The 105,384-nt window shown below is 42.7% G+C and overlaps 1 protein-coding gene across 3 annotated transcripts; it reads left to right on the forward strand.

Annotated features, from left to right (window-relative positions):
* The first annotated feature begins 450 nt into the window (after positions 1-450).
* ODAD4 (outer dynein arm docking complex subunit 4) lies at positions 451-84,554 on the forward strand. Of its 3 annotated transcripts, XM_089668784.1 has the most exons (13): positions 451-694; positions 1,001-1,132; positions 2,777-2,930; positions 21,355-21,416; positions 37,136-37,295; positions 40,154-40,375; positions 52,036-52,240; positions 64,496-64,582; positions 65,242-65,438; positions 71,958-72,058; positions 73,062-73,137; positions 84,307-84,315; positions 84,346-84,554. In XM_089668784.1, the coding sequence occupies exons 1-13, from the start codon at positions 572-574 to the stop codon at positions 84,426-84,428; spliced, it is 1,611 nt and encodes a 536-aa protein (XP_089524910.1). In that variant the 5' UTR covers positions 451-571; the 3' UTR covers positions 84,429-84,554. The 3 variants fall into 3 exon arrangements, with proteins under 3 accessions (XP_089524910.1, XP_089524911.1, XP_089524909.1); XM_089668783.1 differs by having other exon boundaries at positions 452-694; positions 84,307-84,554; XM_089668785.1 differs by lacking the exon at positions 40,154-40,375 and having other exon boundaries at positions 84,307-84,554.
* Positions 84,555-105,384: the final 20,830 nt, after the last annotated feature.

Here is a 105,384-nt window from a genome sequence, read left to right on the forward strand (position 1 = left end):
CGTGCCAAGTAGGCAAGTGGTTAAACGCAAAACATGTTTTGTTTCAATAGTCTTCAATGGAGATGTTGCAGAAATGCATTTAGTGCTTTTCTGCTGAATTTTCGTTTTAATTTGCCCAGCAACAAAGTGGCAAATAACCCTGCAAAACGCATGTGTAAAAAGCACTGCAGAAACGGATCCAAAGCAAACTGCATAGGTGTGAACCTCGCCGTATAGAGGAGGGTGCAAACTGGCAGTGCTGAAGTGAGAGGACACCAGGACTGAGCTGTGACACAGCCTGGAACTCTGGGAGGCTTGTGGAGGCGATCCCAGCAACACGCAGATTCAGTCAGACCAGTACCGCCCTTCATCACACAGCATGAGCAATTACTTTATACTGGCCGCACATGACTAAACTCCGCCCACATGAGCACTTTTCATTGGACCGCCACTACCCCGCACATCATTGGCTGTTTGCAGGATGTAGGCGACGCCATGATTGTTTGCATGTTGCTAGGCGACGGCCTTCGCTGCTAGGCGCACTCTGCGAGATACAGGTGGTGTTTGCAGGTGGCTGTGTGAGGTGAGCTCCATGATGACTGAGGAGGCGGATGGAGAGCAGGGACCCCGCAGTACCTTCACGACATACATGGCTGAGGGGGAGCAGCTTTACCACAAGGGGGACTACAGCAAAGCCAAGGAGAGCTTCAGCAATGTAAGATGGGATTGGGGGGGGGGGGCCTGCACAGGGAATGCTGGGACTTGTAGTTCTTCAAAAGCAGTAGACACTTGTACTGGGTAGCAGTAGTAGGAGGGTCAATATAGGTTCTAATCGGGCAGCTGGTGTTAAAATGGTTCAAAGTGTGTGGGGAAGTCTTTTGTGTTTGTATAAAGCTGTAAAGGGTTATTAGGATTTTGTGTCGGGAGATTTCTCTTCACTTCCTGTCTTGTAGGTTCAACAGGAAGTGAGATTAAATCATCTCAAAGTGAGGGGACTTAATATTATTGCTCTCTTTTATAGGCTCTGGAGTTACAACCCACCGACAAGCACTGCCTGGTAGCACGATCCAAATGTTTCCTAAAACTTGGAGATTCAGAAGCAGCTTTCCGGGATGCAGAAGCCTCTCTGCAAGAAGACAGTGACTTTTTTAGGGTAACATGTCATACACTATTTTCTGCCAATAAGATCTAGGACCCAACTTTTTTATTTTTATATTGCTCTTTTTCCTCTATTGGGGAGATTTACCCACACATCTTGTCCAGGGAGGGGGAAAGTGGGGCAAACTGCACCACCCTGGCAAGCTGCACCACCCTGACACACTGAGTGCCATTAGGACAATAAGTAAGGGAAACTCTCCCAAATGCAGATACATGAAGTAGCAGAAGGCTAAGAAAGATTCAAACCGATTTCCAGTCTTTCAGGGCTCTTTTGCATAGGCAGGCTGGGGCAGTAAAAACAGGTGACTGAGCTGTGGTTTTGCTGCCTACTCAAAGACTAACATTACAGCCTGGTGCCAGACAGATGTCACCGCTTACCGACCTCTGCTGTATCGCCCTCTGAAAAGTGAGCAACTACGGAATACTTTTCAGAGTGCAGTAAGCACAGCCCCTGATATGAAAGAAGCCTTCTAGAGTTGTTTTTATTTCTCTTTGTGTCTGCTTTGAGAAATTTCACCTTCCTCCTCTCTCAGAAATAGGGGAACAGGATGTAAGGAAATATCTCCCCAACAGGGACACAGCAAACAGTGGCAGTTGGAGTTAAGTGTGCAGTAAGGAATGTAGGCAGGAATCTGTTTTTGCTTTTTGGGACTTAATATTTTCCATTTTTATCCAGCAATACACAGACACACCAAAAAAATGAAAGGAACACTTTGAAAACACATCAGATTTCAATGGGGGAAAATATCATGCTGGATATCTATACTGCTATGGACTGGGTAATGTGGTAGGAACTGCCTGTCTCCTGGAATCTCCCTCATGCTCTTGAGACTGTGCTGGGAGACACAGCAAACCTTCTGACAATGGCACATATTGATGTGCCATCCTGGAGGAGTTGGACTGTCTGTGCAACCGCTGTAGGGTTCAGGTATCTCCTCATGCTACCAGTAGTGACACTCACCCTACCTTAATGCAAAACTAGTGAAAACCAGTCAGAAAAGATGAGTAGGGGGAAAAAAAATGTCAGTGGTCTCCACCTGTAAATCTATTCCTGTTTTGGGGGTCATCTTATTGTCGCCAATCTAGTGCGCCTGTTGTTAATTTTATTAACACCAAAGCAGCTGAAACTGATTAACAACCCCCTCTGCTACTTAATATCAAATCAATATCTCAGGAGTTTATTGACTTGATGCTATACTCTGAGTAAAAAGTGTTCCTTTAATTGTTTTGAGCAGTGTATATTATTAAAACTATGAATGATGAAGTACCAGATCTGTGTAAGTTAGTAAATAAATTATAACTGCTTATTAGTAAAATATAAGAGAACCCATCAGGTGGAGAGTGATATTGTGCTAGATCACAGACTTTCAATGAAAATGAAGGGGAAAAAAAATGTAATTTAGCCAGACAGCATAATTGGTTTCATTAACTAAAACAATGTGTCTGGGTGTATTTTTGTGTGATATAGGTTTGTTGGACACATACATTGATCAGCGTGCTTCCGAAGACTGCAAACCTACTCTGAAGCTAGATCCCAATGATTGTATTTTGAATACTGTAGATTGTGAGATTCCTGTGTACAGATGTGTACAGGCTCTGACTAGCTTTCTATAACTGATCTCTTCTCTCTGACTTGCAGGGCCTGTATCAGAAGGCAGAAGCTCTGTATGCCATTGGAGACTTTGAGTTTGCCCTTGTGTTTTATCATAGAGGGTTCAAACTACGTCCTGAGCTTCAAGAATTTCGCCTAGGAATTCAGAAAGCCCAGGAAGCCATTGAGAATTCAGTTGGAAGTGAGTATGGATGAATAGAATAAACTTTGTGCTTTCAAGAAAGATGTCAACAGAAGTACCCTTTTATATTAATGTTGTTTCCATTTATTTGCAACTAAAGTTAGTTTTCTTCAAACTGTGCATTTAAAATGTGTCATTCTGCTTTACTAATGTAGTCATTCTAATAGACTTCACCAGCAGGTGGTACCACTACGCTCTAGATCCTAGGGAATTCATTGTCCATGGCAGTGTTTTTCAACCTGTTTTCAGATAAGGCACCCTTTAAAATACTACACAATCTTGAGGCACCCATTACAAAATTGTAAAAAAACTAAACAAAGAGTTTTACAGAACGCAGCAACATCTGCACATGTAAGACATCCAACGTTGAGGTGATTTACTTTTCCAAAGCAAATAAACTTTTGCACACTGGTTCTGACTAGTATTCCATTGTTTCTCTTCTCCCTCATTTTTTTTTCTCTCTCAGCTGGTGTGACCCCAGTGCTTACGGAGAGGGGCAGATAAGGGGAAAGTAAGGATGCTGTGCAGGTGCCCAATGTCCTTATCCGCTGATGACATAATTGGCTGTTATGTCGCCAGCAGCTAGAAAGTTGTAATGGTGCACAATGAAAACCTGTGGCTTTGTGTAACTAAAAGGCAGGCTTGATCCACCTGCTGGCTTGTATACAATTTTTGGGCAATTTTTAGATCTTTTGTCAAGGCACCCCTGAATGCACCCCAGGGTGGTATTTACCGACACATTTTGAAATTTTCGTTAAATACCTCAGAATCGTTTTTATTTTTTTGTGAATTGGGCATTTTGTTACCGCATGCAATAATTTAATTTATGCAAATGAGTCATGAGACTGTGTTATCGCATGCGGTAGCCTTTAGTGAATTGATCCGAATATGTAGAAGCAGTGACTCCACTAGAAATCCTGTTTCCTTTATAATCAATTCTCTATTACCACCCCATCCTTCTTCCTTTTTGTTTTTTTGGTATTGCACTAATAACCATAAATCTGAGCTGGGATATGGTATGACCCTTTTCAATGAAATTTCTAGCTCATGGCAACTTAACAAGTTTATCTTTGATTGAATTTTTATGTCGGGCAATCCGGTCCTTCACTTTTTGAGTAGTCTCACCTACTTATAATAATTCTCAAGGACATTTTATTATGTATACCACAAAGGATGACTGGCAAGTGGATGTGGATGGGAAAAGAACATTCCCTTAATCATGCTGCTACATGGAATGCATTTAAGGCAGGGATAAGAACCAAAATTTATGTGGACCTAAAAAAGTTATAGGTGTTTTTGGTGCACCATATTGGTCTGATTTAACCAACCTATTATATATAGTTCTCCCCCGACAATAAGATGGTAAAGGAGGGAGATTAAACTCTGGTACAGATGGATAATTACTACTCGGGATAGGCCAATGCTTTTGAATTCTATTCAAAACACGGTTTGATTAAGGATGAAATTGGGAGGTGAAGGACAGTCTCTGAACATTCCACTGTTTATTTTTAATTTGCAATTAGATTATCCCTTTATTTTCTTACAAAATTCCTAGCATATGCATGTTGTCAAAGTCTGCCCTCCATCTCATCCAATCTTATGTCATGAACCTCTGGATCACTGACAATTCTTGAAACCCAGGGCAATTGACTAGAGGGAATTTAAATACCCCTGGTGGATGGAAACTGGGAAAAAGTAATAGTTGGTTGCGATCTGTAGGTTTAGTATATAAATCACTAACAATATGCTCATCTCGTATTTTTAAGAGTATCTAATGGAATTTCTGTTGTACTTATCGACATATTAAACTTAAGACCAGGTATCAAGAAATTTAAATACATGTTGAAAAGAAACAAGTTATCCATGTTGCCCGTCCATAAATCTGATGGTGACAAATCTGTAGCAACATCTGCAATATTGAGTAAAAAAATCACAATGATATATAAATGCGTTTTTTACCATATCCATAAATGCATTTAAATATGGGAGGGGGGTGACATTAGAACCCATCGCTGCTTCAATGAGCTGCAGATAATAATTCTCTTTAAATAAGAAAACATTTTCTTTCAAAACAATAGTTGTAACAAGAAGGAAATTTGCATAGAATCAAAATTCTTAGAATGAATCAACAAACGCTGACCAGCTTTAATCCCCAATTCATGTGGAATTGCTGTATACAGATTTGCTACATCCCAGGTGACAAGTATGGAATCGGGTGGTAAGGTAATATTCTGGATCTTATTTAGAAAATATTGGGTATCTGTTCTATAAGAGTGAGTGTTTAAAATCAATGGTGTCAAATATTTGTCTAGATATCCAGTAACTCCTATTATGTATATGTTACCAAATATGCATAAAGATCCTTTAAATCCCCCCCCCCCCCCCAGCCTAAAGTATCTGTTCATTTTGATCTAAATATAGTATTTTTGTTTTGTGCTACATTAAATCATTATTGTTCTGTTTCTAGATGTCAGTTTTGTTGTAAGATGGTCTGAATAGTATACAGGTGTGTTTTTTATAACCGGTATCTACTTTGGCATTCCTTGTTTGTGATATGGAAATCGTTTGCACCTGACAGTTTGCTATAGTTATTTTCATATTATTGAGAGGAATCTAACTTGCTATTCATTAATCGATTCCAGTTTTTTTTAATTGTTATAGATTTATGTTTGCTTATACACTTACTGGCCACTTCTTTAGGTACACCTGTTCAATTGCTTGGTAGCAAAAAATGCTATTGCATGTAGACATAGGGAAGTCGACTTGCTGAAGTTTACACTGAGCATCAAAATGGGGAAGAAAGGAGATTTAAGTGACTTTGAACGTGGCATGGTTGTTGGTGCCAGACGGGCTGGTCTGAGTATTTAAAACAACTGCTGAACTACTGGGATTTTCACACACAAACCGCTCTAGGGCTTACAGAGAATGGTCCGAAAAAGAGAAATATCCAGTGAGCGGCAGTTGTATTGAATAAAATGCCTTGTAGAAGTCAGAAGAGAATAGGCAGACTGGTTAGAGATGATAAAAAGGCAACAGTAACTCATACCAATATGGACCATAGTCTCTGACGACTGTGTCACAGCTGCCCCCCCTCTCAGCCCCTTGCTCTGTCCCTGGTCTCTCTGCTGTCTCTCATCCGTGCCCCTCTCCCCTTCTGCTGAGATGAAAGGTATTCCTAAGACAAGCTAGAGCCAAGCTACCACCAGGCTCCCCCCGGTTGCCTAGGTGACTAGGGGGGTCCGACCAGTTTTAAGAAGCTGATACCAGACTCCCAAGGTATTCACCGCTGTGTAGCTGATGGAAGGAGCCTGGGCTATGGCCAGGACCTTTTCCATGGCCAGGCTCGGCAGAGACCCAAGGCTTCCTAGGATCCCCCCCCTTTCTCCCAGAGCTGGGGAAGACTATCTGATAGACTCCAGGGATCCATGAGTACAAGCCCTCTGCCTGCTTCACTTGAACTGTTCTTGTGCTGACCTCACACCAACCCCCCCCCCCCCCCCCCCGTTGGATTACTTGCTACAGAGACTCTCCCTTGGCTCTCGGTGTTGAACTTTAAGTGTGTTGGTCCTTCCATGTCGCCCTGGACTGGCGTATTCACCCTCTCTGTGAACTCCCCTATTCGGTGACTGTCATCTGTTTGCCTCAATAGAGCTTTGTGCGTTTGCCATCTACTCTGTGTGTTCTGTCCTGCCTACGCTCTGTCACACTGGTTGGCAGTGGTGGGATCACTGAGGACACTGAGGAGATGGCAGACAGCGAAAGCCAGCGGATGTGGGAACAGGCCCGGCCCAGCGAATACAAGAAGTGGACTGTGGCATATCTGAAAGAGAGAGCCAAGGGAGCCACCGTGAGCTAAGCTGTCCTTCCAGCCCCAGGGCCGTAGGTTACCCCCCTCCCTGGGTCGCCGGGATGTGGAGGGGTGTCAGGGCAGGGCTGTGGAACGGACAGGTAGGCCTAGTGGCAGGGTAACGCACTGGCTGACGACAACCACCACCAACAGACCGAAGTCCCTCAGGGCGCGGAGTCTAAGTCCCAGGCTGCCCTTCACCAGGGCCCCTGATGGTGGGGATGGACTTGACGCAGCCAGGAACCAGGTCGCGGCCCCCGAGACACCCCGGCTGCGGTAATGGCCGCCGCCAATGGCGTGTAGCTGGTGAGGATGACAATAGCGTAGTCAGGCAAGCCGGGTCAACAACAACGGGACAAAACAGTACAGAACAGTAGACAGAGAATCACAGGTCACGGGCCGGGTTCAGCAACGGAAGGTCAGATCGAAGGGAAACACAGAGAATGGTCTTAGTCACAAGCCGAGTCAGAATACCAGAAGAGTCACGAGCGTATACACAGAGCTGTAGCAAGACAAAGACACAAGTGCAAAGAGCCTGTGCAGATCCCAGGCTTATGTACTCAGCCACACCCCTCTGGGGGATGGACCTCAGAGACCTGAAGGCATAAAAGATTCCCATCATGCTCAGCAGAAATCCAAGATGGATGCCAGCACATGGAGTAACATAACCTCTGGGAAAAGGTAGGACCTTGACAAGGGGTTCTTTCAGGACTTTGAGCAGCAGTGTCAGCTCATGGAGGTGCCAAGCATGGATTGGATACGGCACCTCGTGGGTCTGCTAGAAGGGGGTGCAGCTGCGGCCTACCATACTCTGAATTATGTGGATGGCCGGGATTACACCCGGGTCAAACAGACTGTGTTGGAGTATTACGCGGTGACCCCAGAAGTGCACCGAGTGCGCTTCTGTGCCCTGCCATGTGGATCCGTCCTATCGGATGTATGCGCACAAGATGTCGCAGTCCTGTCGGAGGTGGCTAGAGGGGGAACAGGCCTGCACCACAGAAGAAGTCATCCAAGCAATTCTACAACCAATGCCCGGCGGAGGTGCGCAGATGGGTAAGAGCGCCCCTATCACCCTTGCAAAGGCCGCTGCCCTGGCCAACGAGATCTTGGCCATCAAACCACATTGGAAACGGCGGGCCCCTGAGGTGCCAAGGGCCCCGCCCACCACCACCTCTGCCAAAACGGGCCCCCCACCTACCACTGCCAACTCTGCAGGACCGCCACTCAGAGCCCGGTTCACGGGGTCCCCCACGGACCGCTGCTGCTACGGGTACAACCAGCCGGGGCACCTCCAAGCCAACTGCCCCACCTCCCGAAGCCGCCGCCGCTTCTACCGCCCAGTCCACTACCTGGAGCTCCATCCCGCAGAAGAACCACTGCCCCCGCCTCCCAGCGAATGGATGGGCTTCCCAGAAGACAACCACTCCCGGGGGGTTTACAGTGTCCACCCCCGGGGGTTCTACATACTCCGCCCAGAAACGGCGCCACCTGCAGGTCGTGCGGGTGGATGGGCAACCCGCCACCAGTTTCGGGATACGGGGGCCTTCTTGACCATCGCCGACCCCCGAGTGATCCGGCTAAAAGCCATCCAACCCGGCCCTGGATTCGCCATCGAGCTGGCGGGAGGAGCCAGTCATCATATCCCCAGAGCATCCGTACACCTTGACTATGGGTTTGGGGAGCAACAGTGCCAGATCGGAGTCATGGGCAGCCTCCCGGCGGATGTTCTGCTCGGCAATGACCTAGGGGAGCTGCGATGCCAGTATGTCGGGGCGGTGACCCGGAGCCAAGCAGGTCAAGGTCCTCCTACAGACGAAGCCCCCACGCGACCTTTCCCCAGCATGGACTCGGTGAGTGAACCCCCACCTGACCCTGACCTTCCCCTGACCTGGGACCGGGAGACCTTCACGCGAGAGGTAGCCAAAGACCCCACCTTGGCTAAGTTTAAGATCCAGGCTGCCGCAGGGCAGCAGGAGGGGGATGCAGACCAGCTGTGGTGGGAGCAGGGGCTGTTGTACCGTGAGGCAGGCCCAAGCCGCCTGGGTCAACCCTCTGCTAGCTCCAAGCAACTGATCGTGCCTAGACGGTTCAGGTTCCCGCTACTCCAGATAGCCCATGACATTCCAGTAGCCGGCCACCTGGGTAAGAGGAGAACGGGGCTGCAGCTGACCCAAGCCTTCTACTGGCCGGGTATCACCCAGGATGTAGCCCACTTCTTTCAGACCTGTGACATCTGTCAGAGGAAGGGACGCCCAGGGGATCACCCCAAGGCCCCGCTCCGCCCCTTACCCATCATTGACGAGCCCTTTCAGCGGGTAGTTGTAGATATCCTGGGACCCCTGGCCCGACTCAGTAAGTCCAGAAAGCGGTACATTCTCACAGTGGTGGATTACGCTACCCCGAGGCTGTTCCCCTGTTCAGCATCTCCGCCCCTAAAGTGGCCGAGGCCTTAGTCACCGTTTTCTCCCGGGTGGGTTTCCCCAGCAAGATCTTGACCGACCAGGGTACCCAGTTCATGTCCGAGGTGGTCCAATCCCTCTGTTGCACATGCGGGGTACGGGCGATCCGGACCACTCCTTATCACCCCCAAACCAATGACCTCTGCGAGCGCTTCAATGGCACACTGAAGAGCATGCTGAAGTCCTTTGTTGACGGGGAGGCGGACTGGGAGAAGCTCCTCCCTCTCCTGCTGTTTGCATATCGGGAGGTACAGCAAGAGTCAACGGGGTTCTCCCCTTCGAACTCCTGTACGGGCGGAAGGTCCGCGGTCCCCTATCCCTGCTTCGGGAGCATTGGGAAGGGCAGATAGAGGACATGGGTACCCCCGTCGTTCTCGAGCTGTGGGAGAGGCTGACCCGCCTGGCCACCATGGCCTGCGACCACCTCCGGGCAGCCCAGACACACCAGAAGGTATGGTACGACCTCAAGGCACGTGGTCGAGAGTTCACTGAAGGGCAGCAGGTGCTCAAGATCGTCCCCAACCCCCAGAACAAGCTCCAGCACACCTGGGAAGGGCCCTACAAGGTCCTTCCCAAGTTAGACGAGACTAGCTACGTCATTAGCCTCGACGCCCGTGACCACAAGCAGCGCACGGTCCACATCAACATGTTAAGAGTACCACGACCGGACTCTACCTGTGCTAGCCGTCTGCCCCGCCTCCACAGGCGGAGAAGATGAGGGAGCCCTGCCCGATCTCCTGCAAGCCTCCAAGGTTACCACTCCCCTTGATCAGATTCCCACAGAGGCGCAGCTGAACCCCCGCCAGACGGCCCAGATGCGGACCGTGCTAGCGGACCCGGCCGTCGCCTTCTCGGCCACCCCGGGCCGCACCGGATTAGCCCTCCACCACGTGGAGACCCACAGTCAGAAACCCATCCAGCAGGCCCCATACCAGGTCCCCGAATCCGAGAAGTCGGCCACCCGTGCCAAACTCTCCGAGATGCTCCAGCTGGGTATCATCTGACCCTCCTGCAGTCCTTGGGCCTCCCCGGTGGTGCTGGTTCCAAAGAAGGATGGGACCACCCACTCTTGCATGGACTACCGGAGGTTGAATGACTACACTGTCAGTGACGCCTACCCCATGCCCCGCATAGATGACCTGCTGGACCGTCTAGCCGGGGCCCGCTATGTTAGCACCCTAGACCTCAGCAAGGGTTACTGGCAAATCACCCTCACAAAAGAGGGCGTTGAGCGCTTCATCTTTATTACCCTGTTCGGCCTGTACGAATTCCTTGTCATGCCCTTCGGCATGAAAAACGCCCCCGCCACCTTTCAACGGGTCGTGGACCAGCTACTAGAGGGATGTCAAGAGTTCACGTGCGCCTACCTAAATGATATAGCCATCTTTAGCGACACGTGGGAGGAATACCTGGCCCACGTGGGGGCCATCCTAGACCGCATCTTCAGGGCCGGGCTGACAGTGAGACCAGACAAGTGCCAGTTGGGAATGGCTGAGGTACAGTACCTCGGCACAGAGTAGGGGGGGGGGGGGGACACTGAAACCTGAACCAGCCAAGGTTCAGGCCATTTATGATTGGCCCACCCCCCAGACCAAGAAGCAAGTGATGGCCTTCCTCGGCACTGCTGGCTTCCTCGGCACTGCCGGCTATTACCATAAATTTGTGCCTAATTTCAGCTCCATGGCCCAGCCCCTGTCTGACCTGACCCGAAAGAACAGTCCCCGGATGGTTACCTGGACCTCGGCCTGTGAATCCGCCTTCCGTGACCTCAAAGCTGCCCTGGTGAGCAACCCCGTCCTGGCCGCCCCTGACCTCAACAGACGCTTCCTTGTGCAGGCAGACGCCTCCACCTATGGCCTAGAGGCTGTCCTCCGCCAAGTCAATGAGGCTGGGGAGGAACATCCCATCGCTTTCCTCAGCCACAAACTACTGGACCGGGAAGTTGCCTATCCTACAGTGGAGAAGGAATGTCTGGGCCCTAAAGAAACTACAGCCCTACCTGTACGGCCAGGAGTTCACCATCGTCACCGATCACAACCCCCTCACATGGCTGAACCGGGTGTCCGGGGACAACAGGTGCCTCCTTGGGTGGAGCCTCACCCTCCAGCCTTATAATTTCACCATTCGATATAGACGGGGAAGCCAACACCAAAATGCAGACGGCCTTTCCCGCCAACAAGATCCACAGTAGCCCACAAGTGCCTTCAAGGGAACCCGGTTGGGTCCCCCTTGTCGGCACTTGTGAAATGGAAGGGGGAGGAGTGTCACAGCTGCCCCCCCTCTCAGCCCCTTGCTCTGTCCCTGGTGTCTCTGCTGTCTCTCATCCGTGCCCCTCCCCCCTTCTGCTGAGATGAGTCATTCCTAAGACAAGCTAGAGCCAAGCTACTAGACAAACACAAACTGGCACATAATTGTGAATTGTAACGAAAATGATAAATGGTTTTCAAAAGTTTTTACATATAAATATGTGAAAAGTGTGGTATGCATTTGTATTCAGCTCCCCTGAGTCAATACTTTGTAGAACCATCTTTCACTGCAATTACAGCTGCAAGTCTTTTTGAGGATGTCTCTACCAGCTTTGGACATAGAGAGTGACAAATGCACACCACACTTGTCAGATATGTATTTGTAAAAAATGTTGAAAACCATTTATCATTTTCCTTCCACTGCACAATTATGTGCCACTTTGTGTTGGTCTATCACATAAAATTACATTAAAATTCATTTACGTTTTTGGTTGTAACATGACAAAATGTGGAAATTTTCAAAGGGTGTGAACACTTTTTCAAGGCGCTGTAGTGGCCGGTGAGTGTATAGTTGAATGTGTTCTGATTTCTGATCTTTTTTTTTTTTTTTTTTTTCCCTATATATGGCCTTTGGGATTGCTTTGCACTGGGAGTAATTACCGATGTACACTTCATCCTTCTGTGATGTTGTTTGTATATGTGTGTATGCGTGTGTGCGTGTATATGTGTGTGTGTGTGTGTGTGTGTGTGTATATATGCGTGTGTGTGTGTGTGTGTGTGTGTGTGTGTGTGTGTGTATATATATATATATATATATATATATATATATATATATATATATATATATATATATGAGAGAGATAGAGATATATATTAGTGAAGAAAATAAGCATTTGATCCCCTTCTGATTTTGAATGTTTGCCCACTCACAAAGAAATGATCAGTCTAAAAATCGAATGGTAGGTGTATTTTAACACTGAGCGGACGAATAGCAACAAATAATTCAAAATAAATGCATTTGTAACAAATTATGCACTGATTTGCATGTTCATGAGGGAAATAAGTATTTGATCCTCTGCAGATTTTGTATGTTTGCCCACTTACAAACAAGTGCAGGGTCTAAAATTTTTTATCATAGGTGTATTTTAAATGATGGAGACAAAATATCAACCAAAAATCCAAAAAAAAGCATGAGACAAATTTCCAAATGGAGTTGCAGTTCATTGAGTAAAATAGGTATTTGATCCTCTATCAAACAACATTAATTCTGGCTTCCACAGACTAGATATGTGCTCATGTGGTACACACATTAGTCCTGTCAATTTAAGAAGGTGCTCCTAATGACAACTCATTATGTGTACAAAAGACACCTGCCCACAGAATCTCATTCTTCCTCGCCATCATGGGCAAGACCAAAGAGCTATCAAAGGATGTCAGGGACAAGATTGTAGACCTGTACAAGGCTGGAATGGGCTACAAGACCATCAGCAAAAAGCTTGGTGAGAAGGGGACAACTGTTGGAGCAATTATTCGCAAATGGAAGAAATACAAAATAACTATCAATCGCCCTCGGTCTGGAGCTCCATGCAAGATTTTTGCCTTATGATGATCATGAGAAAAGTGAGGGATCAGCCCATAACTACACAGAAGGAGCTTGTGAATGATCTCAAGGCAGTTGGGAACACCATCACCAAACAAACCATTGGTAACACAGTACGCCGCCATGGATTGAAATCCTGCAGTGCCCACAAGGTCCCCCTCTTTAAGAAGGCACATGTACTAGCCCATCTGAAGTTTGTCAGTGAACATCTAAATGATTCAGATGAGACTAAAATTGATATCTTTTTGGCGTTACCTTGACTTGCTGTGTTTGGAGGAAGAAAAATGTTGACTATGACCTTAAGAACACCATCCCTACAGTCAAGAACTGGGGTGGAAACATTTTGCTTTGGGGCTGTTTCTCTGCCAAAGGTACAGGCTGACTTTGCCGCATTGAGGGGCCAATGGACGGGGCCATGTATTGTAAAATCTTGGATGAGAACCTTCTTCCCTCAGCCAGAACACTGAAGATGGGTCATGGATGGGTCTTCCAGCATGACGATGATCGAAAACATACCACCAAGACAACAAAAGAAGCACATTAAGGTCATGGAGTGGCCTAGCCAGTCTCCAGACTTTAATCCTATAGAAAAGTTGTGGCGTGATCTGAAACTTTGAGTTGCCAAGGAATATAACTCAAAGCCCCTTAACTCATGAAAAACACCCAATAAGTATGAATAAATAAAGTAAATAAATACAGTAAATTATATAATGAAATATAAAAAGAAGTATGCACAAGTCCAAAACTAAAGTGTCCAAAACAAAAAAAAATAAATACACTATATATATAGTGAAATAAATCAATCAATTCATAAATCAGTGAAGTGACCACCTCTAAATAGTGGGATTAAATACAGTTACCCTCATGGAGTAACAACAAGCATCACAGAATGTATACAGTAGTCATTTTTAAGCTTCCATCTACCGTACATATAGTAACCTTCAGCTTTCCAAACTCCTCCATAAAGGTAAAGAAGAGACCCATGGTGTGTGTTTGTGTGTGTGTGTGTGTGTGTGTGTGTATATATACCGTATAAAAGAAATTTTAATATATAGCTTACATTAGGGAGTAATATAAACAGCATAGCTTTCCAGCCCAATCTCAACAGTCTTCATGGTTAAAACCACGTTTTCCACTTTTCAAAATGGCCACGCCTCTACTTCCGGTTTGGCGTATTATGTCAGACGTCACGTCTGCTGACGCGTTTTGTCACTTCCGGACTTCTAGAGGGATTCACTGTATTTATTTACTTGATTTATTTATTCATACTTATTGGGTGTTTTTCATGAGTTAAGGGGCTTTGAGTTCTATTTAGAGAAAAGGTTTGAGTATTTTACTTTCCAGGGTGAAAGTGTGACTTTTCTTGAGGGTGGTTTAAGTGAGAGTTTTATTTATTGATTGAACAGCCAAGGAACCTTAAGGATTTAGACAAGATCTCTTTAAAGAAGAGTGGACCAAAATCCCTCCTGAGATGTGTGCAAACCTGTTAACCAACTGCAAGAAATGTCTTACTTCTGTGCTTGCCAGCAAGGGTTTCTCCACCAAGTATTGTCATGTTTTGCTTGGGGCTCAAATATTGATATATTTACAATTTCACTCACTGAACTCCAACTCAATTTACAACAATTGTATCGTGGTGTATGTTTGTTTTTTTTTGTTTTTTTGTTTTTTGGAGATGGATAGATATAAAATGTGTACTCCTACATTTATTGTGTGTGTGTGTGTGTGTACACCCACCCCAGCAGATTTGTCAGAAAACCTTAACTTTCTTACAGAATCAACATTTTCTATGGGAAACTATACTACAAAATATTCCCACAAATGCAGGCCACTGATTGCAAACAAGACTTGTTAACCACTTGCCATCCATAGGATTTACCCTCCTTAATGACCAGGCCTCTTTTTGCTATTCGGCACTGCACTATTTCAGCTGATAATTGTGCGGTCATGCAATGCTGTATCCAAACGCTATAAACAAGTCCAAATTTTGAAGAAAACAATATTTTTTACTTTCAACTAATAAAAATATATAGTAAACTCAAAGTTAGTCATAAATTTAGGCCAAAATGTATTCTGCTACATTTTAATCCAAATAATCCAAATAAGTGTATATTAATTGCTTTGTGTGAAAGTTATAGCATCTACAAACTATGTTATAGATACTGCCATTTATGCCATGGTTTTTTTTTTTTTTTTTTTTTATTTGCTATACAGCGCTGCACTAGTTTAACTGAAAATTGCGTGGTCATGCAATACGGTACATAAATGAAATTTATGTCCTTTTTCACAGAAATAGAGCTTTCTTTCGGTGGCATATGATCACCTGTGCGCTTTTTATTTTTGGCGCTATAAACAAAAAAATTTTGAAAAAAACGATATTTTCTCATTTCTGTATTCTACATGTTTTTGGTTAAAAAAAAAAAAATCCAAATAAGTGTATATTGATTGCTTTGTGTGAACGTTATACCATCTACAAACTATGGTACAGATAATGGAATTTACACAGCTTTTACTTTCTGACTGCCCATCACATTTCAAGTGGACACCCTAAGCTATCTGCTGAGGCATATGGAGTCCATGGAAGATTTATTTTTTATATTTTCCACAAGTTGTGTAGAAAAAAAAAAAAAAAAACAAGTTGTCATTTTAAATGTTATATTTCTCCCACAAGTCATAGGTATATGTGGAATTAGACCCCAAAATACATTCTGCTACTTCTACCGAGTATGGGGATGCCACACGTGTAAAACTTTTTGGGAGCCTAGCCACATACAGAAGCCTGAAATCCAATGACCACTTTGAAAGCCTGAAGGTGCGTAACTTCCTCATTTCACTTCCTCACTACCTCTCACAGTTTCGGAGGCCCTGAAATGCCAAGATAGCGCCAAACCAACAACCCCCCCCCCCCCCCCCACACACACACACACAAATGACCCCTTTTTGGAAAGTAGACACTCCAAGGAATTTAAAAAGAGACATGGTGAGTAATTTGCAAATCTCCTTTTCTCTCACAAGATTCTGAAATAAAAAAAACTTTTTTTTTCTCTTCTCTTTTTCTATTTTCTTTCTTCATTTTCCAAAAACTTGTGGCAACAAACGAGATCTGCAAAATACTCACCATACTTATCAAATTCTTTGGGGTGTCTACTCTCCAAAAAGGGGGGGGGGGGGTTGGTGCTGTCCTGGCTTTTCAGGGCCTCCAAAACTGTGATAGGTAGCGAGGAAGTGTAATGAGGAAATAAAGCCCTTTAAAAGCCTGAACTTGGGAGAAGTAGCAGAATGTGTTTTGGGGATATTCCACATATACCCATGGCATGTGTGAGCAATAAATAATTTAAGGGACAATTTTGTCATTTTCCAAAACCTTGTGGTTAAAAAAAAAAAAAATTCTTCTATTAACTCAACATGCCTCTCGGCAAATAGTTTGGGGTGTCTAGTTTCCAAAAAGGGGACATTTTGGGGGGTGGGGGCTTTTTATGCCCAGCATTATAAGTTTATGCCACACATCGTTCACTCTTCTAATCACCTGAAGACCAAGCCTTTTCTGACACTTTTTGTTTACCTGCAAAAAAAAAATCAGTATTTTTTTGCTAGGAAATTACTTTAAAAAATATATAATGTTTGGGGGTTCAAAGCAGACACCTGAGTGAATAAAACGGTGGATGCTGCAATTTTTTATGTCACATAGTACTTGAGCAGTGTTTTTTTTTTTTTTTTTTCTTGGTTTTCCCCCCAAATGCAAATTTTTTTTTTTTTTTTTTTTTTTTTTTTTTTTTTTTAAATAATACGCTATTTTTTACTTTTAATGCACAAAAACACATCTGAGGAAGTGTTATTCACACGAAACGCGTTAGTAAGGTGCCCCTGACCTGTGTATCCGTACCACAAGGCTATCCTGACTGACACCCTGGTGGCCAGACTCTGTTTTGGATGTAAGTTTATCCTCTTATTGTACGTGCCGCAAGTTTTGCCTATTAAAAACATATTACACTATCAGAGGCTTCTCTGGGTCTCATCTATTGCATGGGAGCCCGCTTTTGAAGGTTACGTTTATTTGGGAATGATGTGTGATCACCCCCTCCCCCGCTGATGATCTTTCTGGTGGATGACTTACCATTATACCTGGATTGATGACATCTGGTGGCCAACCTGCAGATGACATCCTCCTAATATCACAAGTCCAGAGCACCAGGAGCGGGTCTTAATTGCTCCATGCGCATTTTTTGCGCTATCTGGTTAGTGCATTATTTGTACAATCACGCGATCACAAGAGTCACGAATATCTTTGAACATGGATTATTGGGACAATTGCACCTATCACTTTATCTCACCATGCAATATGGACTGAGTTTTTTCATATAAGTTATTATGCCATTCATGTTCTGATTTTCCGCCTGTTCTTACTAACTTTAATAGCGCTGCATATCTTATTTTACAGTATATTAGCCAATTATTTGGTAAAATATAAAAGATGGTATGCCGAGTAAATGGATACAAAACATGACATGTTTTAAAACTGTGCATGCCCCGTGCAATGGCGACAAACTGCATGAATTTTTAATATCCATAAGCAACGCTTTCAAAGCCTTTACAAACAGAAGAAATCTCTGCCAGAAAAAGCGTGTGGTATGCCCACCATTAGTATATACCACCCTGCATCCACCCACTTCTAATGGTGGGCACACATTAGGTCGCACGGTGCCACATGCACTAATTCCAAGATTGTACAAATGTCTAAATAGTGGCACACTTGAATAAAAATTGTCCACGTATAAGTGATACCCCATATGGAAAAAGGATGACACCAAGTCCAAAACTCCAAAACTATCTTGCCACTGCTCCCCATGTAGTCTGGGCATCCAGGGGCTCCACGTGACTTTTCCCTTGTAAATCCAAAACTTGCATGTATAGCCTGTTGCCCTCTTACAGGTCTTCTACATCTTGACCCCATATCTGGCTCACTTGCTGGGGAGAAATTGTTTTGAATGCAAGGCAGCCAGAAAAATTAATGAGGGACTCCTCAACGCAGATGTTTTGCTGGGGACTATAGACTTCTACAAATTTTTGGTTAAGGTGATTTCCGAGGGGCCAAATTTTGTGGAACTGGTCAAATTCAGGGTTACCTCAAGAACAACAGAGTGTGTTGTTGTTTGAAATGCATAAAACACATTATACTCTCATATCTATGCCTGGCCATGGCAGTAGAGAACACAGGCATATGATGAATCGGATCTGTGGACCAATACAACCGCAATTTTTTTAGTAATGTCCATGTTGAGGGCTAGGTCCCAAAAAAAGTTTAATTTGGAAACCGTAATGGGTTTCCATGTTAATCATCTGGCAAGGTTTGAATTTGGGTTGGCGGCAATAAATTGTTGTACATATAAATTGCTTTGATCCACAATCCATGCATACAGATCTTCTGTGAAAAACCGCTCCAAACAATCAGGGAGAGTAGTTAAATTTGCTGTTTCCACCTCAATTCCGAGTTGGGCAGTGAATGGGGGAAGTACGGGTGCTGTAGAATCTGTGGGCTGCCAATCGGGATTTGCAAGCACATCCAGAAGGATACTAGGGGCTCTAGTGTGCGAATTCTAGGTAGTTGCGAGACAATACTTGTGCTTGCCACTGCACCAGCTTGTACTGCACTTATGGGACTCTCCACGTCACCAAGTGATACTGCAGTGCTGGTATGTGAAAGACCAGGATGTACTAGGCCGCTGGTGCTCGCCAGTTCACCAAAAGGTAGTGTGGCCCTAGTACTGGCACTCTGCTGCATATGAGAGTCATCAAAATTTACCGGCAAGTGCTAACCGAGATCAGGCCTGATTTCTGTGAACACTGCGGTTTTGTGTGCAATGTATCAAGTGACAGTGACCTACTGACACTACACTTGCTAAGGTAGAAGGGGGGGGGTGTAAGCGCAGAGTCTAAACGCAGGTGCCGGGGCTGATCCTGCTAACACTATGTTTTTGGGGTCACTATACTAATGTGAGCACTGGTATAGTGCTGATCTGATCAAAGATATTGATCCGTTCAGGCACTATACTAGGAATGGAGGTTTATTGTGTACGAGCGTGTTCCTGGCAATCAAGGGGTTAAATGTGATTACTGGTGTACTGACGGGCAATCTGACACTATCTGGGAGGGGCGTGAAAACCACAGGAGCGTGAATCACATATATATGATGATTTTGCACACCCCTGCCGCCCTGTAGCAGTATTTCTGCTATAGGGCGGTCAGGAAGCAGTTAAAGAAGTGATTTGCGTTATGGCGCTGCGTTACTTTATCTGACAGTTTCACGGTCATGCAACGCTGTACCCAAATTAAATTTACGTCCTTTTTTTCGCACTAATTGAGCTTTCTTTTGGTGGTATTTAATCGCCTGTGCGGTTTTTATTTTTTGTGCTATAAAAAAAAAAGACAATTTTGAGAAAAAAACAATATTTTGGACATTTTGCTATTAAACATGTCCAGTAAAAAAATTTAAAAATCAAATTTCATCATAACTTTAGGCCAAAATGTATTCTGGAACACATCTTTGCTAAAAAAAAAAAAAAAAAAATCTTAATACGTGTAAATTGGTTTACATGAAAATTTTTATTGCGTTTTACAAATGGTGGTATAGATACTGGACTTTTTTTTTTTTTTATATGTATAGAATGCAGCGGGCATTCTGACACTGGGGGGAACTGACTTGGTGTCACTGATATTCCCAGTGACTCCAATACAGTGATCAGTGCTACAAAAAAAAAAAAAGTACTGACACTGTACTAATGGCACTGAGCAGGAAGGAGTTAACAATGAGGGGCGATCAATGGGTTAACTGTGTGATGGGAGTGTTTTAGTAGGGGGCGGGGGGGTGTGCTTCACTGTAAGTACACTGCTCTGGATGGCTGACAGGGAGAAGGACTGTTGGTAAACAAAGCAGCCCTCCTCCCTGTCGGTGATCACCAGGTTCCTGTGGGTAATCACCGGCCAGGACCCGGTGATTGACACCTGCAGCCACGAATGGCGGCATGGGTAGGGCTCGCGCGCTCCCCCTATCCGGAAATGCAAAATGCCGTTTTTATATACGTCATTTTGCGCACAGGGGCCGCCCTGTAGCAGTATATCTGCTATAGGGCGGTCCTTAAGTGGTTAAATTGCACATACAAAAAAGTATATTTCCTAGCAAATTCATTCAAAACCATGTTGCAAAAATGAATACACCCCATTAAAATATATTTTATAAGATTTTAAGATTTTCAGGCAACAAAATCCTAATTAAGAAGAATTCAACTGCAGGGGGGTCTTAATTCATTAAACAGGTGCCCAGCAGACAGTTGAGTATAAAAGGGCATTACTTAACAAAGAGAACTCCTTCCCATTTCATGCTGTCAGCATTGGCACCACATGGAAGAAAATGTCCTGAGAAAGAAAATAATTTCTTTACACAAGAGTGAAGGCTACAAGAAGATCATCAAAGCTTTACTTGTCAGTCAGAATACTGTAACAAAAGTGATACAAAAATGGAACTGCAACCATCTCACAGAGACATCCAGGCTGTCCACAGAAGTTAACACCTCGACAGGAGTGTCTTCTGGTGAAAAGGGTTGAAGAAAATCACCTTGCAAGTTCACTGCAGTTAGCTAAAGAAGTAGAAAGCCAAACTGGGGTGATTGTTTCCTGTGGCACAATACGGCGTACACTGCAGAGGAATGGCATGCATGGGTGTCGTCCATGAAGGAAGCCTGTCCCATGCACAAAAAAGCCCACCTAGAATTTTTTATGCTGAGCAGTGTGTGTGTGTGTGTGTATGTGTATGTGTATGTGTGTATATATATATATATATATATATATATATATATATATATATATATATATATATATATATATATATATGTGTGTATATATGTATGTATGTATGTGTGTGTATATGTATGTGTGTATGTATATATATATATATATATATATATATATATATATATATATTAGTGTGTGTTTTACTATTTTAAGGTATTACCGTATTGGGTAGCTTGATAAAATATAATACCTGCACTATATTACTGGTTCTGTATTCTGGCCAAAAGTGGAAGTAAATGCAGCCTTCACTGAGAGTAACACTCATATATGGCACAATAGAACAAACCTTGCAGTATTTTGTAAAAAAAAAAAGAATGCATCAGATTTACACATTGCCTTAATTTTTCGGTTAACGTTTCAATCAGGTTCTGTAGTTGTGAACAGTGCTCTAACCTGTTAATATTTGCTTTTGTTCTTAATGTAGCTCCAGCATCTGTGAAGTTGGAAAACAAAGAGGGAATTGCATTCCTTAGCAAACAAGAAGAGGTGAGTTATAAAGAAGAGCAAAATAATCACCAAAACTCTACTACAGTAGAACTATTATGCTTGCAAAGCAAATGGCATTTTAGCTTGCTGTTCAAGAAATATGGAATTAAAGGTACATCCCATTCAAAATCCATAACAAAAGATGATCTCCAGTTTTTAGTGACATTTTAAACGGTTCATTCCAAGATGGAACAAGCAAACTATTCACTATCAGATGCAGCGGCTGGGAGCGCTGTATATGCAGAACTGTACAGCTCTGTGTTCCATTAGTTGGAGTATGGTGAGTATTTTGCGGATCTCATTTGTTGCCACAAGTTTTTGGAAAATGAAGAAAGAAAATGGAAAAATTTATTTTTTATTTTTATTTTTTCAAAACCCTGTGACAAAAATTATATCTGCAAAATACTCACAATGTCTCTTATCAAATTCCTTGGCGTGTCTACTTTCCAAAAAGGGGTCATTTTGGGGGGTGTTTGTACTGTCTTGGCCTTTCAGGGCCTCCAAATCTGAGGAAATAGGTGGTCATTGGATTTTGGGGACCTGTATGTGGCTAGGCTGTCAGTCTCACACATGTGGTATCCCCATACTCTGGAGAAGCTACAGAATGTGTTTTGGGGTGCCATTCCACTTATTCTCATGGCATGTGTGAGCAATATATTATTTGACAACGTTTTAAAACCTTTTTTTCTTTTTTGTAATTCTCCAAAAATTTATAGTAAAAAAATAAAATCTCCCATGGACTCAACATGCCTCTCAGCAAATTCTTTCGGGTATCTGCTTTCCAAAAAGTGGTCATTTTGTGTGTGTGTGTGTGTGTGTGTGTGTGTGTGTGTGTGTGTGTGTGTGTGTATGTATGTATGTATGTATGTATGTATGTATGTGTGTGTGTGTGTATGTATATGTGTGTGTATATATATATATATATATATATAATAGTTTGTAGACGCTATAACTTTCACACAAACCAATTAATATACACGTATTGGGATTTTCGTTACCAAAGGCATGTAGCAGAATATATTTTGGCCTAAATTTATTACAAATTTGGGTTTATTGGATTTTTTTTATAACGGAGTGGAAAATATTGGGGTTTTTTTTTTTTTTGTCTTAAAATTTTCAGTCGTTATATTTTTGTTATATCTCAAAAAATTAAAAACCCAGTGGTGATTAAATACCACCAAAAGAGAGCTCCATTTGTGTGAAAAAAGGATATAAATTTTGTTTGGGTACAGTGTTTCATGACCACGCAATTACCAGTTGAAATAGTGCAGTACTGAATAGTAAAATAATGGCCTGGAGCATCTATATGGTCTTATACATGGCTTTGTACTGATGCAATTTCTGTCTATCTGTAGCCTGACCTGTCCTTCTCTTTTTTTTTTTTTTTTTCTCTCACCACCGAATCTGGAGAAATGAAGCTATTGACACAGAAGTGTTTAAGCCGTATTTCTAAAAGTTTAATACAAAGCAAGGGATGATTTACAGAAACTCAACAGGCGTTTCTTAATCCGGATAGCCAATAAAACATTACACTCTTATCAGTATAGTTACGTGAAGAGCAGAACTTGCAATAGCAGAGGTGTACACAGAAATGAAAGTAATTGATGAGAAACAAAGCTTGAGCTGTGAATTAATTAAAATGGAGGCATTATCTAAAATGGATGCCAGTTTTTAAAGATATATTTCCTTACAGTTTCTCCCTTTTGTCACAACGTGACAATACACCACATTTCACAGTTGTTTCCAACATGCATACAGATTCTTTAAAAGTTTGTTAAAAACACATATGCAAAGTTTAGCAACAACATAGAAAATAAATAAAAACGAGTAAAAGACATAACAAAATCTGCATACCTACCTTCTTAAACTATCCCAAAAAATCTCCAAAACTTCCCAACCCTTTAAAAGGGTTCCAGCCATCCTCCGCTATGGATCGAGCTCGAGCTTGGAAAGCATTTACCTGGGCTCTATGATTCTCAGTGACTTCATAGTAATCTGGGATCTCAGCAGATGTGGTATGTATCCATGTACAACACTCATAGTCCCTCGTAAACTCGCACAGCCCGGTCAATGCTACACCCATTTGTTCTATTTTCATTTCATTTATGAGCACCTGTTTCCTCAATGCCCGTAGTTGAACATTCAAAAGACCCACCTCTTGTGTTTCATTTATGAGCTGATCCATAATTAGTGAATAGTTATTTAACCTTTTCATCAATTCTATCACCCACCCAGTCCATGAAGAAAACCATGACCAGGCTTGGCCCCCTGTTTTTAAATTGTTCCCACTTGTACCTACGTTTCAAAGGATATCTGGGATGACTACTAGCCTGTAAGGCACCACTGTGTGTCCCATCCATAACTGGTACCAGGATGGCTAAATAACACCATCCTTCCTGTTCCTGGGGGATCCATGGATAACAAGCCTTCCCGCAACATACAGGGACTCCTTCAGTAAGGGCTACTTATTGATTCTTCCATGCAATCTGTTCTTAGTAGTATTTACGATCTTCAGGTACCAGTGACAATAAGTTTAGACTTGCTACAAAACTCCTCCCCTTCATTTGATTTGTTACCTAAATGAAAACGCCACTCAGGTTCTATCATAACTTCCAACACTTCAAATTTAGGCCTTGTAGTAACATGTGTAAGGATAATACTCAGATTACCAATAAAAATTGATGTCACATTTTTAGGAGCAGCATAGAAAGGAATGTTCATGTTTTCAGGGTGAAGCATGCTGCAAACCCAACAGCTCTCGAATCCCGAGAGCTTGGCATACCTGTACTTACATTTCAACAGTGACATATTTTTAGTCAATGATCTCTTCTGCTCCTTTTTTTATTAGTTCAGTGTCATTCAGATTCACCCTGTTGTGACCACAAATTGGTGACCATTCTTCTGGGTGATAGTAGCAGTGGCTAGCCCAGTAAGTCACTGAAATGGTTATCACGGAGAGAAAACCAATCAAAAGAAAGTTCTTCCAAGCCATCTCTGGATGAAGCAGCCTGAGGTTGGAGGGTGTTGATAGGTCTGTCTCCTTTCCTTGTTCCGTCTGTTGCTCCTGGTTTTTGGTGGTTCCGGGACCCTTTTTACTCTAGAAGCATGTATCCAGACATTGGAATTAGCAGTCAGAACAGCGGTTCTTGTCAGTCGTCACTATGGTGGGTTCCCTATACGGTGGATCTATGGTCTTGTGTCTGTGAAGTTCCTTAACCACCACCCAATCTCCTGGATTGTACGGGTGGGTTGGATCATCTGTGGGAAGAGGAAACGAGAGAGACATCACCGTATACACCATTCAACACCCTAATCAATTCCTGGACATATCTCTCCTGGATTAATTCTAAATCTCCTGGCATAACAACCAAAGGGCCTCTAGTCCAGGGGGTGTAGAAGGGGCTACCCATAATTTCAAAAGGGGAAAGTTTTTAGTGACTTTATTAGGTGTCATCCTCCTCTCAGCCATAACAGCTGGCAGGTACACCTCCAATCCCTTAAATGTCCCACCTGTTTCCTTCCTTAATTTTTCCACCAGGGTCCTATTTGCCCATTCTACCTGAGCAGAACTCTGTGGGTGATAGGGTATGTGAAATTTCCAGTAAGTTTGGATACCTGTTGTGTAACCTTTTTGAGGTAAATTCTGGTATTTTGTCCGAATCTATACTCCCCGGACATCCCCAACGAGGGATGATTTCTTTGCAAAGGATTTTAGCGATGGTGTTTGGATCCTCCTTGTTTGTTATAAACGCTTCGGGCCAGGGACTGAAGCAATCCACTATCACTAGTAGAAATGTACCTTGCACATTATTAGGCATGTGTGTAAAATCAATCTGGAGTTCCTCAAATGGTCCACTAGGTGTCTTGCCTGATTGAGATTACCAGAGTTGTTTCTAACACATGTAACACAACGCTCTATTTGATCTTGTGTCTGTTTTAGAAAGATTTGGTATACAGAATCTTTTCTTTATTTTATCTCTTACTATCTGCCAACCCCGATGTCCTATGCCATGGAACTATGCTAAAATAAGAGGAGCACTGTGACATGGGAGTCCTATTATACCTCCCTTTGACATTAGACCATTTGCATCTAATGTCAACCCTTTTGTTGACAGTATTTTACATCCTCAGTTGCTGTATATTGCAGTTCTTTAAGGAGAGAATGTTTTGGCAGCGTAGGTGGTTCTAAAATGGCCATAGACATTTGTGAGTTTTGTAAAAGTTGCTGCTGTAAGGTGGCATTCTTAGCAGTGCAGTCAGCAAGTGCATTGCCTTTAGCTACAAAATCAGAGGAAGATGTGTGTGCCTTGCATTTTATTACTGTGTACATCCTGATTCTCAAAAAGTTCACAAGCTCTGGTTAAAGCTATCAGCTCTGCCACTTGTGCTGACTTGCAAGGGAGGGGTAGTGCTTCATGAACAATATCAGGTAACTGAACCACTGCATACCCTGTTAAAGAGGTATAATCTGAAGGTCTGGAAAAAGAACCATCTACAAATATATCCAGAGGCTCCGAAATGGGGGTTTGTTGCATGTCTATTCTGAGAGTAGTGTCCTCATGTATTACCTGGACACAGTCATGTTCCTTGGGGGGGTAATCCGTTTCACCCTTTATCCCTAACAAACAATTTAGCATAGCTAAGGGACTCGAGTTAGAACCTACATATTTCACTTCCAAATTAGCAGTTGATGTCAAAATTACCTCCATAACCACTTGCCCTTTGTGCTGTCATGTGTTGCATTGTAAGATTCTTTAAGGACATGCAACACATGATGGGATGTGTAAAGAATGGTTTTTTTGCAGAGTCACACTCATTGTGTCCTGCAGCACCATGGCACAGATGGCCAGGGCTCTCAGGCATGCCCTGTACAGGACTTGGTACTACTTTTGAAAAATAGGCCACTGGCCTCATGTGTCCTCCATGATCCTGAGCAACCACAGCCACCATAGTTTTACAATTGTCACGAGCATACACATGAAAATCAACATTGTAATTTGCTAAACCCAGAGCAGGAGAGGTAACTAGTGAAGATCTCAAGGTTTGATAGGCATTGGTGGATTCTTGGTCCCACTTATTGAGTTATGAAGCTTCAGTTTTAGTGTGCTGCCTGAGTATGTTGTCATAATGGGAGCAGTCAGGTATCCATTGGCGACAATAATTAACCATAGCAAGGAAGGCGAGCATTTCCTTTTTAGTTTTCAGGTGGGGTGGGGAAGACCCGTAATGGCTAGGATCCTTGATTGGCTCACCATTCTGGTGACTTATGACAGAGTGTAATCCACCGTAGTTTGACAATATTGTACCTTGTGCCTTGCCACCTTGTGTCACTCAGTACCCAGAAAATTTTACAGATATACTGTCCTGCCTACAAGCCTCCCTGTTGGGTGAACAAAGTAATAAGTCATCCATGTACTGATGCAATATGGAACCATGGTAAGGTGCCCAACCCTTTAACCACTTCCCGACCGGCCGTTGTATATAAACGGCCGGACGGTGGCACTGCAGGGTCGGGTGGCCGTCTATAAACGCCCTCCCCGCACCCTGCTTGTGCGCGCTCCCTGGGAGCGCGCAGCACCGCGATCTGGTGCCCGTTGTGTCCTCCGGACACAGTGAAACACCGATCGTCGGACGGGACCTCTGTACGAGGTCCCGATCATGTGATCACTGATTGGCCAATCGGTGATCACATGCAAAGTAGTAAGCAAGATGTCACTTCTGACATCATTGCTTACCATGTGTGAAATCTGTGAATGATCACAGAGGTCACATGGTACAAGGCTATTCACAAAAGCCTTGTACCATGTGACAAGCTGTGACCAATCACAGCTCACTCAGTTCTTCTCAATGAGTGCAAGAATGCACACAGCGAGAAAGAGAAATGATTGCTTTTACATCCTATATGGGTGTAAAAGCAATCGGTGTAAAAAAAAAAAAAAAAATCTTCATCACCCCTCACAAAGTAGTACAGTGTCACCATGGTGACACTGTAGTGCTAGGGTGACAGTATGTAAAAATAAAAAAAAATAAATAAAAAAATAATATAAAAAAAAATAAAAATGTAAAAAAAAATGTTTAAAAATTATAATTTTTGCTTATAAACTAATTTGGATTTTTTTTTTTTTTTTTACTAAAAAGATAACGGAATAAATTTTGGCTAAGATTTATGATGAAATATTATTTATTTGCAAAATTTTATAAAAAAAACACTTTTTTTCAAAATTTTTGGACATTTCAGTTACATAGCAAAAAAAATACAAATCCCAGTGGTGAATAAATACCACCAAAATAAAGCTTTATCTAAAAAAAAAATGGTAAAAAATTCATTTGCGTACAGTGTTGCATGACCGCGCAATTGTCATTCAAAGTGTGATAGCGCTAAAAGCTGAAAATTGTCCTGGTCAGGAAGGGGGTAAAAGTGTCCGGTCTGGAAGTGGTTAAGGATTCTTGGAGGGCCATGGAATATACAGCCGGAGAATCCATGTAGCCTTGGGGCAGTCTGGCCTAGGTTAACCGAGTGAAACTGAGCAGTAGTTGTGTCTCTTCGTCAACAGGGATGGAATAAAAGCATTACTTAACCACTTGCCCTCCAGAGGATTTACCCCCCTTCCTGACCAGGCCATTTTTTGCGATACAGCGCTGCGTTACTTTGACAATTGCACGGTCATGCAACGCTGCACCCAATTTAAATTTATGTCCTTTTTTCCCATAAATAGAGCTTTCTTTGGTGTTTGATCTCCTTTTTATGTGTTTTTTTTTTTTTTTCATAACGCACAAAATAAACAAAAGACGACAATTTTGAGAAAAAAAAACAATATTTTTGATTTTTTGCTATTAAACGTCCAGTAAAAAAATAAAAAAAAATAAAATTTTGTCATAAATTTAGGTCAAAATGTGTTCTGCTACATGTCTTTGCTATAAAAATAAATAAAAAATACGTGTAAATCAATTGGTTACGTGAAAGTTATAGCATTTACAAATGGCAGTACAGATACCAGAATTTTTTTCTTTCTTTATTTTTATACTAGTAATGGCGGCGATCAGGGACTTATAGTGGGACTGCGGCGGGCATTCTGACACTGGGGGGGGAACTGACTATCACTGACCTCCCCAGTGATACCAGTGATCAGTGCTAATAAAAAGCACTGACTGACACTGGGCAGGAAGGGGTTAACATCTGGGGCGATCAAAGGGTTTACTGTGTCCTGTGCTGTGTTTTTACTATGTGCTGTGTGTGTGTTTTACTGTGTAAGCACAATGCTTTTTATTGCTCTTCTATGTAGAGAAATACAAAGCAATGTGCAGGAGCTGACAGGGAAGAGATCTGTATTGTTTACATACAGGTCTCTCCCCTATCAATCATGCACGGCGTTTGACGGGTACCGGCTGGGACACAGTGATCGACAGTTGAGGCCGTCAACAGCGGCGCGGGTAGGGCGCACGCATGGCTCGTGCTTGCCCCCTACTCGGAAATGCAAAATAACGCGGTTTTGCGGTGGGAAAGCAGTTAAATCGATCACAGCATAACACTGTGTATCGTGTGGAATGTAGGTAATCAATGAGGGCACATCTGGGACAATGGGTGTCATCTTTCTCTTCTCCTATTTCTGTTGTAATCTCTTTCTCTAGGATTGTAACTATGTTGTACCCCTTGAAAGCGTGCTTTGTTCGTAGATTTGGGGACCTGAAAACATCCAGCGACGTCCTCCATCACTCATTTTTCAAATGTACCCGCTTTAATCTCTGTCCATTCTGAAATAAGCTGTCTTAACAGCTAGATTTCAGGTCTGCATCCTGCCATCAAGGATTGAATATACAGTATATAGTGCTCATTTCTGCACTATTCATATCCATCCTAGCCTCTTCCTTCTAGACTTTTCTAAATCTTTTTACATACACTGTGACTGTATCCTTTTGGCCCTTATATACAAGCTACAGCAGTTGCTAAAGATTTTCTACCCTTCCATATTCGCTCCATCTCTGTTGTCACCTCCTCCCATACCTTTTTCTGAGTGTCTTCCTTCAGCCATACATGAGTGGATGCTGGGGTTCCAGGATCAACTAGAGTATTTTATGGTAGGCACCTTTGTCCAGTCTAACCCTGAGTCCATGTATATCCTGAAATTCCATCAATTATTAATTTCATGTCCTGTTGTGAGCACTGTCTGCCTCGTGTGGCTCTCTTTTTAAATAATTTATGCAGACAGTTGGATTCTTTCTGGGGTCTGGATTATTCTTTATGATGTCATTCTGTCGTGTTGAATGGGCTATACCACATCATTTCCCATTACAACATACAGAAGAGTTAAATTTCCTCCCTTATCACTCTTTCCTTTGACATTACAGTAATACCTCGGTTTACAAACTCCTTGGTTAACGTAATTTTCGGTTTACGAATGAAAATAATGCTTCGGTTTACGAATTCTTTACAATTATTTTTTTTTTCTTTTTGCAATACGAAGTGTATGTTGGTGCCAATTTTTAAATGCAATTGCCAGCTTTTTTTTCTTTTTCACTATAGCTCACAGAATTGGCTGTCACTTTCCCCGGAGTTAACGCAAACTTTGTTTCTTTTAAGGAACTAAAAGGAAACATTGTTTCTCCTAACTCAGGGAAATGAACTAAACAAAAACTTTCTTTTAGCTGGGAGGAAAGTGACAGCTGAATTTCTGAGCTATAGTGGAAAAAAAAAGCGGTAATTACATTTAAAAACCGGCACCATAATAAATTAAAAAACTGTGTGGGGTCCCCCCTCCCGTACATACCAAGCCCTGTGGGCCTGGTATGGATTTTGAGGGGAACTCCCATGCCAAAATTTAAATAAAAATGTTTATGGGGACAAGGGCCTCTTCCCCACAACCCTGGCCAGTAGTTGTGGGGGGTCTGCGGGCGGGGGGCTTATCGAAATATGGATCCCAGCCCCCTTGTTATGTTTCCCCCCCCCTCCCCCCTTCCTTTCCTGACCTTCTGGGCTGCATTTTGGCATGGGAGCTCCCCTCAAAATCCATACCAGACCCAAAGGGCTTGGTATGGATGGGAGGGGGGACCCCATGCCATTTTTAAATTTTAATTGCTGGCAATTCTTTTACATTCAGCTATCAGTGGGCAACCCCGCTGACAGCTAAAACATTAACACATGGTTGTCACTACTAGAGATGAGCGAATTATTCAAGAATTCAATTCGGCTGATTCGCCGAATTTGCGGAAGAAATTTGATTCGATGCGAATTTATTCGCTGCGAATTTAACTTATTTAATGGGTTTCTAGGCTTCAGAGAGCCTTTATATTAGTGCAGAACACTGTACCTTTAATTTAAATGCCCTTGGAGTCTGCTGGGGAAGAGAAATAATACTGTCAGTCAGTATGACATGCAGATGAGTGCCGTCGATCTTAGAATCACCGCACACTTCCCTCATTTGGGCAGTCACGGGGCACGACGAAGAAGAATGAGAAGAAGAATGAGAAGAAGAGGAAGAATGAGAAGAATGAAAAGAAGAAGAATGAAAAGAAGAAGAAGAAGAATGAAAAGAAGAAGAATGAAAAGAAGAAGAAGAAGAATGAAAAGAAGAAGAAGAAGAATGAAAAGAAGAAGAAGAAGAATGAAAAGAAGAAGAATGAAAAGAAGAAGAATGAAAAGAAGAAGAAGAATGAAAAGAAGAAGAATTCCAGTACAGCAAAAAGTGTATCTGCAGAGAGCTCCGCTATTTCTGACAGTTCTCTGACAGTTCCTTCAGATTTACAGCGGTTGAAACATTGTATCTATTTGTTTCCGAATAAAAACATCTGTATCCTAAATGGAAACAAATAGATACAATGTTTCAACCGCTGTAAATGTGAAGGAACTGTCAGAGAACTGTCAGAAATAGCGGAGCTCTCTGCAGGGACACTTTTTGCCGGCTGTAGAAGGGATGAAAATCGGCCGATCGGGAAAAATTCGATTCGCGCATCCGAAGTTTGCTAATATTCGGATTCGGTGCGAATCGAATTTTTCCTAATATTCGAAACTAATTCCACTTCGCCAAGTTCGATTCGCTCATCTCTAGTCACTACTAAAATACTGCATGACTTAATAAAATAACTCATGCGGTATTTTAGTAGCTTTTACTTTTTTCTGACCTTTGGAACAGACTAATTGGTTTCAATGCATTCCTATGGGAAACAGTGTTTCGGTTTACTAATTTTTCCCTATACGAAAAGTCCTGCTGAACGAATTAAATTCGTAAACCGAAGTATTACTGTACTTCTCAAATTCCAGTCATTGGGAACTACAGTCTTTTTAGATGACAGTATAATGGTTATTTGAGCATTCTGTAGCTTTGGTCACTGCTTACTCGAGACTACTACCATGTCCCTCTTCCTCTCCCTCTCCTCTTCCCCTGTTCTACACTGTCTGGACTCCGTATATTTTCTGCCTGTAATGGAACTACAGGAGGTTCAGGTAGCGGTCTGTCCGCCGTCTGAAGAAATCATCATCCTCTATTTTAGGTAAAGCTGGATATACTTTTGTGTAACTTGGTGGGGCAGATGGTGGGTCGAAAAGTGGGGGTTTAGGTTACTGGGTTCTGGGGTGTAACCATGCACATATTGTAGCCAGTGAAGACCTGCCACTTGCATAAACTTCATATCCCATTCAGGGTCCCCTGAAAACCACAGGAAAGCTTCCTTATCTCCCAAACACAGTCCACTTATCCTGTCCATATGAAACTTATCATTAGACCCATCTCTAGGAAAGGGACTACTGCTTTTCATGCCCAAGAACCACTTGGCAATATTATCTATGAAATAAACTACATAATAATCATCCCATGGCGATACCCTTCTCACATATTCCTTACAAGTTAACCTAGACAATTTAGGATTTTCTTGTCTGTCCCTTTCTTTTTCTTTCTTTCTCTTCTCTTTCCTTCCTTCCTATGAACTATACCCACCTTAAAGCAAAACAGTTGTTGGGCAAAGCACTAAATATTAAAGTGTCAGTTTTTATTCTCTTCACTGGAGAGGCTGTACTGTACTTACGTAGAGCGCCAACAAAACCTCAACAGTTCAGGCGTTTAACACTTAAAAGCACAGACAATGCAATAACCTTATTCTCTTACTTTCAAGCACCCCTTGCTTTCACCAGGTCCCAGTGACAGGGTCACTGTAAAAGTGCCAGCCGCACCGCCACCCTGCGAGGGTTAACCTCGCAGGGTGGTGGTGCGGCTGGCACTTTTACGATAACACAAATATTCTACTTAACAGTTTCTTAACATTTAAGAGCAATTAAGCACTTATACTTCTAAAATGGCAAAGAGAAATGAGGACTCCTGTGAACTCACAATATTATTATTCCTGCCTAGGCAATTTTTCCCTGAGGTTCCAAACCTCCAAAAATTTCCTTTTGAGGTTCCAAACCTCAAACAATCCCTGTGAGACCCAGCAGTCTCAAACTGTTAATTTTTCTACTATATATCCGGGTTTCAAAGGGAGACTATCAAGGTAAAATCTAGGCTTATTGCTCAGCTTACCCGATCGGCTGTGCTTTTGTCCCAACTTCTGACACCAAATTGATAGGATCAATTTCTGTCTATCTGTAGCCTGACCTCTCCTCAGTTTCTCTCACCACCAGATCCTGGTAAATAAAGCTATTGACAAAAAAGTGTTTAAGCCGTATTTCTAAAAACTTAATACAAAGCAAGGGATGATATACAGAAACTCAACAGGCGTTTCTTAGTCAGGATAACCACTGAAACATTACACTCTTATCAGTATAGTTACATGCAGAGCAGAACTTGCAATAGCAGAGGTGTACCATATAAAGAAAATCCGTTTACACAAAAATGAAAGCAGTTCCTGGGAAACGAAACTTGAGCTGTGAAATATTTAAAATGGAGGCATTATCTAAAATCGATGCCAGTATAAAGATATATTTCCTTTACAGCTGCCATCTAGTATTTTAGTAGGCATGTGACTGGTTGCTGTTTTCCCAGATTTTTATTATACTTTTTCCCATCCCCTTTTTCTGCTAAATCTGATTGACTAACTGCAATTCTCTGAGTCACTTCAGGATCCCTCTGCAAATCCATTATTAGAACTCTATGCCTCTTTTGTGAAAGAAGAACTTTTCAGGGCCCGTTCACACCAGGTGTGGTAGGACTGATTGCGTGAGCCATTCCAACACAGTCCCACTGCAGTCTCCTTCCTGGCCAGTTCACACCATCACTTTGTGACGTTTCAGTAAAGTTTGTTTAAAGAAAACTGCTGTGATTTTTAATTTCAACTGTGCCAGTTTGCTGAAGACTTTCAGGTTTTGTTATTCCTAACAGAAGAAGCCTAAGGAATAGAATGCCCTCTCTGACTGTTAAGAAACAGTCCTTTTTGTTTCTCTACGTCCTCCTCCTCCTGGAGACCCTTCATGCCAGGATTCCAGCCCACCTGTCGATTCTTCTGGATCAAGATGTCATTGCTCCATTTCCTGTGGCATTACAATTTTTAGGGATTTTTTTTTTCTTCAACTTCTTGGTTCCGATATGTGAAGGGAGTATTCACACCATCTTGTTTCTGAAGTTCTGAATGTCTTTATTTCACAACATCCACCATATTTGTCATCGCCTCCCAGTTCATGGAACTGACTTCAGCCTCTGGTCTGCACCTCAGGTGTTCAACAAAATGCACTCTCCTGGAACTCCTATTGTGGGATAATTAGACAACATGCTGTTGAGGGAACAGTCATTGTGGGCTTCTGTTGACCAACATTGCCTTGACTGTGCAGAAATGACGGCAGTTCAGGTGGATCCTGAAACTTCAGAAATTGTTGCTGGAACCAAATCATTTTTTTAATTATCTGAGTCTAGTCTAGGACAAAGTTCAAGTGTCAGAGGAGACTTAAAACTTTCTGTTCTCTTATTCGAGCTTTTCAGTCCATGCGTCACCTGAGTCTCCACTTTTGCATGAGAATCCTGGTTCTGTTGATCGCCTCTTTTGAGACAGTTAGCTAAACTAAGGTCCAGAGAGAAGTTAGGCAAGGTTCTATTGTTCTGGGAGAAGTCAATCAAGTCCCTGGACAGATCAATTCATTTGGCACTAAGAACCAGGTTATCCTTGGTCTGGTGGCTCAGGAAGATCATATATTCTGGCAGATTCTCCTGCTGGATGTCCGCCTGCTGGGCTGCGGAGGAGTCCATGCAGAACACTTGGTCACTGGAGGAGTCGCATCTTCCAAAAAACATCTTGAATCTTCAGGTAATTTTGGATTGTCATCTCATTAAGATTCATTCAGCCATGTTTATGGCATACATCATCCATAGGGGTGGAGAAAAATGTCTTGCTGCAGCAAGACAGTTGTTCTGATCCTGTTTTTGGCAGAACTTTATGCCTGGTAAAAAAAAAAAGCAGGAACACACACAGTTGGCAGTCAAAAATGCCTCAGCAGCCAACACCTGGACCTGGAGAAGTGCTCACCTGAATGTGATCCAGGACTTGTGTTGCAGGGCGGAGATGCCATTTGTGGACTTTATGGTCTGCAGGTTTAATAACCACTGGATAGATTTGTCTCCAGGTACCATAATTTTTAGTTGAAGAAGTTGATGGTCGGGTGACTCCATGGAATCGGTGAGCTTGATCTATACTTTTTCCTCCCTGAAAAACGTATTACTTGTCTGCTTTGCAGAAAAGAGAGCACATTCCAGTGATTCTCATTTCTCCAGCCTGGCCCAGGTGGATTTGGTATGCTTATCTGGTAAAACTCCTGGCAGGTGCTCCTTGGGCTCTGTTAGATCATTTAGGATCATCTGTAGCAAGGACCGGTTTGCCACCTTACTTAATGGTCATCGCCTGAAATGGCATGGCTGTTAAACAACATTTGCATTTTTGTATGATGATTACAGCTAGAAATGCTACTTCCTTTGAGGTTTATCAGACATAGAAGGCAAACTTCACTTCAGCATTTTCAAAGGCCAGGTTTCTGACCAGTTTTGTTTTATTTCAGAAACCATTGGTCTTTCACTCCTTCACCTTTTCGTACAGGGAGTCTCATATATACTGTACTTTGCCTTTGCTTTTGCTGAGATTTGAATCTGGTTCTCTCTGCATTTCAAAGATCATTGTGCAAACCCATCAGAGACATTATTGTCTCTACTCTCAACAACAAGATGGTGTTTCTTGTAGTCCTCTCTATGAGGAAAGTGTCTGAGCTGGTGCCGTAGGGTTCAGGCACACAGGCGCTTGGATCCATACTGACAGCTTGCATCCAGGGTCGCACGTGTACTTGTTCACAAATACCATCTTATACCCACATACAGGCATTGATTTTTATGTGCAGTTGTACACATCACCTGTGAATCCCAGGCATGGAAATAACACTGAATTTTACACTGTACAGTATCCACGTGCATGAGGCCTTATCCTGCAAGGAACCCCTTCTTGTTTTTGTAAAGGAACAAGGTGGTTTTGAGGTCCATGAATTTCTTCTTACCTAAAGTAGTTTTTGCAATTTACCTCAAACAATACATTGTTCTCCCATCCCTCTGACCTGCTCCAGGTCACTAAAAGGAAGTTTCCCTTTGTTTGGATGTGGTTTGGGCTGTGAGTCTGTTATTCTGTCACTGGTTATTCAAGAAGACTGATTCCTTTTGCATTCTTGATCACGTAAAGTATAACTAAAGGTAAAATGTTTGTGTTTTTTTTTTTTTGTTTGTTTTTTTTTTAGTTTTGTGAAGAGGGATTAGAATACCTATTAGGTTTTTATTGCTGTCTGTGCCCCCATTAGGGAGATTCCCCATCTGTGTCCAGTGTACCATTATCCTTCAAAGTGAAAGTAAAAGAAACCCAAAATTTTGGGTTTTCCCTGAAAAGTAATAGAGGGGAAATTTTCCAATGGGGACACTAGTTCTGATGAACTGGGGGTTGAAGGGATTCCCTTAATTTGCAGGTATTTTTCTCTTACTCCCTGTTTTGGCTTTGGGACAGGAAGTGAAGGGAACTCTCCCCAATGGGATACAGTTGACAAGTGGAAACATTTCTTGACCATTCTACAAAAAGTTATTTTATGTTTGAATCTCATGTGCAAAGCATTTCTGGGAAACTTGGAGAAAAGAATTTGATTACATATGCTCTAAAGATATCCCCCAAATACCATCAAGGGGGTATAATGGAGACCTGTGGGGTGTGGTGTGTTTTCTGTTTTGAAATTATATGTTTTTAAGATGGTTTTTGTTTAGAATAAAGGAGTCATTTATGTGCTCTTTGACTATCAGCCTTTCTATTATTATTATTATTATTATTATTATTTAAATATATGAGTTAATACCAAAACACACCAGATCCTGGTTGAGTCAATAACTAATTCATTTTTTTTCTTTGGTTTTCAACAGTTTATAGGTTACATTAAGGTGGCGAAAGTTCTGAAATGATTTATCTTTTGTCTCATTTTTTTTACATCACAGAAACCTGACATTTTAACAGGGGTGTGTAGACTTTTTATATCCACTGTAAATGTAAACCCAGGCACTCAAGCTTAGCTACAGTATTTCACCACGATCTTTCTGAGAGATGTAATAAAGATTAGTTGGTTTAACTCTTGCATTTAACAGAAATGGAAATTAAAATGTTGGTTGAACTAAGCTATTAACATGAGAGTTTTCTACAGAAAGATTCATACTGAGCTTCATATACATAAAAGTACATTGTCTAAAATTGGTTAATAGACATTATCACAACAAATTGTTTTTTGTGTGTTACAGAGCAAAAAGGCTAAACAAAAAGCACCAGCAAAGGTCCCCAAAAAAGACCCCAAGCAGCAGAAGAAAGTGGACCCTTCAAAAAGTCAAAAGACTACACGTCACCTACTGGGAGAAATATACAATGATATGGAATATCTGGAGACCTTACTAAAGGATGAAGGTTGTCATCAACTTTTAATGTGATCAAAATGTCATGGAGGAGAAGTGGCATAAAATGCTTCTTAGGATTTTTTATATGCAGTGCCTTGAAAAAGTATTCATACCCCTTGAAATTTTCCACACTTTGTCATGTTACAACCAAAAACCTAAATGTATTTCATTGGGATTTTATGTGATCGACCAACACAAAGTGGCACATAATTGTAAAGTGGAAGGAAAATGATAAATGGTTTTCAACATTTTGAAAATAAATATCTGAAAAGTGTGATGAGCATTTTTATTCAGCCCCCAATACTTTGTAGAACCACCTTTCGCTGCAATTACAGCTGCAAGTCTTTTTGGGGATGTCCCTACCAGCTTTGCACATCTAGAGAGTGACATTTTTGCCCATTCTTCTTTGCAAAATAGCTCAAGCTCTGTCAGATTGGATGGAAAGCATCTGTGAACAGCAATTTTCAAGTTTTGCCACAGATTCTCAATTGGATTTAGGTCTGGGATTTGACTGGGCCATTCTAACACATGAATATGCTTTGATCTAAACCATTCCATTGTAGCTCTAGCTGTTTGTTTTGGGTCTTTGTCCTGGTGGAAGGTGAACCTCCACCCCAGTATCAAGTATTTTGCAGACTCTAACAGGTTTTCTTTTAAGATTAACCTCTATTTGGCTCCATCCATCTTCCCATCAACTCTGACCAGCTTCCCTGTCCCTGCTGAAGAAAAGCACCCCCACAACATGATGCTGCCACTGCCATTTTTCACGGTGGGGATGGTGTGTTCAGGGTGATGTGCAGTGTTAGTTTTCCGCCACACATAGCGTTTTGCTTTTAGGCCAAAAAGTTCAATTTTGGTCTCATCTGACCAGAGCACCTTACACATGTTTGCTGTGTCCCCCACATGGCTTCTCGCAAACTGCAAACGACTAATAGTTGTCCCGTGGACAGATTCTCCCACCTGAGGTGTGGATCTCTGCAGCTCCTCCAGAGTTACCAAGGGGTATCTTGGCTGCTTCTCCGATTTAATGCTGTCCTTGCCCAGCCTGTCAGTTTAGGTGGATGGCCATGTCTTGGTAGGTTTGCAGTTGTGCCATACTCTTTTCATTTTCAGATGATGGATTGAACAGTGCTCCATGAGATGTTCAAAGCTTGGGATTTTTTTTTTTTTTATAACCTAACCCTGCTTTAAACTTCTCCATAACGTTATCCCTGACCTGTCTGGTGTGTTTCTTGGCATTCATGAGGCTGTTTGTTTACTAATGTTCTCTAACAAACCTCTGAGGACTTCACAGAACAGCTGTATTTGTACTGAGATTAAATTACACACAGGTGGACTATATTTACTAATTAGGTGACTTTGGAAGGCAACTGGTTCCACTAGATTTTAATTAGGGGTATCAGAGTAAAGGGGGCTAAATACAAATGCACGCCACTTTTCAGATATTTATTTGTAAAAAAACATAGAAAATCATTTTCCTTCTACTTCACAATTATGTTACACTTTGTGTTGGTCTATCACATAAAATCCCAATAAAATACAGTTATGTTTTTGGTTATAACATGACAAAATGTGGAAAATTTCAAGGGGTATGAATACATTTCAAGGCACTGTTTGTCTTGTATTAACCTTGCTCTGGAACTTTGTAAGCATGCATCTCTTGGTCTCTGTGGTGGATAAAAGTGTTTTGCAGGACTGTACATCCAAAAGTGATTTTAGTTATAGCTGGAACCTACTGGGCGAGTTAGGCTCTTTCTTTTTATATCCAGTACTGTGCAAATGTTTTCTTGCATAGTTGAGTCGCTTAACCTTTCCATGTCCTGTGCACAAAAACATAGGAACTGGGGTGCAGAAAAATGGCAGCAGGTGCTCTGGCAGAGTTCATCCCGTTTGGAAGGGGCCAAAGGGTGGTCACCCCAAACAATGATTTGATCTGGATTCTGTTCTGTTCATTTATTTGTATCAATTAACAAAATAGAAAGTAAACTATTAACACTTCTGTTTCTGAAAGCATTCTTAATTTGCAACCTTTGCGCAGAACTGTATAATGTACTCTCCAACAGTGAAATCACGGCCTATCTGCCTGCGAGATTAAAAATCCAGCAGGGAGAAGACCCCATCATACTTTCCACAGTAGGCAAACAGACCGAGGAAATAAAGCATAGAAGCCACCAGTAGATGATGGGTGATTTTAGCTGTCTAGCACAGTGGTTGTCAACCTATGAGCTAAAGGGGGCCTCAAATGTGGCCCCTCACATCACCAAAGGGACACGTAATAATGTTCAAAATTTGTCATGCTGTGCTTGAGAGGACTGTCAGAAACTGCAGACCTAATAGAAGAAATGAGGGTCAGAGACTGTGAGGATGCTACATATTTGGCTGGGGATATGCTGTAGAAGACCACGCAAAACTGGGACTATGATACATGAGGCTAGAAGACAAAAATGCCCTAATCCATTACCATAATCCATGTCCCCACTACAGACTGCTAAGGTCTGAGGACCACACATCATATACCAAAGGGCTGAAGGTTTGGCACCAGGGTTCTAGCATCTACCAAAGACTGAAATATCTGTTTTGGGTGGACTGAACACACTTGGCTGAAATGGAAAGTTACCATGCATTGTGCACAGTCTGTTTTTGTCATATATGCATGGTCAGCAAAGCTTCAATAGGTAGTGATATACCTGTATACATCTATTATAGAGATATATTATAGAGAACAACTAGTATGCATGCATAATGAGTCCAGAGAAACACCAGATATAGGAAGACTTCACAAGTCCTGGATATGGTGCTAGAACTTTAAAAGCTGATAAATGTATGCTAATAATCAATAATAGTTAAATTATATTTTAATTGACATAGGCCTGGTGAAAGGAAATACTCGTAGTGGGTTGAAGCTGCAAGACCTCATAATGAATGCCATCACCTACCTGGATACACGCACAGAATTCTGGAGGCAGCAAAAACCTATCTATGCACGTGAGAGGGACCGCAGAATAATGCAGCAGAAGTGGAAACAACAACGGGCCAAACCATCTGATCCCCACCAATATGTCCTCAACAGCATGGAAGAGATTGACTTGTGTATGTACATATGTAATATGGTGTGTGTGTGAGAGTGTGAGTAAAAAAACTGAGACAAAGATAAATCAATTCAGAACTTTTTCCAGCTTTATAATGTGACCTTTGAACTGTACAACAAACTGCAATCTTTTAGGTGGAGGAAAGTAAAAATAAAAAAACTAAAATAATATGGTTGCATAAGTGTGCACACCCTTAATCTAATACTTTGTTGAAGCACCTTTTGATTTTATTCCAACGCTCAGTCTTTTTGGGGATGAGTCTATCAGCATGGTACATCTTGACTTGGCAATATTTGCCTACTCTTCCCTGCAAAAGCACTCCAAATCTGTCAGATTTCGAGGGCATCTCCTGAGCACAGCCCTCTTCATTTCACCCCACAGATTTTAGATCGGATTCAGATCTGGGCTGTGGCTGGGCCATTCCAAAACTTTAATCTTCTGGTGAAGCCATTCCTTTGCTGATTTGGATGTATGCTTTGGGTCATTGTCATGCTGAAAGATGAAGTTCCTCTTCATGTTCATCTTTCTAGCAGAAGCCTGAAGGTTTTGTGCCAATATTGACTGGTATTTGGAACTGTTCATAATTCCCTCTATCTTGACTAAGGCCCCAGTTCCAGCTGAAAAAAACAGCCCCAAAGCATGTTGCTGCCACCACATGCTTTATTGTGGGTTGTGCAGTGTTGGTTTTGCACCAAACATATCTTTTGGAATTATGGCCAAAAAGTTCAACCTTGGTTTCATCAGACCATAACACATTTTCCCACATGCTTTTCGGAGACTTCAGATGTGTTTTTGCAAAATTTAGCCAGGCTTGGATGTTTTTTCTTCATAAGAAAATGCTTCCGTCTTGCCACTCTACCCCATAGCCCAGACATATGAAGAATACTGGAGATTGTTGTCACATGTATCACACAGCCAGTACTTGCCAGATATTCCTGCAGCTCCTTTAATGTTGCTGTAGGGCTCTTGGCAGCCTCCCAGACCAGTTTTCTTCTAGTCTTTTCATCAATTTTGGAGGGAAGTCCGGTTCTTGGTAATGTCACTGTTACGTCAAATTTTCTCCACTTGATGATGACCGTCTTCGCCGGTGTGTTCCATGGTATATCTAATGCCTTCTAATTCTTTTGTACCCTTCTCCTGACTGATTATTATTATTATACAGGATTTATATAGCGCCAAAAGTTTGCTCAGCGCTTTACTGATACCTTTTAACAATGAGATCTCTCTGATGCTTTGGAAGCTCTCTGCGGACCATGGCTTTTGCTGTAGGATGCGACTAAGAAAATGTCAGGAAAGATCTACTAGAACAGCTGAACTTTTATTTGGGGTTAATCAGAGGCACTTTAAATTATGGCAGGTGTGTACTGACTCCTATTTCACATGATTTTGAATGTGATTGCTTAATTCTGAACACAGCTACATCCCCAGTTATAAGAGGGCGTTCACACTTATTCAACCTCATTATTTTAGTTTTTTATGTTTACTTTCCCTCCCTAAAAGATTTCAGTTTGTTTTTCAGTTGAGTTGTACAGTTTGTAGGTCACATTTAAAGGTGGAAAAAGTTCTGAAATTATTTCTTTGTCTCATTTTTTACAACACAGAAATCTGACATTTTAACGGGTGTGTAGACTTTATATATCCAATGTGTATATGTATGTGTATGTATGTGTGTGTGTGTGTGTGTGTATATGTATATGTATATATATATATATATATTCTCCCAGAAGTGAGTACACCCCTCACATTTTTGTGACAGTGACAGCACTGAAGAAATGACACTTTGCTGCAATCTAAAATAGTGAGTTTACAGCTTGTATAACAGTGTAAATTTGCTGTCCCCTCAAAATAACTCAACACACATCCCTAAGTGAAAATGTCCAAATTGGCCCAAAGTGTCAATATTTTGTGTGGCCATCATTATTTTCCAGCACTGCCTTAACCCTCTTGGGCATGGAGTTCACCAGAACTTCACAGGTTGCCTCTGGAGTCCTCTTCCACTCCTCCATGATGACATCACGGAGCTGGTGGATGTTAGCGACCTTGCGCTCCTCCACCTTCCGTTGGAGGATGACCCACAGATGCTCAGTAGGGTTTAGGTATGGAGACATGCTTAGCCAGTCAATCACCTTTTACCCTCAGCTTCTTCAGCAAGGTATTGGTCATCTTGGAGGTGTGTTTGGGGTCATTATGTTGGAATACTGCCCTGCAGCCCAGTCTCCGAAGGGAGGGGATCACGCTCTGCTTCAGTATGTCACAGTACATGTTGGCATTCATGGTTCCCTCAATGAACTGTAGCTCCCCAGTGCCAGCAGCGCTCATGCAGCCCCAGTCCATGACCCTCCCACCACCATGCTTGACTGTAGGCAAAACACACTTGTCTTTGTACTCCTCACCTGGTTGGCGCCACACACGCTTGACACCATCTGAACCAAATAAGTTTATTTTGGTCTCATCAGACCACAGGACATGGTTCCAGTAATCCATGTCCTTAGTCTGCTTGTCTTCAGCAAACTGTTTGCGAGCTTTCTTGTGCATCATCTTTAGAAGAGGCTTCCTTCTGGGACAACAGCCATGCAGACCAATTTGATGCACTGTGTGGCGTATGGTCTGAGCACTGACAGGCTTTAACCTCTGCAGCAATGCTGGCAGCACTCATACTTTTATTTCCCAAAGACAACTGTGCTGTTCCCCTCATATTTGTTATTTAACTGTGCATTGTATCACCAATTCTTATTTCACCATGTTTGTTTCTATGTCATGATCTGTTGCTGCCATCTGCTGGCCAGAATTTGCATGCTGCATGCCTCTGTTATAGCTAGTGTTTTCTCTGCTGGGTGTGGTTTTAGGCAAGCCTTGGTTCTGGTCACTTCCTGCAGCCATTTTATCTGCTATATAGCTGTGTGACAGGACATTCAATACCCTGGGCTTGTGAAGGCATCAGTTTTTGACCAGCAGTTAGCCTCAGGAAAGATATCACAGGACAGCATCAATACCTCTACTACCTTACAGTATTGTATCACTGTTTGTCGCTGTATTTTGGACCAAATAAACCCACGCTGATTTCATTCCCGTGTATACGTTTGGATCCATCTAACCTGAACATCTGCCGGTCCGGTCTGCTCCACTGCTTGGATACGAAGGTAGGAAGTTACACAGCCATTATCAGATATACCTTCATTCGCCTTCATGTGGGGACAGAACAGTCAAAAACTGCCTTAAAGTTCATACCCTGCTACAGATTCCCTCAGAGTTCAGTACCACACTCAGGAATCTCCCTAGCAACAGGCCCACTTGCAGCAAATCTGCCCAGCTACAGTGCATGTTCCACAAGCCTATGTGGAAGCATTGCACATACGCAGTATCTATACTCTTGCCTGGAAGTCCTCCACAACTCGCCAAGCCACTCTTTACATCCTATATTAACCTTTGCTCGCATAATAGAAGTACTGTTTATGCACGCTCCTTACATTGTTGTGGTCGCGCCAAAACCACGCAATTCACTCTAAACATCTTAGAAATATTATCAAAGTGCCCTATCGGAGCCGTACTGCGATTTTCAGCGTCCAATTCAAAAGTTCATTTTCTTAAAGAGACAGCGCACCTTAAGTCAAAATGGCCGAAAAGAACTTTGCACAGTTCCCCAGTGATGAGCTAAAGCAAATGCAACCTGATACTGATCATTATGAAGGGCAGGGAACAGAATCCACACTTCCAGCAGAACAAGTCGTGCGACCAAGACGCTCTCTCAAACCGACAGTAAAGGTCATTGAAAATTATCACACCACGAAAGATGAGCTATGTGATAACCTGGAGGAACAATGGGAACGGGTTTCCTCCCTCATGTCCGGACTTAAATCCTCCTCAGGTGATGCCACAAGCTTACAAGTTGCCATCGGGCGGCTGGACACAGCTCAAGAAAGATACAATAGACTGTCCACAAGGTATATAACCTTTCTAAAAGACTCTAATATCGATGAAGCCCTATCAGAACTGAGCAAGGCAGAATCAATAGCCAGACAAAGAGACGTCATGGTGCTGGATGTTAAAGGTAAAGCGGAACTCCGTATCTCGCATTTGCAAGAAACTAAATCACACAGATCAAATTCATCTAAACATTCCTCTCGGTCATACAGATCATCGTGCTCAAGAAGCTCAGCCTTGAGCGACAGATTACTAGAGGCCCGCATAAACGCAGAGCAATCCAAAGCGAGACGCTCCTTCACAGAAAAAGAAGCTCTTGCAAGAGCAGAGGCCAAGAGGGCAGAGGCCAAGAGGGCAGAGGCAGAAGCAGAGGCCAAGAGGGCAGAAGCAGAGGCTCGAATAAAGATTTTTGAATCAGAGATGCAGGAGGAAATTGCATTAACTAAAGTAAGACTACTCGAGCAAGCATTGAGCCAAGGTCTTGATCCAGTCTGCTCGCTACCACAGGAGATAGATGATCCAGTTGACCGCACCAGTGACTATGTACTGAATCAGGTATCTGCGCCACCCCCAGTTTGCAGTACCGTCCAAGCCGAGAACACTGAAACCTCCAAGTCAGCTCTACCTGCGGTACCAGTGCCACCCACAGCACCCGAGCAACCTAATAACCGTTACCCGGAAGTGCCCTCTCAAGGACGGTTGTTACAGCAAGATCACTATCAGGCATTTTCTGGCCTACCTCCACAGCTCAAGCAGCAGTCATCACAATATACAGAGGCTAAACGACAGCTCAACCCTGCAGCTACATCATTCTACCCGGAAGCATCTCACCCCTTTACGCCAGGCAGCCCATACGCCCCAGGGGCATCACAAGTCGTCATGGCCACAAGCAGTGAGAAATCAGATATGTCTGAGTTTGCCAGGTTTATGGTGAGCAGAGAGCTAATCAACACCAGTCTCTCAAAATTTGATGACCGTGCAGAGAGCTACAGAGCTTGGAAGGCAGCCTTCAAGGCCGCTATCGCTAACCTCAACCTAACCGCAGAGCAGGAGTTTGACCTCTTGATCAAATGGCTGGGCCCAGGCTCCACAAATCGCGTCAAGAGCCTCAGAACTGTCTACATGGGACAAGCAGAAGCAGGTCTCGCTGCCGCCTGGCAGAGACTCGAACGTACCTTCGGCAGTGCAGAAGCAATAGAGAAGGCCCTATTCAAGAGACTGCAGAACGTTCCAAGGATCAATCTCAAGGATGTCCAGAAGCTTTAAGATTTAAGTGATCTGCTCGTGGAACTGGAGCTTGCCTGGATACAGCTCATGGAGTGAACCCAATTGTCGTGAAGCTACCATACAGTCTGCAAGAAAAGTGGGCGGCATCAGTCTCAAGGTACAAAGGAGAGCATGACGTCACCTTTCCCCCATTTATTCACTTCTGTAGGTTTATCGATGAACAGTCCCAGATGAGGAATGACCCCAGCCTCGACTTCCTGGAGTTCAACACTACAGCTTCAGCGACATCATCACCAAGGTATGAAAGCGTCATGCATAAACACAGAGACTTCAAGAGCAGCGTGAGTGTTAGAAAGACTAACCTACCATCTCCCGTAGTACCCACGGGTAAACAGTACACTACCTCATCAGGAGATAAGACCTTCAATCGTGAATGTCCCATTCATAAAAAACCACACTCTCTGAACAAATGTAGAGGGTTTAGATCCAAAACCATACAGGAGCGCAAGAAAATCCTCACCGAGCTTGGGGTATGTTTCAGATGCTGCGCTTCATTGGAGCACATGGCTAAGGACTGTAAATCTGTCATCAAGTGTGAGGAGTGTCATAGCGAAAGACATCCCTCAGCTATGCACCCAATCCCACTCTCCAGAGATTCACCCACTGCCGTCACCACCAGTCCAGATCCAAGTCATGGCGGAGAGCCCCAAAATTACGCTAATGCAGCGACTGCTGTTTCCTGCTCATGCTTGGATGTATGTGGGGAGGGCCAGTGCGAGAAATGTTGTGCCCGAATATGCTTAATCAAGGTCTACCCAGAGGGACTACCAGAAAAGGCAGTAAAAATGTATGCCATCATTGATGACCAAAGCAACCGGTCCCTAGCAGGTCCTAAATTCTTTGAAGCCTTTGGAATAAAGGGACCATCCGAACCCTATACCTTAAACACCTGCTCGGGCAGCATAGAGACTAGTGGCAGAAGGGCACAAGGATTCATCGCTTCTCCTGTCAGTGGGGATACGGAAATACCCTTACCGACGCTGATTGAATGTGATCAAATACCCAACCATAGGGATGAGATTCCTACCCCAGAAGCTGCATTTCACCAACCTCACCTAAGGCACCTAGCCAACGTTATCCCACCTATGGACATCAACGCCGAGATTCTACTCCTGCTCGGCAGAGACAATCTAAGGGTACACAAGGTGCGTCAACAGTGTAATGGTCCTGACTATGCACCATACGCCCAGAGACTGGACTTGGGATGGGTAATCATAGGAAATGTATGCTTAGATCAACCAGGAATTGACTCCTTCAAAACGTACGTGCGTGCAGATGGACGCACAACTTGCATTAAGCCGTGTCCTCATCACTATGAGGTGAAAGAGAAGTCTCTAGGCCTCGTACAACTACCTGACGTCATTACTCCCCTCTTTGCCGACAACTTGGGGAGATCAGTCTTTCATACAACCAAGGACAACGATAAAGTAGCCTTGTCAGTAGAGGACAGAGAATTTGTCAAGATAATGGACAGTGAGTTCTTTAAAGACGAAACCAATCACTGGGTTTCTCCATTACCCTTTCGAGCTACCAGGGTAAGACTCCCGAACAACCGGGAACAAGCTCTGTCTAGATTTAACTCAAGCCTGAAATGAGAGAACACATCGTTGCCTTTATGGATAAAATATTCCGTAACAACCATGCAGAACCAGCTCCGTCCTTAAGGAAGAACGACGAGTGCTGGTACTTGCCTTCATTCGGAGTATATCATCCACGAAAACCTAATCAAATTAGGGTTGTCTTTGATTCAAGCGCCAAACATCAAGGTGTATCTCTTAACGATATTCTTCTCACAGGTCCTAATCTGACTAATAACCTAGTCGGAGTGCTGATGAGATTTAGGAAAGAGCTTGTCGCCATCACTGCTGACATTGAACATATGTTCCATTGTTTTGTAGTCCGAGAGGACCACCGGAATTTCCTCAGGTTTCTGTGGTACAAGGACAATGACACCAACGCAGAGATGATGGAGTATCGTATGAGGGTACATGTGTTTGGAAACAGCCCTTCACCAGACGTAGCGACTTACGGGCTTCGGAGAACTGCAATAGAGGGGGAATTTGAGTATGGTACAGATGCCAAAGACTTTGTGGAAAAAGACTTCTACGTGGATGATGGGCTCAAATCGCTACCAACTGAAGAAGCGGCTATCGATCTGCTCAAAAGGACTCAAAATATGTTGTACCAAGCTAAACTTAGACTACACAAAATTGCTTCAAACAGCCTAACCGTAATGAGAGCCTTCGAGCGAGGTGATCATGCACCTGGATTCAAAGACATTACCCTGGGACTGGACAGTCCACCTGTGCAGAGGAGCTTGGACCTCAGATGGGATCTCTCGGCTGACTCCTTTGGTTTTCAAATAAGTTGTGCAGACAAGCCATTCACAAAACGTGGTGTCCTATCAGTGGTAAACAGCCTATTTGATCCGCTGGGATTTGTAGCGCCCATCGTCATACAAGGTAAATCCCTACTGAGACAACTTTCTGAAACCATCAAGGATTGGGATACCCCACTTCCCTCCGATAAAGAGCAAAAATGGGAAGCCTGGAAGCAATCTTTGTGTGCTTTGGATGAGATCCACATCCCAAGATGCTATATTAAAACCTCACTTACTTCTAGCGTAAAGAAGGAACTCCACGTGTTCTCGGACGCCTCCACAGAGGCCATAGCAGCGGTCGCCTATCTGAAGGTCACAGAACCCAACAAGCAAAATCACGTTGGATTCGTCTTTGGTAAGGCTAAGTTAGCCCCCAAGCCTGATCATACTATTCCCAGACTTGAACTCTGTGGGACTGTGTTAGCAGTGGAGATTGCAGACTTCATACAAGAAGAACTAGGTGTCAACATAGATGAAGTTCAGTATTACACGGACAGTAAGGTCGTATTAGGTTACATCTACAATCAGACGAGACGATTTTATGTTTACGTCAGTAACCGCATAGAGAGAATCAGGAGGTCCTCCAAACCTGAACAATGGTACTATGTACCATCCGAACTTAATCCAGCAGATCATGCCACTAGACCTATGTCTGTAGGTTCCTTTACTAACTCTACTTGGCTTACAGGTCCGGAGTTTCTGCTGAAACAGGCGGACGAATGTGTACAGGAAGTTTTCAGCATCCAGGATCCGGATAATGATCCAGAAATCCGCGCTGAAGTCAGTGTATTGGTCACTGGAACAAAGCAAATCTTCAGCCTCGGTAGCCAGCGCTTTGAACGTTTCTCCAGTTGGATGAGACTCATCAGGACTATCGCAAGGTTAGTGCACATTGCGTAATGTTATCACAATACTCACAAAGATAAGGATTGTCACGGTTGGCACGTCTGCCATAAACCCTTCTCCGCGGAGAACATCTCTCATAGTGAGTCCCTCATAATACATCACGTCCAACAAGAGGAATTCAATGTAGAATGGAAGTGCTTATACAACAAACAGCAGATTCCAATAAAAAGCCCTCTTGCCAACTTAAATCCAGTTATTGACAGTTTTGGCTTGCTCAGAGTTGGTGGTCGTTTGAATCAAGCCCACCTAAGAGTTGCAGAACAAAATCCTCTCATCATTCCCAGCAAACACCATATCACCGTCTTGCTGATCTGACACTACCACAAAAAGACTGAACACCAGGGCAGGCAAATCACTGAGGGCAAGTTACGGTCTGCTGGCCTTTGGATTATAGGTATGAAAAGACGTGTGGCCCAAGTACTGCATGACTGTGTTCACTGTCGCAAAGCTAGAGGAAAACAACTACACCAACAAATGGCTGATTTGCCTGCGGACAGACTATGTACAGAGCCGCCTTTCACCTACGTTGGCCTAGACGTCTTCGGGCCATGGATGGTGTCCGCGCGCAGGACCCGTGGCGGTCACGCAAACAGTAAGCGTTGGGCTGTACTATTTACTTGCATGAGTGTGCGAGCCGTTCACTTAGAGGTCATAGAATCCATGGACACATCCAGCCTTATTAATGCCTTAAGATGGTTCTTCGCAATCAGAGGACCAGTGAAACAGTTGAGGTCTGACCGTGGAAGCAACTTCATTGGAGCCTGTAGAGAACTGAACATAGACACCAAATCCATTCAAGATCACTTGGCGGAAAAGGGTTGCACCTGGATTTTCAATCCTCCTCATAGTTCCCACATGGGGGGCTCCTGGGAGAGAATGATCGGGATCTCACGCAACATCTTGAATTCTATGTTGATGGATGTAAACTCCTCAAGACTCACACATGAGACTCTAGTCACCCTTCTTGCTGAAGTTTCAGCTATCATCAATTCTAGACCCCTCGTGCCAGTATCTATGGATCCTGAAACACCAGCTGTACTGACTCCAGCTATCCTACTTACCCAAAAAGCTGAGATTACACTAATGCCTAGTGGAGAATTTACTCATGCGAATATCTACCAAAAACACTGGAAACGTGTACAATACCTAGCTGATTACTTCTGGAACAGGTGGCGAAAGGAGTATCTCAATATTCTTCAAGGAAGAAGAAAGTGGCAACACCACAAACCAAACCTAAAAGAAGGCGACCTCGTGTTAATGAAGGAGCAACATACCGTACGGATTGACTGGCCTATGGGACTAATTACAAAGGTTCTTCCTAGCAAGGATGGCAAGGTCCGTAAAGTGGAGTTGAAGATCTTCAGAAAGGGTGAGCTTAAAATGTTCGCAAGGCCAATTAACGAACTCATTTTGATACTACCCATCGAGAACATTCCTGCTGGGTGAACTCTCCTGAACTTGAACTTTGTGGTTCTTCTCTATTCCAACTCGGAATCTACTATATTGTTATGTTTATTGCATTCTAACATGTTCTTTGTTACAGGTTGTTTTATATTTTATGGACATTCGTCATAGTGAAATCCCTTATGGAATTTCAGACTGGGAGTGTGCTGTTCCCCTCATATTTGTTATTTAACTGTGCATTGTATCACCAATTCTTATTTCACCATGTTTGTTTCTATGTCTTGATCTGTTGCTGCCATCTGCTGGCCAGAATTTGCATGCTGCATGCCTCTGTTATAGCTAGTGTTTTCTCTGCTGGGTGTGGTTTTAGGCAAGCCTTGGTTCTGGTCACTTCCTGCAGCCATTTTATCTGCTATATAGCTGTGTGACAGGACATTCAATACCCTGGGCTTGTGAAGGCATCAGTTTTTGACCAGCAGTTAGCCTCAGGAAAGATATCACAGGACAGCATCAATACCTCTACTACCTTACAGTATTGTATCACTGTTTGTCGCTGTATTTTGGACCAAATAAACCCACGCTGATTTCATTCCCGTGTATACGTTTGGATCCATCTAACCTGAACATCTGCCGGTCCGGTCTGCTCCACTGCTTGGATACGAAGGTAGGAAGTTACACAGCCATTATCAGATATACCTTCATTCGCCTTCATGTGGGGACAGAACAACAACCTCTTGATATGACGCTGAGCACGTGCACTCAACACCTTTGGTCGACCATGGCGAGACCTGTTCTGAGTTTAACCTGTCCTGTTAAACTGCTGTATGGTCTTGGCCACTGTGCTGCAGCTCAGTTTCAGGGTCTTGGCAATCTTCTTATAGCCTAGGTCATCTTTATATAGAGCAACAATTCTTTTTTTTTTTTTTCAGATCCTCAAAGAGTTCTTTGCCATGAGGTGCCATGTTGAACTTCCAGTGACCAGTAAGAGAGTGAGAGCGATAACATCAAATTTTAACATACCTGCTCCCCATTCACACCTGAGACCTTGTAACGCTAATGAGTCACATGACACCGGGGAGGGAAAATGGCTAATTGGGCCCAATTTTGATATCTTCACTTAGGGGTGTACTCACTTTTGTTGCCAGCGGTTTAGACATTAATGGCTGTGTTGAGTTATTTTGATGGGGCAGCAAATTTTCACTGTTATACAAGCTGTACACTCACTACTTTACATTGTAGCAAAGTGTCATTTCTTTAGTGTTGTCAGTTGTCACATGAAAAGATATAATAAAATATTTTCAAAAATGTGAGGGGTGTACTCCCTTCTGGGAGTGTGTGTATATATATTTCTGAGGTAGCCACGGAGCCCTTTCTACTATTTCAGTAGTTCTGTTGACAAATGTTCAACCTTCTACTGTCATATAAGTGCCTTTTGCTGTTGTAAGACATATTTTGTTTGTTTTGTTTTTTTTCCCCTAACTCTGTGTAATGTCAGATATTACTACCACTGGTGTATTTCAAGGTTGTTGTTCAAAACTGAAGGTTAACTGTGATATTTTATTATATTTTTAATGTGAAAATGCATTGTGTGTCCGCAACATTTGGCTAAAAAAAAGGATAATAACAATATGCATTTTGTTAGTATGGCTTGGTGATGAGCTAGCAGCGCTGGGTCCAGGGGTGAATCGTAAGAAGCATTTGGATGGATGGCAACTATGTTATTTTGACAGTATATAATCATGTTTTGGATCTTTTTTTCCTAGTACTCTCCAAAGGAGATGCAGAGGGAAGCTACAAAAAGGCACAGCAAGTCCTAAAGAACATCCAAAGCTGGAGAGACGACATGCCTAATAAGCAGGAGCTAATTGGGAATCTACATAATTGCATAGGGACTGCTCAGATGGACATGGGGCAAATGGATGAGGCTCTAAAAAGTCACAAAAAGGATCTGGAGATAGCAAAACAGTGGTATGTTGTATATTAGTAATTGCTGAACGTTATATTTTCATGCAAAATATTAATGGCTTGGGTGAAATTTATTTTCTTTTATCATATATCACGAGACACAGAGCAGGCTGTACTAATGACAATGTGGGTTATATGCCACCTATAGGTGAATGGTCACTGGCTTACCAATTCCACAGGAAGTCCTTCCCTATATAACCCCCACAGGAAGTACTTCAGTTTTTTCGCCAGTGTCTGTAAGGTGGGAGGTATATTTGGGCCCTGTGCTGGTACTGGGCCTTTCATCCTGGGGTCTAGCTCCGTTGTCGTTTGCCGATTGACCATTTGGGTGCAATGGCACTGGTACATTGGTGCTGCTCGTGGTTGCCTGCTCTTCAGAGCATCTTACTCTTTTAGGAGGGACTGCTTCCTCTTCTGATTCTGTCACCGATCCACTGCTTTCTACTGGCTCGTATTCTGAATCAGAATCAGACGTTGAGAGCTCCCTTCTGCTCTTGTCTGTCATGCTGAGGATTTGGAAAGCCTCCTCACTAGTGAAATATTTGTTTAACATTTTGGCTGTATGACAGTCAATTGTGATGGGTACACTGCTGATGGGCCAATGATGGTGACTCTGTTATGGGTACTCTGATTAGGCTGCGCTGATGACAGGTACACTGATAGTCTTCCCTTATGGATGTGCTGACAGGTACGCTGATGGGCTGTGCTGACAGGCTGCACGACAGGTACACTGATGGGCTGTGCTAGCAGGTATGTGATAGGCTGTACTGACAGGTATGCTGACTGGCTGTACTGACAGGTACACTGACAGGCTGCACGACAGGTACGTGATGGGCTGTGCTGACAGGTACGTGATGGGCTGTACAACAGGTACACTGATGGGCTGTGCTGACAGGTACACTGACAGACTAGACTGGCGATAGGTACGCTGATGGGCTGGCAACAGGTACGCTGATGGGCTGGCGACAGATACACTAATGGGCAGCTGTGACAGGCAATCGGGGCAGTGTGGTGTACAGTTCTGAATGCGGTAACTCACTGTTCCCCTTCTCCTTCTCTCACAGGATCTGTGTGTGAGGAGAAGAAGCGGTAACAGCAAGTTACCGCTGTTTATGTACACTTGTGATCGGCTCTCATAGGACACAGCCGATCACATAGTAAACAGCCAATTTCATTGGCTGTTTACCTACATCAGGGAAGCGCTGTGTCCATGGGACACAGCCGACGAAAGATCTGCACGCCGCCGGGGGCACGCTCTAGGGGCGTGACCAGGAGGACGTCATATGATGCCCTCCCGGAGGGAGGAGCTGTTCGCCCAGCAGTCATTGTACCATAGGCTGGGCAGGAACAGGTTAAGGTCTGCATTACAGGGCCCAGTGCGATTGGTGAAGGTTGGACTCTTGTTATAATTCAGAGTCCTGGGGTATGTAAGTAAGTTTATGGTTAAGTTAATGGTAAGTTTATATTTGCAGTGGCCACTGGCGGCAGTGTGCTGTTTTGGTTTGGTTTGGCCAGGCCATGCTCTGTGGCTTTCAGAAGGACTACAGTTTTCTCCTCCAGCCACTAGAGGGCGTAGGTCCACTCTTTATAGCCTACTCTTGTGCAGTAGAGGCAGGAAGTAGATTTTTTTTTATGACTGAAGTCACACATGGGCTGAAGGATGAGGCTCCTGTGAGAAGGCTGGAACTCACAGCGATTTATGGCTGGATAATGAGGTGTGAGTACTACCTATTGGAAGCTGCATGACCAGACAGAACATGAATACATGCTGCATTGATCCATTAGTCTGCATATTTTGGTGGGCTGCTGGGGTATCAGTGCACTTATAGGAGTTGCGTCTCCACGATAGCTTGTATCTCATCTACAGGAGCTTGCATTTAGACTGCACTGAAGCATCATAAAGGCTGCATTCAGACTGCGTTTGATGCATATGTACTTGACTGGTCCTGCAGATCTAGTATGGGTTAAAGTGCAGTTGATTTTGAAACTTTACGCTTCTAGAAAGTGGAGCGGGGCAGATGCAGCATAGTATTACATATTTGCATGCATACCTGCATAATAATTGGTTTTATACTTTCATAAACTGCATACGTACATGCATCAGCTGCATATGTATACATGCATGAACTGCATGCATGTACTTGCGTTAACTGCATTATTATACTTGCATGAACTGCATGCTTGTGCTTGCATGAACTGCATATTTGAATGCTCTGAATACTTGCATGTATACTTGCACAAACTGCATACTTATTCTGGCATATGTGGCATACTTATACTTGCATGAACTACATTTTTATACTTGCATGACCTGAATATTTCATATTTACATGCATACCTACATAAATTGCATACTTCTACTTGCATAAACTGTATACTTGTACATGCATGACAGGCATATTTGCATGATCCGCATACTTACATGCATACTTACACAAACTGCACGCTTGTACTTGTATGGACTGCACGCTTGTACTTGCATTAACTACCTGCTTGTACAGGCATAAACTGCAGGGATGTTGGATTCCTATCGCCCGACACCTGGGACATGTAGTTCTGAGCGCCTGGCAGGTAGTTTTTTTTTTTCTACCTTTTTATCCCTGCTGCGGGCAAGCAGCGGACTCACCTGTCAGGTGGAAGCATTTGGGCGGCAGTGCTGCTGCCCGATTGCTTCTACATACTCCCCTATGTCATTGGGGAAAAAAAAAAAATTTTTTATAGTAAAAAATGAAAGTTACACCCAAGCACATACCATCCCCCTAAAAAAATTTTTTGAGGTCCCCCCCCCACATATACACACATACCAATGTCAAAGCATACGCTGGGGCGCCTGCGCATGAAACCGTCAATTGCAATACACATGTCACATTTCGCCACGCACGCTAGAATGAGAGCAATACTTCTAGCAGCAGACCTCCACTGTAACAATAAACTGATGACCTATAAGGGGCTTTAAAAGTGTTGACCTATAGAAAATATAGGGTACTGAAGTTTGATATCTATTGACTCGATGCAAACTCATCTTTTATATTTTACAATAAAATAGGGTAATTTATTGCTTTTTTGTGCCCTAAAGTTAACTTGTATTTTTACTAAAATTTTGCAGTAAAATCATGCAACATAAAAAATTGGAACTGCCACTATTTTATTCTCTAGGGTGTCTGCTCTCAGAAATTATATCATTTTGGGGGTTTTATATAATCTTCAGGCCTAAAATTATTTTTTAAACTTGTGCAAAAAACGGTTCTGGCAGCGATAGGGATAAAGAATAAGCCCTGACCCATCCTTGCTTGAGGAGCAGCCAATTGGTGTTCATTACACTGCAAGGTCTCTCTCTTCCCTGCTGGCCCCCTGGTGCATTGCTGGAGATGGGGGGGGGGGAGATATATAGCGCAATGTTAAAAATATTACACATTTACTCTAAGTCGCCTTAAAGCCCATTTTGTTTTTAAAAGCCCCAGACATATTTTTAATATCACCTCCGATTTTAAATACGGTTTTGGTTAAATTTTTTTTTTTTTATCTGGACAAGTAGATTGTCATGAGGGACAAGTAGATTGGGGCTCCAATTTAGTCCTTGGACAAGTATTTTGTTTTCAAAAATATACACACCCCTGAACTGCATACTTCAGCAGATCTGCAGGCTTGCATACCTGCATGATTGAGTAGCTGTGCATCATCATGGCTATGGACCTGCATCCCTGCGGGACTGCATAATTAGGCTTTTGCAAATATAGGTGCTACATTATTTACCTGTTACTTGATTAAAAGGTCCCAGAAGGGGGAGGCAGGTGCACCTGGGGGGGTAATTTGATGATCACATTTCCTGGTAGACCAGTGAAGTCGGGTGTATCTGGGCGACTACGTTGGTCTGACATTGCAGCTATTTCTTTTAAGGGGAGCTGCAATGGACTGCGGCCGCATTGCCCGAAAAGCACCTGATCTCGTCTGAACTCGGAAACTAATATTTTCCCTTCTAGAATCTGTGGCTGCTGTATGTTGAGAAGTATCTCGGACAGAGGATGCTAGGGCAGTCTCTGAGGTGATTCGAGACACTTGACACGTTCGCAGGCTCAAAACCAAACAGGGACATGAGATCTATCTTAGATCTCATGGCACTAGACATAAGTCTAGACACCTTTCTGTTTCATATAGGGTTGGTCCAATTAGTGGTTGCCTCCCTGCTAGAGAGAGGTTTTGGGGGTCCGTTGTCCTTAATATGCATATCCTTGTATACTGATATTTTCAGGCCCATCAAGGGTTCTGCGTTTTGCAGTAAAGTATCGTAATTGTTTGTTTTGAAGTACACAGCACCCCAAGTGTTCGCAAAGCTCATAGCAGGTGCTGGGTTTGCTAGGGTCAAAGAGAAATGTCAATCTTAGAATACCTTGATGTTCCTGTGCTCAGGGAGCAGTCAGTTCCAAGCTTTAAAGCAAGATATAAGGAGCAAAAGGTATCCTTCAATTGGTCTCATGAGGAGATGGTACCTACGTTGAAGCAGGTTTCCTACGTGTGGTTCCACACTAGGTCTTTTTGTAGAGGAACATTCTATCTGTCCGGATCATGAAGGTCCAAGCGATGGATTGCCGGAGACCTTTGTCCCAGGGGTATTGCAGAGTCCGAATTGGTGGTTCTTTGTTCGTTTGGAATCTGAAGAAGGGGTAATTTTCCTTCCAGTGATATGAAAGATTGTAGACACTGATGCCAGTCTCTCCGTGGGGGGGGGGGGCAACCACCAGGGGTTATGCAATTTAGAAAAAGGTCCACCACATTCTGTCTGGGGCAGAACGGCATGTGCCATCTTTGTTAGCAGTACATATTCCAGGCATAGGAAACTGGCAGAAGGTTTTCCCTAGCCATCAGCGGCTGATACCGGCAGTATGGTCCCTGCATCCCAAGACATTCTCAACAATCTGCTGGCATTGGGGAACTCTGGATATGGATCTGCTGACTTCCAGGTTTTACAACAAGTTAGGTTGTGTCCAGGTCAGGAGCCCACTGACTGCCTACCTCAGGAGAGCTTAGTACACTCTTCTTGGACACGTCCATAAGTCCAGATTTATTGTCTTGGGTCCAATAACGTATCCTGCTTTACGGCAGCTAGGAATTGAAGCCCAGGTTTGCAAGGATCGGGGAGGTCCTGGTTCCTGTTTTTCCGCATTGAGTGCCAGGAACCAAGCTTCAGGGAGCTTCCATTACAGGACCTGTAAATCTTATTTGCCTGGTGTGAAGCCAGGTAATGGCATCCACAGAAATGTGTGATTAAAAGATTGGTTGTTTTCCTTTTTCCTATCTGGAGGGGAAATGGAATTGACCTTAAGGGCCATTTAGGGTCAGATTTCGGCTCTATCCATTTTTTCCCAGAGACCGTTGTTTCGCACTCCTTGATTCGTACTTTGTGCAGGATGTAACATGGATGGTCCCATATGTCAGGCCACCCTTGTGTCCTTCAGTCTTGAACTTGATCTTGGCTGTTCTTGCAGAGACCACCTATTAGAATAAATTAAAGAAATTTAATCTTTTGACTCGGAAGGTGGCTTCCTTGATACTGTCACTTCAATGTTGCATCCTCATCCATCTTTTTGCCTAGAATGATTTTTAGTTTTCACTTAAATCAGGACAGTATCTTCAATGTGACAAACTCCTGCGCTCCTACCTAAAAACTAATACCTACCAACAAAGGTAAAGCTGCTACATTCAGTCATATACCCATAGACAAAAAATATAAATGAAACGCAAATGATGCAGCACTACTACCATAAAAATTCTTCACACATAAATGAATAAGTGAAACAGTGCAAAATTAGTGACACAAATAACATAAACACACAATATTAAATAGTGCCAAAAAACTCATAAATAATCACGTGTGACAAGTGTCAATACGAGGTCCTAAAAGGACCAAATAACATAAATGGTGCCCCATTTTTCCATTTCCCATGCACATCACTAGATTGAGATCAAGCTCAGTGGGGTATCCAGTGGTGGTCAGGAACCAAGGCACCCAGTGTATTATTCCCATCTGATGCAAGTCTTGGAGGAGCTTGTCTGCCAGCATGTGTGGTTAAGATCCCACTTGTGATCTTGCAGGTGCGAAGGCCCTTTGGGTCGCTGTATTAAGGTGAGGGGGCAATTCAGCCAGAGGAGGATTGACACTCACCATCACCAGAGTTTGATTTATGTACATTGCATGAAGTTTTACTGCGTTGCAGGCATCACCACTTGCTGTTTGTGAACTGTATTCACATTTGACTTATTTACCCACCTCACATACTATTATATAGAGTGGTAGTGAGGGGGGCACGTTTATTGTTACCAGTACCTCTTATAGTCACTGTTATTTATCTCTGTGTGGTTATTCAAGTGTGTATATTGTACTATATGTCATTCGTGTAGCGCTGCACTACCTCTTTATAGATCTGGAATAAATACATAAAGCACATCAAGATTCAAGGAAGAATATACATGACTGTTGTATTTTGCTTATCCCGGAGTTCAGCTTTAATGATAAATACAATGCAGATATAAACACATGTAATGCATTTCTGTATCTCTCCAAAGTGAGGTAAATCCTCCACTTAGTTGTCAATAGAATAGGTGTGACCACTGGAAAATTTTCCTCACCTCCTTGTCCTGTAACAACTCTAAATTTTAAGACTTTCCTTCACTTTTTATACAAACCACGATGGTTGCCAGGACCAATAGTGATGGTGAAATCTTCCTAGCACAAACACAGAGAGGGGTTCTAACCCTTATCCATCAAAAATGAGACTAAAAGATACACTTTAAATAAACATTTAATATGTGAAAATATATACATTTTTTTTTTTTGTTGTTTTTTTTTTCCCCACTTGCCCTCCAGAGGATTTACCCCCCTTCCTGACCTGGCCATTTTTTGCTGTTCAGCACTGAGCTATTTCAACTGGTAATTGCACGGTCATGCAATGCTGTACCCAAACAATATTTATGTCCTTTTTTTCACACAAATAGAGCTTTCTTTTGGTGGCATTTGATCACCTCTGCATTTTTTTTTTTTTTTTTTATGTGCTATAAACAAAAAAAAAAAACAAATTTTGGAAAAAAACAATATTTTTCACTTTTGGTCATAACAAAATGTCCAATAAACTCAGTCATAAATTTAGGCTAAAATGTATTCTGCTACATGTCTTTGGTAAAAAAAAAATCCCAATATATGTTTATTAATTGGTTTGTGTGAAAGTTATAGCGTCTACGGACTATGGTATATATATTGGAATTTACGTAGCTTTTTACTTTTCCTGGCATTTTTTGAGGTACTAAAATGCCAGGGCAGTACAACCCCCCTCCCCCTTTTTTTGGAAAGTAGACACCCCAAGTATTTTGCAGAGAGGCATGTTGATTCCATGGAACATTTTATTTTTTGCCTCAAATTTTTTGAATATGACAATTTTGTTTTTTTTACACAAAGTTGTCACTTTAATCATATATTGCTCATGTATGCCATGGGTATACGTGGAATAACACCCCAAAACACATTCTCCTACTTCTTCTGAGTATGGGGATACCACATATGAGAGACTTTTTGGCAGCCTAACTACATACAAACTCCCAAAATCCAATGACCACCTCCAGGCTTTCAAAAGGCATATTTCCTCATATCACTTCCCCCACTACTTATCACAGTTTCAGAGTCTCTAAAATGCCACGAAAGTACAAACACCCCCCCCCCCCAAATGACCCCTTTTTTGAAAAGTAGACACCCCAAGGAATTTGATAAGAGGCATGGTGAGTATTTTATTACAGATATAATTTTTTGTCACAGGGTTTTGAAAAAGAAAAAATTAATTTTTTGTTTTCTTTCTTCATTTTCCAAAAACGTGGCAACAAATGAGATCTGCAAAATACTCACCATGCCTCTTAGCAATACCTTTGAAACCTACTTTCCAAACATGGGTCATTTGAAGGGGCTGCTTCTACTATTTGGCATTTCAGGGCCAACATTAGTAGCTTATGCCACACATCACCCACTCTTGAAGACCAAGCCTTTTCTGACACTTTTTTTTTCTTCACATGAAAAAACTTTTTTTTGATAGAAAATGACTGTTTTCCAATAGTGTTTATTCGTTTTTCAGAAGAAATTACAAATCAGTACAGAGAAGATGTATATCTATTCCCCCCCATCCCATACAAACTGCAGCCCTTTCTTTCAGGCTAGAAAATTGCTTTGAACCCCCCAAACATTGTATATTAAAGCAGAGGCCCTAGAGAATAAAACAGTGGGTGTTTACATTTTTTACGTCACACAGTATTTGCGCAGCAATTTTTCAAACGGAAATCTTTTGGGAAAAATACACTTTTTAGAATTTTAATGCACAAAAACACAATATATTGCCCAATTGTTTGATAAAATATAAAAGATGTTGTGCTGAGTAAATAGATACCAAACATGACATTCTTTAAAATTTGTGCATGCCTGTGCAATGGCAACAAAGTACATACAGATATTATCGATAGATGACGCTTTAAAAGCCTTTACAGGTCACCAATTTTGTATTTACACAGGAGGTCTAATGCTAGAATTACTGCCCTCGATCTGACCTTTGGGGCGATACCTCACATGCATGGTGCAACCACTGTTTACATACCGTCACAGGGTCCACACTTGCGCACGCAGGGGGGCAAGGGTGCTTTTTTTTATTTATTTTTTTCATCACTTTTGATGCTCTTACAGGGAATGCAAATATTCCCTATAACTTCAATGGGCATTGTCATAGATTCTTTTCTGAGAAATCTGGGGTCTATCAGACTCTAGATATCTCCTCTGCCTTTACATTATCTAATCAAACCAAGATCGGTGTGATCAGATGCTTTCCCAATTTACAAATGGCGCTGTTTATATCCTGCGAAACTGAAGTGATGTTCATAGCTTCTGATTTCGTAGACTGTAGAGATGATTGGAGCCATTCTAGTCTCTGATCAGCTCTATGGTCAGTCAGCGGAACTGCCATCTGCATTCTCCGATTTCCCTGTGGGACAGGAGAGCCCAAAAAATTGTGGAAGGCAGCAGAAGGGGGAGGGGGGGGGGGTGTCCCTTCTCGCTGCTCGTAAATACAATTCAGCAGATAATTGGCTACTAGGATTGCTTTTACCTGAAAATCAACTGCCAGCTAAAAAAAATTATACCAAGATGATGCCTGTAGCTGCAGGCATCATCCCGGTATAACCATTCAAAGTCAAACGACGTACCAGTACATTGCTGGTCCATGTTGGGCATATATGTAACAGCAGAGAACATGGGCATACAATGAATCGGGTCTGTGGACCAATATGACCGCAATTCATTCTTTTTTATAATGCCCATGTTGAGGGTTAGGCCCAAAAGAGTTTTAAATTCAGAAATCGTGATAGGTTTCCATGTGATTTGACTGGCAAGAGCTGAATTTGGGTGGGCGGCAATGTATTGTGCGTATAAATTGCCTTGGCCCACAATTAGTTGATACAAATCTTCAGTGAAAAACAATGGAGGGGCGAAATGCTGGCAGCGAACGGGGACGATCCTACTAACTTTTACGTTTTTGGGGACACTATACAAAGGAGGCACTAGTATAGTTCTATATGTGATCAATATTTTGATCCGTACAAACAGTATACTGGTAATGGCAGTGATCAGCGACCTATAGCGTGAGTGCGATAGTGTGCGGGCAATCTAACGCTAACTGACCCTGGGTGGATGGGGTGCTTACTGACCCTGACGCTATCTGTTGTCGCTAGTGGCAGTAATACAGTGATCAGTGAAACATTCTATATACTGACACTGTATTAATGGCACTGGTTCAGTGACAGGGTGATCAAAGGGTTAATAGGGGCGATCAAAGAGTTAAATGTGCTAATCTAACGTGTGTGCATGTAAAATGTAGTGCTGTTACTCCGTGCTGTGTTCTCTCTTCTCTCCCTGGACTGATGGGTGGGGGGCGCAGGTGTGTTTACACCCCAAAATAGGAAGTGACACAAGATTACGTCGCTTTGCCAAGAGCTGCTGCTCACCCGCAAGATGTGGGTAAGTAGTTGGCAAGTAGTTTTAAAAAAAAAAATTCTCAATATGGTATTTTTTTTTTTTTTTTTTATTATTATTATTATTATTATTTTTTTAAATACTTTTTTTTTTATCAGAATAGTACCATAGTAACATTCTACTACTGTTGGGGGATCATGGATTTTTTTTTTTTTTTGCACACTTTGGTTTGCAGGAGAAATAAAGATCATTTTTCCTGCAATGCAAAGCTTGCTGTCATGAACCTAACTCCTTCATGAACTGTCATAAATGAGTTCAGTTTTGACTGCTCAGGATAGTGATCTGTGATTTGCTGGAGCTGGTCACATGGTACAGGGTGCTGTGATTGGCCCCATGTATCATGTGACAGCTGTGGTCAATTACAGCTCACTAGGAAGAGGAGCAGAGCGGTTATGAATGAGATTGATTCATAACAGCTTTGCTTACATTGTGATCATGTGATCGCATAGTGATCGCATGATCACTGGGTCCCGTTCACCGGGATCTTCATTCCGCTGTGTCTGCTAGACACAACAGTCGTGAGGGGGGAGCGCTGCGTGCCCACTCGGGAGCACAGTACCCCCCCCCCCATATTGGTACAGCCCAAAGCTACATACGGGTACGTCGCTTTGCCTGTAGCTGCCGCAGTACATTGCAGGCAGGAAGCAGTTAAACAAAGCACAGCAGAATTTTGTTCCCCTTCAGACACTTTCTTCAAAACTTTGAAATGATTGTAAATCTCAGACATGAAATATGAACAAAGCAGATCTATCTATAGTGTGTACTTGTCTCAATTAGGAGCTCAATCTAGTGTCATTTCTGTCTGCTGTTTCATTCCTTTTGTTATCAACATAAATCACTTCTGACAAGTTTTCCTGACACAAATAGAAAAATGGTGACAAGAGAGAGACCTCCAGTAGATTGCCAGCCTCAGCTCTGTTCCTGTAATCTGTGTGGAGGGGTGTGTCCCTTCCCTCCAATCAGCTCTCAGAGCTTTCAATGAGCTCTACAGTGTTCAATTTCAGCTCTATGCTCCTTTTTTCTGAACTCTCAGACAAGCTGTATAAATTCAGCACTTTGAATGGATATAGAGAAGACTGCAGATGGATGTAAATACCCTCAAATTAAAGCGGACAGTCTGCAGTTAAAGCACATCTTGTTTGTTTCATTTCAAATCCATTGTGGTGGTGTATAGAGCCAAAAATGTTAGAATTGTGTCGATGTCCCAATATTTATGGACCTGACGGTATGTAGAAAGATTTGTTTCATGTCTGTGAATCACCTGAGGCCAGTCATTCACTGGGTAAATATAAGGGTTTACAACATTTTAAACGGAGTGATCTAGAGGTAAAGGGGGGGAGGGAGAGAGAGCAATCTGCAATCCTGATTCATTTATTAAATTGCATGTGTAATTTTCAGATTGAGCTTCTGTTGTTTTTTCACTTTAAAGGACTGTTATAAATGGTTTTAAGGCTACATTCACACTAGCGTTGTGTGCAGGCGGCAGAAAGGCGTTTGGGAAGCGTTTTTACCGCTTCCCAAACGCCTCGGACAATTCTGCACATTGCAGCACTTGGTGCTGTTCTAACGGGAGCGTTAGCGTCGCGTTGCGGCAAAACGGACGCCTGTGGTCCAGTCAGAAGGAGTTGAAGCCTCCTATTCTAGTCTATGGTGCCGCTCGGTTGCGACGCGGTTGCAGGGCATTTGTGGAGCGGTAACACCATTCAAACGTCATTATAGGCGTTTGTAGGGAGTTTTTAACGCTCGGCAAACACCTAGCAACCGCCGCCGAACCGCGCATGCGGCGTTAAAAAACGCTCCACAAATGCCGGACCAACGCTTGCCAAACACTATAGGGGCGTTTGGCAAGAGTTGGTAAAACAGTCAAGTGTGAACGAGCCCTAAAGCACTCAAAAACCTTTTCCTCCCCATCTGCACATTGCCAAGTGAATTCTTACAAATAACTGCTATGTCTTATCATTGATGTCAGGTGCAGATCAAACCACATTTTTCCTTTTATATCTTCAGTTGGTTATTTGACATAGCGTTACATTTATCCCAAGGTCTTTCAGAATTTAAATTTTTCCTCACAACCAATTCATTAATTGCCCAACATATTACTCAGAAATTCTTCTTTGTGGTTTCTTGTGGATTTGTTTTATCAGAAAAATCTCTCTACGAAAAGAGGAGTTCAAACAATATTTTATTAAAATCAATTTTCTTTTCAGTGACTTACCTGAAGCAAAATCACGGGCGCTGGATAATATCGGAAGAGTATATGCTCGGATTGGGAAATTTAAGGAAGCTGTTATAGTGTAAGTATTTGAAAAATAGTGCAGTGGAAACAATTTGAGCAGTAGAGGAAACCGGATTGGAATTAGGTGTGCCTATTGTATTTTCAATTAGGACATAAATACAGGGCTGGTTTATACAATTTTTATTTCATCAAAGAACCCTTAAACATGCATGTGTGTTTGTCAGCTGCCATGTGAAGCTTCGCTCCGAAACGTCTTCTGTCTTTTTATATAGTGTGTGTTTGATTTGTATTGAAATAAAACCAGTAACCATTCACCTTAGACCTTCACAGTTAACCCTAAAATTGGAGACTGGGTATTGCTGCTGGTTGGTACAAATGACTCCCCTTTCTGTTATTTCAGGGCATCCCAGGAGCCTCTGAAATCTAGGTGTCTGCAGTATGCACATTTTGTTGTAGAATTTCTATAGGTACTGCACCCAGTGCCTCCCGCAATGCAGAGTCGCAACAGCCTACTGCAAGGCACCGTACATCGCATTGTGGGAAAAGAAGGGGGTTTTGCTGCAGTAATGGACTGAGAAGTTATTTACTTCAGCCAGCACCTGCTGGTATCTAGTTTGCATTTAAGGTTTGTTCTGGAGGATGACCAGTTTGCTTTAAGGTACTGGTCAGCCATGGCCCTTTTCATCAAACTTGTGTTCGCAATATATTTTAATATAGGTGGGAAGAGAGGATTCCCCTGACAACATCAAGCCTAGAGAAGACTTGGCTGTTTCATGAAATTGGAAGATGTTATTTAGAACTGGGATTGTTAGAGGATTCAAGAAACTATGGAATGAAATCTCAAGAGGAAGCAGAAGAAGCTGGAGATGTAGAATGGCAGCTCAATGCCAGTGTCCTTGTGGCACAGGCACAAGGTAACCTCTGAAATAATTCTATCCCAGCAACACTATACAACCATGACAGTAGTTTGTACCGCTGTTCTTGAAATCTATTTGGGGATAGCTCAGTCAATTTGTGTTTTAGTAAAATAAATTTGTACAAACTTGCTCTCATTATACAAGCACTCAAAGGGGGTCATTTTTGTAGTGTAGAGGCCTGGATCCAGGATCAATTGCAAAAAATAGCACAGTTACAGTACTCTGCGCATAATGAGCTATATGTGAATCACTTTGTTTCACACCATACTTGACTGTAACTATTGCCATTGGAAGTCATATTGGACCACACTGAGTTATTGGTAAAACCTCTGTTATGCATTTGTTAATTCTGTCCACATTTATAGTTCTCTAGCTTATCGGTATGGGTACTGTGATCTGTTGATTCTTATGTTTGGGAATCAGGAATCTTGTATCAAAGTGACCAATCGGAATATATGCCTGGTTTTTATGTAAGTCCCTCATATTCAAAGATATGAAATCATAGGGGAAATGGATGTTGAATGTGGTGTCTAGTTTATTACTTCTCTGGAATGTCTTTGAACTCAGTGAAGGGCTTGGTTTACGCTTTTACAATATCCCAGATTGCACAGCTAACAAACCACTAGGCCCCAACTCCCTTTGGGGTTCTGTAGCTTGGAGCTCTCCTGCTGTGCTTTGGCTGCCTGTGACCTCTGTCATCACTCAGCCCACATGTCACTCCACAGTGAGGGGGGGGGGATGATTGGAGGAGGCAGCCTGCTTTGGGAGTGAGAAATGGTACAACATGGAACATTCTTAACAAAATGGAGGTTCGTATCCACCTCTGGGTGCACGATTGCTACAAGCTCCAACAACACGAAGTTGCTCAGGCAATGTGGGACAGACTGAGCATGTCTTAAATAGACAGGCCAGCTAGGAGGCAGCCCAGGAAGTGATGAAAGGGAAGGGCATAAAACCCAGGAAATAGTAGATGACGCCCACAGGTGAGCACAGACAAATACACATGTGAAGGAAACAAGAGCAGCAAGAAGGTAAGAATAAACACACAAGAGGCTGCAAGCTAACTTGTGACAGTTACACTTTGTATTGATGGGGGATTTCCTCATTATTACGTGTCCTCTGCATTGATTGTAATGTCTATTGTTGTGTGATCTTCCATGTGTATATGCTTCAATAAAGATCATGGTTTCAAGTTAAAAAAAAAAAAAGGCACAATTAATACACTGGCCAGGTGCTCAGCTAGGTGAGCCTCTGATATACTTTGGAGGGGGCAGAGGGAGGGCCACCATTGGGGAGTAAAACCCATACTCATGTAGGGGTCCCAGGCATCCTCAGGGAGCCCCTCCCTGCTGGCTGGGGAAAGCTGTGCTGCCTCTGATGTACCTGAGAGGAGGTGGAGGATGGGCCGCAATCAGAGGGGGGGGTACAACACATACTCGTGTAAGGGGTGATGAGCATCCTGAGGGAGCCACCCATGTAGAGTTCACTTGCTGCATGTTCGGACCCTTGCTTTATGTTAATATTGTTAACGTTGTTAATATTTATTTTAGTAACTTTATTCTGCATAAAACATTTAACAGTGTCATTTCATGAGATAATTTACAAGTGCGTGTTTAGGGGCAGGGCAAGGTAGGGGGTTGGGTGGCACAACTGGTGGCAAGTAACTCTTAAGACCTGGCTAGTAGCTCAGATCTTGAGCCATGATGATTGAGATATAAAGGAGAGGCAGCAGTGCTGCATGAGAGGGTGACCTGACTTAAAGCTGCATCATGGGAGGAGTGAAGGAGTGGTGGAAACCCCTGATTATTGAGCGCAAGCTGACCCAGGATTGGTGGATCAGTATATCCATTAGTTTTAGTTACAATGAGCAACTAACGTGAAAGTGAGGGATAGAGTGGTTGATAGTAGTGTATAAACTGGATGGATTCAGTCTGCCCTCCCCCCATACAGTATATGGCTCCCATAGAGAATGCTAGACCACAGAGCCACTATGAGCAGCACATGACACCAAACCTGAACTTGAAATAACGTGTGTGTTCTAAAATGATATATTGCAGACAGTATTGGTAAACTTGCCCATGTCATTTCTCCCCTCCCCTTGCATCATCATGCTCCTCACTCCATGCAAGCACACATTATGGAGCAGCGGGGGGGCATGGCCAGGGGCATGTCAGCAGCGCCCTCAATGAACACAGGGAAGGGAACAAGGGTCTGAACATACAGCAAGTGAACTCACCCAAAACCTCCTTGTCGCCACCCCCCTGATGGCGGCCCTTCTTCCGCCCCCTCCCGGGTACATCAGAGGCAGCGCTGCATTCCCCATCCAGCAGGTAGGGGCAGGGCCGGGAGCTCCACTTGTGCTCTAACCCCGCCCCCTTCCTGCTGGTTGGGAATACGGTGCTGCCTTTGATTTACCGGGAGGGAGCGGGGTTGGGAGTTCCACTGACGCTCTGACCCAGCCACCCCTGCTCTCTGGGACACACTCGCCCCCACTTTATTTCCACTCGTCAAATGTGAGCAGGCGAGTGAAAATGTTGAGGGCTGTCAATCGTGCAGGTTGGAGTAAAGACAATAAAAACCGCCATAGTGTAAAACCTCTGGCTATCTCCTGTACCATGTCCGCAGTCTCTGGTCATCTCCTGTAGTACATCCGCAGTCTCTGGCCATCTTCTGTAGTACATCTGCAGTCTCTGGTCAGATGGGACTAGAGAAGGAGGATATGGGACTGGAGAAGGTGGAGAACATGGGATGGAGGAGATGGTACATTGATTTATGTTAATATTGTTAATGTTGTATTTTGTTAATATTTATTTTTGTAATTTTATTCTACATAAAACATTTAACGGTGTCATTTCATGAGATAATTTATGAGGGTGTGTTTCGGAGCAGAATAGGGTTTAGGTGAGACAACTGGTGGCAAATAACTCTTAAGGCCTAGCTGGTAGCTCAGGATTCTAAATTTTGAGCCCTGCTTTATGGTATTGCACCAAGTCAGAAAGACCTATGCTTCCATTTCTTTTGAGAAGAGGGAAGAGAGCGAGTCTAGTCAGAGCCACCTTGTCACTCCAAATGAACCTGGTCAACATGCTATGCAAAGAGGCAAAAAATAATTGGGGTATCTTAATGGGCAACACTTGAATCCGGTATAGATCTGGACCAAATGAGGGTTAACATATGCAATTTGCGAAGATCCAATTCGATCCTGGCTCATTGAGAACTGAAGTATGCTTTGTACAGTGTAGACTGGTTTGGAGTAATTTTGGTGCTTAGGTACTTTTTAGCAGATGGAATTGGTAAGTGTGTTTTTTAATTTGGCGACTCTATCAAGTGAGAGCGTAATGTCCAGAGCCTTGGATTTTGAGTAGTTGATGGAAAAATTCAGGCACTCCCATACTGAGTAAACAGATTTAGGAGTGCAAGCAGGGAGGACTTCGTGAGGATAAAAGATCATCAGGGTATGCAGCTATCTTATGGTCCATATTTGTGAGATAGTCTTCAGATGGCAGGGTCAGAGCACATCTTACACAAGAAGGGTTTGAGGGGCAAGATAAAAATGAATGGGGAAAAGGGACCTTGACGACTCCCATTAAATAGGGAGAAATAGATCAGGTTTTGTGTAGTCTCGCTGTGCCCGTGGGGTGAGAATAAAGGCAGAGATCCACACCATTATATAATGGATTATGCCACTATATGACAGGGTAGACTGCAAAAGTTGTCAGTACATCTCATCAAAGGCCTTCTGTGCTTCAGTTGACAACAGCATGAGGAGTTGGGCATTTGATCAGGCGGAGTATATCCAGTCAATGACTTTGTAGGATTGTGCTCAGCTTTTCTTTGGAGCAAAGAATACTTGGTCAGCATGAATAATCCAGGCAATGTGGGGGAGAAGCCTATTCACTAAAATTTTCAAGAAACATTTTAGATCCACATTCAGGTGGGTGATGGGTCTATAGCAGGAATAAGCAACCTTAAAAAGGTGGAGATCTACCTGAACAAAATGGGAGACGTCAAAGAGCACCGAGCACAGTGTCTCCTCCTCACACCTGATTTAAATCTCTAATTGCTGTGTCTACTGTATCGCAGTCGCGTGCATTGCACAGCAATCATGGTTTTAAATCAGGTGGTGAGGAGGCACCATATCACCTTCTGACCATCTGTCAAACACACTCAGATCACTTTTCAGAGGAGCAGCAGTGCCTGCTTCCTAATGAGCCCTTTGTTGTATTTGGGAGTGGCACCTGTAGGGCTCGTTAACACGTAATTTGGGGGTGGTAAAACCCTGTTTGAGTTGCGTTTTTACCACCCCCAATCCCTACCCCCTTTTAGGTGTGCGTATGCCGCAGCATGAGTTAAGTCCCCTGTTGCTTTTCATGGGTGCTAACACCTGCCAATTGTGATCTATTCAAGTAAATGGGGCAGCTCTGCAAGCTCCCCACAACTGCATGCTTCTGTGGGGTCTAAGGGGTTAAAGCAGGTGGTGAGAAAGCAGAACGTTGCCTTCTTTAACCCCTTGTTTGCTATGCTGCACAAAGTTGCAGAGCAGCCTCATTCACTTGAATAGGTCATGCTTGGCAGGTGCTGCACCCACCAACCATGACAGGGTGTATAACTCTTGCTACAACATGTGTACACCCCTAACCACTGCTGCAAAAGGGTGTGCAGTTGGGGCAAGGGTGGTAAAAACACAACTTGCCTTAACACATCTTAACCACACACACCCCCCACCCCCCCCAGACGGCAAATGAAAAATTAACTTTTACTGTTCAGAGCCCCCTATAAGGCTGCTTTAACACTGACAGGCTGAGGTTTACCTGCACTGTGGGTGCAGCACAGTTTATCTGCAACTTTCCAGGGTTAGCTGTGCTTTGCTTTTGTGCTTCTACTATATCCCGTAGGTGTGGTGCACTTTCTGAAAGCGCACCAAAACGCCTGCATGCAGGATTTTTAATGTGCTTTCAGAAAGTGCACCAAACCCGCAGGATATAATAGAAGGCTTTGTTTAAGCGCAGCTAACCCACAGGAAAGTGGCAGGTACACTGCACTGCACCCGCGGTGTGGGTAAACGGCAGCACATCAGTGTGAAAGCAGCCCTATACTATTCTGCCCAGTGTATTGCTTCACACTGACCTGAAGATCTCTTCTTTCCTGCTGCTGGCACCACTCTGGAGACCACCAGCCGGGATGAGAGGTGGAGTGTACTTGGTAACGCTCTGCATGGGACAGGAGCCAGCACTACATAGGAGGCATCAGCTTATGTGGCTCCTGCTCCCTACTACAGCTTCAACTTTACAAGTAGTCCATCTGCTTTGCATTCTTTTGATGCTTTCGGATGGCGAGTCAGCAAGCCCAGACCATGGTCTACCAGTCACCTGGCTGAGATCTACTGGTTGCTGATCCCTGGTCTATAGTTACTGCACAAAGTGTGGTCCTTGTCCAGTATTCAGATATCTGTTATACAGTATGAGCCCTCAGCATATCTGGCAGGGGGAGGTGGCCCGCAGTGATATATGTATACACACGAATGAAATAAGGGTCGAGTATGTCTCGAAAGGTATGGTAGCCGCTAAAAGGTAACCCATCGGGTGTCTGGAGCCTTACTTGTTTTAGTGGAGGCAGGGGCAAAGCATGACTCTTCTACTGAGATCGGGCTCTCCATTTCCCCTTGGACCTGTGCTGGAAGAGAAGGCGTACCTGACAATGCCAGAAAGGAAGCGATCAGATCATTTCTCTGGTAAGTGGACTTCGGCTCAGGGCTGTTGAGGTTGTATAATCTGTGATAAAAATTTTTAGAGTCTTTAGCTATTGAGGCCAAGTCCCTTACCTTTGAGCCATCATGGGCAATTACTTGCATCATGAGTGGCTTTGATTGCATCCCTTGCAAGGCCTGTTCTAAAAGGGTTTCCAGTTTTTTCCCAAATTCATATAAGGACCATTTATACCTGCAAAGCTTATTGTAGACTTCCTTGTATAGTAACAAAGCTTTTCTCTCAGAGCCAGCAGCTCCTTCTGTGTAGAAAGAATAAAAGACTGTTTATGTACGGCCTCTAGATGCCTGATTCGGATATACAGTCAGGTCCATAAATATTGGGACATCGACACAATTCTAAAATTTTTGGCTCTATACACCACCACAATGGATTTGAAATGAAACTAACAAGATGTGCTTTAACTGCAGACTGCCAGCTTTAATTTGAGGGTATTTACATCCAAATCAGGTGAACGGTGTAGGAATTACAACAGTTTGCATATGTGCCTCCCACTTGTTAAGGGACCAAAAGTAATGGGACAGAATAATCATAAATCAAACTTTAACTTTTTAATACTCGGTTGCAAATCCTTTGCAGTCAATTATAGCCTGAAGTCTGGAATGCATAGACATCACCAGATGCTGGGTTTCATCCCTGGTGATGCTCTGCCAGGCCTCTACTGCAACTGTCTTCAGTTCCTGCTTGTTCTTGGGGCATTTTCCCTTCAGTTTTGTGAGTTGTTAATTCTTTTACTCTTCTTAATTTTTAGTGAAATTAAAAGATTACCAGTCTGCTGTTGACAACTTCGAAAAAGCATTCGAAAATGCAAAGATTGTAAAGAATACGGAGGCAGAGCAAGCCATCCTTGCTGTGAGTAACCACTTCCTGACTTGTACCTAGTACAGATCTAAACCACTAAAACCATTTGTGAAAGAATTGTATAGGTATTCAGCTTCCCATGATCAGTCTTTACCCCTTTCATATAAAAAATTGAGCATGTGAAAATTTCTGTTGCCCACAACATCTAGTCAGATGCTTATATCCTTTTTTTTTTTTTAAAGTGAAATTGTGTAACAAACCATGAGCAGGCAGCCTTTTATTGCAGAGGAAACATGCAATGTCTCTTTTGCAATATAATGCCCCTTCCTGCCTGCTCGCTGTCTTCTCTGGTGTTGTAAATGGAGCTGTGCATGCACAGTTCAGCTTACAGCCCTAGGCCGGTCTCCATGTACCGGAATGACGGCCTCCTGCAAGTACACAGGATTGACGTCATCCTGCGCTAGCCAATGAAGAGGCCAGAAGACTGGCACTCAGAAGATGATGCTGGTTCTAGCGAGGATCCATTGGACAGGTGAATATTTACCCTTCAGTTCTGCTTTAAGCCACCCTAAAATTTGATACCTGTGAAATAACTGCTATAGCCAGTTCTTTAATTCCATTTATGTATTGCCTTTATGTTTACATAAGTAAGACAAGCCCTAAGGAAAGATATATTAAAGCCTGCATGCACAAATATTCAGTTGACAAGGATCCTGGTATGAAAAATCATCTGTGCATTGTATATGAGTGGTATTGTAGATATAAGATAAAATTGATTTGATTCCAAATTTATTTTGGTTCAAATATATATTATTTTTATTCATTTAAATTGCTAGTGACCTATATGAACATGTAGTATATAAACAAAATGTAAAAAACATGGACAGGTAGTTTTCCAGCAGCCCAAAATGCCTACTAAGCTAGGACAATAGGTAGTATTTCAAATGTATTTGTAAATGGCATTGGTAGCTCACACACACAACTTTTGTTTTAGGTTTACTGTATCTTAAATGTCCTGAAAAATGTAAACGACTTTTATTTATGTATTTTGTAGGCCCTTGAAAATGCAAAAAGGGAAAGTGAAGAGCCATTGAATTCAGAACATAGTGACAAAGAAGATTCTCCTAGAGGTATGCCTTAAAATGGGGTCCACACTCTTTGCCAAATCCCTGTCTGTTGGTACGTCAGAGGATCTCCCAGGAGGAGGCTGGTGTACAGTGGGTATAGAAAAGATTAATCCCCTTTTAAAAAAAATCAAATTTTGTTGCTTTGCAGCCTGAAATGAAGACACAGGTTTTTGTTTTATCCAGCTGTATTTACTTACTGCAACTTATAACATCCAAGTGAAAGATATAACAACAACATGTCAGGAAAAATATTTAAAAAATTCAAAAATAGAATCACTGAGTTGGAAAAAGGATCACTCCCTTGTTAGCCACCTTTTGCTTTAATTACAGCCTGTAGTTTGTTGGGATATGTCTCTACTAACTTTGCACATCTAGACTTTGCAATATTTGCCCACTCTTCTTTGCAGAACTGCTCAAGCTCAGTTCAGTTTATTGATGACCGTTTGTGGACTGCAATCATTCCACAGATTTTCTATGGGCTTTAAGTCTAGGCTCTGACTAGGCCATGCAAGGGCATTCGCCTTTTTCTCCTTCAACCACAGTGTGGTTATTTTTGCTGTGTGCTTTGGGTCATTGTCACGTTGGAAGGTAAACCTTCTTCCCATTGACTACAAAGCAACAAAATGCAATTATTTTAAAGGGGTGATTCTTTTCTTTTCCCACTGTGTAGTAGTTCTCTGGCCTTTCATATCCTGGTTTTCCCTCTGCAGCATATGTAGAGGAGTCGGGGATACTTTACCTTTCTATCCATAGTGTGCTTTGTCCTTTTTATGGGTGTATGGTTGCTCTTCCATTCTAAGGTTAGGCATATCGATTTCACTAGTGTCCAACTCCACATTGACAGGCTGCTTCTTCTGAAGTTCAAAATGTGTCTGGCACCTTTTGGACTCTGCAGAACATCATACATTCCAGCTCAGAGTAGATGTGCAGTGCCAGTGAGCGGTGCAACCAGTGGAGCAGTTATTTGAATCTATTTTGTGTGCAATGCTAATGCTCGAGGCTGTCGTTAGAGTAGACTCTAAATGGCCTGCTCCTTTCACCTGGCAGCTAGTGCTGTGAAGGAGGTTGTAGGAAGCTTGGAGGCCACTGACAGGGAAGCAGCTGTGCATGGCACAGGCCAAGGGGTGGTAAGAAGAAGACTTTAGTGACAAGTTCCTCTTAGTTATCCTAGCTAGAACAACTGCAGTCTGGTATATGGAAGCTTGCATTTAGACACAGTATGAAACGTATTGCTGGTGCGACTGAACCCCGAATCCCCTGGTCTAAGCCTCTTTTGTTGGACCTGTGTTAAAGGTGTTGTCAGTCATCAATCTGCTTATGTATTCGGGGACCTAGTGCCTACTTTGTGGGAAAAAATGGCCTTTATACACCTTCTGTATCATGATTTTGAATGTTTACAATGCGCCACCCTATCTATCATATAGGGTTTTAAATTCTACAGTACCTTTGGGCAAATAGATTAAAAAAAGTATTTAAAGACAATTCAACTGCTCTTCAGATGTGCAAAGATGTAAAGTTGGTGTCCGTAACTAACCACTTGTATTGGGAGTTGCAGGAGAATAAGAGCCAATGGTTTATTGTTGAACAAGCAATTAAATGTTCTTTCCAAGGAGTGGAAATGTTAACAATGGAGAAAATGTACCTTTTGCATGAAGAAGAGCCTTCACTATTTAGAGGCCACATCCGCTATCTGGTGACAGAGCTATCCGCATGTCCACAGTCCAAAACAGCCTTACATGCAGCTATCTGGAATAAAAGTTCTAAACTGGATGCTATCCTACTCTGATGATATTGCCTGTTATAGAGGTTCTATGAATGAGGAAACTGATTTTCTGTTCAAACAGGTTTGGGCAATTGCTGTGGATTTAAAACTAACAGTGGCTTCAGCTTGCATGGCAAAAAAATGCTGGAGCAGCTTTACCATCATATCTCGGCTGATCATCCAACAATTCAGATTTTGGTATGTGTTTGTTTTAGTCAGGGCAGTTAGTTATTTGGCTGAGACTTTACCCGAGGCAAGTCGAACAGTGCCCTAGTCTACAGCTGTCATCTGTTGAAGACATATCTGGAATGGGGCGCATGCACAGAGCCGCCTGAGCCGGACATGCTAGCCTAGAGCTCTACTCCACCACTGCTCACGCAGCCGATCGGAGCAGCAGCTGGACCAATCTGGATGGTACGATCCTCCCACATGCCTGGTAAGCACCCGAGGACACATCAGATGGTCGCTGGGTGTTTAGGGACTAAAACCAATCTGAGGTGCTCAAGCGGGCCTCCTCCAAAATGGCGGCGCCACCATCTCCTCATACGGGCTCGCCCTGCTCACCTAGCTCACCCCGCTCCCCTATGCAGACTTCCCACACCAGCGGAGCAGGGGCTGATGCTGACCAGGTCACAGATCCGACAGCCTTGTCTCCTATGGTACAAATCGCTTCTTCCCATGTTTGTTGAAACAGTTTGAGAAAATGCTGCAAAAAGTGCTCCAACACACTTCAGATCCAATCACAGATCTCCTCTCTAAGGAGAGCCACGAACTAGGCTAGCGTACTTCAGACCTAGAACTAAAAAACGATGACTTAGAAGCTGAATAACCATGCAGAGGAAATCGAGATCCTGAAAGAAGAAAATTATATTCTACAATCTCAGCTAGAAGATTATGAAAACAGGGCCCAACGCTCTATTAGGATACGAGGCATCCCTGAAACAGTCATTGATCTACAATCACTTCCTTATTCCAGGAACTGGTTCCCTCTATTCCTGTGGAGAGGCTTGAAATGGATTGGATTCACAGGGCCTTGGCCCAATGCAAACCAGAGGGCCCTCCGAGAGGCATCGTAACTAAGCTGCATTTTTATTGCACCAAAGAGCAACTCTTATCCATAGCATGCTGGCGGGAATCTCTCTCCTTTCAAGGACACGATTATCAGTTATTTACTGATCTCTCACAACTGACTATCTCTAAGCATAAGGCCCTTAAACTTCAGTTACTGACTCTGCAACACCACCGCATCGCCTACATCTGGGGCTTCCCATTTAGCCTACGTTTTGTATTTCAGGGAACCAAGCACACCTGCAAGTCCTCGGAAGAACTCTGGGCTCTCCTACAAGAATTTCACCTAGAGCCTCCTTCATCTCCACTCGCTGAGAATTGACCCAGACGTAGATCAGCTTCTAGCTCTCCACTAAAACCCTCCGCCTCTGCCAACGGGTCACACCTTGCACGGCCCTAACAAGCAAGGTCATTTCGCCTCACCAGCTCAAGAACCCTCCGACTCCATGGACTGACCATGCCAAACAGAACTTTTGGCCTACCTCTTCTATGACTCACTGCTGGATCTTTTGTAGTTTTACCATTTTGCCCACGTTGGGCACCAGTTTCCAGTTAATGACTCTGCATTACTGAACCCGCAAGAATCTTAGCGGATCCACTTCTACTTCCGTTACTTTGCTGTATCCTTCATTTGTATATGTCTACTACTAACCCACTCGGTCGCGGCTTAGGGGTAGCTGGGCACGGCCCTCACACCTGCACAGTTACCCTTTACCTGCCACCATTAGTATCTACCTGTATGTACTCTTTAACTTTTTTTGTTTTGTACAGGCGGTTAACGATCTGACTCCCTGAAGGAAGTTACATATAACCACTACATACCAGGTTTTCGATAACCTACACACTAACAACCCTGTTCCTGGGGACCATTTTAAACTCCAGCTGCAGCTATTGCTTATCTGTTCACTTATCATGACACCTTATGGCAGATGTGACACGGGGTGGTAGTCACTGCTGCCCCCAGCCTTGCCCACGGGTAACCCCAGATGGGTTCCCCCTGGACAAAGTTTACCATCCCACGTTGGGGTTTATACCACATATCTCTCCCTTCCCCCCTTTTTCCGCTTCTTTTTCTTCCCCCGTCTTCTCTCCTGACCCCCTTCACCCTCCTTATCACTCTCCTTTCCCTTCTCTCTATCTTCTTAGCCCTGAGGGTTGGTTACCACCTGGCCTATCCTAATTCTGTTGCATAGGCCCCCACGTTAATATGGCCCTGCTGAATTTCTTTACCCTTAATGTCCAAGGCCTAAATTCACCACACAAATGAACCAAGGCTTTCATATCTTTCTCCTCCACCAAAGCTCATGTAGTCTGCTTGCAGGAGACACACTTCACTAAATCTTGTTGTCCAAAATTCAGTGCCGCTTCCCCACAAGTATATACGGCCTCAGCAGATAAAAAACGTAGAGGAGTGCTAATAGCATTTCATCGCTCTACTCCATTTACCCTTTGAGCAGAAATCAAAGACCCTGAAGGGCACTACATTAACAATGTCTGGCCACCTTCTTGATACAGAAGTTACCATAGTATCTTACTATGCTCCAAACCGCAACCCGACCCGTTTTCTCTCCTATCTCTTGACCATACTTGAATCTCATAATTGGGGCACTCTGCTTATTTGTGGCGACTCCAGTTAGGCTATATACCCATTCTTGGAAAAATCCCCTGCTCCTGATGTATCCAGTCCTATTAAGCGCAGCTTCCAATCCCTTCTCCAACAACACTCTCTCCTCGACTCTTGGCGAGAAGTCAGCTCAGCTAGAAGACAAATACACTCATTTTTCTCACCCACACAACACCTTCTCACGTATCGATCATATATTTCTAACTATCGACTCGTCGCCCACTATACTGTCCTCCATGATCGAACCCTATACCTGGATGGACCATAATGCTGTCATTGCTACTCTAGACTCTGTAATCCCCAGGTCTATAGATTCTTCCTGGTGCCTCAGCGATACCTTGTTGGCTCACCCGGAACATCAGGCCCAGATAGAGGTTGCGATTAAACAATCCCTAATCTATAATACACCAGATATCTCACCGGTTACGCTGTGGGAGGCCCATAAGCTGGTATTATGAGGGGTGTTAATTAGCCTGGCATCCCACTTCAAGAAGGAAAGATGGCTACTCCATAAACGTTTAGATGCCACTTTCCACGACTCATACACAGCTTTTCAAGCAGATCCCTCTCCCATACATAAACAAACATACAAGAAGGCCCGCTTGGAGCTGGATTTTTTCCTAACTGAATCTGATGAAAATGTACTACGTAGGTCCAAACACAGATATTGTATGAAAGCAAATAAACCTGATACCTTCTTAGCACTGACTCTCCACAACCTAGATCGTTGACGCAAACCTATATGCTAGAAAACTCATACACAAGTAACCAAGGACTCATACACAAGTAACCCTACGAATATCCTTTGAGTATTCCAGAAACACCTTGCAGATCTTTACTCTGCAAAAACCTAATTTGCCGAACCTAAAGCCAAAGCTTTTTTTTTTTCCAACCTCCGCCCACACACTATCGTCACAATGCACTTCTCTAGAACAACCAATTTCAGAGCCAGAAATCATTCATACAATTAAATATCTTAAATCCAATAAACGTCCGGGACCAAATGGCTTTACAGCTCCCTATTTCAAACACTTCGCTGGATTACTAGCTCTGTTACTGGTCAGGGCCTTTAATTCTCTACTGAATGGCCACACCCTTGGACCAGACTCCCTCTCAGCCATTATCACCATTCTACCTAAGCCCAACTCTGACGATACCTCCTTGTCCAATTACAGGCCCATCTCCCTCCTGAACATCGATATCAAGATTCTAGCAAAAATCCTGTCCACGTGCCTGAATAGGATTATAGGTTCTCTTATACATTGGTACATCCTCTTGTGTAAGGATAATGTTTGTTACTGCGTTGGTTAAGGTTGGATACAGGACATTCCTGTTCACCTCCCAGATGTAAGATATATGTTGTATCTTTTCTGCTGTATGGTCTTCACCTGCTGACCCCCACACTATGACCTATTAATCTGTAACCCTTAATGTTGTTATGCTGTAACACTGGCTTGTTGCCTTACAATAAAATATTTGAACAAGAAGACATATCTGGAACACTATTCTTCCTGGTGACTGGTCCTGGTTGCATGCCATTCCTTTCCAAGAAAGGATTCTATTTGGATTCAACAGAAATGCAGTTCTTAAGCATGCTGTGGATAAGAAGAAAGCGTTTTCCTTCCAAACTATGCAGGTTCAGAAATAAAATTAAATGTCGTTCCTTCTATATTCCAAATTAGAAACTTGCCAAAAATCAACCAGAAGCAAGGAATAGACCTTCAAAAAACAAGGATCAGGAAAAGGTGGTTTACCTTATCACATCTCTAAAGCAAACCACCAAGTGTAAGGTACAGCTCTGTTCCAGTCATATAAAACTGGGCATTTCCCTTCCCTTGTAAGAATAGGTTACAGTCCACTATTAATTAACAAGGTAACCAGGAGGAGTTCTTTTTAAGTTTAAACAACAATATTCAATGGCAGTTGCCATTTGTTTGTATTGTTCTTTTTAAGTTTCTGACCCCTTACCTTACAGAGGCGCCCGTTAACCACTTCAGCCTTGCTGAAACTCCACTAACAGATGTTGTCTTAATATGTATTTCTCGTGGTAATGGACCACAATTAAAGGTTTTCATTATCATGTTTTTGTAGTATTAAAGCCATCCAGCAAGTTTCATTTGATCCTCAACCTCTTTGCTGCAAAATATTTAAAATGCTAATTATTTTTTTGACAAGGAAAATAGTCCTACCACATCATTTTGGATTTATGGACTGCATATTTTATCCATTTCCATTCACCAAGATTTTATTTTATTTTGAAGGCCTTAAAGAAGTATCACATCTTCAGTTCTAAGCCCTTGTTTTTAACCACCTCCCGCCCGCCATATAGTAATATGACGGATGCAAGGTGGTTCTTTCGTTCTAAGAGGATGTCATATGACGTCTCCCATTGTAACCGCACATGCGTGGCTCCCGGAGCGAGCAGCGCTCTTAGGGACACAGCGGATCACCAATCCACAGAAAGAGCCGAAGATGTTGGTTCGGTTATGTGATCAGCTGTGTCCAATCACAGCTGATCACATGTAAAAAGAGAAATGCCGGTTAACGGCATTTCTCTCCCCACGAGCTCTCACGCTGACAGCTCGAGAGGAGAGCCGGTAATCGGCATTCCATGGAGGAGACCTGTACACTGATCATCAGAGCACTGATGATCAGTGTGCCCTAATGATCAGTGTAGCCCCGTCAGTGCCAGCTGTCAGTGCTCATCAGTGCCACATATCAGTGCCTACCAGTGCACATCAATGCCACATATCATTGCCCATCTGAGCTGCCTTTCAGTGTCACCCATCAGTGCCATATATCAGTGCTGCCTGTCAATGCCCATCAGTGCCTCCTCATCAGTGCCACCTATCAGTGTCCATCAGTGCAGCCTATCGGGGCCCATCACTGCAGCCTCATTAGTGTACATCAGTGAAGGAGAAAAATCACTTATTTACAAAATTTTATAACAAAAACTAAGAAAAAACATTTTTTTTCACAATATTCAGTGGTTTTTGGTTTAAGAAAAAATAAAAAACCCAGAGTTGACTAAATACCACCAAAATAAAGTTCTATCTGTCACAAAAAAATGATACAAATTTCATACGGGTACAGTGTTGCATGACCGCGCAATTGTCATTCAAAGTGCAAGAGCGCTGAAAGCTGGAAAATGGCCTGGGAAGGAAGGGGGTATAAGTGCCCTGTAGGCTTGTGGTTAAATCTGCAGAGTTAGCGGTCTTTCACCACCATCATTTCATCCCTTTGGTCGTATCATGGAAATTTTGACAAAGGTAGGATAGATTCCCAACTTATCTTCTCAGAATAAGATTCCAAAATTGAAAACGTTGGTTGTTTTTCTAAGGTGTCTTCCCTTTTTATTTCTTTACTCCAATTCAAAAAATGTGACATGCATAGGTCCTTATATGCTTAGTCTTGGTCTACTTTTATTTCTAAGCCACTTTTAGTCATATTTTCCTTTTGTGAGTACGTTCTTTGGTCTTCCAGGGAAAAGCTCTTCATTCTTTTGATCCAATAGGTGCAGGTCCTCTCAAATTTCTTATTTTGCAGGAAGTTTTTTGATGACTGTGGGGTTGATTTATTAAAAGCAAATAAGCTGTCCACTGCACTTGCACTCCAAATGCACTTGAAAGTGCAGTTGCTCTAGATCTGAGGGGAACATGCAAGGAAAATGAAAAAAACAGCATTTTTGCTTGCACATGATTATATGAAAGAAATCCGCAGTGCTTCGCCTCATTTTAGAGCTTCCCATTGGATCTAAAGCAAGTGGATTTGCAGTGCACAGCCTATTTGCCTTTAGTAAATCAATGCTTATTTCTTTGCAGAATGGATGAAGAAACTTACCTGCTGTTCTCTTGGACAAGCTGAACCCAATTACCTGCAAAAAGTCTTTTTATTTTGCCTTCTTTTTTTTGTACTTGTCCAACTACTCACAAAAATCATGACTTGAATAGCTGACTTACACAGAGCATCCCCAATCCTCCTCTTCTCAGGACCCCTGCGGGCGACCCTGGCTTCCCTACTCCGCACCCCCACCGCGAGTGCCCCCATAGCAAGCTGCTTGCTATGGGGGCACTCGTGCGTGCTAGGTCACAAGCCCTGCTCTGTGTGTCCATAGACATACAGAGTGTGGCTCGGCCCTGCCCACTGCTTCACTGGCTGTGATTGACTGCAGTGGGAGCCAATCTCCCACTGCTGTCTTTCTGAGACAATGAGGAGGGAGAGAGACGATTCTCTAGTGTACATCGCTAAATCGAGATTGGGCTCAAGTATGAGGATGGTTGGTGGTGAAGCTGAAGGTAGAAGGTTTTACTTTAATTTAGGGGTTTAATTTTTGTTCAGTACATTTTTATTCTCAAGATTAGGTGCGACAAGCTGAACGATGCATGGTAGACGCAGCACATCAACATGATTGTATAAGCCAGTGTTACATTGGAAAATGAGATGAAAAAGCATTATGCTTTCAAACCAGAAATGGGTTTTAATGCACTTTAAGTTTAATTCTTTGCATGTGTGGTTGCCAAAGTTCTAAAGGCACCATAACAGTTTGTTTTCATAGTAGCGATAGTAGTGTGATGTAGTAGTTGCTCTATTTTTTTTTTTTTTTTTGGGACCTGATCTATCCCTCTATATCAGTTTCCAGCAACAAATCAGTTGTGATAATTTGTTTCTCCTTCAGCAGGAAGTAGATCACTTTTGCAATTATCTGTTGCTGCAGACACTCATTACTGTTGAGTAGACTTTCCTCTGCCACTGTAGATATTTTATACAGCAAAACATTCCACCTGCTGTTAACCAAGAATATGGTTTTTGCATGCCTCTGTGCATACTTTTGTACAGATATCCTCATTTTAGGAATGCGCAAAACTTAGTAGAAAGATTAATAAAATAACCTTTCTTTCACCATACCCAGTGACTAATCTAACTATTATCTAATAAAATATTCCCAAGAATATGTATAAAAATAAACAAAATAAAATATAAACAAAATATTATATAATAATATATAATAAAAATTGTCCAATTCAAGTCCAAATCAAAAAATCACCCAAATGCAAATACAAATCAGTCCAGTAGGAAGGATTCCCATCCTATTTCAATCCCGTGATACCTTCTGGTAGTATTCATAAGCTTATCACGATATCTCTGGTAAAGTATTACTTCCAAGTTTTCCTTCACTTCAGGAGCCCATCTTCCATATTCCTCATAAAGCAAAGAAGACTCATATAATAGAATTCAAAGTATAGGGATAAATTTATTAAATAACTTACATTAAGGATGTAAAATATCAACTCTATGGCAAACTAGACCAGCCTTGCAAACAATAGGGCATGGAAACCACGTTTTCCAGTAGTTAAAATAGCCACGGCGACACTTCCGGTTTTTGTGCGTGCATCTTGACGTCACGTCCACTAACGCGTTTCGTCACTTTCGGACTTCATCTGAAGGGATCCAGACGTCTACGAGGCCGCTCCTCTTATCCTTGCAGTTTTGGTCTGGGACACTAGATCAGTGCTATATTAAAACAGTCCACGTATGTAATTTAGGACTGGTCGGGCTCCATTTTGTTCTAAAATCTTCATTAACATACAGGAGCTGAGGCAAGAATGCAGGCATCCGATGGATAACAAATGAGTGCAGCCGAGCAAGACCTGCAGCAGTGTGAACATCTAGCACAGCCAGGGATTGGCTAACAAGCTGGCGGGGGTATGGCTGCAGTGAGAGAGACTGCAGCTGTCAAGGTTGAAAAACCGGAAGTGCCGCCGCGGCCATTTTAACTACTGGAAAACGTGGTTTCCATGCCCTATTGTTTGCAAGGCTGGTCTAGTTTGCCATAGAGCTGATATTTTATATCCTTAATGTAAGTCATTTAATAAATTTATCCCTATACTTGGAATTCTATTATGAGTCTTCTTTGCTTTATGAGGAATATGGAGGATGGGCTCCTGAAGTGAAGGAAAACTTGGAGTAATACTTTACCAGAAATATCGTGATAAGCTTATGAATACTACCAGAGGGTATCACGGGATTGAAATAGGATTGGAATCCTTCCTACTGGACTGATTTGTATTTGCTTTGGCTGATTTTTTGATTTGGACTTGAATTGGACTATTTTTATTATATAATATTACATTTTGTTTATATTTTATTTTGTTAATTTTATAAATATTTTTGGAAATATTTGATTAGATAATAGTTAGGTTAGTCACTGGGTATGGTGAAAGAGGTTATTTTTATTAGTTCTACTTTCTAGGGAGAAAGTGTTACTTTCTGGTGGGGGATTCACATATTGGAGGTGGATTTGATTTCATTACTAGAAAAATTGCTTTTCAAAAGTAATTTGGGTCATAAACGCAAACAATTCACTTTATAATATGTTATAGCATATTTTTCGTTCCGTAAGACGCACCTAGATTTTAGAGGAGGAAAACAAGAAAACAAAAAATTCTGAACCAATGGACTGTAGACATAGTACAGGAGATGACCAGAGACTGCGGAAATCATACAGGAGATGACCAGAGACTGTGGACCTTTGGGGGGGAGGGTACTTGAATTTGACAGGTACCTGCTCCCACCTCTGTGGAGTTGTCCTTCCCCCACCCCCGGGCCGCACAGACATTTGCCCCCATTTTTTTTTTTGGGGGGGGGGTGGAGTGTGTCTTATGGAGCGAAAAATACGGTATATGCTAGATTTTAATAATGTCATCTTTGTGTCTTCTAGAACAACATTTGTCAAGTGGAGAGAATCGGGAAGAACTTATGTCAAGTGGAGAGAATCAGGAAGAACTTATGTCAAGTGGAGAGAATCAGGAGAGAGAGAGCCCAGATAACTCTGCTTACTAATGGAGTCTGAGGATGTAAGAGATTAATTTACCTTGGGTAAACTACAGCAGAATATCAGTGAAATGGTAAATTGCTGATTTGTTTATTATGCAAGAACATGTAAATAAAAAGTTGCATTTACCACCATTAATTCTGAGTGTGCATTATTTACAATCCCTGATTGAAAAAATAGATATACTAATATTACAGTTAGTTTTCACCTGGACTCGTATACCATAATCGGTTATATGACATGGATATTGCGACTCTATCCCTTTAAAGTTGAAGTAAAGTCCAATTTTTAACTTTTAGATAAGCCTATAATAAGGCATACCTGTAGGTACAGTGAATATCTTCTAAATTTGCACTGTTTAGGAGATATTCACACAGGATGCAGCTGGTTACGTCAGTGACGCATGCGTTCTGAAAGTACAGCATACCTGTGCCGTACCTTCAGAGCTCCGTGCCGTGGCCAATGCGGTAGTGAGGTAATTACGGCTCACCCAATTCATACAGCTGGAGTCCACGAACACGGGAGGAAGACCAGGTGAAGATAGAAGCCCTGTCAGCGAACACAGTGCACCACTGTAGGGCTTCTGTTTTAAGGTAATTATGCCATAATGTGCCAGTATGCGGTGCATACTAGCACATTGTAACATTAACATGCAGGTGGATTTTTTTTTTCTATTTTTCATTACAGATTTTACTATCACTGTAACTGCTTGCCTACTGAGGCAATTTTAACATTTTCACACACACATATATATATATATATATAATATAAAAAGTCTACACACCCCTTTTTAAATTGTGTGGGGTTTCTGTGTTGTACACAATGAGTCAAAGATAAATCATTTCAGAACTTATTCCAACTTTTAATGTGACCTATAAACTGTACAACTCAATTGAAAAACAAACTGAAATCTTTTAGGGTGAGGGAAGTAAACCTAAAAAACTAAAATAATGTGGTTGCATAAGTGCACACCGTTAAACTAATACTTTGTTGAAGCACCTTTTGATTTTATTACAGCACTCTTTGGGTATGAGTCTATCCGCATGGCAAATCTTGACTTGGCAATATTTGTCCACTCTTCCTTGTAAAAACACTCCAAATCTGTCAGTTTGCGAGGGCATCTCCTGTGCGCAGCCCTTTTCAGATCACCCCACAGATTTTTGATTGGATTCAGGTCTGGGCTCTGGCTGGGCGATTCCATAAGCCGCCAGCTCTGTGTCAATGTGTGCAAGCAGGGTGGCTTTGGAGTGAGCGCGCATAGTTTTCCCTATGAAAAGCAGCTTTCCATGGGGGCACCTGCCGAAGAGGAGGGGCCTGGAGCGCCAGCAGGGGACCCCAGAAGAGGAGGATCGGGAATGCTCTGGGCAAAAGCATTGCACGGAGCAGGTAAGTATAACATAAAAATAAAAAACAAAGATTTAATATCACTTTAAGAGCGCAAATTTTCCAAGGATGCGCTCCACGACTTAGACTGGGAGGGAATATCGGCATCGATGAACACAGAACAGAAATGGGAATTCTTCAAAAAGACCATATGTGAACACACTGCAAAATATATTCCCATGGAACTGAGAAACTGTGGACAACTTCCTGAAATCTGTACAAGTGGTTCCAGCGTACAGTCTTTTGGAGAGCTAACCAGCATCTCCTGTAGTACCTTAGACCCCAGATGAACCACTATGTGGCTGCCTGGAGGAATCCCTGAGCAATGGATTTAGTGCCTGCTGCTTTAAAAAAAGAAGACAGTCCCAGGTAGTTAAACTGATTTACCACCAGAGTGCTCCCTCCCCTATCTGGCCCAGGGGGTACAGGTTTACTCACTTGGTCCTTCTCCTATCCTGAGGGTGGGTCGGTGGCTGCTACCAGGCCTTCTAGCTGGGCCGCTTCTTCCCTGCCACACAGGTGGTCTTCTCTCAGGGGGCTGGTAAAGGTCCAAGCTTTCCTCCTTCAAAGGTCCCTGCCTGGAGGCCTCTTCCCATCGGGGCCCCCTCCCAGGCTCCTACTCTCCAGGCTTCACATCCACTTTCACCGAACTCTCCTCAAACACTCTCCTCCTCCTCCTCCCCTGCTGCTGAGCGGTCTCTGTAACTTTTAAGGGTTGTCCTGGCCCCCTGTCAAGCCTCCTGTTGGGGACTGGCTAGGATCCCTCAAAGATGCAGATCAGCCACTCCTAACATCTGCCCACTGCTTCTACAACTGTCTCCAAAGTCCTAGTGCAGGGGGAAGTCTCACAGAACTGATCTACAGAGCCTCTCAGCTCTGACCTGAATTTGACCCTCTCAGCTCTGACCTGAATTTGACCCTCTGACTATTGCACAAGCTGCTACTCAGCCTCTGACTAACAATTAGGACTCTAGCGCCCCCTAGCTGACTAGGAGGGTGCTACACACACACATATATATATATATATATATATATATATATATATATATATATATATATATATTACAGTTTTGTTCAAAATAATAGCAGTCAGACATCACTAACCTGATCACTCGCTGTTTTTGGTAGAAATGATATTTCTACATGGCAAATAATTTACTAGCAGGTGTAGTAGAGTAATAGAAATCCAACAGACCTAACAGTCATGACATGCATGCTGCTGATTCTGTGTAATTGAATCACTAATTGAAAGGGGCATGTTCAAAATAATAGCAGTGTGGAGTTCTATTAGTGAGGTCATTCATTCTTTGAAAAACAGGTGGCAATTATTGCCCTTATTTTGGGAAGGAATGCAGCAAATGTACATGCTGGTTACAGTGCATTTCTCTCTGAAATTTTGAGGAAAATGGGTTGTTCCAGACATTGTTCAGAAGAACAGCGTACCTTGATTAAAAAGTTGATTGGAGAGGGGAAAACATATAAAGAAGTGCAGAAAATGATAGGCTGCTCAGCTAAAATGATCGCCAATGCTTTAAAATGGCAACCAAAATCTGAAAGACGTGGAAGAAAGTGAAAAACTACCATTCGAATGGATAGAAGAATAGCCACAATGGCAAGGACTCAGCCAACAATCAGCTCCAGGAAGATCAAAGAAGGTCTAAAGTTAGCTGTGAGTACTGTTACAATTAGAAGACGCCTATGTGAAGCCAAGCTATCTGCAAGAAGCCCCCGCAAAGTCCCACTGTTGAAAAAAAGGTGCTGAAGAGGTTACAATTTGTCAAAGAGCACAGTGACTGGCCTAAAGAGAAATGGCGCAACATTTTGTGGACTGATGAAAGTAAGATTGTTCTTTTTGGATCTAGTGGCCGGAGACAGTTTGTCAGACGACCCCAAACACTGAATTCAAGCCACAGTACACTGTGAAGACAGTGAAGCATGGTTGCGCAAACATCATGATATGGGGATGTTTCTCATACTACGGTGTTGGGCCTATTTATCGCATACCAGGGATCATGGATCAGGTTGAATACATCAGAATACTTGAAGAGGTCATGCTGCCTTATGCTGAAGAGGAAATGCCCTTGAAATGGGTGTTCCAACAAGACAACGACCCCAAACACACCAGTAAACGTGCAACATCTTGGTTCCAGACCAACAAGATTGACATTATGGAGTGGCCAGCCCAATCCCCGGATCTTAATCCAATAGAAAACTTGTGGGGTGACATCAAAAATGCAGTTTCTGAGGCAAAACCAAGAAATAGAGAACTGTGGAATGTAGTCCAATCATCCTGGGCTGGAATACCTGTTCACAGGTGCCAGAAGTTGGTTGACTCCATGCAACACAGATGTACAGCAGTTCTCAGAAACAGTGCTTATACAACTAAAAATTAAGTGATTCAAAGGCAAGCAAAATCTTCAAACATTTTTCAGTTTCTATAGTGAATGTTTGAGTTTGTAAAGAAGAATACAAACACTGCTATTTTTTTGAACAGTCTAATATTCACTTTTCTTCAATTTTTGTAGAGGAACAACACAAATTTGATATGTTTCTTCATGTTTTGATTTGGAATAGAATGTGTAGTGTTCCCAATGCATTTGTGTGTATGGAAATAAAAGCTATTAGAAGGATTTTGAGCTTTATTCACTTTTTTCAGTCATTTGCATACTTAACTACCTATTGATTATAGATGCCTATAACACACATAGGTTTCCAAAAATGGGGATTACGCAAACAACCATATTGCAATTCAATAATCCTTTTTAGCAATGGGATATTGTGTCAGGGTAAAATCTTTTTATATCCAATCAACATAGATATCTTGCAACATTGTGTTATGATTTAAAATCATCTACTTACAGTATAAATATGTCCATGATACATATGGTAATTTTTGTCTGTAACAAGAATTTCTAACCCATTGGCTTGTAAGCAGGCATATATAGATAGATAGATAGATAGATACACAATGTCATGAAAGTCTTGACCTTATGACTTGAAACATATGATCCATGGATTCAACTTGTGTTATAGGAATAATTTGAAAAATGGAGACAGTTCCAACCTCTTTTGTAGCAACTTCCCATACAGTTCACTTTAATGAGTGATGTTGTCTCTTGTTTGCCTTTCCCAAAGCTGAGACAATGGTGAGTCACTGAATAACTTGACTGTTAACCGCTTCTCGAGCGCCCTATAGCAGAAATACTGCTACAGGGCAGCACAGGTGCACATTTCCCGGTAGGGGGAGCGCGCGCCCTACCCGCACCGCCATTCGTGGCCACGGCTGTTAATCACTGGGTCCCGGACGGTGATTACTCGTCGTTGCCCGGTGATTGTCAAGCATCTCCAGTGGGGAGGACAACTATTTGTAAACAAAACATTTCTCCTTCCTGTCAGCTCATTACAGTGAAGCCCATGGGCACAGACACAAGTAAAAAAAGCACATGGTTAACCCTTTGATCACCCCTCATGTTAACCCCTTCCTGCCCAGTGCATTAGTACAGTGACAGTGTGTTTATTTATTTATTTTTCCTAGCACTGATCACTGTATTGCTGTCACTGGGGATTTTGCCCGCCACAGTCTCGCTATGAGCCGATGATCGCCGCCATTTCTAGGAAAAATAAAAAAAAATCCAAGTATATATACCGCCATTTGTAAACGCTATAACTCTCGAAAACCAATTAATTTACACTTGTTTTTAGCAAAGATGTAGCAGAATACATTTGGCCTAAATTTATGACGCAATTTGATTTTTAACATTTTTTTACTGTACATGTTTAATAGCATAAAGTCAAAACTATTATGTTTTTTCTCACAATTGGCGGTCTTTTTTTTTTTTTTTGTTATAGTGCAAAAAATAAAAACCGCACAGGCAATCAAATACCACTGAAAGAAAGCTCAATTTGTGGGAAAAAAGGAAAATATGGCCTGGTCAGGAAGGGAGGTAAATCCTCTGGAGGGCAAGTGGTTAAAGTGAATCTACACTGCATCTGAGCACCACAATGCGAAAACACTATTTAATTTTGTTTTTAATATTCAAAGCAAACTCCCCCATCCATCCATGTCTCCCTGCTTTATATGGCTGAGAAATCACATTGAGCCCCCTGCATTTCTGGCGGTGGCCATCTTGAATAAGAGCAGATGATTCATGCAGCATTTACTTTCTGGAATTCATCTGCCCTTAGCTCAGTCATGCTGGAAGAAGGGTGTGCTTAGCTGAGAAAACCCCTCCTGAAGACTCCTGGGATGTATGCTATCATTTGCCTAGGCATGGAAACCAGGAAGTATCAGAAGAAATGTAAAAACAAAGTTTAAAACAAGTAAATATGATACACTTTCCTATTGATTTACTAATGCTAGCAGGATAAGGATTCAAAATTGTCATTGTTGACTGAGAGCTTGAAGTTCCACTTTAATTTGTTGTGTCCACAAGTCTACCTGGTCATACATACGAAGTGTTTTCACATGCCACATTTATGGGACCTGGAAATGCTTGTAAATATTGGTCAGTTGTTCCAGGTGTAGTGAGTATGCCAGAAACCCATTGTACCTATAATTAGTTCTACAAGCTTGTTTTCCAGACCCTCAGCAGTTTCATTTGAGAAATCAGAATGTCGTATGATGGGAAGGTCAAACTTAAAATGAAGGCATTACTCTGACTTGTTTTAAATCTGTCTCAGCAGGTCACATGACAGTTGTATACAATGGAAGGCTTCATTCATGCCATCCATTGTATTCTAGTATCTAGCTGTGAATGGTCACAGCTAATGACATGCACGTCATGTGATTAGCTGTGGCCAACTCACAGCTAAGCACAAAAAAAAAAAAACCCTGAATGAATCGATGTCATGTCATGAATCGATGTCAAAGTAATTCTTTGCTATAAGCAAATTGTGTAAAAAAAAAAAAAAAAAAAAATATACTGATCACTTCCCCAAAGTAGTACAATGTTACTATGGTAACATTGTACTACTTTGGTCATAGTGAAATCTGAAAAAAAAATCAGTGCCCTGATTATCAGTGCTAATCTTCTCTGTGACAGCTGCCGGTTATTGGCAGCACTTTCTTCACGCTGTGACATACTGTATATACGTTGTGTCATTGGACACAGCTGATCATGTGGTAAAAGGCTGCTGTGATTGGCCTTTTACCTCATCACGTGATCAGCTGTGTCCATAGGACACAACAATCCCGGAGATCGCCGGGTGCACGCCCCTGGGAGTGCTCGGGAGGACGTCATATGACGCCCTCCCAGAACTGGGTAACCAGGCTGTAGCTGTCAATTGGCTATAGTATGGTTACCAAGTGGTGAATAAGTTGCTGGGTCCCCAGATGTTGAAAATCGATCAATCGTGGAAGCAAAAGCAATGGCAGAGAATAACACAAGCAATTAATGCAGTTGGAGTTGCTCCACGCAGTGAAGAGAATGTTAATAAAAGATACCAGGACATTAAATGAAGTATCAAGAAGAAAATAGCATTGGACATGAAGGAAAGGTGAGTGATTTTGAGGTATAGTCAGAATGTTCAGGAATTGTTTGCATTTACAGCAAAAAGTATGTCTTTTCAAAACCTATCCATGATCAGGCCCAATCCTAGCTCCCTAATTTTAGTATTTTACTAACGGTGGTAGGAGTGTCACCAACTACTATCAATCTGCCCAGTCACCAGGGAATGTGGAGAGAGCCAGTTCTCCCATGCACAGTGCTAGGTTTATCTCGGTAAGTAATTGGGTGGAAAGATGGGTGTTTGAGGGTTGATGTGTGCAAACCTTACTGCTGAGAATGCATTATGAAGAGTATGCCAAATCACTATCCATTCTTTCCTAGGACAAAACCTGGTGGTGGTGGGAAAAAAATTCCTGTGCTGGATTATGAGCAAAGGCTTATGTCTTATATCCATGAGGAGACTGTACTTGGATTAGCAAAAGGTTTTGATACCTTCCAAGCCAGAACAGGTAAGAAAATGTCATAGGTATACTTGTCAAATAATTATTCAAACTTTTAATAACAGCAGACAAATACCGAAGGATTTAGCAAGGACAAAAGGTAAGTATAGATGATATATATAACATTTTTGCACTTGAAGAAAGATGAAAATGTGAAAAGCAATGTTCTACGAAACCTTTCGTGGCTGCCAAACAGTCTCGGTTATTAACACATTGTTTGGGGGATTACAGATACCAATAAAGAAATAGGTACCCTCCTGCTCTTCTCCGAACCTGACAATGCACAAGATGTGGCTTTATCTACATGTTAAACAGATGAAGTCATATTCCAATCAACAGAGGGTAATACCATAGTGAGCAATGAGACTAGTAGCCAGTTGGCATCAACACAAACTTCCCAAGCAACTGAGGGACTTATACAGTCAAGTGCAGGTGCTCTGAATGACAATGTACTCACTCCAAATACAATATCAAACACTAGACATAGCCGTAACATATGTCGAACACGCAATCTCAATAGAGAACAACTTGCTTTTGATCAAGAACAGAGTGCACTATTTCATGAAGCACAAATACAGCACAGACAACTGCTAGAGGGGAAATTAACATCAATAGAGTATCATCTCAAAGGCATTAAGGAATGTATGCAAGATTTTTTTTCAAAAACAGCAGAATATTGCCAACAAAAAATTTAATTGCTTAGGCAGTTGGTTAATAGGCCATTACACGTTAACAGAACACCAAATTCTTCTTTAGCTGATCAGCTTTTTTCTTTATGTTAAAAAAAGCATGCTGTGTACAAAACTTTGTTCTGAAGTGTACAGTTTTTGAGCTGTTGTTCAGGCACATATTATATATATACAGTTGTGTTCAAAATAATAGCAGTGTGTTGAAAAAAGTGAATAAAGCTCAAAATCCTTCTAATAGCTTTTATTTCCATACACACAAATGCATTGGAAACACTACACATTCTATTCCAAATCAAAACATGAAGAAAAATATATCAAATTTGTGTTGTTCCTCTACAAAAATTGAAGAAAAGTGAATATTAGACTGTTCAAAAAAATAGCCATGTTTGTATTCTTCTTTACAAACTCAAACATTCACTATATAAACTGAAAAATGTTTGAAGATTTTGCTTTCCTTTGAATCACTTAATTAATATTTAGTTGTATAAGCACTGTTTCTGAGATCTGCTGTATATCTGTGTTGCATGGAGTCAACCAACTTCTGGCACCTGTGAACAGGTATTCTAGCCCAGGATGATTGGACTACATTCCACAGTTCTCTATTTCTTGGTTTTGCCTCAGAAACTGCATTTTTGATGTCACCCCACAAGTTTTCTATTGGATTAAGATCCAGGGATTGGGCTGGCCACTCCATAACGTCAATCTTGTTGGTCTGGAACCAAGATGTTGCACGTTTACTGGTGTGTTTGGGGTCGTTGTCTTGTTGGAACGCCCATTTCAAGGGCATTTCCTCTTCCGCATAAGTCAGCATGACCTCTTCAAGTATTCTGATGTATTCAAACTGATCCATGATCCCTGGTATGCGATAAATAGGCCCAACACCGTAGTATGAGAAACATCCCCATATCATGATGCTTGCACAACCATGCTTCACTGTCTTCACAGTGTACTGTGGCTTGAATTCAGTGTTTGGGGGTCGTCTGACAAACTGTCTCCGGCCACTAGACCCAAAAAGAACAATCTTACTTTCATCAGTCCACAAAATATTGCGCCATTTCTCTTTAGGCCAGTGAATGTGCTCTTTGGCAAATTGTAACCTCTACAGCCTCGTCTTTTTTTCAACAGTGGGACTTTGCGGGGGCTTCTTGCAGATAGCTTGGTTTCACATAGGCGTCTTCTAATTGTAACAGTACTCACAGGTAACTTTAGACCTTCTTTGATCTTCCTGGAGCTGATTGTTGGCTGAGTCCTTGCCATTTTGGCTATTCTTCTATCCATTCGAATGGTAGTTTTTCGCTTTCTTCCACGTCTTTCAGGTTTTGGTTGCCATTTTAAAGCATTTGCGATCATTTTAGCTGAGCAGCCTATCATTTTCTGCACTTCTTTATATGTTTTCCCCTCTCCAATCAACTTTTTAATCAAAGTACGCTGTTCTTCTGAACAATGACTGGAACGACCCATTTTCCTCAGAATTTCAGAGAGAAATGCACTGTAACCAGCATGTACAACATTTGCTGCCTTCCTTCCTTAAATAAGGGCAGAGGAGCTGCGCAGAGCGTGACGTCATTCCGCCGCCGGAGCCACGAGGAGGCCCGGCGGCCATCATTACTAAGGGGTCAGTATTGCTGCTTACTGTGTTTGAAGTCTGACATGCATACTGCCCTGTGTTATGTTTTAAATTAATAAATACTTTGGACATACTACACTATCTTTGGCATTTGTGTTCTGGGGCTCCTTTTGGAGCTATCACCCCCACAGAAATAAACACCTTTGCCATCCTGAGAGGAAGTTCTTTTACAAGGAACGCCGGGCTGACCTTAAAGGGACCCCTGTACCTGAGCTAAGAGTCTGTGAGGATCCACCGTGAGGGAGATGCTTGGCTGCCTGACCTCAGATGTACCTATTGCTTGTGATGCATGATCACACACGCGCATAACCCATGCGTTTCCGGTGAGTGCGCATTTCTGTTATTAGACGGAGCCGTGGGAATTCGTATTTGTACAGTGTACTACTGTGGACATTTATTTAGTGACTTTTTTACTTCGCTAAGCGCTGCACTCTATTGGTCTAGAATTAATAATTTCCACCTGTTTTTCAAAGAATGAATGACCTCACTAATAGAGCTCCACAATGCTATTATTTTGAACATGTCCCTTTCAATTAGTGATTTAATTACACAGAATCAGCAGCATGCATGTCATGACTGTTGGGTCTGTTGGATTTCTATTACTCTACTACACCTGCTAGTAAATTATTTGCTATGTAGAAATATATCATTTCTACCAAAAACAGTGATTGATCAGTTTAGTGATGTCTGACTGTTATTATTTTGAACACAACTGTGTGTATATATATATATATATATATATATATATATATATATATATATATATACTGTATGTAACTCCCAACCACCCCTCTTAAAATGGAACTAAAGGCACAAATATTGATCTTTGCTCCAGCAGTACAACACCCATGAGGTCCATCACCAGAGCTGGCATCTCCCCAGTTTCTCCTGGGTGACAGTCTTTGGCCATCTTGAATGGTCGAAACGGCATGATGTCACTCTCACGCATGTGCAGAAGTCATTTATCCCAACACACAGGCACTGTGCTAGATATGCAAGCGGAGCTGTACAGTTCTGTTTACATTCGGGTAGGATTGAGAACGGGAAGGTAAGTTTATTTTATTGCAGAAAAGACATTGCTTGTCTTCTCTTTAATAAAGAGCCCGCCTGTTTCCAGTTTTAATTTTTAGGTTCAGTTCAGCTTTAATCTGCAAAGGCACCTGGATGAGAATGTATACAAGTGAATGAGGCTGTGCCACAATGGTGTGCAATGCACATGGTTGTGGTGTGCATTTTACAGGGTTAAAAAAGGAGGTAGGAAGGTGACATATTGCTTCCCAGCCACCTATCAAAAGCCCTCTGAAACTCCCCCCCCCCCCCCCACTATGAATCACTTTTCAAAGAACATCACTTTTCATAGAGCAATGCGAATGTAAACAAGCCCTTAAAGTGGAATTTATGCACGAGACAATAACGTTGCATCTTATCACACAAACATTAAAGAGCGAAGATCATGTAGAAAGTGTACTTAAAGTGGAGTTTTACTCACGCTGTCAAGAAATAAAAGTCAGCAGCTACAAACACTGTAGCTGCTGACTTTTAAAAAACACATACTCACCTATTTCACGGTCCCGCAGTGTGTCCCTTGCAGCCCATTTTACCGGCCGTCTTTTCTCCCTGGGTGCCGGCATCTTCAGCGTGTGCACCCGGCTGTGATAGCTTGCGGCTTCACAGCCGGGTACCCACTGTGCATGCGCAAGTAGCGCTGCGCTTCATGAATGGTCCTGTAGTCTTCTGGGACCTCTCACTTGTCTCAAAAGACTAAGGGGGGGAGGAAGGGAGGACACCTTCCACTTCCGATTGCCTAGGCGATCGGAGCGGAAGTAGAAGCGGGTACCTGTCAAATTCGGGTACCCGCTCCCCCCCGCCCCTCAAAGGTGCCAAACCTTAATGGGGAGCGGGGGAGCAGTCCTTAAAGCAGAACTTCCCCTTTTGGGTGGAGCTTCGCTTTAAGCATATCAACCATGTTTCAGTTAACTGCCGTTTGATGACAGATAAATGATAGAAAGGGGTTTACTATAGTTCACTGCACTTTACTGTGTGTTGCTACTTTTTAACTGACTCTTGATGTTACTCCCTGTGTCCACTAGAGTGCACTGTAGACAAAAATGAAAAAGCAGTCCTCTTGTAGTACAATGGATTTGTTCGGATTTTCACTTATTGAGGTTGATTTACTAAGGTTGAGAATCTTCACATAATTTGTATGAATATTGAGTTTAATTATCCCACCATGTGAAAAGCAAATTCCTGTTTACATATTTCTTCTGTTTGCACATTTCATTTCATCTGCAAATGATTGGATAATTGCAGTATTATTAAAGCTGTATTAAACCCAAGACCAAACATGCATTATATTGCAGTTTACCAATCCGATCTGGTAGCTGCATGCTTTTACTTTTTTAAGCTTTTTTCCCTCTGTTTTCACCTGGTGATCTGACTAGTAACAAACCTCCTGTATTAGAGTGCCTCCACTCTGGATGAAGGAGCACAGGGGGCACATTTGGAAATCAGCATTGTCAATCTGGGGAGGGGGTGTTAGATGTTCTAGCAGATTTAAATACACTAACACATAGAAGCCAAACTCCAGCTAATACATTATAATTAGTTATAGCAAACATTTTTGTCAGATTTTACATGAATAAATAAAAGCTGATCAGTTTAGGCACCCCGTTAGTGGTAAATGGTTTGTCTCATCTCTGTAACTTATACATCTGCATGAGAACTAGTTCTGTTGAAAAACAACAGACTTACATACCAGATCACCAGGTGAGAATAAAAGTAAGAAAGCCTAAAAAAGAAAATGAATGCAACCATCATATTTAAGAATTGGTAAGCTAATGAATGTTTGCTTTTGGATTTAATACTGCTTTAATCACTTCCTTTCAGCACATATATGTCCATATGGTGGGTGAGCATTAATGCAGGCTGTATACATATACTGTATTTGAGTGCATTTAACAATGTTTTCATCCAAGATTTACACAATGTTCGCACATTTTTAATTTAAAAAATGGGTACATCTTGGGTGAAAGGTGTGTGAATTGTGAATGACAAAAATTGTCAAATTGACTGCTTAGACAGCAATGACAATGGACAGTGTGTGTGATAGGTATGTGTGCACACGTGAATATGTCAGGATTAGTACCACTTTTATAGCCTGATAATCTCCTTATATTAACATTGGAAACAAGTCGAGGCTGTACTGGTCAGACTGGTGAATTACCAGGCCAGGTCACAGCCTTATTTGCAGATATAAATATTTCCTGTATCAATGATTTGCTGGAAAAAAAAGTGTATTGAAAATAAGTGCTAGCATTGTTTTTTAAATTGCCTGGCAGCCATTCTGAATGACGACTCATTGCATCTTCTTAGCATACCTGTGTTGCAGTAGTATGAACTGTAGTATGAACAGACTGCCTTAGCGCAATGGACGTAAATGCGGATTAACGCCTGTGAGCATAACGCACGCAACAGGCCTGAGTGGTATGGATGGTCAGCAAAGCATTTTCAGCACACTTACCTTGTTTCTAAGGTTCTTCTGACTAATCTATCTCTTCTCTTTTGGCACCAGCAGCAGAGAATGGCACACAGACTGTGAGCTTTATGCCATGCCATGCACTGCACTGTCCAGGCTGCACAATGATGCACCCCTGAGAGTGGGGGTGAGGTCACTCATGCCTACACGGAGCAGATAGTGGACCAGACATATGGAGGGGTTTGAGAGCTCTTTTCTGTGATGATAAATATGAGCATTAAGGGCTTAGTGTCTTAGCAATGTCCTAGCAACAAGGCAGGACAGGATGATGCCATGATTTAGGGGTCTTCAGTATATTCATCAAGCCCATAATTTTCTTTTTCTGGTATCACTGGAACACGTGAACAGCTGTCAGGTACCTGTTGGAAAGTGAGCTGGAGTGGGGGCTGTTCCTGTACCTCTTGTTTAACACCCCTGGTAGTGGTGACAGGAGATGTGAGGACACAGAGTAGTAAGAAGGCCAATATAGTGGGCAACGCCAGCTGTTGGCTGCAGGATAGAGATGACTGTGGATCTCCAGACAAGGATCAGCGGCCGAAACACAATGACACATGATCAGAAGACATGGGTGTAGCCAGAACACAAGCCAAAAGGTCATCAACAGCTGGACAGCAAGGTTCAGGTATGTAAAGTCTAGGCAGAGTCAGGATACAAGCCAGGGTCAGTTCACAGCCAGGTATCGAGGTATAGGAATGTAAGGCAGAGGCAGAGTTAGGATACAAGCCGGGGTCAGTTCACAGCCAGGTATCGAGGTACAGGAATGTAAGGCAGAGGCAGAGTCAGGATACAATGGAATTAAAAGTGGTAAAGAGATACAATGGAATCAGCATTAAAAGTGATAAAAAAAAATGAAAGGTACAATGTAAAAATTATAAAAAAAATCAAAATAACTTAAAAAAAAAACAAAACTCGCCCCTCCCATGCGCGCACACCTGTGACCATTGACCCTGTGTCGGTATGTAAACAGCGGTTGCGCCATACATGTGAGGTATCACCATGAACATCAGATCAAGGGCAGTAATTCTAACACTAGACCTCTGTAAATCTAAAATGGTTGCCTATGGATATTAAAAATGTATGCAGTTTGTCGCCATTGCATGGGGCATGCGCAGTTTTAAAGCATGTCATATTTGGTATCTATTTACTCGGCATACCATCATCTTTTATACTTTACCAAATAATTGGCCAATATATTGTGTTTTTGTGCATTAAAAGTAAAAAAAAAGTGTATTTTTTAAACAAAATTTACTTTTGAAAAATTGTTGCGCAAGTACTATGTGCCATAAAAAATTGTAGCACTCACCATTTTATTCACCAGGGTGTCTGCTTTAAAAAAAAATATAATAATGTTTGGGGGTTTAAATTAATTTCCTAGCCAAAAATACAGATTTTTTTTTCAGAAGTGTCAGAAATGGCTTGGTCTTCAGGTGGTTAGAAGAGTTAGTGATGTGTGGCATAAACTTCTAATGCTGGGCATAAAATGCCCCCACCCCCCAAAACGACCACTTTTTGGAAAGTAGGCACCCCAAACTATTTGCTGAAAGGCATGTTGAATCAATAGAAGTATTTATTTTTTTTACCACAAGTTTTTGGAAAATGACAAAATTGTTTTTTTATTTACACAAAATTGTCAAATGATTTATTGCTCACATGTGCCATGGGTATATGTTGAATAACCCCCCAAAATCATTCTGTTACTTCTTCCGAGTATAGGGGTACCACATGTGAGAGACGTTTTGGCAGTGTAGCCAAGTACAGGACCCCAAAATCCAATAAGCACCTTCAGGCTTTTAAAGGGCTTTATTTCCTCATTACACTTCCTGACTACCTATCACATTTTCGGAGGCCCTGAAATGCCAGGATAGCACCAACCCCCCCATGACCACTTTTTGGAAAGTAGACACCCCAAGGAATTTGATAAGAAGCATGGTAAGTATTTTGCAGATCTCATTTGTTGCCAGAAGTTTTTGGAAAATGAAGAAAAAAAACAAAAACATTTTTTCTATTCTTTTTTTACATTTCAAAACCTTGTGAGAAAAAATTAGATCTGCAAAATACTCACCATGCCTCTTTATAAATTCCTTGGGGTGTCTACTTTCCAGAAAGGGGTTATTTGGGGGGTTTGGTGCTATCCTGACATGTCATGGCCTTTGAAACTGTGATAGGTATTGAGGAAGTGAAATGAGAAAGTTACGCACCTTCAGGCTTTCAAAGTGGTCATTAGATTTCAGGCTCTTGTATGTGGCTAGGCTCCCAAAAAGTCTCACACATGTGGTATCCCCAAACTTGGTAGAAGTAGCAGAATGTATTTTGGGGTGTAATTCCACATATACCCATGGCTTGTGCGAGAAATAAATCATTTAAATGACAACTTTGTGTAAAACAAAAAAAATGTTTGTCATTTTTCAGAAACTTGTGGAAAAAAATACCGTATATTTCGCTCCATAAGACGCACCTGACCATAAGACGCACCTAGGTTTTAGAGGCGAAAAACAAGAAAAAAAATATTCTGAACCAATGGACTGCAGACACAGTACAGGGGATGACCAGAGACTGCGGACACAGTGCAGGAGATGACCAGAGACTGCGGACACAGTGCAGGAGATGACCAGAGACTGCGGACACAGTGCAGAGGATGACCAGAGACTGCGGACACAGTGCAGAGGATGACCAGAGACTGCAGACAGTGCAGGGAATGACCAGAGACTGCAGACAGTGCAGGGAATGACCAGAGACTGCAGACAGTGCAGGGAATGACCAGAGACTGCAGACAGTACAGGGGATGACCAGAGACTGCAGACAGTGCAGGGGATGACCAGAGACTGCAGACAGTACAGGGGATGACCAGAGACTGCAGACAGTGCAGGGAATGACCAGAGACTGCAGACAGTGCAGGGAATGACCAGAGACTGCAGACAGTGCAGGGAATGACCAGAGACTGCAGACAGTGCAGGGAATGACCAGAGACTGCAGACAGTGCAGGGAATGACCAGAGACTGCAGACAGTGCAGGGAATGACCAGAGACTGCAGACAGTGCAGGGAATGACCAGAGACTGCAGACAGTGCAGGAGATGACCAGAGACTGCAGACAGTGCAGGGAATGACCAGAGACTGCTGACCTTTGGGGAGGGAGGGGGAGCGGGTACCTGAATTTGACAGGTACCCGCTCCCACTTCCGCGGAGTTGTCCTTCTCTCTTCTTCCCGGGCCGGCTTCTGTGACAGCCGGGTGCCCACTGCGCATGCGCAAGAAGCGCTGCGCTTTGTGAATGGCCCGGCGCCTTCTGGGACCTGTCATGTGTCCCAGAAGACACCGGATCATTCACAAAGCGCAGCACATGCGCAGTGGGCACCCGGCTGTCACAGAAGCCAGCGCGGGAAGACTGTGCAGCGCTGGAGCGAGGAACAGGTAAGGCCTTGCAGGAGAGAACAGCTGAGCGGCCGGCCCAGTATTCTGACATGGTGGCGGCAGAAATACCGGACCGGCCGCTTTATATTCGCTCCATAAGACGCACTGACATTTTCCCCCCTTTTTTGGGGGGGAAAAAGTGCGTCTTATGGAGCGAAAAATACGGTAAATCTTCCATGGACTCAATATGCCTCTCAGCAGATAGCTTAGGGTGTCTACTTTCCAAAAAGGGGTCATTTGGGGGTGTTTGTACTATCCTGGTATTTTAGCACCTCAAGAAATGTGAAGGGCAGTCAGAAAGTAAAAGCTGTGTAAATTCTATTATCTATACCATAGTTTGTAGACGCTATAACTTTCACACAAAGCAATCAATATACACTTATTGGGATTTTTTAAACCAAAAACATGGAGCAGAATACATTTTGGCCGAAATTTATGACAAAATTTTAGTTTTTTTGGATATTTTTTATGACTGAAATGAGAAACATTTCTTTCTTCAAAAATGTTTTTGTTTATAGCTCCAAAAATAAAAAGCGCACAGGCGATCAAATACCACCCAAAGAAGGCTCTATTTGTGTGAAAAAAAGGATGTAAATTTCATTTATGTACCGTATTGCATGACCGCGCAATTGTCAGTTAAACTAACTCATTCCTCCCCTTATACGTCAGAGACCCCAGTTCTCTCCCCCCCTTCACAGCAAAGTCCTCAGTCATCCTCTTTTAACCACATGCCGCCCAGCCACTGTAGAAATACGGCGGCAGGGCGGCATGGCTGGGCGAAACCACATTTTAAAACGTGTGTTTTTAAAACAGGTAGGGGGCGTGCGCGAGGCGCGCCGCCGCCCTACCTGTCCCGCCGATCACAGCCGCGGATGTCAGTAGCCGGGTCACAGCTGGTCGTTACCAAGTATGTCCCGGCGATCGGCAGCAATCGCTGACAGAGAGCACAGCTGCAGTAGCTGTGCTTTCTGTCAGTTCCCTGACCGCTCCAGGACACGCTGATTGGGACAGAAGAGTTTCTCTCTCCCGATCAGCAGTGTTCCCTGCAGTACACCCCCCCGCCCCCTAGTAAAACACTCCCCTCACACAGTTAACCCTTTCACTGAATAATAAACTTAACCCCTTCCTCCCCAGTGCCATTAGTACAGTGTCAGTGTTTTTTTTGTACTGATCACTGTATTGGTGTCACTGGGGATGTCAGTGACCCCAAGTCAGTACCCCCCCAGTGTCAGAATGTCCGCCGCAGTCCTGCAGTCCCGCCATAAGTCACTGATCGCCACCATAAGTCGCTGATCGCCACCATTATTGGTATGAAAAAAAACTAAAAATCCCAGTATCTTTCCCGCCATTTGTAAACGCTATAACTTTCACGTAAACCAATTAATTTACACGTATTGGGGTTTTTTTAGCAGACATGTTACAGAATGCATTTTGGCAGAAATTTATGACTAAATTTGATTTTTAAATTTTTTTTACTGGACATGTTTTATAGCAAAATTTTCCTCAAAATTGTCAGCCTTTTTTTTTTATAGCGCAAAAAAATAAAAACTGCACAGGCGATCAAATACCACCAAAAGAAAGCTCAATTTGTGGGGAAAAAAAAAGGATGTAAATTTCATTTATGTACCCTATTGCAGCGTTTTTCAACCACTGTGCCGCGGCACACTAGTGTGCCGTGAGATATTGTCTGGTGTGCCGAGGGAAAAATTGCAATTTCATCCGTAACATGTGGCCTCGGCTCACAAATAGACCAATCATTAGAACAGCAATGGGCAAACTACGGCCCGCGGGCCGTATACGGCCCGGCGGACCTTTTAATCCGGCCCGCGGAGCGTGATACTGTCAGGATGATCTGTCCCCCTCGACGTATCTGCGCATGTGCCGGAGATCGCCGATCGGCTGCTAATGCCTGAAACTGGCACATGCGCAGATACGTCGAGGGGGACAGATCCTCATAGGAGACAGATTTTCATGCTACACCGGAACGGCGAGAGGAACGCGCGGAGCAAAGGTAAGTGAATTGACACAGGGGGGGGCTTGGGGACTTAATATGGGGGATGAATTACTATGGGGGATGAATTACTATGGGGGATGAATTACTATATGGGGGATGAATTACTATGGGGGATGAATTACAATGGGGGATGAATTACTATAGGGGGGATGAATTAATATGGGGGATGAATTACTATATGGGGGATGAATTACTATATGGGGGATGAATTACTATATGGGGGATGAATTACTATGGGGGATGAATTACTATATGGGGGATTAATTACTATAGGGGGGATGAATTACTATGGGGGATGAATTACTATATGGGGGATGAATTACTATATGGGGGATGAATTACTATAGGGGGGATGAATTACTATATGGGGGGTGAATTACTATGGGGGATGAATTACTATGGGGGATTAATTACTATATGGGGGATGAATTACTATGGGGGATGAATTACTATGGGGGATGAAATAACTATATGGGGGATGAATTACTATGGGGGATGAATTACTATATGGGGGATTAATTACTATGGGGGATGAATTACTATATGGGGGATTAATTACTATGGGGGATGAATTACTATGGGGGATGAATTACTATATGGGGGGTTAATTACTATGGGGGATGAATTACTATGGGGGATGAATTACTATATGGGGGATGAATTACTATGGGGATGAATTACTATATGGGGGATTAATTACTATGGGGGATGAATTACTATATGGGGGATTAATTACTATGGGGGATGAATTACTATGGGGGATGAATTACTATATGGGGGATGAATTACTATGGGGGATGAATTACTATATGGGGGATTAATTACTATGCTTACTATGGTGGAATATTACTATACTTACTATGGATGACACATACACATCATTCATCTACTCTTGGTCCGGCCCCCGGGTCCAATTATAAAATACTTTATTATTTCATAATAAAGTAATTATAAAATAATTTCTTTGTGTTTGATTCCTATTCAAGAGAATTACTTTATATATAGTCAATATAGGCACAGAGGTAAATTTTTTTAACATTTTCTAATGGTGGTGTGCCTCGTGATTTTTTTCATGAAAAAAGTGTGCCTTTGCACAAAAAAGGTTGAAAAACACTGCCCTATTGCATGACCGCGCAATTGTCTGTTACACTAGCGCAGCGCTGTATAGCAAAAAAATGACGTAAATTGCAGTATCTATACCATAGTTTGTAGACGCTATAACTTTCACACAAAGCAATTAATATACACTTATTGGGATTTTTTTTACCAAAAACATGTAGCAGAATACATTTTGGCCTAAATTTATAACTAACTTTGAGTTTACTATATATTTTTTATAGCTGAAAGTAAAAAATATCGTTTTTCTTCAAACTTTTTGACCTTTTTTTGTTTATAGCGTGAAAAATAAAAAGCGCACAGGTGATCAAATACCACCGAAAGAAAGCTCTATTTGTGTGAAAAAAAGGACGTAAATTTTCGTTTGTGTGCAGCATTGCATGACCGCGCAATTATCAGTTGAATTAGTGCAGCGCCGAGTAGCAAAAAGAGGCCTGGTCATTAAGGGGGGTAAATCCTCTGGAGGGCAAGTGGTTAAATAAGAGTCCTCACCCCCCCTTCACACCAGAGTCTTCAATCCTCTCTTTTATGTCAGAGTCCCCAGTTCCCCCCCCCCCCTTCACATTAGCATCCTCAGCACCCCCCATTCCCAACAAAGTCCTCATTCCGTCCCTTTTACATCAGAGTCCTCAGCCCCCCTCCTTCACAACAAAGTCCTCAGTCCACCCCTTTTAAATCACAGTCCTGGTCTCCCCTTCACATCAGAGTCCTCAGCTCCCCTCCATCACATCAGAGTCCTCAGCCCCCCTCCATCACACCAGAGTCCTCAGTCCTCCCCTTTTATGTCAAAGCCCCCAGTTCTCTCTACCCTCCCCTTCACAACAGCATTCTCATCTTACCTTCACAACAAAGTCCTCAGTCAACCGCTTTTAAATAAGAGTCTTTATCCCCCCTTCACAACAGAGTCCTCAGTCCCCCCTCCCTTCACAACAAAGTACGCAATCATCCTCTTTTAAATAAGAGTCCTCATCCCCTCTTTACACCAGAGTCTTCCCCTTTTATGTCAGAGTACCCAGCCCCCCTTCACACCAGAGTCCTCCTCTTTAAGGTCAGAGTCCCCAGTCTCCCCCCTTCACAACAGAGTCCTCTGTCTCCCCCTCCCTTCATAAGAAAGTTCTCAATCCACCTCTTTTATATGAGTCCTCATCACTCCTTCACAACAGAGTCCTCATTCCTCCCCTTATATGTCAGAGTCCCCAGTTCTCCCTCCCCCTTCACAACAGTTTTCATCACACCCTCACATCA

The sequence above is a fragment of the Staurois parvus genome, unplaced genomic scaffold (assembly GCF_062004578.1).
Source record: "Staurois parvus isolate SC_StPar_1 unplaced genomic scaffold, SC_StPar_1.0 ptg000063l, whole genome shotgun sequence".
Taxonomy (NCBI): domain Eukaryota; kingdom Metazoa; phylum Chordata; class Amphibia; order Anura; family Ranidae; genus Staurois; species Staurois parvus.

Coding starts and splice junctions, on each gene's coding strand:
- ODAD4 (XM_089668783.1), top strand. CDS start 572: ATGATGACTGAGGAGGCGGATGGAGAGCAGGGACCCCGCAGTACCTTC. Junction 40,376..52,035: donor CATGGAAGAGATTGACTTGT/GTATGTACATAT, acceptor TTTTTTTCCTAG/TACTCTCCAAAGGAGATGCA. Junction 52,241..64,495: donor CTGGAGATAGCAAAACAGTG/GTATGTTGTATA, acceptor TTTTCTTTTCAG/TGACTTACCTGAAGCAAAAT.